Source organism: Mus caroli, unplaced genomic scaffold (assembly GCF_978045245.1).
Source record: "Mus caroli unplaced genomic scaffold, Mus_caroli_1 scaffold_8, whole genome shotgun sequence".
Lineage (NCBI taxonomy): Eukaryota > Metazoa > Chordata > Mammalia > Rodentia > Muridae > Mus > Mus caroli.
The window spans coordinates 130,649,393-130,793,571 of NW_028227263.1; the positions used below are offsets into that span (position 1 = coordinate 130,649,393).

General features: G+C 38.8%; 1 protein-coding gene, 1 long non-coding RNA gene and 2 pseudogenes across 9 annotated transcripts in view; 3 read left to right on the forward strand and 1 right to left on the reverse strand.

Moving 5' to 3' along the window:
- The window catches only part of LOC147003539 (uncharacterized), a 14,496-nt gene extending 11,479 nt beyond the window's left edge, over positions 1 to 3,017 (forward strand). Inside the window, exon 3 of one of the 2 annotated variants that reach the window (XR_015048015.1) lies at positions 2,631 to 3,017. This is a non-coding gene — a long non-coding RNA (uncharacterized LOC147003539). Of the gene's footprint in view, positions 704 to 2,630 lie in introns of those variants that run through there. The other variant, XR_015048014.1, reaches the window with a different exon arrangement.
- A 45,626-nt stretch (positions 3,018 to 48,643) lies between these two features.
- Positions 48,644 to 113,439, forward strand: LOC147003540 (sulfotransferase 2A2-like). 7 transcript variants are annotated; one of them, XM_085842193.1, is made up of 7 exons: positions 48,644 to 48,867; positions 49,932 to 50,140; positions 52,796 to 52,922; positions 65,873 to 65,967; positions 84,089 to 84,266; positions 87,090 to 87,213; positions 95,999 to 96,215. In XM_085842193.1, the coding sequence occupies exons 1-7, from the start codon at positions 48,732 to 48,734 to the stop codon at positions 96,042 to 96,044; spliced, it is 915 nt and encodes a 304-aa protein (XP_085698319.1). In that variant the 5' UTR covers positions 48,644 to 48,731; the 3' UTR covers positions 96,045 to 96,215. The 7 variants fall into 7 exon arrangements, with proteins under 7 accessions (XP_085698319.1, XP_085698318.1, XP_085698317.1 ...); XM_085842192.1 differs by lacking the exon at positions 95,999 to 96,215 and adding an exon at positions 93,000 to 94,089; XM_085842191.1 differs by lacking the exon at positions 95,999 to 96,215 and adding an exon at positions 93,032 to 94,089.
- LOC147003541 (histone acetyltransferase KAT6B pseudogene) lies at positions 57,386 to 65,864 on the forward strand (annotated as a pseudogene).
- Positions 113,440 to 140,970: 27,531 nt separating the features above from the next.
- LOC147003542 (protein kish-A pseudogene) lies at positions 140,971 to 141,300 on the reverse strand (annotated as a pseudogene).
- Between the last annotated feature and the right edge of the window lie 2,879 nt (positions 141,301 to 144,179).

The following is a 144,179-nucleotide window of genomic DNA, read 5'->3' on the forward strand; positions in this document are numbered from 1 at the left end:
AAGGAGATCAAGAAATATAAATTGGAAAGGAAGAAGTCAAAATATCACTTTTTGCAGATGATATGATAGTATATATAATGGACCCTAAAAATTCCACCAGATAACTACTAAACCTGATAAACAGCTTCTGGGAAGTAGCTGGATATAAAATTGACTCAAACAATTCAATGGTCTTTCTCTACACAAAGGATAAAAAGGCTGAGAAAGAAATTAGGGAAACAACACCATTCTCAATAGTCACAAATATTATAAAATACCTTGCGGGACTCTAACTAAGGAAGTGAAAGATCGGTAGGATAAGAATTTCAAGACTCTGAAGAAAGAAATTAAAGAAGATCTCAGAAGATGGAAAAATCTCCCATGCTCATGAACTGGCAGTATCAATATAGTAACAATGGCTATCTTGCCAAAAGCAATCTAGAGATCCAATGCAATTCCCATCAAAATTCCAACTCAATTCTTCAATGAATTAGAAAGACCAATAGGCAAATTCATCTGGAATAACAAAAAACCTAGGATAGCAAAAACTCTTCTCAAGGATAAAAGAACCTCTGGTGGAATCACCATGCCTGACCTAAAGCTATACTACAGAGCAATTGTGATAAAAACTGCATGATACTGGTATAATGACAGACAAGTAGACCAATGGAATAGAATTGAATACCCAGATATGAGCCCACACTCCTATGGTCACTTGATCTTTGACAAGGGAGCTAAAACCATCCAGTGGAAAAAAGACAGCATTTTCAACAAATGGTGCTGGTATGACTGGTGGTTATCATGTAGAAGAATGCGAATCGATCCATTCCTATCTCCTTGTACTAAGGTCAAATCTAAGTGGATCAAGGAACTCCAAATAAAACCAGAGACACTGAAACTTATAGAGGAGGAAGTGGGGAAAAGCCTCGAAGATATGGGCATAGGGGAAAAATTCCTGAATAGATTAGCAATGGCTTGTGCTTTAAGATTGAGAATTGACAAATGGGACTTCATAAAATTGCAAAGCTTCTGAAAGGCAAAAAACACTGTCAATAAGACAAAAAGGTCACCAACAGATTGGGAAAGGATTTTTTCCTATATATATAATAACATATATATAAAGAACTCAAGAAGGTGGACTCCAAAAAATCAAATAACCCCATTAAATGGGGTGCAGTGCTAAACAAAGAATTCTCACCTGAGGAATACCAAGTGGCTGAGAAGCACCTGAAAAAATGTTCAGTGTCCTTAATCATCGAGGAAATTCAAATCAAAACAACCCTGAGATTCCACCTCACACCAGTCAGAATGGCTAAGATCAAAAATTCAGGTGACAGCAGATGCTTTGCTGGTGAGGATGTGGAGTAAGAGGAACACTCCTCCATTTTTGGTGGGATTACAAGCTTGTACAACCACTCTGGAAATCAGTCTGGTGGTTCCTCAGAAATTTGGACATAGTACTACCGTAGGATCCAGCAATACCTCTCCTGGGCATATATCCAGAAGATGTTCCAACCGGTAAGAAGGACACGTGCTCCACTGTTTATAGCAACCTTATTTATGATAGCCAGAAGCTGGAAAGAACCCGGATGCCCCTCAACAGAGGAATCGATACAGAAAATGTGGTACATTTACACAATGGAGTACTCCTCAGCTATTAAAAAGAATGAATTTATGATATTCCTAGGCAAATGGATGGACCTGGAGGGCATCATCCTGAGTGAGGTAACCCAATCACAAAAGAACTCACATGATATATACTCACTGATAAGTGGATATTAGCCCAGAAACTTAGAATACCCAAGATACAATATATAATTTCCAACCTCATGAAACTGAAGAAGAACGAAGACCAAAGTATGGACTCTGTGCCCCTTCTTACAATTGGGAACAAAACACCCATTGAAGGAGTTACAGAGACAAAGTTTTGGGCTGAAGCAAAAGGATGGACCATCTAGGGACTGCCATACCCAGGGATCCATCCTATAATCAGCTTCCAAACACTGACACCATTGCATACACTAGCAAGCGTTTGCTGAAAGGATCCTGATATAGCTGTCTCTTGTGAGATTATGCTGGGGCCTAGCAAACACAGAAGTGGATAATCACAGTTGGCTATTGGATGGATCACAGGTCCCCCAATGGAAGAGCTAGAGAAATTACCCAAGGAGCTTAAAGGATCTGCAACCCTATAGGCAGAACAACAATATGAACTAATCAGTACCCCCCAGAGATCGTGGCTCTAGCTGCATATGTATCAGAAGATGGTTTAGTTATCCATCATTGGAAAGAGAGGCCTATTGATCTTGCAAGCTTCATATGCCTCAGTATAGGGAAATGCCAGGGCCAAGAATTTGGGTGGGTAGGGGAGTGGGGTGAGCGGGTATGGGGGACTTTTGGGATAGCACTGGAACTGTAAATGAAGAAAATACCTAATTAAAAATAAATTAAAAAAATAGTTCACTTTAATTGAAGTTGAACTTTGCATCACCATGTGGCTACATAAAATATTTTTTAAAGGAAAATCAAACAATCCACAACTATAACATGAGCAACATAGTCTATTATACTGATTTCCCTCCCAACGTGCCAAATGCATTTGAATTTTCTTTTAAGATATTGAAAGATACCAAGAGCTTTCTATCTTACAGGGCTCATCCATGTCACTCTCAATGTCTTCAAGGAAGAAGAATCATCTCAAGAGTGGGAGATAAGAGATAGAAATCAGGGAGCACTCCAGCAAAATGATGTTTATCAGACACTACAAGGCTGCTGTAGCCATGAACTATAGACGCAAAACCTGAATAAGCCAACTAAACACCCAACTCCGATAGGGATGGGCCTTCTGAAGTCCCACCCCTATCTGAAAAGCTATTGGACGCTGATGTCCTGGAGGTGTGGCAGGCATCAGTTTACTTCAGGGATGTGATCCCTAATAAGTTGCTCATGCTCCAGTGAACGGAACTATGTGCATACTATCAGCGTCAAGCAGACCCTTGGTGGATTTTAAAAGAATACAGGAAATAGGGGGAAGTGATGTGGAGAAAATAAAAGTAACTGGAGGGGAGAGAGTGGGGGGGTGGATTTGATTAAATCAATTATACACATGTATGGAATTTTCAAGCAATAAAATTAAAAATGATAAATACAAAATTTCCAAAGTTAAAAAAAAAAAAAAAAAGAGTTAAGACACCACATGTTAGGGTTATCCTGCCATCTGACATACAAAAGATTGGAGAGATTTTTAGAAACAAGGAATGAAAATAAAAGTGCATCAATAAGGTGCAAAGAATTTGCACATAGGTGAACAAACAACTTCATGTGTGTTCCTCCAAAGATGTGGTTTCTCAGATGGACTGATTTATTCCATTGGGAATCCATATTGAATTTGTTGAGATGCTTGTAGTCTAGCAACATCTGGTTTGGCTTTCAGGATTCAGGCATGCTGTCAACAACCATAAGAAAACATGTTCGAATAAAGAAAAGAAAGAACCTGAGAGCACAATGAATATTAATAGGTACCCATCTCATTAGATGACACTTTTATATTCATATAAATTATAGTATGTTTTTTTGATATGCTGTATCAGGGATTTACATTTTTATGAATTCTTTATATTTTCTTTAATATAGCTCTCTGGGAAATTAAAATTAACTTATGTGATGATACAGAAAGAAAGTAATGTGATAAAGAAGAGAATGGCTTCTATTGTCATTCTTTTTGGATTCAAATACACATCCATCACTGTCATACTGGTAACATCTCAAAGACTAATTTTCCCTCATCAGAAAAATAGGAGCACTGCCTATACCATTCTCAGGTATTCACGAATTTATTTAAAAATCCCACACTGAGTATGTCCAATATGTCCGGCACTCTTTTTAAAATGAACCATTTAGTAATTTCAGAAACATTTTCTATTGAAATATATTAGATACATGTTCTGTGTGTATATTCAAAGCATAAATGCAGGGTACACATTACAGTATCACAGCTAGAAAATAGAGCAAGGATGGAGCCTGCTGTGTTGTAAATGGAGGAAAGATGGGAAGAGAAGGTTACAGTGTCATTAATAAGGAGACAAAGAGCAAGATGTAAATATATGAAATACAGCCTTCTAGGGTGAAGGAAGATACAACACAGCGTGAGCGGTTGATTAATCTCTAAGACTCAAACTAAAGACATTCTGGAATGGAGTGGTGAAAAACAATATATGGTGAGAAAACACAGTGCTACACAAGGCAGGAGCTGAAATTATACAGATCTTCATGCATCACCAAACACCATGGATGAGTGAAACAAAGTCCTGCAATGTCCTCAGCTGGGAGGTTCTGGGTCTACTGTATCTGGTGAGAAAATCAAGACAGCTGAAAGGCTGCTCATAACTGTGTATCTGCAGCATTCGTGAACCCACACACACACAAGTAGAAACTACTTTAAGATATTGGTTAAAAGTTGCTTTTAAATTATTTACTTCTATAAGTAAATACTAAGATGTAGACAGAACGGTTGAAGTCTGTTTGAATCATTGAGATGATAAACACTTCTGAGTAGGATAGCATGATAGGAACAGGTTTGATGGGAAGCAGGAATAATCTGTGTACATATAAAATGATCAAGCCAGTGTTGCTGCTGTTAGATTGTCTAGCATATAGGTTGGGAGAGGAAATATAGGACATAATTTAGACAGAGTTAGAAGATTGTATATATGATTTCAGGACTGAAGACATTTTCTAGAGAAAATGGTAGTTTTATTTATTAATGCCAGGGACCATGCTCAGTCAGCCTCGCTTAATCCATGGGAATGAAGGTTTCAGCAGGTGGGCATGGAGTCTAAGAGAATTTACAAACAGACACAGACAGAAAAGAGTGTGCTGAATCTGAATGTATTGTCACTAATGGAACACCAGTCTTATATAATACAGAAAACAAAGGAGTAGGGTGTCACAGCAGGCAAAGTACATTGAAGTATCTGACACAAAACAGAGAAATGACTTCAAAAGACTTACAGGAACCAGGTAATATTTACAGTAAAGATAAAACAGCCCTGCCTAGAGTCAGCTAATGACAGGTAAGGATTTCATACCCTAGTCACAATTTGTGCTACTCCCTTGAGCCTTGTGAAAGCTATCACCAGGGGGTTCTGCTCTAGCAGACCTTCTCATGAAAAAAGTAATATCACAACCCTCCTATTTCCCAGACCTTGGTAAATGCTTGCATATGAGTGTAACTTGGATGGTCTTTTAAGTATCTGTAGGGGATTCATCAACTTGCTTCTAATATGCAGTGTAACCTGCTATACCTGGCTGTTATGAAGATTCTAAGTATACTTTGCTAAGCTACCCTGAGACTTCTAAATTTTTTCCAATAAAATACCATAAGAAAACATGCAAGACCCTCCACAATATTGCAGAAACAAATCTGGGGCATACTAGTTATGGGAATGCCAAGGTTCCAGGAGGCTCTTTCATTGAAACTGTGCCTCAGGATTGTTTACAGATTTCTATAACTGCAATGTGAATCACTACTGGAGTGGATGTAGCATAGTAACTGGGTGATCATTATCAAACAGAAGGTAAAAGCATATGATGGGAAGAGCTAGTGCAGTGTTACAACCATTATTATTCCACCTATGTGTCTCCTTCACATTTTTTTATAATATTTTTATTACATATTTTCCTCAATTACATTTCCAATACTATCCCAAAAGTCCCCCATAGCGCCCCCCACTTCCCTACCCACCCATTCCCATTCTTTTGGCCCTGGCATTCCCCTATATTGGGGCATATAAAGTTTGCAAGTCCAATGGGCCTCTCTTTCCATTGATGGCCGACTAGGCCATCTTTCGATACATATGCAGCTAGAGACAAGAGCTCCAGGGTTCTGGTTAGTACATCATGTTGTTCCAAAAATAGGGTTGCAGATCCCTTTAGCTCCTTGGGTACTTTCTCTAGCTTCTCCATTGGGAGCCCTGTGATACATCCAATAGCTGACTGTGAACATCCACTCCTGTGTTTGCTAGGCCCCGGCATCGTCTCACAAGAGACAGCTATATTTGGGTCCTTTCAGCAAGATCTTACTAGTGTATGCAATGGTGTCAGCGTTTAGAAGCTGATTATGGGACGGATCCCTGGATACAGCAGTCTCTAAATGGTCCATCCTTTCATCACAGCTACGAACTTTGTCTCTGTAACTCCTTCCCTGGGTGTTTTGTTCCCAATTCTAAGAAGGTGCACAATGTCCACACTTTGGTCTTCATTCTTCTTGAGTTTCATGCGTTTATCAAATTGTATCTTATATCTTGGGTATCCTAAGTTTTGGGCTAATATCCACTTATCAATGAATACATATTGTGTGAGTTCTTTTGTGATTGTGTTACTTCACTCAAGATGATGCCCTCCAGGTCCATCCATTTGGCTAGGAATTTCATAAATTCATTCTTTTTAATAGCTGAGTAGTACTCCATTGTGTAAATGTACCATAATTTCTGTATCCATTCCTCTGTTGAGGGACATCTGGGTTCTTTCCAGCTTCTGGCTATTATAAATAGGGCTGCTATGAACATAGTGGAGCATGTGTCCTTTTTACCGGTTGGGACATCTTCTGGATATATGCCCAGGAGAGGTATTGCTGGATCCTCCGGTAGTACTATGTCCAATTTTCTGAGGAACCGCCAGACTGATTTCCAGAGTGGTTGTACAAGCTTGCAATCCCACCAACAATGGAGGAGTGTTCCACTTTCTCTACATCCTCGCCAGCATCTGCTGTCACCTGAATTTTTGATCTTAGCCATTCTGATTGGTGTGAGGTGGAATCTCAGGGTTGTTTTGATTTGCATTTCCCTGATGATTAAGGATGTTGAACATTTTTTCAGGTGCTTCTCTGCCATTCGGTATTCCTCAGGTGAGAATTCTTTGTTCAGTTCTGAGCGCCATTTTTTAATGGGGTTATTTGAGTTTCTGGAGTCCACCTTCTTGAGTTCTTTATATATATTGGATATTAGTCCCTTATCTGATTTAGGATAGGTGAAGATCCTTTCCCAATCTGTTGGTGGTTTTTTTGTCTTATTGATGGTGTCTTTAGCCTTGCAGAAGCTTTGTAGTTTCATGAGGTCCCACTTGTCAATTCTCGATCTTACAGCACAAGCCATTACTGTTCTATTCAGGAATTTTTCCCCTGTGCCCATATCTTCAAGGCTTTTCCCCACTTTCTCCTCTATAAGTTTCAGTGTCTCTGGTTTTATGTGAAGTTCCTTGATCCACTTAGACTTGACCTTAGTACAAGGAGATAGGAATGGATCGATTCGCATTCTTCTACATGTTAACAACCAGTTGTGCCAGCACCATTTGTTGAAAATGCTGTCTTTCTTCCACTGGATGTTTTTAGCTCCCTTGTCGAAGATCAAGTGACCATAGGTGTGTGGATTCATTTCTGGGTCTTCAATTCTATTCCATTGGTCTATTTGTCTGTCACTATACCAGTACCATGCAGTTTTTATCACAATTGCTCTGTAGTAGAGCTTTAGGTCCGGCATGGTGATTCCACCAGAGGTTCTTTTATCCTTGAGGAGAGTTTTTGCTATCCTAGGTTTTTTGTTATTCCAGATGAATTTGCAGATTGCAGTTTCTAATTCGTTGAAGAATTGATTTGGAATTTTGATGGGGATTGCATTGAATCTGTAGATTGCTTTTGGCAAGATAGCCATTTTTACAATGTTGCTCCTGCCAATCCATGAGCATGGGAGATCTTTCCATCTTCTGAGATCTTCTATAATTTCTTTCTTCAGAGACTTGAAGTTTTTATTATACAGATCTTTCACTTCCTTAGTTAGAGTCACGCCAAGATATTTTATATTATTTGTGACTATTGAGAAGGGTGTTGTTTCCCTAATTTCTTTCTCAGCCTGTTTATTCTTTGTATAGAGAAAGGCCATTGATTTGTTTGAGTTAATTTTATATCCAGCTACTTCACCGAAGCTGTTTATCAGGCTTAGGAGTTCTCTGGTGGAATTTTTAGGGTCACTTATATATACTATCATATCATCTGCAAAAAGTGATATTTTGACTTCATCTTTTCCAATTTGTATCCCTTTGATCTCCTTTTGTTGTCGAATTGCTCTGGCTAGGACTTCAAGTACAATGTTGAATAGGTATGGAGAAAGTGGACAGCCTTGTCTAGTCCCTGATTTTAGAGGGATTGCTTCAAGCTTCTGACCATTTACTTTGATGTTGGCTACTGGTTTGCTGTAGATTGCTTTTATCATGTTTAGGTATGGGCCTTGAATTCCTGATCTTTCCAAGACTTTTATCATGAATGGGTGTTGGATCCTGTCAAATGCTTTTTCCGCATCTAAGGAGATGACCATGTGTTTTTTGTCTTTGAGTTTGTTTATATACTGGATTACGTTGATGGATTTCCGTATATTGAACCATCCCTGCATCCCTGGGATGAAACCTACTTGGTCAGGATGGATGATTGTTTTGATGTGTTCTTGGATTCGGTTAGCAAGAACTTTATTGAGGATTTTTGCATCAATATTCATAAGGGATATTGGTCTGAAGTTTTCTATCTTTGTTGGGTCTTTTTGTGGTTTAGGTATCAGAGTAATTGTGGCTTCATAGAATGAGTTGGGTAGAGTACCTTCTGTTTCTATTTTGTGGAATAGTTTGTGAAGAACTGGGATTAGATCTTCTTTGAAGGTCTGATAGAACTCTGCACTAAACCCATCTGGTCCTGGGCTTTTTTTGGTTGGGAGACTATTAATGACTGCTTCTATTTCTTTGGGGGATATAGGGCTGTTTAGATCATTAACCTGATCTTGATTCAACTTTGGTACCTGGTATCTGTCTAGGAACTTCTCCATTTCATCCAGGTTCTCCAGTTTTGTTGAGTATAGCCTTTGGTAGAAGGATCTGATGGTGTTTTGGATGTCTTCAGGATCTGTTGTTATGTCTCCTTTTTCATTTCTGATTTTGTTTATTAGGATGCTTTCCCTGTGCCCTCTAGTGAGTCTGGCTAAGGGTTTATCTATCTTGTTGATTTTCTCAAAGAACCAGCTCCTTGATTGGTTGATTCTTTGAATAGTTTTTCTTGTTTCCACTTGGTTGATTTCACCCCTGAGTTTGATTATTTCCTGCCGTCTACTCCTCTTGGGTGAATTTGCTTCCTTTTGTTCTAGTGCTTTTAGGTGTGTTGTCAAGCTGCTAATGTGTGCTCTCTCTAGTTTCCTTTTGGAGGCACTCAGAGCTATGAGTTTTCCTCTTAGAAATGCTTTCATTGCGTCCCATAAGTTTGGGTATGTTGTGGCTTCATTTTCATTGAACTCTAAAAAGTCCTTAATTTCTTTCTTTATTCCTTCCTTGACCAAGGTATCATTGAGAAGAGTGTTGTTCAGTTTCCACGTGAAGGTTGGCTTTCTATTATTTATTTTGTTATTGAAGATCAGCCTTAGTCCATGGTGATCTGATAGGATGCATGGGACAATTTCAATATTTTTATATCTGTTGAGGCCTGTTTTGTGACCAATTATGTGGTCAATTTTGGAGAAGGTACCATGAGGTGCTGAGAAGAAGGTATATCCTTTTGTTTTAGGATAGAATGTTCTGTAGATATCTGCCAGATCCATTTGATTCATAATTTCTCTTAGTTTCACTGTGTCCCTGTTTAGTTTCTGTTTCCATGATCTGTCCATTGGTGAAAGTGGTGTGTTGAAGTCTCCCACTATTATTGTATGAGGTGCAATGTGTGCTTTGAGCTTTACTAAAGTTTCTTTAATGAATGTGGCTGCCTTTGTATTTGGAGCATTGATATTCAGGATTGATAGTTCCTCTTGGAGGATTTTACCTTTGATGAGTATGAAGTGTCCCTCCCTGTCTTTTTTAATGACTTTGGGTTGGAAGTCAATCTTATCAGATATTAGAATGGCTACTCCAGCTTGTTTCTTCATGCCATTTGCTTGGAAAATTGTTTTCCAGCCTTTCATTCTGAGGTAGTGTCTATCCTTTTCTCTGAGATGAGTTTCCTGTAAGCAGCAAAATGTTGGGTCTTGTTTGTGTAGCCAGTTTGTTAGTCTATGTCTTTTTATCGGGGAGTTGAGTCCATTGATATTAAGAGATATTAAGGAAAAGTAATTGTTGTTTCCTGATATTTTTGATGTTAAAGTTGGCATTTTGTTCTTGTGGCTGTCTTCTTTTAGGTTTGTTGAGGGATTACCTTCTTGTTGTTTCTAGGGCGTGGTTCCTGTCCTTGTATTGGTTTTTTTCTGTTATTATCCTTTGAAGGGCTGGATTCGTGGAGAGATAATGTGTGAATTTGGTTTTGTCGTGGAATACTTTGGTTTCTCCATCTATGTTAATTGAGAGTTTGGCTGGGTATAGTAGCCTGGGCTGGAATTTGTGTTCTTTTAGTGTCTGTATAACATCCGTCCAGGATCTTCTGGCTTTCATAGTCTCTGGTGAAAAGTCTGGTGTAATTCTGATAGGCTTGCCTTTATATGTTACTTGGCCTTTTTCTCTTACTGCTTTTAGTATTCTATCTTTATTTAGAGCATTTGTTGCTCTGATTATTATGTGTCGGGAGGTATTTCTTTTCTGGTCCAGTCTATTTGGAGTTCTGTAGGCTTCTTGTATGTTCATGGGCATCTCTTTCTTTAGATTTGGGAAGTTTTCTTCTATAATTTTGTTGAAGATGTTTGCTGGTCCTTTGAGTTGAAAATCTTCATTCTCATCCACTCCTATTATCAGTAGGTTTGGTCTTCTCATTATGTCCTGTATTTCTTGGATGTTTTGAGTTAGGATCTTTTTGCATTTTACATTTTCCTTGATTGTTGTGCCGATGTTCTCTATGGAATCTTCTGCACCTGAGATTCTCTCTTCCATCTCTTGTATTCTGTTGCTGATGCTCGTATCTATGGTTCCAGATTTCTTTCCTAGGGTTTCTATCTCCAGTGTTGCCTCATTTTGGGTTTTCTTTATTGTGTCTACTTCCCTTTTTAGGTCTAGTATGGTTTTGTTCATTTCCATCATCTGTTTGGATGTGTTTTCCTGTTTTTCTGTAAGGACTTCTACCTGTTTGATTATGTTATCATGTTTTTCTTTAAGGATTTGTAACTCTTTAGCAGTGTTCTCCTGCAATTCTTTAAGGGATTTTTGTGCTTCCTCTTTATTGTCTTCTGCCTTTTTATCAGTGTTCTCCTGCATTTCTTTAAGTGTGTTATTAAAGTCCTTCTTGAAGTCCTCTATCATCATCAGGAGATATGCTTTTAAATCCGTGTCTAGCTTTTCCGGTGTGTTGGGGTGCCCTGGACTGGGCGAAGTGGGGGTGCTGGGTTCTGATGATGGTGAGTGGTCTTGGTTCCTGTTAGTAAGATTATTACGTTTACCTTTCGCCATCTGGTAATCTCTGGGGTTAGTTGTTATCGTTGTCACTATTTAAAGATTGGAGCAGAAGCTGTGTTCCACTCACCAGCAGTCTCTAAATCCTGCGGCGGGGGTCGTGGGTAGCTGACGGTACCCCGGTGCTGGTCCAGCCAGAAGAGGCCTGTGGTCCTACTCAGGCCGTTTTTCTGCTTCCCTAACTAATGCAGTCTCTGGTCCCGCGTGCAATTGGATTGGAGCAGAAGCTGTGTTCCACTCTCCAGAAGTCTTAAGATCCTGTGGTGGGTGTTGTGGGTAGCTGGTGAGTGTCAGCTGACCCTGCGCCCCAGCTGCCCAGGTGCTTTTCTGACCGGAAGAGGGTTGTGGCCCTATGTAGGCCGGATTTCTCTCTCCCCAACCAGAGCAGTCTCAGGTCCCACGAGATTGGACTGGAGCAGAAGCTGTGTTCCACTCACCAGCAGTCCCAAAATCCTGCGGCGGGGGTCTTGGGTAGCTGGCGGGTGTCAGGCAACCCTGCGCTCCCGCTACTCTGGCGCAGATCCGGCCGGGTGAGGCCTGTGGCCCTACTCAGGCCGGTTTCTGCTTCCCTAACTAATGCAGTCTCAGGTCCCGCGCAATTGGATTGGAGCAGAAGCTGTGTTCCACTCACCAGCAGTCCCAAAATCCTGCGGCCTCTCCTTCACATTTTACAGGCACAACTGGGGACTGGAAGAATCACTTCACAGTAGCCCAAGCTGAAGCCTTCGATAAAGTTTTCCAGGAGAAAATGGCCGGATTCCCCCCAGGGATGTTCCCATGGGAATAAGTTTTCAAAACTTTTGAATATTATATGAACACTGATGTTTATGTTCCTGTTGTTTTATATCTTGAATACCTGGATATGGTCATAGAATAAATCCTGCTGTGGAATTGTGAGGGAGATTTTATAAAAGCTTGTCTTACTAATACTAGTAGTAGCAACAGTAGTGGTGGTAGTGCTGGTGTGTATACCTTTCTGTTTGTAATACCTTCAGAGGCCAGAAGAATGCCTTGGTTCCGAGGGACCTGCAGTTACATGTAGCTGTAAACTTCCTTCTTTGGGTCCTAGGAACTCATCTCAGGTCCTCTACCTAACCCATACAGTACTACTAATATCTCTCCATCTTTGAGAATCATCCCTTCAGCCTAGAACCATGGAATCTTGAGTCATCATATATTTGCTACTATTATTATTGTCTTGTTGTATATTATCAGCAAATTCCAATTCACTTTATAGAATTCCAGCTTTAAAACATTTTATTTTCATTTAAATAGGTCATTTATTTGTAGTTTTATTGAATGAGATTGGACATGAAAAATTTTCTAAGTGTGACACTATTGAAATTGCACAAGAATTACTCAGTATTTGTGCATTTATCATACTTTACATGAATACCAGCTTCATTATTTGCAAGGAAATATATATATTCTTAATGTTTTCATTTGTTTATTTATTCTATTTACATCCAGCTTGCAGCCACCTCGCTACTCTCCTCCCAGCTGCACACTTACAACTTCCTCATTCTGCCCCCTCTCCTCAAGGAAGGGGGTTCCCTTGCATTCACCCACTCAGGGACAAACCCACCCTGGTGCATCAAATCGCATAGAACTAAGTACAACCTCTCCCACTGAGGCCAGACAGGGCAGCCCACCTTGGGAAAGGGATACAAAAGGAGGCAACAGTGTCATAGTCAGAGACAGCCCCTGGTTTAATTAGTCTTCATGAGACACACATGAAGACTAAGATGCATACTTGTTACATATGTACAGGCAGCCTAGATCCAATCAGTGCATACTCTTTTGTTGGTGGTTCAGTCTCTGGGAGCCCCCAAAGACCCAGGTAAATTGGCTCTGCAGGTTTTCTTCTGATGATCTTGACACTTCCAGCTCCTTCAATCTTACCCACAATTCTTTCATAAGACTCCCTGAGCTCTGTAGTAGAGGTTGAGAACACAGATGGTCATACATCCCAGAAGTTCTTTTTTTATTTTATTTTATTTTATTTCATTTTATTTTTTATTTTTTATTTTTTTTTTGGTTTTTCGAGACAGGGTTTCTCTGTATAGCTCTGGCTGTCCTGGAACTCCAGAAGTTGTTATACAGGAATTTTTAGCTTTCTTGTTTTGTTTTGTATTGTTTTAACCACATAAAATGAAGAGTTATTCTTCCAAGGTGGGTAAAGAATTCTGTAGGAATTTTTATAGAAGTCTCACTGAATCTATAGATTGCTTTTGGTAAAATGGCCATTTTATCTATGATAATCCTACTTGTATATGAGCATGGAAGATGATGCCATCTTCTGATTTCTTCTTCAATTTCTTTTCAGACACTTGAAATTCTTGTTATACAAATCTTTCACTTGCTTGTTTAGAGTCACACCAATGTATTTTATATTATATGTGGCTATTCTGAAGGGTTTGTTTCCTAATTTTTCTTTCTTTCTTTCTTTGTCTCTTTTTTTTTTTTTTTTTTTTTTTTTTTTTTTTTTTTTTTTTTTTTTTTTTGGTTTTTTGTGACAGGGTTTTCTCTGTATAGGTCTGGCTGTCCTGGAACTCACTTTGTAGATCAGGCTTGCCTGGAACTCAGAAATCTGCCTGCCTCTGTCTCCCAATTGTTGGGATTTAGTTGTGTGCCAACATGCCCGCCCTTTAGCCCATTCATCTTTTGTGTAAAGGAAGGTTAATAATTTTTGAGTTAATTTTTGTATACAGCTACTTGGCTGAAGATGTTTATCAGCTGTAAGTGTTCTTTGATAGAATTTTAGTGGTCACTTATGTATACTATCACATTATCTGCACATAGTGATATTTTGACTTCTTCCTTTCCAATTTGTATCTCCTTGATCTTCTTTTGTTGTCTTATTGCTCTATCTAGAACTTCAAGTACTACATTTAATAGCTATGGTGAGAGAGGATAGCCTTATCTTGTATCTGATTTTAGTGGAATTGTATTAGGTTTCTCTCCATTTAATTTGATTTTGGCTATTAGCCTGATGTATATTACCTTCATTATGTTTAAGTACGTACAATATATCCCTGAGAACCCCAAGACATTTCAAAAAAGGAGGAATGTTGGATTTTCTCAAAGTTTTTTTTTTTCATAATCTGACGAGGTGATCACATGTTATTTTTCACATTCTGTTTGTTTGTTTATATGGTAGAGAATATTGGTAGATTTTTGCATGTTGAACATCCCTGCATTCCTGGGATGAACCCTATTTGATCATCGTGGATTATGATTTTGATGTGGTCTTGGATTGGGTTTGCAAGTATTTTGTTGAGTACTTTTGCATCAATGTTTATAACGAAAATTTATCTGTATTTCTCATTCTTGGTTTTGTCTTTTTGTTGTTTAGAAATCAGGGTGACAGTTAACTCATAAAATGAATTTGGCAATGTTCCTTCTGTTTATATTTTGTAGAATAATTTGAAAAGTTATCAGTATTAGCTCTTCTTTGAAAGTCTAGTAGAATTCTGTGCTAAAACCATCTCTCCCGAGGCTTGTTTGTCTGTCTGTTTCTTTCTTTGTTTTCCTTGGAATGAATGAGCTTTATGACTACTTTTGTTTCGTTGGCGGTTATAATTCAATGTAAATTGTTTACCTGATCTTGACTTAAGTTTGTTAAGTGAAATCTATCAGGAAAATCATTGATTTTACTTCTATATTCCACTTTATGAAGTATAGGCTTTTGAAGTAATACATAATGATTCTTTGTATTTCCTATTTGTCTGTTGTTTTGTCCCCCTTTCATTTCTGATTTTGAAAATTTGAAAATTATTTTCTGTCTTTATTTAATTTAGCTGAAGTCTTGTCTATTTTACTAATTGTCTCAAAAACAAACAAACAAAAAGCCCATTATTTGCTTCATTGCATGTTTGTATTGTACTCTTTTCTTGTAATTTATTGATCTCAGACTTGAGGTTGATCATTTCCTCTAATATACTTCTCTTGTGTATGTTGTCTTCTTTATGTTCTAGAGCTTTCAGGTGTATTATTAAGTAGCTAGCATGATAACTCATCAAATTTTTTATGAAAGTATTTAGTACTATGAATTTTCCTCCTAACACTGCTTTCTTTGTGTATCATGTTTGTTATGTTATGTTTTCATTGTCATTGAATTCTATAAGGTTTTTTAATTTCTTCTTTATTTCATCTATGACCCAGAAGTCATTCAGTAGAGTTGTCAGTCTCCTTCAGTTTGAAGGCTTTCTGCTATTTCTCTTGTTCTTGTTGAAGCCCAGACTTAATCCATGGGGATCTGATAAGATATAGGAGGTTATTTCGATTTTTTGTATCTGTTGAAATTTGCTTTGGAACTGATTACATGGTCAATTTTTAAGAAAGTTCGGTTTGTATCTGTTGAAATTTGCTTTGGAACTGATTACATGGTCAATTTTTAAGAAAGTTCTGTTTGTATCTGTTGAAATTTGCTTTGGAACTGATTAAATGGTCAATTTTTAAGAAAGTTCTCTTTGTATCTGTTGAAATTTGCTTTGGAACTGATTACATGGTCAATTTTTAAGAAAGTTCTGTTTGTATCTGTTGAAATTTGCTTTGAAACTGATTACATGGTCAATTTTTAAGAATGTTCTGTTATGCCGGGGCCTAGCAAACACAGAAGTGGATGATCACAGTCAGCTATTGGATGGATCACACGGCCCCCAAAGGAGGAGGTAGAGAAATTACCCAAGGAGTAAAAGGGAACTGCAACCCTATAGGTGGAACAACAATATGAACTAACCAGTATCCTGGAGCTATTGTCTCTAGCTGCATATGTATCAAAAGATGGCCTAGTCGACCATCACTGCAAAGAGAGGCCCATTGGACTTGCAAACTTTATATGCCCCAGTACAGGGGAACCCCAGGGCCAAAAAGGGGGAGTGGGTAGGTAGGGAATTGGGGGGCGTGGGTATAGGGGACTTTTGGGATAGCATTAAAAATGTAAACGAAGAAAATACCTAATAAAAAATAAATTAAAAAAAAAAAAGAAAGTTCTGTTATAAGATGAGAAGACAATATATTCTTTCATGTTTGTGTAAAATATTCTGTACGTATCTGTTAGGTTCTTTTGAGTTCTAATGTTGGGAGCTATTAAGACAACACTATTGTCCTGATCTCTGAATTGGGCCTCTCCCCCCTACAAGAAAAGGGGGTCAAAAGAGGGCCACCGACGGACTGCTCTGAGAACAGCCACAGATTTTTCCAGCCCTAAGTCAGCGCTGGATGTCCTGACCACAAGATGTACCCTGATACCACTAAGTTCCTGCTTCCCCATGTAGTTGCCAAAAGAAAAATTTCCACTACCCCATCCCTCCTGCTGAGAAGTACTTCCCCTTTTGCTTGTGCATTCAAGCCTTGAGCCTTGCTAAATACAGTGAGACCATGATGCTACTCAGACTGCTTTTGTGTGTCGTTCATTGCACAAGGTTCTTGTCTCTCTCTCCCCCCATTTGTTTCTTAGGAGAAGGTCTCCTTGAGACCCTCGAATAACTGGACCTGCTGGACAGGTCATTCTAACATCTGTTTGCTTCATTATTTCTCTGTTGAGTTTCTGTCTAGGTAGCATACCCAGTAGTAGGAGTGAGGTGATAGTATTGCACTATTAATATGTGGAGTTTGATGTGTGATTTAAATGCTAGTAATGATTGTTTTATAAATGTGGGGCGCTTGCATTTAGGGAATGGATTACAGTATTGAGATATCATCTTGAAGTTTTTTATTCTTGGATGAGTATGAAAAGTCCTTCCCAATCTCTGGATTCATTTTTGTTGGAAGTCTGTTTTATTAGATATTAGAATGGCTGCTCCAGCTTGGTTCTTGGGTACATTCACTTGAAAACTCTTGTCCTAGCCATTTACTCTGAGGTAATGTCTATCTTTGTTGCTGAAGTGTATTTCTTGTGTGTAGCAGAAAGATGGATCCTATTTTCACACACATTCTGTTAGCCTGTGACTTTGTATTGGGGAGTTGAGTAGATTGATGTTGAGAGATATTAATTACCAATGACTGTCAATTCATATTGCAGTAAATTTTCAACCCCAATAAGCCCATGTAGATAACACACAAGTCAGTTGTTATATTTATATTCTGTACGCTTAGATTGGGGAGATCTACCACTATACCAATCTATTTCCTAGGTATGAGATAGATCCCTTGCTACTTGCAGCTTCTCCAAGCCATGTGGTTCTGTTCCATGTTCCTTCTACCTCTTCTTTCTCTGTCCTTCTTCTCTATCATGCCCTAAACTTCTTCCACTCTCTAAACCTTCCATCCCCAACTATCTCTTCTACTGCCCAATCACAGGCTCCACCATTTATTTGACAAGTTAGTATGGGGAGAAGGTTCACATGTGATCTACTATTAATTGAGGTAGCCCCTCTTGGGGATGCAGAATTAACATCACACTACAAACAGCACCAGGGCCACCTGTAAGGCAATGAGCTATGCACAGACAGCCTGATCTCCCAGTAAAGCTGGGGGCTTGAACCCCAGGGTGACCCGATGGGTGGTAATTTCCACCTACATGGGTCAGAAGGATTTCAATCATGTCTCCTGGAGCCCTGGCTCCTGACAAAGTTTCAAAACCCACAGCCTTCACAAGCGTGTGGCTAGCAGTCATGTAGACAATGTCCCAAGCTTTTGGCATGCTGGCTAGACTACTCCTCAAACTAATCTAGCAACAGCAAGATAGCTAGCCTACTATAAGACGGGCTGCTTGACCCCTTCTTTCCTATAGCAATGACCAGTCTCTCTCTCTTTCTACCTTTACTCTTTCCCCCTGCATTTCTCCAATAAAGCTCTAAAATCATAGACTGTCTCTGACTATCAAGGCCCAGCATGCTTGAACAATGGGATAGGCTTTCTCCTAACAAGCGATGTCTAAACTCCTGACAGAAGACCTTCCTATGGAGCAGCCAAGGACTGGACTAAGGACTCTCGCCTGTGTGGGAATCATCCAGCACCTGCCTCTCCCTCTCCCCTCTTCCCTTATCTCTGGGGCCAAGTGCCACCCTGGGACCCCTATTCTGTTCTCAGCTCCTCTGCCATATCCACATGCAATGCTGGAGGCTGAGAACATGGTATCTGAGGCTTCCTCTTGTCCACCATCCACAATGTGGGGTCAGTGACTTAACACAGCCAGATACCCATCCAGGTCCCCGTGAAAAGCATCCGGCAGTCCTCCAGTGTCCACACACCCAGACCACCAGATCTCTGGTGGGACTCAGGAACTCTCCTAATACTCTCTCAAACACACCCACAGCTGGACAGCCATCCACAACATTTCCCCGATTTTGTCCAAAAATAGCCTCTTTTCTCTAAGATATAAATTGACCACAACCATTACAATTATGTGAATTATAAAGTATGAGATACACTCAGATCATCATATTTGTGAATTTAGATGAAGCACTCTATCATCTATGTAAACTTATAGTACTTACAATATTATACCTGAATTATGTTGTGGTTTTAGCTTGGATTACCATGTGAAAACTATCCTCTCAAATCTATATCATCTCTCTCGATGTTAAACAACTTGAGTTGAGTATGGCACAATAACTAGTCAACAACCTTGTCAGAATATGAGAACAACTTAAACATTACCTGCAATTACTAATGTGTAGAGACAGTTGACTACCTTCATTCCTAAAAATGTTGGAATATCAGTCTTTGGTGTGCTGACCCAGGATCATCTGACATACCTATGTAAAGCAGAATTATGAAGGACTTGTTTCCCTCTCTTGTCAGAGCTATCAGTTGATTATTTCACATAGTGTGTCACTTTCCCACACAGTATTTTTGTCAATAGATGAATTAGGGCAATTCTTGCCCAGTAGGTATCTTGCCACAACAGGAGAAACTCCATTGTTGCTCAGTTTTTTCTTTGAACCAAAAAGGGGGTGTTGCCAGGAGCACAGATGGCACTAGTCAAATAACCTTTAATAAGGAAATGGCCTTAAATGTCATATCCTGTGGGTTTCTGACACTTTTGAAGATTATGTAAAATATATCTGAACTGTGAAACCTAACTATTCCTAGTCATGTCTATTTGAGTAAATTGAAAACTCTTTATAATAATTGAATCAGAATATAATGTAGTCATGAGTTTACTATCTGGTCTTTAACTTGTGTTACTTAATTATGCTAAAAAGTTTGTAATGGAGGTTATTAGAAGAACTTGGTCTAAGCCTTGTGTTCTCAGATAAGTTGCATAGGCTCATTGCCTATCAAAGGGTAACAATATTAATTTCAAATTTTGTATCAATATAAGAAATTCACAACAATGAAAACCTTAAATATGTATCAATCTTGACATTCTTTTTTATTCATTCAAACAATAGTTTTATTAGATATTTTCTTTCTTTACAATTCAAATGCTATCCTGAAAGTCCCTTATATCCCCTACCCCTGTGCCCTGCTCCCCAACCCACCCACTCCCACTTCCTGGCCTTGGAATTCCCCTGTATTGGTGCATATAACCTATGCAAGGCCAAAGGCCTCTCCTCCTAATGATGTACAATTAGGCCATCATCTTCTACATATGCAGCTAGAGACACGAGCTCAGGGGTAATGGTTAGTTCATATTGCCATTTCTCCTATAGGATTATAGACCCCTTCAGCTTCTTGGGTATTTTCTCTAGCTCCCCCATTAGGGACCATGTGTTCCATTCAATAAATGTCTCTGAGCATCCACTTCTGTATTTGCCATGCACTGGTATAGCCTAAAAAATGACAGCTATATCAGAGTCACATCAGCAAAATCTTGCTGGCATCTGTAATCGTGTCTTCGTTTGGTGGTTAATTAAGGGATGGATTCCTGGATGGGACAGTCTCTGCACAGTCCTTCCTTCCATCTCAGCTCCAAATTTTGTCTCTGTAACTCCTTCCATGCGTATTTTTCCCCATTGTAAGGAGAGACAATTATCCACAATTTGGTCTTCCATCTTCTTAATTTTCATGTGTTTTTCAAGTTGTATCTTGGGTATTCTAAGTTTCTGGGCTAATATCCACTTATCAGTGAGTGCATACCACGTAAGTTCTTTTGTGACTGGATTACCTAACTCAGGATGATATCTTCCAGATCCATCCATTTGCCTAAGAATTTCATGAATATTTTTAATTGCTGAGTAGTACTCCATTGTGGAAATGTACCACACTTTCTGAATCCATTCCTCTGTTGAGGGATAGCTGGGTTCTTTCCAGCTTCTTGCTATTGTAAATAAGGCTACTGTGAACATAGTGGAGCTTGTGTTATTTTTACCAGTTGGAACATCTTCTGGATATATGCCCAGGAGAGGTATTGATGGATCTTCCAGTGGTACTATGTTCACTTTTCTGAGGAACTGCCAGACTGGTTGTACATGCTTACAGAAACTACACATAAAACAACAGACACTAAAACTTATAGAGGAGAAAGTGATGGAAAGCCTCAAAGATATGGGCACAGGGGAAAAATTCCTAACCAGAACACCAATGGCTTGTTCTGTAAGATCAAGAATCGACAAATTTGACTTAATAAAATTGCAAAGGTAAAAGACACAATCAATAAGACAAAAAGGCCACTATCAGGTTTGGAAAGGATTTTTACGAATCCTAAATGTGATAGGGGACTAATATCCAAAATATGCAAAGAACCCAAGAAACAGGACTTCAGAAAATCGAATAACCCCATTTAAAAAATGGGGCACAGGTCTAAATAATCTTTAAATTCTGTACCAATGTAGAGTTATAAATAATTTGCACTAATCATAAAATTTTCTGCAGTGTAAGATATGGCTATACAATGTTTTGTTTAAGAGTAAAATTGATAAACTATACCTATTTTTCTATTCCTCTAATTTATATATTACTATATCTCTTCTTTTCCACTCCCATTTCCCCTTCCTTTACCTAAGAAGGAAGATAGAGAAGAAGAAAGGAAAGGTAAAAATCCGTTATTCTATGCTCCTCAATTTCCTCTCAGTCCCAATACACGTTTGTGAATTTTCCCTTAAAATAGAAATATATCTATAATTTATAAAATAGTAAGAACCATCTATCCCAAATTAAGTGCCTGGAACAACAAAATTCTTTTGCTAGCTTTTAGCTGAATTAGGGAAAAGAATTCCCTTATGTGGGTCCAAAAGGAAATAGGAAAATTAGTTTTGTCAAAGGAGGGCTAATTGGCATCATTTGCGTTCCAGTCTCTATGTGTTGAGAAAATTCATAGCTTAGCTGACATCCTGATTATAACATTCTGAATGGCTAGATGGACAAGCTAGGTGTTCTGCAAATGTCCTGGAAGCAAGTCTTTAGAGGAAACAGCTTCAATGTAGTTGAGATAAAATCAATCAAGGAGATGTAATGGAAGGTCCTATAATATTGTCAGGCCTGTCTTCCTCCTCTTTCATTCTGCAATGTTTCAACCTTACAACCTACACATAGCTCTGTAAAGACCTTCATATGAAAGGTGTAAGGTGCAAAAATTAATTAATGAAGATCAATAAAGAAAGACAATTGTTTTTCTTTAGTGGTTACTTTGATCATATAACCAAAAAAAATATAAATTTCTATTCATGACATCTTAAAGGATTGTAGGTAACAACAAGTCATGAGAGTTTTATACCCAATATGTGTTATTGGCTACATATAGACATTTAAATGTCGGCTTGTTCTAGAGCTGTCTTCGTGTACACAGATATATACATCACCTATCTTTTCATCCTACTTTGTCTCTTTCATCTTGTCTATAGCCAAGGTCTTAGGGGTTCTTCCTTTGTCATCTGTGGGAAGCCATTCTGGACTCCCTGGCCAGCAAGACAGAAATCTATGCCAGGCAGTAAACAAGCCCATATTTGGTGGAGGCTCACCTTTAATCCCTGATTGGCTGAGCAAGCCTGCCTGGTGAAGTGATGTGACCTGTGGTGATTGGTTGAGGCATGGTTGTGGCTTGAGTGGATAAAAACGCTTGTACCCGAAGCACGGGGGATTTGAAGAGAGAAGCTGCCTGAGTAAACTGCTTTGAGAAGAACCTGTGGTTGCGTTTTCCTTGCTGGTCGAGTTGGACCCAACAGTCATCTCTGAATTTTATCAATTTGTTTTGTATGCCAGCCCAATGCCTACATGAACTACTTATACCTGGGAGTCAGGCTGGAGCTGAAAGAGACTTAGACTGAGAGAGAAATTAATGGAGACCATGAAACGTGTCTATTCAAGGCCTGCAAATATACTAAGAGACCGTTCTTATAAGGGGGAAGGTTCATTTCCCCCCATTCCACTCTTGATGCCTGGAGTCATTTTGTCAGCACTTGGTCACCAGGCTGGTTGCTTACTAATGAATGTCTCAGGAAGACAGGTTCAGCCTCTCGGCAGGTAGCAGAATCTCAGGGCAGTTGTCACTTCAAAAAAGGAGCCAGCCAAGTCGGAAAGCTTTACTGCAGGTGGCACCACCTCAGTGGCGACAAGGTTTGTGCCAGCCCACTTCAGGCTGGGGGAGGCTACAATTCCTCTCTAAATGTATAATAAAAATATCTGGACCGAGACATAAGATTTAGTTATGCTCCCTAGTCCTGCCTGGGAGTTTTGGTGGCTGGTGGTCGCATTCGTTTTAGGATCTAAGATTTTCCAGGCCATTCTTATCCATCAAGGAGATATGCAGCTTTTTTTGTTTGTTTTACACAAACATGGCTCTGTGGTATATTATTAACAAACCACAGCCTCTCGCCATATACCTCTGTCTTAGATTGATCTGGCAATGAAATATGGTTGCCTGTCATTGACTGTCCAGGCCTCATAGCACACCTTACTCTCAAATCAGACGAACGCCACAAATATATACTGAATATGCTTCTTAATATTGATTATTTTCTGCCACCTGTGCTTGCTGGAGGCAAGGCTGCACACTTGCTGAAATCAGGCTATAAGGAGAGACAGACTTGCTTGAAAAACAAAGTTTAGATAGTTGGAAAGCAACAGGATAAAAGTTTCTTTGTGGAAGCCTAGGTACTTTATTCAGTTGCAAATTAGCAATGATCAAGCTCAGACTCTGACCTCCTGGTGTGGGGGAGCTGGCTTTAAGAAGTAGCAGAAATGCTGGAGATTCTCTGAAAGTAGAGGCTATGCTCCAAATTAACTTTGCTAGTTATTTAAGATTTTTAGCTGTCTTCAGTAGGAATCTATTATATTGGAAATATTACTAGACCAGTCTAAGATTGAGTTACAATAACCAGTCACATTGAAGGAAAGAGAAGAATCATTACAACTCTTTCTTATGACTAATCTTTCTAAGTCAGATTCCATGGTCTCTAACGTTCTATGTTCCATAAGGTTAAAAAGCTTGAAGCAAGGCATCTTAGCCTGTCCAATCTGGGACAAAACCAAGCAAAGGTGGGTCAAAAACATATACCCAATTCAGCTTTCTTGTACCACAGTCAGGGCACTAAGCATACTTACAGGTCAGTTTGTCACACAAATCATTTTGACAGTTGTCATGCTTCTTCAGCATTCTGTGGAGAGAATCTAAGCTTCCCCCTTTCCTCAGTAGGGTAGCTGTTCAGGATCAATCCATATGCCAATAAGTAGATCATTTTCATCTCACCTACACATGATTATGTCTAGTTTTAAGATACTATAAGGCATTTATTAAGTTCTTTGACATCCAAATTTCAAAATTCTTAAAAAAAATATATCATTTAAATAATGTGCAAAGGGATATAATTCCTCCCCTTCTTTGTTTTTTAAGAAGCTATAGTTTAATACCTTGTCTTTGAGAATTATTAAATTGTTGACGAAACATCTCAAATACTTGACTGTTATAGTTAGTTTTAATATAACATGGGCAGTGACGACACTTTCAGTTGTTTCCCTTGAAGAGAGGTTGTAACTAAAAAGCATGAAAAGTTATTAATAGTCAAATGTGCATAATTTAGTTTTTATTAATTAGAAATAAGAACATTCATTTGCAATTGATTAAGTGTAAGTCCTCGAGAATTAATACCATTATGTGGAAACCGGTAGAACCTGAGGACATCAAGAACAAATTTTTTTCTTTACAATTTGATATGCACATTCTCTAAAGATACATAAATATTATCTTAAGCCAATACTGTTTTGATTATGTAAAGAACAAGATTATTCTTATGTAAGGCCTGTAATGTGCCTGAGATATAAATCCAGCATGGCACTGACTTAAGGGTTCATGTACAGGCAATCCAGGAAAAATTCTTAAATGTCCAAAAAAAGTCTTCTTAAAAGAGCAGCATTTTTTTCTTATGAGGTATATATGCACAAACCATTGCAAATTTGAGAATTTATAATATCTGAGGGATGAACAATTTTAAGCAATTGTAAGCTCTGAAATATAATGTTGACTATTAATATACAAATTAAAGCTTGGTTATTCAACATTTTAAAACACCATCTACAGCACACATTTAATTATCTGTGCTGAAGCAGGAGGAAACTCAAAAGAATAAGCATGTGATCCAATTCACATATACTTTTCTCCCATAGAAGGGCTGTTTTTAAACACAGTAATTGGGATGCATGCATGAATTTATAGACGGTAAAAAAAAAGCATGCATAAAAACAATCTTTAACTTATCTTTAGGATGATGATTATCAATTTTATTTAAAATGATGGTATGTAATAGGCCAAATATCAATATTCTGCAATAACCAAATTAATTGCTGTTTGGAACAAGGAACAGATACTTTGTCACTTTTTTAAGACACAATTTTTTTGTTTTAGGTTTTTTAAATATATGAATTTATCTTACAATTCTTTATTAGCACCACAACAGCCTTAATCAGATGTTAAAACTTTACTTTGAGGCAAAGAAAGATGATTTTACATTAATGTTTTCTCTTGCCAAAGAATTGCTGTGGGCACATTTAATAACCATAACTAAAATAAGCAGCTAATATTTATTTACCATTGACTATAATTGATAATTATAAAAGCTTCAATTATCTTCTGCAAAGCCTTTTGTTCTTTACCAGTTAATTTGTGTCTCTCAAGATAACATCCGACAAAAGTTTAAGGCACTTTAAGAATGTAAGGTGAGGCCTTAGCCAATTATCATCTTCTGGAAGCTTTTGAAAATAAAATTTTGAAGCAAATCAAATTTTTGTTCTAGATTTTCTGTACCACAATTTTATAGTATAACTAAAACACTGAATATTAAAAAGATATTGCCTCTGAATCATTTCTGGAGCAACAGCTACTCCCCAGAACTGTAAAGCTCATTGTGTGAGAGCAAATATTTGAAGTAAACTTCCCCTGAGAGGCATTAGCTAATGAAAAGCTTTCCACTTAAGAAACAATATACAGTGAAAGGTTCAAACTCCTAGCTTCTTGTATTAAAGCAGAGACAATAAAATTTGTTCTTACATAATATAAAGCTCTATTAACCATACCTAGAGGCAAAATTTTCCAGTGATTACCAGTTCACTAGAAGCAAACCCTTTACAATTATCAAGATGCAAAGGAAAAAGCAAACCTTTAAACCTATAATAACTTTACATGAAGTAGGCAAGGGAGATTGTATTGCCTTTATAAGTCCTACTGTCTGGTTGACCTTTTATAAACATTGAATTGGAACTTCATTAGAACAACATCTGGATAGATCTGCAACAGTGTTCTTTTAGCTAAAGAGAAATTCCCCTGGAGGCAGGGAGAGGCAAGTTTCAAGAACTTCCTTAGGCATACCATTTGCAAAACAAAAGAAAGTCACAATAAGCCTCTCTGAGCGTTCTCTGAGCTTTGTATGGCTTTATGGCCAGAGAGAGCTGAATTCCTGCTCTCATAGATTATGACTCTTGTCATAATCTTAATTAACAATATATGTGTGAGTAGAAAATCTTAAATTTGCGATCAAACTGCAAGCGACATTCAATGGAACACTGGCAGTTTTAACCATAATTTTAAGTTTCTTTTACAACATTAGGATAATATCTCCAACCTTGGGAAAGCAAAACAAATTTTAAAACAATTTATCATCTTTAAAATCAATATTAGAAGCATTACTATCATGTTATGAAATTTTGGCTGCCATTTTATATCTGTGAATGCATGACAGTGCAAATTTTAATGCTTCATTAAAGAGTCATTGTTTTAAATCTTATCTTTAAGTCTACCTTTTATGATAAGAATCACATTAAATATTATCTCAACTAGAAGTATCCTTAGAGACCTACATTTTTGCCTACTTTATGCCACCTGTTTGAAAGACTCCAAACTTGAGTTACCAATTAAAGCTGTCTTGTTACTAATGTTACACATTAAAGACCAGTAAAAAACCAAATGCAGAGGCCACAAGGGTCTTATAAATTTAGACCAATCAAAGAATTTTAGTTTTTAAAGCTATAATTATAAGACAAAAAAGCACTGTGGTTTTTGCTAAACAAAATAAACATGATTCCAGAGATTTTTCTAGGAAAAAAAACAACTATCAGCTTTTTTGCCTTAACACTAAGAAGCTACAGACTCCATTTCTTTAAAAGCATTTTTTTCAGCAGTGGCTCCTCTGCTGTGTTTGATTCTTGGCTAAAGTGTGATCCAGTCTCAGGCTCTACTGAACCAGCAGATAAAGTCTTAGCCATTTTTATTTTCCAACAGATAACACAAAAAACAGTCATCCATACAACGAAACAAATCGAGACATGAATTGACACATGAACAAATATTGGTGCACCAAACACAAACAACACAGAGAATGTAGAGAACTTGATGTAACCAAATCTAAGTGTGTCTCCTGTAGGGACCAGGTAGTATAGAGCAGGGTGTCCACCGATTTTCTCTCTGTCTCTGGGAGAGGTTCAAAATCCATTTTCCTTTATTTTCCTTTATTTTATTTTATTTTATTTTATTTTATTTTATTTTATTTTATTTTATTTTATTTTATTTTTTATTTTTATTTTATTATTTTAAACCCTATTCCTCTAGACTGATGCAGTTCTCGACTGTGGACAGCCTCCTGTTCTATTATTTTAAACCCTATCCCTCTTGCCTGAAGGAGCTTTTGAAAACTGTGGACAACTGCCTTATTCAAAGTTTCTAGTCCCCCACATATTTCGCTGTCAAACCTAAGTGGACCCAGCACTGGTTAAACTGTATCCTATTGCACCTCCAGCAACACCTTTAAAAAATGAAGTTTGAAGCCAGTGTTAACATAAATACCTGTTGCTCACTGTGCTGGATAAGATCCTCTGATACTTCTCGTGGAAGAAGAACATATGGAACATATGGTACCTACATATGTCCTCCATCCACTCTCCCATTTAAAAGACCTCTCTCCTGCTTCTCCTCTTCCTTTCTCCAACCAGGAAGTTCTGCCTATTCACCCAGTGATTGATTCCTTGAAATCTTTGTTCATTAGAGGAAGTTTCACCTGAACTCACCTGAGTATTTCACTCCTTGTTCCAGGCAGCCTCCTCTTGTGTAAGCAGAATTAGCATCAAAATACAAACAGCAACAAGGCAATCCACAACAAATGGATAGTAGCTGTAAGGTCCACATTTTCAGGGAAGACTAGGATAGGAGGAGAGAAGGAAGGGGCTGCAATTGGGATGTAATATGAATAAAAAAATAAATTGTGAGGGAAACAAATGAAACTATCTGCAGGTGCCAATAGCATCTCTGATGGTGTATTCCTCTTCTCACATTAATCCAATGAAGGAATTCAGACCATAATCCAGTGGAATTTAGAAAATTCAAAACCTCTGACATCCTCTCAGAGTGTGGATGGAATCAGCTCTCTTATTGATAATCCTAGCCTAGGCCAAACTTATTAATTATGCCAGGGAGGAATAAGATTTGCTATCCTTTTATTGTCTGTGTGTTCTTCCCTGGCAATCACACATAAATACATTGCCCAAACCCTCACACTAAGAAAAAAAAAATTATTTCTCCTCAGCTACAATTGTATAACAGCAGAGGGTCATTTATTATTACCATTGGCTTGCCAGTACAGTGTAGAGACCACCAGAGTAGCCTCCTAACATGACTTTGAAAGGGCCCTTCTTCAAGTTGGAAAAAAATGTTAAAATCAATAGCAGGCACAGCAAATACAGGCACCTGCTTTGCAAGTGGGATGTAATGAGTTCTTTGCATATCATCCATAAAGTAGAAAGGAGTAATAACTCCCCACAGAGTTCTTTTTGTCCTCCATACACAAGTGATGACCCAAACCCATAATTTAATTGTACTATATAATATTATATAACATAATAGTTTTATATCAACTTGACACAACTTTTCTTAAAGGAGGGAACATCAATTCAGAAAATGCCTCCATAAGATCTGGCTGCAGGGCATTTTATTTTATTTTATTTTATTTTAAAATTTTTACTTTTTTATTTTTAATTATTAACTTCATTTTTTTAACAATCCAGGCATTACCCTCCTCCCAGTCCTCCCTCCCACAATTCCTCATACCATTCTTCCTCCATTCTTCAAATCCTCCAACTTCCAACCTCCAACTGCACCAGCCCTCTGATATCCCTAATCCCTGGAGCCTCAAGTTTCTGGAGAGTTACATTCATCTTCTCTCAATGAAGCCAGACCAGGTAGTCCTTTGTTGTATATATATATATATGTGTGTGTGTGTGTGTGTGTCTGTGTGTGTCTGTGTGTGTCTGTGTGTGTCTGTGTGTGTGTGTCTGTGTTTGTGTGTGTCTGTGTGTGTGTGTTGGTGTCACATGCAAGTTAGTGTATGTCGTCTGGATTTATGGCTCAGTATCTGAGACATCTCAGGGATCTGGGATAGTTGAGACTACTGGTCTTACTGTGGATTTGCCCTCCTTCTCATCTTCTTCCAGTGTTTCCCTAATTCTAGGGAAACTGGAGTCTCCAACTTCAGTCCATTGGTTGAGTGTAAGTATCTACATCTATCTCAGTCAGCTACTTGTTGAGCCTCTCAGAGAGCAGCCATGCTAGGCTCCTGTCTGTAAGGACACCATAGCATAAATAATAGTAACAGGCCTTGGAGCCTCCCCTTGAGATGGATCCCAAATTTGACTAGTCACTTCCTTCAGTTTGGGTTTTTTTTTCATATTTTCCCCTCAAGTTTTTTTAGAAAGGAATAATTCTGGGTCAGAGTTATTGACTGTGGGATGGCAAGCCCATCTCTCAAATAGATGTCCTGTCTTTCATCTGGAGGTGGAATGTACAAGCTCCCTCTCCCCAGTGTTGTGTATTTTATCTAAGGTCCCTCCCTTTGAGTCCTGAGAATCTCTCACCTCCCAGGTTGTAGGTACATTCTAGAGGGTCCTCCTACATCCTACACCCATAATTGCATATTTTCATTTCTTCTATTGTTCTTAAGGGATTTTTCCTATGTCACCCCTCAATACCCTTCAATGAATGGTAAATTCACTCATGGTGAATGATGGTTTTGATGTGTTCTTGCAATCAGTTTGCAAGAATCTTACTGAGTATTTTTGCATAGATATTCATAAGCGAGATTGGTCTGAGTTTTTATTTTTTGGTTGGGTCCTTGTGTGGTTTAGGTGTCAGAGTAATTATGTCTTCATAGAAAAAGTTAGGTAGTGTTCGTTCTCTTTCTATTTTACGGAATAGTTTGAGGAAATTTGGTATGAGGTCTTATTTGAAGGTCTGGTAGAATTCTGCACTAAATCTATCAGTCTCTGGGCTTCTTTTTTGAGAGAATTTTAATGACTTCTTCTATATCCTTGTGTGATATGGACCAGTTTAGATAGTTTACCTACTTTTGATTTAACTTTGGTATGTGGTATCTGTCTATAAAAACTTCCATTTCTTTTAGATTTTTCAGGTGTGTTGATTATAGGCTTTTAGAGTAGGATCTGATGATTTTTTTTTTTCACAATTGCTTTGTTCCTGTTGTTATGCCTCCCTTTCATTTCTGATTTTGTTAATTTGGACACTGACTCTTGCTCCTTTAATTAGTCTGGCTAGGGGTTTAATCTATTTTACAGATTCTCTCAAAGAACCAGCTTCTGGTTTTGTTGATTCTTTGTATCTTTTTCTTTGTTTGTGTTTCTTGATTTTGTCCCTGATTTTGACTGTTTTCTGCCTTCTACTCCACTCAAGTAAGTATGCTTCTTTTTGTTCTAGAGCTCTCAGGTATTCTCTTAAATTGTTAGCTTAAAATCTCTCCAATTTCAGTAGCAGGGCAAATAGTATAATGAACTTTCCACTTATCACTGTTTCCATTGTGTCCCATAAGTTTGGGTATGATGTGTCAACATTTTCATGAAATTATAGAAAGTCTTTAATTTCTTTCTTTATTCTTCCCTGATTAAGTTATCATTGAGTACAGTTGTTCAATTTCCATGTTTATGTGAGATTTCTATATTTTTTGCTGTTTTTGAAGACCAGCCCTAGGCCAGGGTGATCTGATAGGATGCATGGTATTATTTCAATCTTGTTTTATCTGTTGAGGGTTGTTTTCTGACCAAAGATATGGTCGATTTTGGAGAAGGAACTATGAGGTGCTGAGAAGAAGGTGTATTCTTTTGTTTTAGGGTGAAATGTTCTGTAGCTATCTGTTCAATTCATTTGGTTCATAACCTCTCTTTGTTTCACCGTGTCTCTCTTTAGTTTCTGTTTCAATGACCTGTCGATTGTCAAGAGTGGTGTATTGAAGTCTCCCACTATTATTCTGTGGTGTTCAATGCAGGTTTTGAGCTTTAGTGAAGTTGATTTTATGAATATTGGTACTCTTGAATTTGGAGCAAACATGTTCAGAATTGACAATTTTTCTTAGTGGGTTTTCCACTTGATGTATTTGAAGTGTCCATCGTCACACTTGATATATTTTGGTTGAAATTCTATTTTATTGGATGATAGGATGGCAACTCCTGCTTGTTTCCTGAGACCATTTCTTGGGAAAGCTTTTTTCATACTTTTACTCTGAGATAGTGCCTGTCTCTGTTATTGAGATGTGTTTCTTCTATGCAACAAAATATTGGCTGTTGTTTGCATATCCAATCTGTTAGCTTATGTTTCTTTATAGGTTAGTTGAGTCCATTAATATTCAGAGATATTAAAGAGAGATGACTGTTGGTTCCTGATATGTTTGTTTTTATGGATGGCTTTCTGTGCTTGTGGTTCTCTCCTTTTGGTTTGGTGTCAGATGCTTAATATCTTCTCCTTTCTTTGGTGCAGGGACCTTCCTTGTGTTGACGTTTTCCTTCTAGGATCCTCTGTGGGGCTGGGCTGGTATATAGTATGATTTTGTCCTAGAATATTTTGATTTCTTCATATATCTTGATTGAGTGTTGTTTCTCCTCTAGTAGACTGACCTGTTATTTGTGTTCTCTTAGATTCTGCATGACCTCTGACCAGGCTCTTCTGGCTTTCATAGTCTCTACTGAAAAGTCTTGTGAAATTCTGATAGGTCTACCTTTGAATGTTCCTTGGCCCTTTTCCCTTTAATCTTTTAATATTGTTTTTTTTTTTTTCTGTGCTTTTTGTGTTGTGATTATTATGTTAAAGGAGGATTTTCTTTTCCGGTCCCATTATTTGGTGTCCTATAGGGTTCCTGTACCTTTATGGCCAACTCTTTCTTTAGGTTTGGGAAGTTTTCTTCTATGATTTTGTTGAAAACTTTTTCAGGTCCAATAAGCTGGGAATCTTCGATTCTCTTCTATTCTGATTATTCCTCCATTTGTTTGTTTGTTTTTCATTGTGTCCTGAATTTCTTGGATGCTTTGGGATAGGAGTTATTTTATGCTTTGAATTTTCTTTGACCGTGCTGTCAATCACTTCTATGGTATCTTCTACACCTGAGATTCTCTCTTATTCTTTTTTATTTTTTGAATTCATTTTTATTAGATATTTTCTTCATTTACATTTCAAATGCTATCACAAAAGTCCCCTTTAACCTCCCCCCATCCTGCTCCCCAAAACACACACTACTGCTTCCTGGCCCTGTCATTCCCCTGTATTGGGGTATATGATCTTCATAAGACCAAGGGCCTCTCCTCCTATTGATGGCTGACTAGGCCTTCCTCTGATACTTATGCAACTAGAAACACAGTTCTGAGGGGTATTCTTTAGTTTATATTGTTGATCCTCCTACATGGTTTCAGACCCCTTTAGTTACTTGGTTACTTTCTCTAGCTCCTTCTTGGGGGCCCTGAGTTCCATACAATAGATGAATGTGAGCATCCATTTCTGTATTTGCCAGGCACTGGCATAGCCTCTCAAGAGATAGCTATATCAGGGTCCTGTCAGCTAGAGATTCTCTTGTCTATCTCTTGTATCCTTTTGGTGATACTTACATCTGTAGCTCCTGAACTCTTTCTTAGGTTTTCCATTACCAGGTTTGCCTCCATTTGTGTTTTCTTTATTATTTCTACTTCCACTTTTAGGTCCTGGATGACTTTATTCAATTCCTACTCCTGTTTATCTGTGAGTTGTGTGTGTTTGTGTTTCTTTCAGTGAGTTATTGTATCCTTCTTAAAGACTCTATTACTTTCATGAGACATGATTTTGTGTCACCTTTCTGATTTTTCAGGTCTGTTTTTTCAGGGCTTGCTGTTGTGAGGGAACTGTGTTCTGATGATGCCCACGTATACTGGCTTTTGTTGTTGATTGTCTTGCATTTGCCTTTTGCCATCTGGATATCCCTGGTGTTTGTTGGTCTGGTGACTGTCTGGAGTGTGCCTCTTTTGTCCCTGGGATACTTCAGGTCTCCTGCACTCTTGGCTATAGCAGACCACCTTGTGTTGGCCTCCAACTTGGGAGCTCTTCACAGGGGTAGAGAAGATGCTGTTCTGTTGCACTGGATTCAGTAGAACTCCTGGGAGGCATTAGGACTGTTGGGTCTTCAATGGAGCATTCAAGATGTTGTACAACTTCTCTGAGTGTAGCCAATCCTCAACTACTCTGAGTGCAGTAGATCCTCAACTGCTCTGTGTGCATCAGGTTGTCTAGGATGGATCAGAAAATGGTGTCTTCACTGGAGAAGACCAGCCAAGAATCTGCCCCAGCAGAAAGGGCTAGGCACCTAATTACTTTCTTTATTTCTTCCATAACCAATTTCTCACTAGGTAGAGAGTTGTTAAGTTTCCTTGGGCATATAAGTTTTCTGTTTTTTGGTTGTTATGGAAGTCTAGCCTTAGTCCAAGGTGATCTGATAAAATACATGGCATTATTTCAATCTTGTATTGTTTGAGCTTTGTTCTGTTACAGATTATATGGTCATTTTGGAGAAGGCACAGTGAGATCCTGAGAAGAAGGTATATTCTTTTGATTTAGGGTGAAATAATCTGAATATATCTATTCAAACCATTTGTTTCATAACCTCTTTTAGTTTCACTGTGTCTCTATTTAGTTTCTGTTTCAATGACCTATACATTAGTGAGAGTGGGGTTGCACAATCTCCCAATATTATTGTGTAGCCCCCCCCCCACACTGCCCTCCAAGCCTGAAGCAGGCCGAACCAGAACTTGATCTTCCTGCCACTAAGGATATTACCTAGGGTGGTGTCTTCTTACCTAGATCACTCTAGTGTTCAGCCACTGCCTCTGTTCTCCATCAAGACACTACTACCTGCTGAGAGGCTGCTGAGCTATTCCAGAGACTACACCCTATCCTTCACATCTTCACCTGAAGCTGGTTCCAGGCTGGAAGAATGGATTGGCAGAATGGGCGTTCCCCCACCCACCCACCTCACATCCCTGCCCCCGTTTATAGGCACATTTGCTATTAAACATTTGAGCTTTGATTAGGAACCTTGACTTAGCTACATTTTTCTCTTGACCTCCTAGTTCCCCTCTCTTTTCACCGATGGCTTGCCAACCAGGTGAAACCAGGTCCATGTGAGCGGCGGGTCAACTTCCAACAGTCTGATGTCTGAACAGGGACCTGAGGAATGACAGAAAAACGCTGGAGTAACACTGTTTGGTATGGAGCTCCACAGGAAGAAAAAGAAAAAGAATAGTATTGGGCACCGAAACAACAGGTACACATGCTAGCCATGTTTGTGTGAAATAAACACAAGCACACTGCACTTAGCCTCCAAGACGACATTTGGATGGTTCGGGAAGATCAAAGATTTCCTAAGACAGGCGGACCAGACAGCCACCATAACTCCCAGGCAGGATTATAGAGCATAAATAAATTTTATGCCTCATTCCAGCTTTTTTTTAAATATTAATAACAGGTGGCAAATTGTAACCTCCCCCCCACCCAGCCTGAAGCAGGCTGATCCAGACCTTGACCTTCCTGCCACTAAGGAGATTACCTAGGGTGCAGCATTCCTCCCTACATCACGCTATTGTTCAACCACTGCTGCTGTTCTTCTTCAAGACACTGCTACCTCCTGAGAGGCCTCTGAGCTATTCTGGAGACTACACCCTATCCTGCATGTAGCTGAACATCTCATGTCCCTTCTCACACCTGATCCTGAAACCCACACCCCCCCATCCACTCTCTACAAAGTTACAAAGTTCCTTCACTCCATCTGCCTCCATGAATATTTTGTTCCCCCATCTAAGTGAGATTGAAAATTTATTCATTTTTATCTCCATGTACAAAGCTCAATTCCAAGTGGATCAAGGACCTCCATATAAAACCAGATACACTGAATCGGATAAAAAAGAAACTGAGTGAAAATATCAAATATCTGGGTACAGGAGAAAATTTCCTAAGCATGACACCAATGCCTAGTGCTCTAAGATCAATAATAGACAAAGGGGACCTCATAAAATTAAAAAGATTCAGTAAGTAAAGGACACTGTCAATAGGACAAACCCCAACCAACAGATTGTTGAAAGATCTTTACCAACCCTACATCCATTAGAGGACTAATATATATATAAAGAACTCAAAAAGTTAGACTCCAGTGAACCAAATAACCCTATTTTAAAAGGGGAACTGAGCTAAAGAGAGAATTGTCCCCTGAGGAAACACAAATGGCTGAGAAGCTCTTAAAGAAATGTTCAACATCCATAGTCATCAGGGAAATGCAATTCAAAACAACCCTGAGATTCTACCACACATCAAAATGCTTAAGGTCAAAAACTCTGGAGGTAGCAGATGCTGGCTAGGATGTGGAGAAAGTGGAACATTCCTCCATTGCTAGAGGAATTGCCAGCTGGTACAACCACTCTGGAAATCAGTCTGGTGGTTTTACTCAGAAAATTAGGCATACTACTCCTTGAGAACTCAACTATACCACTCCTGCATGTATGCCCAGAAGATGCTCCAACATGTAATAAAGACACGTGCTTCACTATGTTCATAGCAGCCATATATATATATGTATATGTATATGTAATAGTCAGAACCTGGAAACAACCAGATGTCCCTCAACAGAGGAATGAATACAGAAAATGGGGAACATTTACATAATGGAATACTAACCAGTCATTAAAAACAGTGACTTCATGAAATTCACAGGAAAATAGAAGGAACGTGAAAATACCAACCTGAGTGAGGTAACTGAGTCTCAAAAGAACACACACCATATATACTTACTGGTAAGTGGACATTAAACATCCCATATACATTCACCATACACTACACTATTGTGAATGCTGTGAAGTGCTTGCTGACAGAAGCTTGATATCATTGTCTCCTGAGAGGTTCTGCCAGAGACTGGTAAATACAGAGGAAAATGCTTGCAGCCAACCACTGGACTGAGCTTTGGGTCCTCAATGGTGGAGCTGGAGAAAGGACTGAAGTATCTGATTGGGTTTGCAGACTCATAGAGAGAACTGCAACTGGCCAGACCCTGGAGCTCCCAGTGACTGGACTACAAACCAAAGTGTACACATGCATGGCTCTTCCCACATATGTGATAAATGAAGGTCTTATTGTCATCAGTGGGAGGAAATGCTCTTGGACCTGAGGCTGTTTGATGCCCCAGTGTAGGTGAATGCCACGGCTGGAAGTTGTGAGTATGTGGGTGAGGGAACACCCTCAAGGAGGCAAGGGGAGGAGGAATTGGTTAGGGAGTTCCAAAGGGGAAATCAGGAAAGGGAAAACACTTGTAATGAAAAAAAAAGAAAATATCTAATAAAAAATTAAAGATGGGAACGCACCTGCACATACCACTCACAAATTGGCTGAGTCAATATTATGAAAATTAGTAAATTAGCAAAGGAAATCTACAGATGCAATTTTAAAATTGCATTCCTTAAAAGAAATAATGCACTTTAAATTTACTTTACTTTCATGTGTGTGAGTGTTTGCATAAATGATTGTGTACCTCATACATACTTGGTGCCTATAGAAGCCAGAATAGATCATAGAATTCCATGGAACTCTATTTACAGATTGTTGTAAGTGACATATGGGAGAAAAGAATGGAACCTGGATCTTCTAGAAGAACAATTGCTTTTAACCACTGAGCCATATCGTGCCTCCCTTATTTCAGGGTCTGTTTGTAAAATGAAAAATCCTGTCCAACAAGATATGCTTATGCCTTGAATTGTATGAAATACAGATTTCCAATGGTCTAGTCTCTTGCTTTTTTCTCCTATCATAATCAGACCTGGTACTTCAAAGGAGACCAATTTGTTAAAAAGGAACTCAAGATAATGCTCTATTTTCATCTAATTTATTCTGTAGTGTTAATGTCCATTATTTTCTCCAAAATGATATCTGGTGGAATATCAAAATAATGGGCCTGATCTAATATTTAAAAATAAATAAAGCACTTAGATATTGAGGACTGTTGTTTCCTAAAATTAGTTCTGAAGATATTTGGAAAAGGTAGATGGAAATTTTATACATTAGAAGCTTCCTAAAATAAATAAAAATTACTTAAATGCTGTTATGATATATGGGACACACAATGCCCCAGCTAGAAATCATACACAACCAAGTAAAATCTCCATTACCAAGAATTGATAACATCTTGTGAGTTGTTGGATAAATAGGTCTAATGTGACCCCTTAAACATTATAGGCTATTGTCAATGCTATTTTTGTTTACATCAATAACATGATGATAAGATCCTATTTCTGATGACATGAGGTAATTTCTCTCATTGAACATGGAGAAATTGAGCTGGTGTTCAACCAGATTCTTCAGCTTTTTTGTGCAGAATATAAACTAGATTTAAAATGCTGCATTAAAAACAACACAAATACCACACTTGGGTACCTACAATGACTGTTCTATTTGGAAGACAGCACTACAGAGAACAAACAATGCACAATGCTTGTTCACTCACCGCTCTACTTGCTGGTTTTCATTATAAAGTATTCTTCATCATAGAGTGTCAGTTGTACCTTTGTGAATAGAAGCCCAAATCTTGTGCTAATTAAAGAAAATCAGAGTTTTGTTTAAAATGCTTTAAATACCTGCATTAAACTACACAATTTGCCTAGAATACAGGTACTCTGGATAGCAATCAAAAAGATTTAAATATGAACGGAATCTTTAAGAGCAATAACAACAAAAATAGAACAATTTTTTTTCAAGAAAAATAGACCAATTGCTACAAGGTGTAGCATATGAAGATACCATTTTGAAGGCCTAGTCACAGGTGCCTGTGAAATTTGCCACTGGGTTTCTACTTCATGTCTGAAGAACCTGACACAAGAGAATGACATTTGCAATGTAGAATATTGGAGTAAGAGACCTGAGGTTGATGGCTACAATCACATGCTTGTGTATTAAACAGTTACATTATAATTATTCATACACCTCATTGGTCCAATAGTAAAAAAAAAAAAAAAATAGAGAACAGCATCTCAAAATTTATCTCATTCCCAGTTCAGTTTTAAGGCTTAACCATTTTTGCCATTATTTTCGGGAGGCAAGTCCTTGTTTACAATCTGATGGCATTCACACTGTAATAGTTTCCAAAGATACTGTATGAAGAGGATGCTGAAGGCTATCACTATGAACCATATGGCCACATAAGGACTCTTGCACTTACCAATTCAGGCACACTGCCAAAGTATTACCAATAGTCCAGTTTTATTTATGTCCAGGATTCTGTGTGCCAGAGATCAGATATAAGCACACATACATATAAGCATCAAAATTACAGTCAATAGACTCTGAAAATTGAAAATGGCAGGCATAGTGAGGTGGGTGCTGCTCAAGTCAGATCATCATTCTGGACCAGGGCAAAAGAGAATTCCCAGATGCTTCATCTATACTGCTTGTCATTAATAATTCTTGAAGGTACTGTACACACTATAGGAGAATCTCACATAACAATGAACCCTGTGACCTGCAACAGTGACTTATCTTCAAGAAATATTGGTGCATTAACCATAAGTGTTATGGGAATGACCAACAACTGTTTGATTGAATTTAAATCCAATGTCATGGGATGTAACCCACACCTGACACTGGAAATGAAGCCAAGACCCTTATCCTAAATAGTTTCCACTAAATCAAAATAGCAATAAAATGACTCCTAATGAGATATCTCTAAACCCATAGATCAGTGCATTGCTAAAACCTCATCACATAGGTTTTTATTTTTTTTAGTAGATGGTAATTAAAACACAGATTCACAACTGAAAATATCCATACAGTGAAAAATTGAAGCATCCAAGTCCTAAAGAGGATATCTCCATCAAACCTATCCTGAGGTTCAAGCATCTATGAAGGATATAGAAAGAATTTTAAAAGGCAGAAGTGTGGTGCATCTTCCCTGCCAGATGAGAGTCAGCCTCCAGGGAAAGCTCTGACCCAGGGACACAAGTGAGAGCACCATCTTGTATCCCAGGTCTCTCACAGATCAGCACCTGCAGGAGAGCCTGCAGGCCACAGAAGCAACGGGGTCCCTTTGGGCCTTCATCTTCATCCAGGAAGTGCAGCTGAGCTCCAGACCTCTGTGTGCATTCCCTGCAAGAGTACAGCTTGTCTGAAGAGAGTGCTCTGACCACTGGGATTTAGGAAAGAGTTGGACTCCCAGGAATGCTGACAGAGGCTAACAGAACCACAGGAGGAATAAGCTCCAACCAGAGACAGCTAGAACATCTAACAACAGAGACTACCAGATGGAGAAAAGCAAAGGTAAGAATCTTAATAACAGAAAACAAGACCACTCACCATCATCAGAACCCAGTAGTCCCAACATTGCGAGTCCTGGATACACCAACACATCCAAAAAGCAAGATTCTCTTTTAAAAATTTATCTCATGATGCTGGTAGATGATTTTAAGAAGGGCAATAATATCTCACTTAAAGAAATACAGGAGAATACTGCTAAACAAGTGGAAGTCCTCATAGAGGAAGCACAAAAATCCCTTAAAGAATTACAGAAAAAAACATTGCTATACCAGTAGACATCCTTAAAGAAGAAGCACAAAATCCCTTAAAGAATTAAAGGAAAACACAACCAAACAGGTGATGTAATTGAACAAAACCATCCATGATCTAAAAGTGGAACTTTATACAATAAAAAAAACCCAAAGGGAGACAACTCTGTAATAGAAATCCTGGGAAAGAAATCAGGAACCATAGAAGCAAGCATCTGCAACAGAATGAGATCGAAGAGAGAATGTCAGGTACAGAAGATTCCACAGAAAATATAGACACAACAACCAAAGAAAATGCAAAATGCAAAAAGATCTTAACTCAAAACATCCAGGAAATCCAGGACACAATGAGAAGACCAAACATACAGATAATAGGTATAGATGAGAATAAAAGTTTTCAATGTACAGGGCTGGTAGTTATCTTCAACAAAATTATAGAAGAAAATTTACTTAACCTAAAGAAAGAGATGCCCATGAACATAAAAGAAGTCTACAGAACTCAAAAGAAACTAGACCACAAAACAAATTCCTTCTGAGCACAATATGGAGCGACCACAGTATGTAAACGAGCCTGCCACCTGGTTAGCAGCGCACTGGAAGTTGCCTCAGTGGGGCTGGATGAGGAAGGGCCGGGATCACACCCAGACCAACAGCCTTACATCACAGTGTGAAAAGATTTGTCATGATCCCCACCCCAGTGGGTCCGACCATTCCTCCCACCCCTTAGGCCTGGCTCCAGGATCCTGGCTGTCCAAGAGAGTGCTGCGAACAAGAAGCCGAAGCAGCAGCCTAAAGAAGTTGGCGAGCACAGCACTCCACCAGCACCCACCTCTAAGATCTACCCTGAAATAGAAGAACCCCCTGAGTGGCCTTTTGCCCTGCCCCCACCTTATCCTCGAGCGGGGGTCTCAGAGGTGCCATACAAAGGCCCACAAATTTGGCTAAGATAATGAGGTTATTCAGGGGACGACTGAGCTCCCCTGAATCTTTCTGGAGTGACTCATGGAGGCTTACAGAAGGTACACCCCTTTTGACCCTATGTCTGAAGGGCAGCGAGCCTCTGTGATTATGGCTTTTATCAGACAGTCAGCCCCCAACTTCAAAAGGAAAATGCAAGACAAAGGTCACTGGGCTCATGAGTGCTCTAAGAAGACACAGGGAGCAAATGTACTGTCCCTTGAAGATGATGAAGACTAGGGGAGATGGGGCTCGGCCCCCCTCCCTGAGTCTAGAGTAAGATTAAAAGTGGAGGGGACCCCTATAAGTTTCTTGGTTGATACTTGTACAGAATATTCAGTGCTCAAAACACCTTTGGGTAATTAAACAAAAAACAAAAAGACGCTAGTGATTGGGGCCACAGGGCAGAAACCATTCCCATGGACCACTTCCCGGATGGTAGACCTAGGAAAGAGCTAAGTAATTCACTCATTTTTGGTCATTCCTGAGTGCCCTATGCCCTTACTGGGAAGAGACTTATTGATCAAATTAAAGGCACAAATAATATTTGCCCCCTCTGAACCAGAATTGTCCTGGGAGATTGAGACACCTCAGACCTTAGTGTTGTCTTTACAATTAGGAGGGAGTATCAAATTTATCAAAATGAAATGAAACCCCCTGAGGGACTACAGGACTGGCTTACTCGATTTCCTCAGACATGGGCGGAAACAGGGGAAATGGGAATGGCCAGACTAATTCTTCCGGTGGTGACTGAACTTAAGTCTGGGACCACTCCCATTGGGATCTGACAGTACCCCATGGGCAGAAAAGCACAGGAGGGCATACACCCCCATATCACCAGACTGCTCCAACAGGGGATCCTAGTCCCATGTAAGTCTCCCTGGAATAGCCCCCTACTCCCGGTAAAGAAACTGGGAATGAATGACTATCGCCCTGTACGGGACCTTAGAGAGGTCAATAAAAGAGTTAAAGATATCCACCCCACAGTGCCCAATCCTTACAACCTACTCAGCATGCTGCCACCACGAACGAACCTGGTATAAGATCTTAGATCTTAAAGACGCTTTCTTTTGCCTGAGACTACACCCTAACAGCCAGCTCTTGTTTGCCTTTGAATGGCGAGATACAGAGAACAGAAGAACCGGGCAGCTCACATGGATGAGACTACCTCAGGGATTTAACAATTCACCCACCTTGTTTGATGAAGCTCTGCATCGAGATCTTGCCTCCTTTCGGGCCAACAATCCCCAGGTCACTCTCTACAATATGTAAATGACCTTTTGGTGGCCACAGAAACACATGAGGAGTGTGAATACGGGCCTCAGAAAATCCTGGCCAAGTTAGGTGAGTTGGGGTACCGGGCTTTGGCTAAGAAGGCACAGTTATGCTGGACTGAGGTGACCTACCTGGGATATGCCCTGAAGAATGGGCAATGATGGCTCACAGAAGCTAGGAAGTGGACAGTGACACAGATCCCGAACCCAACCACCCCTTGCCAGGTAAGAGAATTCCTGGGGACTGCGGGATTCTGTAGACTCTAGATCCCAGGGTTCGCTACTTTAGCAACCCCATTATACACCTTAACAAAAGAAAAAGGAAAGTTCATTTGGGCTAAGGAACATCAATTGGCTTTTGAAACTCTCAAAAAGGCACTGCTACAGGCCTCTGCCCTAGCACTGCCTGATTTAAACAAGCCTTTAACCCTATATATCGATGAGAGAAATGGAGTAGCCAGAGGGGTCCTCACTCAAACCCTAGGACCCTGGAAGCACCCAGTAGCCTATCTGTCAAAGAAGCTGGACCCTGTGGCCAGCGGATGGCCCTCCTGCCTCTGGGCAATAGCGACTATGGTGTACTGGTGAAAGATGCTGATAAACTAACTATGGGCCAGAATGTGACTGTGGTGGCCCCGCACTCCCTTGAGAGCATCATTCGGCAGCAACTAGACCAATGGATGACTAATGTTGAGATGACCCACTACCAGAGCTTGTTATTGACTGATCGGGTGACTTTCGCTCCACCTGCCACTCTTAATCCTGCCACCCTACTGCCTGCAGCAGACGTGACCCCCATACATCAGTGTGAGGAGATACTGACAGAGGAAACTGGGACTCAGCCAGACCTAGCCAATCGACCTTGGCCTGGAACGGTAGCCTGGTTCACCAAAGGAAGCAGTTTCGTGGTAGAGGCCCAGCTGAAGGTTCTTGAAATCGTGAGGAAAGAAACCTGGGAGCAGTTGATACAAACCTATGCCATTGACTTACAGGTTCCACATCAGTTTGAAGTGGGAGACTCAATCCTGGTGAGGAGGCACTGAGTGGGGAACCTCGAGCCACAGTGGAAAGGACCCTACCTGGTACTATTGACTACATCACTGCACTTAAAGTAGAAGGAGTCCCCTCTTGGTTTCATGCCTCACACCTAAAGAGGGCTCCCCCTGAGGCTGATCGTGATGACTGACTGGACTCTGAAAAAGACTAATAATCCTCTTAAGTTGCACTTGCATTGCAAGCGCGACTCGGAACAGAGACTTCAACCCTCATATTCCAATTCAACAAACTTGGGATGTGCTTAATGAGGAGGGGGACATTGTATGGTTGACCACCTCATTATAACCCCCGAGGACCTGGTGGCCTGATCTCACACCTGATATCTGTAAGTTAGTAGCAGGGTCACTTAACTGGGACCTCCCTGACCATACCAACCTTCATAAACCACCACCTGATAAACAGTGCTTACCGAGCGGGATAGGGAGCACGTTTGGATGCTAAGGACAGTTCTACGGAGCCAATCTTTGGTCTGCAGAATTTTATGTTTGCCCTGGCCAAGGCCAACAATGAAAGTTTTGGCCTCAGTGTAGAGGGGCACTGGACTTTTACTGTGCTGCATGGGGTCCTGAGACCACAGGTGAAGCTTATTGGAATCCTACCTCTACCTGGGACCTGATCACAGTAAAAAGGGGCAGTAGCTATGACCGGCCAAACCAAGGTGAGAGAGATAATTCTAAATACCTTGAGAGTGGGTGTGCCTGGTTCCACAGCCCTAATGGACCTTGTAAAGATAACTATTGCAACCCCATACGTATAAAGTTTACTGACCAGGGGAAATGAGAACTACAGCGCTGGCTTAAGGGAAACAATTGGGGTTTGCGATTGGACACAGTAGGGAAAGACTCTGGATTAGTTTTCAAAATCAAAATGACTGTGGAGAGTCCATCCCCAGTGCCCATAGGACCTAACAAGGTCCTTCCAGAACAGGGCCTCCCTGCCAAACCCAAACCCCCGGCTCTGATATTTGAGAACCCCCTCAAGGTTTTCATCCCCCAAGATTCCCTGACCACAATCCCCTCAGATCTCTGGATTGGACAGAGATTGTTCAACCTGATTAGCGGAGCCTTTTATGCCCTTAACAGCTCGGATCTGGATGGTACTACTGACTGCTGGCTATGCCTATCCTCAGGCCCCCCTACTATGAAGGGATTGCCTTTAATGGAGATTTTAATAAAAACCAGTAGTCATGCCTCCTGCTCATAGGGAACAGGAAAGAAATTAACCCTGACTGAAGTGTCAGGAAGGAGCCCTGGTTTCTGCATAGGGATACCTCCCCCTTCCCACCAACACTTTATCTGGCCAGACTCATCCTGTCTCCAAGAAAAATACCAACTATTACCTTGTGCCATATCCAGTCAGTTGGTGGTCCTTAACACAGGGCTCACCCCATGTGTATCAACTAGTGTTTTTGACCCCTCTCGTGATTTCTGTGTTATGGTTCAGCTCCTACCTCACGTATATTATTATCCTGCTTCCCACCTAGAAGATGAGTATACCACTAAGAGATTGAAAAGAGAACCAGTCTCCCTTACCCTAGCTATGTTGATGGGGTTGGGTCTTATGGTAGGAGTAGGAATGGGTGTAACAGCCTTGATTGAGGGTAGGCAAGGAATCCAGTCCTTAAGAGAAGCTTAAATGAAGATTTAAGTATGCTAGAAAAATCTATCGATGCATTAGAAAAATCCTTGACCTCCCTGTCGGAAGTAGTATTACAAAACAGAAGAGGTTTAGATTTATTGTTTTTAAAAGAAGGTGGACTATGTGCAGCCTTAAAAGAAGAATGCTGCTTCTTCCCAGACAACATGGGAATAGTCAGATATTCTATGTAGAAACTGAGGGAAAGACTAGAAAGGAGAAAGCGAGATCAAGAAGCTCAACAGAGATGGTTCAAGTTGTGGTAATCTTAAATCTCCACAGATGACCACTTTACTTTCCACTTTAGCTGGACCAATTCTTACTATATGTTTGGTTTTGATCTTTGGCCCCTGCTTAATAAATAAGGGAACTTCTTTTGTTAAGAGTAGAGTGAATGCAGTGCAGCTTATGGTGCTCCAACACCAATATCAACCCATAGTAAAGATAGTAGAAGAATATGATTCCTACCCCCCACATGAGGATACAGACCTTTAAAATTCTAAGATTAGAATTATTTAGTAAAAGAAGAAGGAAATGAAAGAAAGAAAATTAAATTCAAGGCCCATGATTCATACGTCTCATGATGAGTAGTCAGAAGGTTTACAGACCTAAGGCAGAGAGCATAGTAGAACAGGCCCAGGCATGACCAGACAGGCTGGCACAAAGGCTGTTAAGTCATTCCAGGAACTGACTGGCTATAAAGATAAGAGAGGCATGCAAGGACCATCTCTGGACAAGCCCAGTTGAGTAATGGGCCACCTGGTCTTGTCTTCTCCTGATATGGTTTGAAATTTAACCATATGCTCTGCCCATAAAGATAAGCACCCTCCCTTTAGAGTTGCTGTTGTCCCGACCTGCACGTACGGCTTGCTGACGTTTAAACTGTTCAATTGTGTGTAACCGCACCAATTTCTCCTATCCCCTGACTTTTTTTCTATATAAACCCCTAACTTTTGAGCCTTAGGGTTGATTCCTCTGTCTCTTGCGTGAGACAAATGTCAGCCTGGAGCTCCATCATTAAACGACCTCTTGTGTTTATATATAAAGAATAAAAAAGAAAAAAAAAAACAGAAATTTTTTCCAACACATAATAATCAGAACACCAAATGCACTAAACAAAGATAGAATATTAAAAGTAGTAAGGGAAAAAGGTCAAGTAACTTATAAAGGCAGACCTATTAGAATTACACCAGATTTCTAACCAGAAACTATGAAAGTCAGAAGATTCTGGACAGATGTTATACAGACCCTAAGAGAACACAATTTCCAGCCCAGGCTACTATACCCAGAAAAACTCTCAGTTACCATGGAAGGAGATACCAAAGTATTCCATGAAAAAAAAAAAAAAACAAAAAAAACAAAAAGCAAATTCACACAATATCTTTCCACAAATCCGGCCCTTCAAAGGATAACAAAGGAAAAATGTGCCAGTACAGAAGGGATAGTAAGCCCTAGAAAAAGAAAGAAAGTAATTCTTTTTTTTTTTTTTTTTTTTTTTTTTTTGGTTTTTCGAGACAGGGTTTCTCTGTGTAGCCCTGGCTGTCCTGGAACTCACTTTGTAGACCAGGCTGGCCTCGAACTCAGAAATCCGCCTGCCTCTGCCTCCTGAGTGCTGGGATTAAAGGCGTGCGCCACCACGCCCGGCTTGAAAGTAATTCTTCAACAAACCTAAAAGATGATAGCTGCAAGAATAGAATTCCAAATTAACAACAAACATAACAAGAAGCAATAAAGACTTTTCCTTAATATCTCTTAATATCAATGGACTCAATTCCCCAATAAAAAGACATAGACTAAAAGACTTGCCATGTAAACAAGACCCAACTTTTTGCTACATACAGGAGACCCAACTCAGGCATAAAGGCAGACACTGCCTCAGAGTAAAAGGCTAGAATACAATTACCAAGCAAATAGTCCTAAGAAACAAGCTGGAGTAGCCATTATAATATCGAATAAAATTGACTTCCAACCCAAAGTTATCATAAACGACAAGGAGGGCACTTCATACTCATCAAAGGTAAAATCTTCCAAGATGAACTCTCACTTCTGAATATCTATGCTCCAAATGCAAGGGCAGCCACAATCATTAAGGAAACTATAATAAAGATCAAAGCACATATTGCAACACACACAATAATAGTGGGAGAGTTCAACACCCGACAGATCATGGAAAGAGAAACTAAACAGAAACACATGGAAACTAAAAGAAGTTATGAAACAAATGGGTTTAACAGATATCTACAGAAAATTTGATCGTAAAACAAAAGAATATATCTCCTCTACAGCATCTCATGGTAAATTCTCCAAAACTGACCATATAACTGGCCACAAAACAGGCCTCAAAAGATACAAAAATATTGAAATTATCCCATGTATCCTATCAAACCACTACAGACTAAGGATGACCTTCAATAACAACATTCAATTCAAGCCAATATTCACATAGAAGCAGAACAACTCTACTCAATAATAACTTGGTCAAGGAAGAAATAGAGAAAGAAATAAAAGACTTCTTGGAGGTTTCTTAGATATTTTCTTCATTTACATTTCAATTGGTATCATGAAAGTCAACTATACAGTCTCCCTGATGTGATCCTCAACACACCTAATCCAAATTCCTGGCCCTGACGTTCCCATGTACCTGGACATATGATCTTCGCAAGACCAAGGACTTCTCCTACCATTGATGGCAGATTAGGCCATCCTCTGCTATATGTGCAACTAGAGACACAGCTCTAGGAGGTACTTGTTAGTTCACATTGTTGTTCCTCCTATAGGGTAGCATACCCCTTTAGCTGCTTGGCTACTTTCTCTAGCTCCTTCATTAGGGACCCTGTGTACCTTCCAATAGATGAAGGTGAGCATCCACTTCTGTATTTGCCAGACATTGGCATAGCCTCACAAGTGACACCTATATCAGGGTCCTGTCAGCAAAATCTTTCTGACCTATCCAATAGTGTCTGGGTTTGGTGGTTGTTTATTGGATTGAATTCCCTTGTGAGACAGTCTCTGGATGGTCCTTACTTCTGTCTCAGCTCTGAACTTTGTTTGTGTAACTCATTACATGAATATTTTGTTGGCCAATCTAAGAAGGAAGGAAGCATACAAACTTCGGTCTTCTTCTTCAAGAGTTTCATCTGTTTTGTGAATTATATCTTGGCTATTCTAAGTTTCTGGGCTAATATCCACTTATCAGTGAATGCATATTATGTGTGATCTTTTGTGATTGGGTTACTACACTCATGTGGTGTCTCTGGCAAGGATCCACAATGGACAAAAATGTAGATAATAACATAAAGGTACACAACCCCAACTGATATATCTGAAATAAATCCCTACAACCTAAGAGGCTCACAGAAAATGTCACAGAAGAGGGTACAGAGTTCCGCCAAATACCAAGGTTCCTGTTGATACAATATGTCTCTCTTAGACACAACAGGAAAATAGATACATGATCTTTTAACAGCGTAGTTACCTAAAGAAACCAGCATAATGGTACTAGTAGGTATACTAAAGAGGCCAGGGGAAATTCTATATATTTTTACCTTATAAGAAGAAATACTTCATATCAATTTTTACTAAAATATGGAGAATAGCCTGTGTCTGAAGATGAAATCTCCCATTGATTTTTCTAATCTCAACTGCACACCTCAGGATACATCGCATACAAGCTCAAATGTATGAACTCAGTAGGTTGACTATACATGTATGCATATATAAATAGCAACAAATATTAAAGAGATCAAAAATATGGGAAAAGGAGGGAAGGATTTGAGGGGAAGAAGACAGGCAGTTAATGAACTATGAGTTTCTCAAAAGCAACCACTATTAAAAAAAAAAAAAAAAAAGAAATTCCATGGAAAGGTTCTGTATGATCTCTGTAATTTTTCTGCATATTCAAAATCATTCTGAAAGCTAAATTATATTACTAGACATTTTAAATTAACTTGCATTTCTATGTCCTATTAAGTCTTCTTGCGTCACTGATTTGGGGTCATGAACTTGGTCTCACAAATTCTGCAGAATGTTATTTGTACAACTTTAAAATTGCTCAATATAGTAACCTTTGACTGTAGGTGACAATATTAATTTCTCCCCGTCAGTAAATATTTCAAAACACATAAAAGAATGTTAATGATTTTTTACTTGCACTATAAATCTTACCTCTCAGAATTTGATATAAGTTGAATAGGTGTCCTGGGCTGGAATCCTAACATCACCTACAAGAAGCTATTCATGATGTCAGACTATAATTGGTTTGAAGGGATACCTTTTCCTACCAAAATATATCAAAAAGAAATTTTGGAAGATATTCGTAATAAGTTTGTGGTGAAAGAAGAAGACTTGTTGATATTGACTTACCCCAAGTCAGGTAAGGATCATCAGTAAGACTAATTCTGAAATGTATAAGGGAGATTAGTACTTTGATCCTAATTCATTTTGGGTGATGAGTAGAGTGTTCTATATATTAATGTGTAAAATGACTTGTGGGCATGGAGATTTGTGTGTGTTCCACTCAGACTGACCTATGTGGGCAGAGGAGATCAGCTATGGCACCAGAACAATGATAGTGCTCCCTAAAGCAGAATATGCCATTGGTCCCTCTCTCTGTGGAAGAGATAGAAGAGTGAGAGTGGTGAGAATAAATACAAGAAATAACATTAAGAGATAAAGACATGTAAGTGAGGATATGTGGAGGAGAGGACAGTTTCAGGTAAAATTACTATGGACTTTGTCCAGGACATAGAAATAGTCTGAAAACTCAAGAAAGCAAAAAGCAACATCATGGTAGTTTGGGGTATGGATGATATCTGTGTGGAAGAAGCACTGAACTTTGAGTAAGTATTAGGTTGCTGACATTGAAAGGAAAATGACACAGAATTTCCATAGGCAGTGGGAATACAGGGAAAAAGTACCAGACAATAACTCTGAGAAGGAAGCTAGAGAAACATCCACTGACAAATGAGCACATAAGCACAAATCAACTGTGTGTGATAAATATGCACAAGGGAATTGATTCACCTTAAAAAGTAGAAGTACTCAGTCATACACTGGAGCATGGGTGAGTCTCAGTGGCAATGAATTAAATTAAAGGAGGTAGTCTCAGAGGGCATGTGCTATGATTACAACATTCTGAAATATCTGGGATAGTGAAATTCATTCCACCAGAATGTAGAATGGTGTTGGCCCAGGGCTGGAGGAGAAATTCCATTGCCAGGTTTCTGTTTGCTGTGTATAGGGTCTCTGTTTTGCAAAATGAAGTCTAGAATATGATGAGTGAATATACTTTGCACTTATGTCACATGGACATTGTGTACACAAGTCTGTGTGCTTGAAATTGGGCAGCACTGTAAATTGTATGGGCATATATTCTACTTGAGGCTTTTTCACAAGTAATGTTGAAATGAGTAACAGTCACTTTTCCTTTTCATTCAGGAACGAACTGGCTGAGTGAGATTGTCTGCTTGATTCAGACCAAGGGAGATCCGAAGTGGAACCAAACTGTGCCCATTTGGGAACGCTCACCCTGGCTAGAGGCTGATATAGGATATTCTGCAATAATCAATAAGGAAGGACCACGACTCATAACCTCCCATCTTCCCATCCATCTCTTCTCCAAGTCTTTATTCAGTTCCAAGGCCAAGGTCAGTGTCCAGTGATTGAGATTTTCTTTGACTAAACACTCTTTCAACTTATTTTACCTGACAAGTCCTGGAGGTCTTGCTGAAATGTGAAGATGGGATTCTCATGCACTAGGTGATGCTGATGTTTCTTCATCTCAGAGACAGCTCCTTACAGCATGCACTTCTTGGCATCAACAATAGTGTCTTAGTTTGGTTACTGAATACGGGATCCATCCCCAGATAGAGCAGTATCAGTATTGTCTCTCCTTCAGTCTCTGTTCCACAGTTTGTCTCCATCTTTACTCCCATGAGTTTTTTGTCCCCCACCCCTCTAAGAAGGATGGAAGTATCAACACTGGTTATCCTTCTAGAACTTCATGTGGTCTGTGAATTATATTTTGGTTATTCTGACCTACTGGGCTAATGTCCACTTATCAGTGAATGCATACCATTTGAATACTTTTGAGATTGGCTTACCTCACTCAAGATGATATTTTCTATTTCTATTCATTTTCTTATGAATTTCAAGAAGTCATTGTTTTTTATTGATGAGTAGTATGTCATCATGTAAATGTACCACTTTTTCTGTATCCTTTCCTCTGTTGAAGGACATCTGATTTATTTCTAAATTCTGTCTCTTATAAATACGGCTGCTATGAACATAGTTGAGCATGTATCCTTGTTATATGTTGGAGCATCTTTTGGGTATAAACTCAGGAGTGGGTCCTCAGGTAATACTCTGTCCAATTTCCTTAGAAACCACCAGACTGATTTCCAGAGTGGTTGTACCAGCTTGCAATCCCGCCTGCAATAGAGGAGTGTTCCTCTTTTCCATTTGTCTTAATGACAGTGTTCTTTGTCTTACAGAAACTTAGCAATTTTATTAGGTCCCATTTGTCAATTCTTGATCTTAAAGCATAAACCATTTCTATTCTGTTCTGGAAGTTTCCTTTTGGTCCCATGCATTTGAGGTTCTTCCCCACTTTATCTTCTATAAGTTTCAGTGTATCTGGTTTTATGTGTAAGTTCTTGATACACTTGGAGTTGAGCTGTGTAAAAGGAGGTAAGAATGGATCGATTTCCAGTGTTCTACATGGTGACAGCCAATTCAACCAGCATAATTTGTTGAAAATGCTATCATTTTCCCAATGGATGATTTTAGAAGCTTTGCAAAATATCAACTGAACATAGGAGTGTGGGATCAATTTTGGGTTTTCAATTCTATTCCATTAATCTACCTACATTTCATTGTACTAATAGCATACAATTTTTTATCATTATTGCTCTATAATACAGTTTGAGATCAGAGATGGTGATTCATCCAGTACTTTTTTTTTATTGTTGAGGATAATTTTTGCTATCCTTGGGAAGTAGGAGTGGATGATTGGGTCAGGAAACACTTTCATTGAAGCAGGGGCAAGGAGATTGGATTGGGGGATTCCAGGAAGGAGGTGGGAAGCTGAAAAAGATGATAACATTTGAAATGTATATAAAAATATCCAATAAAATATTTTAAATTTCTAAGAGGACTGAGAGAGATGGCTCAGCTGTTAAGAGTACTGGCTTCTTTTGCAAAGGACCTAGGTTCAGTTCCAAACACCCACATGGTGTCTCACAACTCTGCAACTCTTCTCCCAGGGCATCCAACCCCCTTTTACTTAATGTCTGTGGGTTTCTGTCCACATATGGTGAGCAAAAAATAATGTGTGCACTCAGACATGCATAAAGCAATATTTTTGAAGTTAAAAAATATGAGATCTAGAAGAATTGGTACAAAATCTGAAGTTCCTTTTATTAAAAATGATTACTTTGGGGGCTGGAGTGTTGGCTCCAGGGCTAAGAGCAATTACTGCTTTTCCAGAGTTACTGATGTCAATTCCCAGCAACAACATGGTGTCTCATGACCAGTTGTAATGGGATCCAATGCCTTTTGGTATGTCTGAATACCGCGACAGTGTACTCCAATATATAAAATAACAAATCTTTTTTTTTAAATGATGATTTCCTCTCATTTATTTCTTTCATGTTTTGAAATTTTTATAATAAAATATAATTATATACATAATTTTCCCCTACCTTTTTCTCCCTCCAAATACATTAATATATCACTTTTTCCTCTCTTTCATATTTAGTTTATTTTTTCATTGATTCATGCTGCATATATATACATATGCATATGAACATATATATATTCCTAAATATATTCCTATGTTTATGTATTCCTATATAGATATATATTTACATGTTTTTAATGTATACAGTATATATTCCTAAATAAATAAATAATCAATATATTCCTAAATAAATCTGTATATCCCAAATTACTTCAGTACACCATTCTCAGTCACTACAGTATTACTTGTATGTATATTATACAGGCTTGGCATTTGTTGTTGGATAACCAATTGTTATTGTAATCTTTAGAACTGTCGAATCAGTCTGTGATATTTTACACTACTAATGAACTAGTCATTTTGTTGTTCCATTTTTACAAATCAAATAAAATTAGAAAAGGGGAATTATGATTATAGATTTTTCACATGTGTATATTTTTTGCCCACAAAAAATAACAAATGTTTTTAGAAACCCTTAGATATTAGAATATTGCATGTAAATTATGACAGTCAAAAGGTGAGAATAACTGTTGACATTCATTTACATTTTTGTCCATTCTAGGCGATCTATCTCATCAGAAATCCCAGAGATATTCTTGTGTCTGGTTACTTTTTCTGGAGGAACAAAAACGTTGTGAAGAATCCAGGGTCTTTTGGAACTTATTTTGAATGGTTCCTCAAAGGAAATGGTGAGTAATCTATGAAATATAGGAGGTGGGGGAAATTCAGAGACATTTATTTCATTAATTAATTTGTTTATTAATACATATTATATACTATAAATTTATTTATTTATATTATATCACAATATTCAGAACACATCTCCTCTTAATGACCCCTACTCACAGCTCATATCCCCATCGTCTTCTCTTCTGAGAAGGGATAGTTGCCCCTAGGGTACTTCCCTACCATGACACAACAATTCTCCCCAGGACTTGGTGTGTCTTCTCCCATTGAGACAAGACAGGGCAACCCAGATAAAGGAATAGGATCCACAGAGAGGAAACATGTTCATGGAGAGACCCAGCTCCAGTTTTTGGGAGATCTGCTCAAAGACCAAGCTGTACATCTGCTACATATGTGCAGGACCCCTAGATCTAGCTCATGATAGCTTTTTGGTTGGTGGTTCAGTTTCTAAGAGTGATAAAAGGTTCAGGTTGGTTGACTCTTCTGGTCTTCATCTGGAGTTCTTAACCCCGTTGGGTCCCTCAAATCTTTCTCAAATTTTTCCAAAAGACTTCCAGAGCTCTAACTAATGTTTGGCTGTGGACTTATACCTCTCTTTTAATTCAGCTGCTGGGTGGAGTCTCACAGAGTGCACTTATTCTGGGCTCTTGTAGGCATGCATATCAGAGTAATAGTGTCATGGATTTTTTCTTGCCCATGGTGTGTGTCTAAATTTTGGCTAGTCAATAATTGCCCATTTTTTCCATCTCTGCTCCATCTTTGTTTCCGGACATCTTCTGTTTAGGACACATTTGGGGTCAAAGGTTTTCTGAAAGCGTTGCTATTCTTATCCCTCCACTGGGAATCCTATCTGCCTACAGGAGGTGGCATTTCAGGCTTCATGTCACTTACTGTTAAGAGTTTCAGATAGAGTCATCACCATAGAGACTCTGGAGTCTCCCCAGTTCCAGGTCACAGAGTAATTTTTTAAAAAAGACAAAGTGAGAGATAACTTAGGTTGGCCTTGAATTCTCTATATAGCTTGGGGTGATCTTGAAGTGTTGTTCCTTCTTCTGATACCTCTTAAGTTCTAAGTCTAAAAGCACCTACTGTATACTCTACTTATTGGATGCTGGAGCTCAAACCCACAGTTTTATGTATGATACCTAACTTGCCTTCATCTCTAGACTTTTAATATTCTGTAGGCTCCATTTTATCTCTCTACATTCAACAAGTCTATGGGCCCAGGACTCATAATCATTTCAACACTGATTGTGAAGTCTTTCTGTTCTCACACACCACCACAGTACAGGACACAGTCACAGACGGCCCCATGTCATAATATTTAAGTACCATTTGCAGTATCTAGTCTTTACAGACCTAATCTTTATATTGACATCGGTCATCATTTGAGTAAGAAATGGCCCACATAGGCCCCCAGATTTCAACACTTGGTTTCCAAATGGTGGCACTTTTTCAGAATGTTTTATGAGGCACTGACTGGTTGGAAAAAGTATTCCATTCAAGGTGGGCTTTGAGAGAACAAACACTCAAACCAATTTCAGTACACTCCATTTGTTTCCTGAATGTAGTTAAGGAAATGAAATCCCAGGTTTCCCTTCCTATCGTTCTGCCTGACACAAACAAGCTCTCTCTTCCTTAAGTTGCCTTTGATCTTGGTGTTTTATCACAGAACAGAAACATAACAAATGTTGCTTACTTCCTACCATGCTTTTCATTTGTCAATTTTCTTAGTCGTTTTGTAATGGCTTCTTATGCATCTTATATATTAGCCTGATCATCCAGCATTTTCTTAAATGGCATTTTTCTAAATATTATAAATACCAATCTCCGATTTGCCTCTAAAATATTTTCAGAGGTGAGGTAGGGGATTCTTGATACACTGTTTTGATTTATATATTTATTAAAATATATTAATCACGTATAATAAGTGTTTTATTATTGATATTTCCATACAGGTATACAGGGATTTTGATCTCAATAATAGCCCACTTACCATTCTTGCTTTTTTTCCATTCTAGCTGATTTTATTCCTTTTTCCAACTACCTCTTTATTTTTTTTAATCTTTTATGATATATTTTCTTTATGTACATTTCAAATGACATTCCCTTTCCTAGTTTCCCCTCTGAAAATCACATAGACCCACCCTGCTCACCCTGCACACCAACTCACAGAATCCCATTCCAAGTCCTGGTATTTCTCTATACTGGGGCATAGAGCGTTTACAGGCCCAAGGGCCTCTCCTCCCATTGATAACCGACTAGGCCATCCTCTGCTACATATACAGCTATAAGTAACAATCTCCACTATCTGTTTTCTTTGATTGGTGGTATAGTTCCAAGTAATTCTGAGGGTATTGTTTAGTGCATATTAATGTTCATCCTATGGGGCTTCAGACCCTTTCAGCTCCCTGGGTACTTTCATTATCTCCCTCACTGTGGACCTTCTGCTCCAACCAATGGATGACTGTGAGCATCCACTTATGTATTTGCCTGGAACTGGAAGATCTCTCAGGAGACAACTATATCAGGCTCTTTTCACAAAGCTCTTATTGACATCTGTCATAGTGTGTGGGTTTGGTGATGGTTCATGGAATGAATCCCATATTGGGGCAGTCTCTGGATGTCGTTCCTTCAGCCTCTGCTCCGAAATTTGTCTAACTCCTTCTATGGGTATTTTGTTCCTCATTCTAAAAAGGATTCTGAGACTCAGAGCTAATATCCACTTATCAGTGAATTCATATCATGTGTGTTCTTTTGCGATTGGGTTACCTCACTAAGATGATATCCTCCAGATCCATCCATTTGTCTAGAAATTTTGTATTTTTTAAATTTTTATCATATATTTTCTTCAATTATATTTCAAATGCTATCCCGAAACTCCACTATACCCTCCCCCAGCCCTGCTCACCTACCCACCCACTCCCACTTCTTGGCCCTGGTGTTCCCCTGTACTAGAACATATAAACTTTACACGAAGAAGGGGCCTCCCTTCCCAATGATGGCCAACTAGGCCATCTTCTGCTACATATGCAGCTAGAGACATGAGCTCTGGGGATACTGGTTACTTCATATTGTTGTTCCACCTATAGGGCTGCAGACCCCTTCAGCTCTGTGGGTACTTTCACTAGCTCCTCCATTGGGAGCCCTATGTTCCATCCAATAATGACTGTGAGCATCCACTTCTGTATTTGCTAGGCACTGACATAGCATAGTACTTAGGTATATAATACTGCAGACTTAGAAGCACACTTAAGTGCACACTACTATATACTTAGATATATAATACTACATCCTTAGGTATATGCTATTGTGTAGTTAGGTATATATTCCTACATACGTAGATATATACTACTAAAAGTAGTTGAACATCTGTGCTCATTTCAACTCTACCCAAAATAGCCAGGTTCAGCCTATGTGCCCATCAACTGAAAAACAGATAATGAAATTGTGATGTGTGTACACTACAGAATGAAATTTCATTCAGGTATAAAAATAACACTTGAGTTTCTTTGGAAAGTAGATACAATTGGAAAATATACTTAATGAGGTAACCTAGGCACAGATAGACAAATAGTATTTGTTGTTAGTCATAAGAGTATCCTACATAACTTCTTATTGTGTTTAAATCAAAGTGCATATAAAGGACAGAAATCAGCAAGGAGACATTAGAAGAACAAGAAAGAGACATTCCCAAATACTTTAATATGAGAGTGAAGGAATGAATATAAGAGTGGGGTGGTATATGCAAAGATAGGGTTGTAAGATGAAGGATATAATTAATCAAAACAAGAATATATGAAAATGCCTTATGGAAACTCACATGTTTGGAAGCTCATTAATATACTAGTCAAGATACCTTATACAGGTAGAAAAAACTGCCTGTAGAAGTCATAGCTTGTTAAATGAAAGCTCCATTGCTGGTGTTGGAAGACATCCCTCCCTAGGAGTTTTTGCCTGGAAAATGCCCGAGGATTCAAATAATATGAGCAATTGTCACTGTTGTCAGCTGCCCATCAAAAAGTAGTTGGTAAGACACTATTGCTACAGACATCCTTATGTGCTTGTCATGGGACATGAAGGAAGAATGCTGGGAGTCAGCTGCACTGTGCCTTCCTGCTGAATAGCCCTCACAGTGTCAGTCAGGATGTTATTAGGAGATTGTCATTAACACTTACTCAGCTGTGGACACTGTCATCTATACTTCAACCATCTTCACAACATATGCTTAATAATAGCTATTGTGTTCTGGGGTTAAACAGTCATTTTTTTTTTATTTTCATTGAGAAGATTTCACATCATGTTTATTCAACATGGTTAAATATCCACATTTTGGAGGGAATAGATCATAGTGTTGAAGCTGCCATTGTTATTCTGGTAAATATATATGATGTGAACATCAACTTGTCTTCTAAATAATCATAATTTTCTGCTAACATATCTCTACCATCACCTTGATGTAAAAATGCTTCTTGTAATAGGCAATGGTAATTTCAGACTAGCCAAAACTCAAAACTAGCCAAAGTGCTGAGAATAAGTACCCTTTTAGTGCTCACCATAAATGAGACATCAATAGCCCATAGTATAAATTTAGGAAACATCAAGGAAGAAGGTATGATATAAGAACCTAAAGATGGGATAGAATGATGTGGAACATTGATTTGTAGATATGATTTGGCCACAGCACTCTTGGACTCATATTATCTCTGATTACTGCTCAAAACTTCCAAAAGGTGATCCCTTCAATATCCTATCAAGGAGAGAGGAGATGGTCACAAACCCCTTACCCATTTCTTGAGGATTTATAGGCAATTATTAGTAGATAGGAGCAGTGCTCATGAGATCTTCCACTTTCCAGCCTCTATATCATGTTAGTGGCTTCTGATGGAGAGAGGTTATTTTTTAAGTAGATTAGCTATTGATAAGGTACCCATGTTAATAAAAATGACTCCTTTCCTATATTCCAGTAACAAACACACACACATGCACACACAGACACACATACACACACACACACACACACACACGCACACAAAGAAAAGGAATATGAAAGTAGAAAGGAGAGGTAGTAAAACTTCTTGAGTTCCTTATATATATTGGATATTAGCCCCCTATCTGCTTTAGGATTGGTACAGATCTTTTCCCAATCTATTGGTTGCCTTTTGGCTTTATTGACAGTGTCCTCTGCCTTACAGAAGCTTTGCAATTTTATGAGGCCAAATATGTTAATTCTTGATAATACAGCACAATCCATTGGTGTTCTGTTAAGAATCTTTCTCCAGTGCCCATATCTTCAAGGCTCACCCCCAATTTCTCCTCTATAAATTTCAGTGTCTCTGCTTTTATGTGGAGCTCGTTGATCCACTTAAACTTAAGCTTTGTGCAATGAGACAAGAATGGGTCAATCAGCATTATTCTACATGCTAACCACCAGTTGAGCCAACACCATTTTTTGTAGATGCTGTTTCCTTTCCACTTGATGTTTTTGCTCTCTTGTCAAAGATCAAGTGACCATAGTTGTGTGGGTTCATCTCTGAGACTTCAATTCTGTTCCATTGATCTACCTCTCTGTCACTGTACCAGTACCATGCAGTTTTTAATCACAATTGCTTTGTAGTAAAGATGAAGTCAGGGATTGTGATTCCACAAGAGGTTCTTTTATTATTGAGAATAGTATTGGCTATCCTAAAATTTTTGTTATTCCAGATGAATTTGAAAATTGCCCTTTCTAACTGGGTGAAGAATTGAGTTGGAATTTTGATGGGGATTGCATTTAACCTGTAGATTGCTTTTGGCAAGATAGCCATTTTCACTATATTAAGCGTGCCAATCCATGAGCATGGGAAATGATTCCATCTTCTGTGATTTTCATTGAATTCTTTCTTCAGAGACTTGAAGTTCTTATCCTACAGATCTTTCACTTCTTTAGATAAAAACACACCAAGGTATTTTATACTATTTCTGACTATTTTGAAGGGTGTTAGTTCCCGATTTTTTTTCTCAGCCTGTTTATCCTTTGTCTAGAGACAGACCACTGATTTGTTTGAGTTAATTTCATGTCCAGTTACTGCACTGAAGTTGTTTATCAGGTTTAAGAGTTCTCTGGTGGAATTTTTAGGGTCATTTAGATATACTATCATATCATCTACAAATAGTGATATTTTGACACCTTCTTTTCCATTTATATTCCTTTGATCTTCATTTGTTGTCTAATTGCTCTAGACAGACTTCAAGTACTATATTGAACAGGTAGGGAAAGAGTGGGCAGCATTGCCTAATACCTGATTTTAGTGGGATTGCTTCCAGTTTCTCAACATTTAGTTTGATTGTGGCTATTGGTTTGCTATATTGCTTTTAGTATGTTAAGGTATGGGCCTTGAATTCCTAATCTTTCCAAGACTTTTATCATTAAGGGGTGTTAGACTTTGTCGAATGTTTTCTGAGCATTCAATTAGATGATCTTTTTTTTAATTTGTTTATATAGGGGATTATGTTGACAGATTTCTGTATATTGAACCATCCTTGCATCCCTGGGATGAAGCCTACTTTATCATGAAGGATGATGGTTATGATGTTTTCTTGGATTCGGTTTGCTAGAATTTTATTAATTTTGCATGGATATTCATAAGGGAAATTGGTCTAAAGTTCTCTTTCTTTGTTGGGACTTTATATGTTTTGGGTATCAAAGTAATTCTGGCTTTATAGAATGTACTGGGTAGAGTACCTTCTGTTTTTATTTTGTGGCATAATTTGAGGTGAGTTGGAATTAGGTCTTCTTTAAAGTTCTGATAGAACTCTGCACTAAACCCATCTGGTCCTGGGCTTTTTTTGTTTGTTTGTTTGGGAGACTATTAATGACTGCTTCTATTTCTTTAGGAGAAATGGGATTGTTTAGGTCATTAATCTGAACCTGATTTAACTTTGGTACCTGGCATCTGTCTAGGAAATTGTCCATTTCATCCAGGATTTCCAGTTTTGTTGAGTATAGACTTTTGTTGTAGGATCTGAGGATTTTTTGGATTGCCTCAGATTCTGTTGTTATATCTCCCTTTTTATTTCTGATTTTGTTAATTAGGATACTTTCCCTGTGCCTATAATTAGTCTAGCTAAGGGTTTATGTATCCTGTTGATTTTCTCAAAGAACCAGCTCTTGATTTGGATAATTCTTTGTATAGTTCTTTTTGTTTCCACTTGGTTGATTTCAGCCATAAGTTTGATTATTTCCTTCCACTCACTAATCTTGGGTGATTTTGCTTCCTTTATTTCTATAGGTTTTAGGTATGCAGTTGAGCTGCTAGTGTATGCTCATTTCAGCTTCTTTTTGGAGAAACTCAGAGCTATGACTTTTCCTTGTAGGACTGCTTTCAATGTGTCCTATAAGTTTGGGTATGTTGTGGCTTCATTTTCATTAAAATCTAAATAGTCTTTAATTTCTTCCGTTATTTCTCCCTTGACCAAGTTATCATCACATAGAGTGTTCTTCAGCTTCCATGTGTATGTGGGTTTTCTATTATTTATGTTGATACTGAAGATCAGCCTTAGTCCATGGAGATATGATAGAGTATATGGAATTCATTCTATATTTTTTGTATCTGCTTAGGCCTGTTTTGTGACTGATTATATGGTCAATTTTGGAGAAGGTAGCATGACATGTTGAAAAGAAGGTATATCCTTTTATTTTTGGATGAAGTGTGTATAGATAGCAGTTAAATACATTTGTTTCATAGCTTCTGTTAATTTCACTGTGTCTCTATTTAGTTTCTGTTTTCAGGATCTGTCCATTGATGAGAGTGGGGTGTTGAAGTGTCCCACTATTATTGTGAAAGTTATAATGTGTGCTTTGAGTTTTAGCTAAGTTTCTTTAATGAATGTGGATGCCCTTGCATTTGGAGCATAGATGTTTATAATTTAGAGTTCATCTTGTAAATTTTACCTTTGATGAATAAGAAGTGTCCCTCCTTATCTTTTTTGAGAACTTTAGTTTGAAAGTCCATTTTGAGTTGAAGGTGAGGAATTCTCAATTCTTCCTGCACCATGCTTACATAAATACTTCCATATTCCTGCCTTGATGATAATGGACTGAACCTCTGAACCTGTGAGCCAGCCCCAATTAAATGCTCTTCTTATAGGAGTTGCCTTAGTCATGGTTTCTGTTCACAGCAGTAAAATCCTAACTAAGATACCCTGTGCTGATCCCATTCCAATATGTAGCTTCTGTTTGAGGACTAAAGAGTCAAATTGTGAAAAGAAACCAGAAGAACTTGTTTCTTGTGCTGATTGTGGCAACAGTGGATACCCATCCTGTCTGAAGTTTTGTCCTGAATTAACCACAAATGTGAAGGCCTTGAGGTGGCAGTGCATTGAGTGCGGGACATGCAGCACATGTCAAGTCCAGGGCACAAATGCAGATAATATGCTCTTTTTGTTATTCCTGTGATAGAGGATACCATACGGAGTGTTGTGACCCACCACTTTACAGAGTGATAAAGGTCTGTAACCAGTGATGAAGTATCCATGAGTGCATTCACAGGAATGGGGTCACCTGATACTAAAATTAAAATAAGCATCAAAAAAGAAAGTACAGAAGTAAGTCTGATGGGAAACAAGGATATCCCGACTGAAGAGGATCTGGAAATTTTTAAGCAGGCCCAGGACTGTCTTGGGGGAAAATAGAGTGTGAAAGTGGAGTGGAAGACTGTGGTCACTACCCCTCAGTAATAGAGTTCAGAAAATATGAAATCCAAACCTGGTATTCCTTGCCTTACCCACTGGAATATGCAAGATTACCAAAATTTTACCTGTGTGAATTCTGTCTTAAATATATGAAGAGTGAAAATATTTTGCTAAGACACTCAAAGAAGTGTGGATGGTTTCGTCCTCCAGCAAATGAGATTTACTGAACAAAAGGCCATTCAGTATTTGAGGTTGATGGGAATATGAGTAATATGTATTGCCAAAACCTTTGCTTGTTAGCCAAGCTATTCCTGGACCACATTGTATTATGATGTTGAGCCATTCCTTTTTAATGTCCTTACAAAAAATGATGAAAAAGGCTGTCATGTGGTTGGATACTTCTCCAAGGAAAATCTCTGCCAGCAAATGTATAATGTGGCCTGCATAATAATCATACCCCAGCACCAAAGGCAGGGATTTGGATGCTTTCTCCTTGATTTCAGCTATTTGCTTTCTCGAAGAGAAGGCCAAGCAGGGTCTCCCGAAAAGCCACTCTCTAACCTGGGCTGGCTCTCCTACCTGGCCTACTGGAAAAGTGTCATCTTGGAATACCTCTACCACCACCAGGAGATGCACATCAGCATCAAGGTCATTAGCAGAGCCACAGGTATGTGCCCACATGTCATTGCCACCACTATGCAGCACCTCCATATGATTGATGGAGAGATGGCAGGTTTCTCATCATTAGAAGGGAAAAGTTGATATTGAGCCACATGGAAAAGCTGAAGAACTGTTCCTGACCAAATGTACTTGATCCAGAGAATCTAAGATGGAGTCTAATTTTAATTTCTAATGCTGTGGTTTCTGTGGAAGAGGGAGAAACTGAAAGGAGGCTGAACGACTAATGGATAAGCCAGCTTCTGGGAGAAGAAGGAGAAAAGGATCCTGTTGTCTAGAGATACCAGTAGGCAATCGTCTGCAAAAGTACAATAAAAAGAATAAATACCTGCATTCTCCAGAGAGGCGACCAGTGGCCGGGGAGAGAGGACAGTTGTTAGAGCTGTCCAAAGAGAGCAGTGAGGAAGAGGAAGAGGAGGTAGAAGATGACTAGGAAGAGGAAGAAGATGAGTAAGAGGAGAAGAGCATTCAGACAGCTCCCACACGGTTGACTAAGCCACAGTCAGTTTCCATTAAAAGAAAGAGGACTTTTGTAGTAAAGAAGAAAAGAGGTCATAAATGCAGGAGGATCAACAGCAGTGTAACCACTGAGACCATTTCCAAGAGGACAGAAGTGCTAAATGAGCCCTTTGACAACTCAGATGAGGAGAGACAAATGCTGCAGCTGGAGCCTACCTGTGGGATCCCAGTGGAGGAGGGGGACAGGAAGCCAGTTCTGACGAAAGCATTCCAACATCAGCCAGGGAAGAAAAGGCAGACAGAGGAAGAGGAAGGAAAAGACAATCATTTCTTCAAAAACACTGCCCTTTGTAGAAAAGATGTAGATAATGATGCAAAACACTTGAAAGAAGGCAGCAAAGACAATCCTGAGCCTCTAAAGTGCAGACAAGTGTGACTAAATGGAGAGAAGCAAGGGCTCTCCAAGTGGAAGCAAAGCAAGGAGAGGAAGATGGGGTTCAAGCTGAATCTGTATGAGAAGAATAGGAAGAGGAAGAAGGAGGAGGAGGAGAAAATTGGAAAAAATATATTTTTTTAAATTTCTCCATCAGTTATGACAAGTAGCCATGCTAGATATACTACTCTGACATGTAAATAGTTAACTTTTAGAACTTGAAATACTGATTTCCAGACTTCCTTCCCTTTAGAATTGTTAATGAGTCTCTTTTTCTGAGATGCCTACCTTTATATTTGGCTTAGCAGATCTCTCACTGATTTTTATTTACTTTCTTTGTTTACACAGTCATGAACAAGAATAAATGTATAGGCCATGGCTTTTTGGCCTTCATTTAGATTTTTCCTCCATTTATCCTTCTCATGATCCCACTAAGTAAGGAATGGTGCTGCCCAAAATATACATTATCCTTCTATATCATCAATTAACAATTAGGACAATGTTTAAATGCATACACACATGCCAATGGTATCTACATTATTTCTCATTAAGTCTGTCTTCTGGGGGTATTTATAGATTGAATCCAGTTTCCTATTTCTTTTTTCCTTTAATGATACTTTCTTTATTATTATCTGGGTTGTATGTGTGCATAGTGTCTGTGTGGATACACACATGTCACAGAACATCAGTGATGACTTGAGGGCAACTTTGTGGAGTCAATTATTTCCTTCTAATTTATTCAGGTTACAGAAAATGAGATCTCCTCATAAGGCTTATATGATAAACACTTTTATACCTTAAGCCATAAAACAATCCCTTCATTCCCCTTTGTAAATCTATTCATTTCATTTAAAATTTTGAATTTGTGTTAATTTCTACTTTTCCTTGTTCAATAAAGTTGCTCATATCTTTCTTTTAAAAGTGATACCATTAGGAGCCGGAGAGAAGGCTCAGTGATCTATAGTACTGGCTGCATTTTTAGAGGACTAGAGTTTGGTTCCCCACACTCACACCCCTGCGTAGGTCATGATTTCCTATAACTCCAGATTCAGAGTAACTGACATCCTCCTCTCTCCTTTGCAAATATAACCACACAGACATGCAATCTCACAAACATCACATAGGCATATATAAAACTAAAAAATAAAATAAATCTTTATTAATGACTTCATTAACTTCAACTTTCTAGGGCTTACTATTCTCTCTGAATCCCCATGTTTACAGTTCTAAATTGAGGTATTCTTTTCATTGATCTTCTTTCTAACAGGCTACAAAACTAATGTTCTTTGAGTAAACTCACTATATCTGTGATCATTGTATAAAATGTCTTTAAATATATCTTTTAACTGTTTGATAACTCCATACAATGCGTTTTTATCACATTCATTCCCTTTCCTGATTCCTCCGGTATACTGCTCTAATTCCATAAGCACCCAACTTTGTATATTATCTTTTTAAGATTTAGGTTTTTTATGTCTAGGTGCCTTTTATCTGCATGTATGTATGTGGATCAAAATGAGAGCATTTCCCATAGTGGCCAAAAGTATAAATTGTCTTCTAGAACTGAAGTTACAGAAAATAGTGAGTTACCATGTTGGTACTGGAAACTGAACCAACATCTTCTGTGGGAGCAGCAAGTGTTCCAAAATCCTGAGCCATCTCTCCAGTCCTATTGCTTTTTAAAACCATCCATTCCAATTAATTCTGCCTATACATTTTTGGGTGTATGAATATTCACTGTAGTTGAATAAACACTCATAAATAAACTGACTTTCTTCAGGAAGTTATCAATCACTAGTAGTTCCTCATACTTGGCACATCATGACCAACCTCTTGCTCCATGCCGGGACTCTGTCTGGCTTAAGCTTACACAGGTCTTGCATATACTGTCACAACTGCTGGGTTCATGTGTCCAACTGCAGTGAAGTGCTCAGAAAACACTGTTTTAGTGAAGTCATCCACCACCTCTGCCTCTATAATATTGCACATCCACATCCAAAATGATCCCTGAACATTGGAGCAAAAGGTTTAATATAGAAGCCAATTTTAGTGCTTACTACTCCCTTACAAACACACACAAGGTCTCTCCCTTACAAACACACACACACACACACACACACACAGAGAGAGAGAGAGAGAGAGAGAGAGAGAGAGAGAGAGAGAGAGAAACAAAAACACACACACAAAGGTGCCTTATCCCCTTTACTAATTTTGTTGATGTGATTATTAATGATGTCATATAGCTTTGATTTATACATCTATTAGATTTCTGCCAGTAGGTTGCTGTACTGATGGGAATCTTTCTTTCCAACACCATATAAAATACTGTTCTCCCATCTCTGTTATCAAATATTTCTGTTGACTTCATATACCTCAGCAGGAGGCTGGTACTTACAGAAATCACCTCTGGATTGCTGTATTGGTGTGATAGATTTCCCCCAGCACACACCTCTGTCCTTGCACCTTGGCAGTAGAATATCTCATGGCATCAATGGTAAATCTGTGTGGTAATGAGTTTGATAATGAACTTGATTTCATCAGTTCTCTATTTGTGTATTAACCTCAAACATCATGTTTAATGCTATAAATACAGACTACTTACATTTTTCTTAGTGAAGCTTTCTGCTGCTGCTTTCAGAAAATGAAGACAGTCAAGCAGACCCTGTGTTAGTGCTTTGTAATTGACACTCTATTTCTCCCTGCACACAGTCATATATGGATCATGGTTTGAGCATGTCCGTGGCTGGCTATCCATGAGAGAATGGGACAACTTCTTGGTACTATACTATGAAGACATGAAAAAGGTGAGCTTACAGTTATCACTCATTTACGAACAAGAACCTATTATTGAGGAACATTACTGAGAACTGTGATTGGTTTGTTTGTTTTGACTTTTATAAAAATTATCACCTGAAAGAAGTGAACTTTATTTTATTTTATTTATTTATTTATTTATTTATTATGTATTTTTGCTCCTGTTTTATTTTCTTTTAAATGTAACAGTTGAAATTTTGGAATTGTATATTTTTATTAAGCTAATAAAATATATTTTAAAATATGTAACTCAGTATTAGCATTTTTACTTTATTTTCCTAATTTTTTATAATTAAAGAATTAATTTATTTTTTACACTCCATATTTTATTCCCCCTTCCCATCCATCATCCTACACTTCCAACATCCCATACCTCCTATCCACTGCATGTTTCTCCACGCCCACGCAACCTGACTGGAAAATACCCTAGGGCCTCCAGTCTCTTGAGAGTTAAGTGCATCATCTCTGAATGAACACAAGCCTGGAAGTCCTCTACTGTATGAGTGTTGGGGGCCTTATATCAGCTGGTTTATGCTTCTTTCTTTGTGGTCCAGTGTTTGAGATATCTCAGGGGCCCAGATTAATTGAGACTGCTGGTCCTCCTAAGGGTAGCCCTACTCCTCAGCTTCTTTCAGCTGTCCCTAATTCAACAACAGGGGACAGCTGCTTCTGTCCATTGGTGGGTGCAAATATCTTCATCTTACTCTTTCAGTTGCTTGTTGGTTCTTCTAGAGTGAGGTCATGCTAAGTCCCTTTTTGTGAGCACTCAATAGCCTCAATAATAGTGTCAGGCCTTGGGAACTCCACTTGAATTGGAGCCCACTTTGGGTCTGTTGCTGGACCTTCTTTTCCTCAGGTTCCTCTCCATTTCCATCGGTAATTCTGTCATAAGGGAGCAATTATGGGTTATAGTTATGACTGTGGGATGGGCCCACTCTCCCTCATTTGATGCTCTGTCTTACTGATGGAGGTAGGCTCTATGAGTTCGCTCTCACTAATGACTGGCGTTATCATCTAAGTTCCTTCCCTTTGAGTCCTAAGAGGCTCTCACCTTTCAAGTCTCCAGTGTATTCTGCAGGGTCCCCCCAACCTCCTAGTTCCAGCGGATGCCTGTTTCCAGTCTTTCTGCTGGCCATCAGAGTTTCAGTCTTTTCTCTTTACCCAATAACAGATCAGGAACCCTGTTCCACCTCACTCCCCCATTCCATTTCCCTCTGAGATTTCTCCTCCCTTCCCAGTTGTGAATGCTTTCTTCTCCCTCCCAAGTGGGACTGAGGCATCCTCACTTGGGCACTTCAATTTGTTGGCCTTTTTGTAGTTCTGTGAACTGTATATTTGGTACCTGTACGCATTTTTTTTTTTTTTTGGTTACCATCCACTTATTAGTGAACATTAACATTTTTAAATGAATCAAAAAATTTACAGTAATTTATTATAGTTAAAAGCCTCTTGAATTTGTATGATATCTTTGGAAGTTAAAAGTAATACACACTCAGTCACTTTTTGAAATATATTTGGAACTTTAAACATGATAGAAGTAGAAAAAAATCTGTAATGAAATCCTCTATGAAATGAAATTGTGACAAGTTCCTGATTAGACAGAAACAGATCCATCGCCAAGAGAAAATACACAGTGTACCTGTGGCTTCATAGAATGAATTAGTGTTCCTTCTCTTTCTATGTTGTGGAATAATTTGAAGAGTACTTGTATTAGGTCTTCCTTGAAAGTCTGATAGAATTCTCCACTAAACCCATCTGGTACTGGGATTTTTTTTGGCTGGCAGAATTTTATTGACTGCTTCTAATTCTTTAGGGGTTATGGGACTGTTTACATGGTTTAACTGATCCTGTTATAACTTTGGGATCTGGTATCTGTCTAGAAAATTGTCCATTTCATCTAGATTTTCCAGTTTTGTTGCATATAATCTTTTGTAGTAACATTTGATTTTTTTTTAATTTCCTCATTTTCTGTTGTTATATCTCCCTTTTCATTTCTGATCTTCTTAATTTGGATACTGTCTCTTTGCCCTCTGATTAGTCTGGCTAGAGGCCTATCTTAATCTTGTTGATTTTCTCAAAGAATCAGCTCCTGGTTTTGTTGATTCTTTATATAGTTCTTTTTGTTTCCACTTGGTTGATTTCATCCCTGAGTTTGATTATTTCCTGTTGTCTACTCCTCTTGTGTATATTTGTTCCTTTTTGTTATAGAGATTTTAGATATGCTGTCAAGCATCTAGTGTAAACTTTCTCCAGTTTCTTTTTGGAGGCACTCAGAGCTAGGAGTTTTCCTCTTAGGACTGCTTTCATTGAGTCTTATGAATTTAGGTATGATGTGATTTCATTTTTATTAAATTCTAAAATTTCTTTCATTTCTTTCTTTATTTCTTCCTTGACCAAGTTATCATTGAGTAGAGTGTTGTTCAACTTTCATGTGTATGTGTGCTTTCCTTTCTTTTTTTTTTCTTGGTATTGAATTCCAGCCTTAATCCATGGTGATCTGATAGGATACATGGGAATTTTTTCTATCTTGTATCTGTTGAGTCCTGTTTTGTGACCAATTATATATGGTCAGTTTTGGAGAAGATATCATGAGATCCTGAGATGAAGGCATATTATTTTGCTTTAGGAAGAAATGTTCTATAAATACCTGTTAGATCCATTTAGTTCATAACTTCTATTAGTTTCACTGTGTCTCTGTTTAGTTCCTGTTTTTGTGATCTGTCTATTGCTGAGAGTGGGGTGTTGAAGTCTCCCACTATCATTGTGTGGGATACAATATATGTTTTGGGCTTTGCAAAGTTTCTTTTATGATTGTGGCTGCCCTTCCATTTGGAGCATAGATGTTCAGAATTGAGAGTTCATCTTGATAGACTTTTTTCTTTGACCAGTATGAAGTTTCCTTCCTTATTTTTTTGATAACTTTTGGTTGATATTTGGTTTTATCCAATATTAGAATGGCTACTCTAGCTTGTTTCTTAGGATAATCTGCTTGGAAATTTGTTTCCAACATTTTATTCTGAGGTAGTGTCTATCTGTGTCACTGAGGTGTGTTTTCTGTATGCAACAAAGTGCTGGGTCCTGTTTGCATATTTAGTCTATTAGTCTATATCATTTATTGGGAATTAATTCCATTGATGTTAAAAGATATTAAGGATAAGTGTTGAACGATTACTTTCTGGCTTTTTCTAGGGTGTAGTTTCCCTCCTTCTGTGTGTGTTTTCCATCTATGATTCCTTGTATAGCTGGATTTGTGGAAAGATTTGTGTAAATTTGTCCTTGTCATAGAATATCTTGTTTTATCCATCTATAGTAATTGAGAATTTTGCTGAGTATAGTAGTCAGTGCTGGGATTTGTGTTTTCCTAGGGTATGTAGGAGATCTACGCAGGATCTTCAAGCTTTCATATTTTCTGGTGAGAAATCTTGTGAAATTCTGATAGGCATCCCGTTATAAGTTACTTGACTTTTTCCTTAATGCTTTTAATATTCTTTCATTGTTTAGTTCATTTGGTGTTTTGATTATTATGGGACTGGAAAAATTTCATTTCTGGTCCAGTCTATTTGGATTTCTGTAGGCTGCCTGTATGTTCATGGGCATCTATTCAGAGGACAGAACTTTAATTATGAAAATGCTTCCATAATATCAGGCTGTAGGCAAATCTGCAAGGCACTTTCTTAGTCATTGATTGAAGATGGAGAGCCCAGCCTCTTGTGAGAGTTGCCCTCTTTTAGTTCTTTTAGAAAACTGGTTGCCTAAGTAAGGTAACCCACTCCGAAAGAACACACATGGCATGTCCTCACTGATACCTGCATATTAGCCCTGAAGTACTGAATACCCAAGACACAAATCACAGACAATATGAAGCACAAGAAGAAGAAAGACCAAAGTATGGATGCTTCAGTCCTTCCTAGAAGGGGGATCAAAACATTCATGGGAAGTGATACATAGACAAAGTTTGGAGCAGAATCCAGTGACTGTCCCATCCAGTGACTGAATTCCTCCAATGGTGAAAAATGCTGTGTAAGTGTAAGCCAAATGATGTGTGATAAAGTGTAAACTATAACATTGAAGTGAGACAAGTCAAACCAAAAAAAGTAAAAGAATCTTATTGAAAGCATGAGGATCAGAAACACACTCCTTTACTCCCTCAGGATTCTCATGAAAACACTTAATTTTTGGCAATGTTATAGACACGGTGTATGTGGGAAAGAACCATCCAAGGTTTGTCCATGCTGCTTCAGTCTCTAAGAGTTCATATTTCTTGGTGCACTCGATTTTCTCTTTCTTTTACAGTCTTACAGCTTCTTCTTCTGCTGCTGCTACTGTTGCTTCTTCTTCTTCTTCTTCTTCTTCTTCTTCTTCTTCTTCTTCTTCTTCTTCTTCTTCTTCTTCTTCTTCCTCCTCCCCCTCTCCCTCTCCCCCTCCCCTCCCCTTTCATTCTTATACTTATTCTGGGTTCTCTGAGATCTGGAAAGAGGGATTTGATGGAGATATCCATTTATGATGTATCACTCTCTATAATGTATGGCTGTAAGATCCTATATTTGTCTCCATCTACTACAAGAGGAAGTTTCACTAATAATGTGTAAAGAAGGCACTGTTATATGCATATATCAGAATATCATTAGGACTCATTTTGAGAGTATTTTTTTCTTTTTCCATTTTAAGAACATTATTTGGTCTCAGGTCCTTGGTCACCAAACAGTTTAGCATATGAGCTCCATCTCATGCAATAGGACCTAAGTCAAATCAGTTCTTTTTTCCTTATTCCTATAAGTTTTGAGCCACTAGTTATCTAACTTGTCTCAAAAGTAGTAAGTACCCACTATAGATAGAAACATTTGTGTCTAGTATTGTGTATATATTTCTCCTTGTGGAGCATGCACAGTGCCTTTCTATATTAAGACACTAGGATGTGAGAGTGAAGGTTCTCTGTAGGGACAATCTTGACATTTTCACATTCAGTATTTTGTATTGGTGTAGTCTATAGCAATATGGGGCTTGCTGTCAATCTATAGAGGGCAATTTATACTCCTAGTAAAAGTGTGGTGGTTTTGTTTTTGTTTTTGTTTTTGTTTTTTGAGAGGAAGTCCCATGGGGTCCATTTGACCAACAACTCAATTAATTGTGACCCAATTCTAGTAATGGAATTTTTCATTCTTTTTTCTTCCTGACATGACATGGGCATTATTTGGGGATTTCACTTTGATTTACCTTCACATGTGCATAGATTTTAGGAAGTTTCCACTGTACTGGGTTTCAATACCTTTCTCAAACAACTCTTAATTTTACCTGTCTCTCCCTGTACTCCCTTCCACAACCCCCTTTCCTTTGCCCTTTCCTACTTGACTACCCCCATCCTAGCCCTTGCACATCCTTTTATAATTTGTTCTGTACACTTAATGGTTTGATTATTATGTGCTCAGCAGACTTTCTTACCTGGTATGATCTACTTTCTTCACAGTATTTTTTTTTATGATTTTCTTAAAAATATTTTCTGTTTCTTTAACATGGGTTTCCTTTTCTTCTTGTATTCCTATTGTTCATAGATCTGGTCTTTTCATAGTAGTGACCTAGATTTTCTGGATATTATGTGCCAGTAGTATTTTATATTTAATAAGTTCTTTAATATATTTATTTCTTCTATCATATCTTCAATAACTGAAGGTCTCAGTATATTGTACTTATTAGTGAAATTTGCCACTAAGATACCTGTTTGAGTTCCTAAAATTTTCATTTTGAGACTTCCTTCAATTTGGATTTTTTGAATTGATTCTATTTCTACTCTGGTGTAAATCAGTTTAATACAATACTTTCCACGATTTCTTTGTGGTTCCATAGAATTCTTTAAAAGATATATTCATTTCCTTTTAAAAGACCACTATCATATTCATACAAGTTGTTTAAAGGATTTTTTCTTGTGCATCAGCTATGGTAAAATATTCAGGACCTGCTGTGTTATGATTGCTGGAGCCTAGTGAAGATATATTGCCCTGGTTGTTATTGATTGTATTTTTATACTGGCACTTAGGCATACTAGATTAGGAAGATAATAATTCTAGGGGCTGATATCTGGTCTTGTCATTATTGTATGGGAGTTTTGTTATCTGGCTTCTGTTTCACTTTGGTTATTATTAGTTTGAGGTGGCCCTACATACCCTGCAGGAACTACATTGGGCTACCAGGTAAGATGAGTTTATGGGTTGGGAGATCTGAGAGTTAGGAATGGGATGGGTTGGACATGGCAGAGGGACTTCTAAAGAGGGAGGAAAGCAGGGTGTTCCACTAGGAACTGCTTAGACAATCTCCAGGGAAGAGAGCCATATGTTGAGAAGAGACCACAGCAGGAAGTTTGGTAAACAGGATTGGTAAACAGGAAGGGATGAGACTTAGGGATTGAATTTGAAGAATGGAGGGAGAGATGAAGATCTGAAGGTGTAACCTAATTGCTTCCTTTGTCATAATGTTCTGTGGCTTCCTTGGTGTGCACTCTGGAGTTGGGGCATAGCAATTCACCCCCCAAAGTTTGGTGTTCTGCTGCAGAGAAGTATGAGTCTGGGTGGTTGGACTATGAGACAAGTAGGGGAAACTAAAAATCTATCTACTAAACGCCTACCTCTTTCCCTGGCCAGAGTAGTTTGTGAGTTCCCGAATGATTTGAGGGAACAATTTAAGAAGGGAGAGACCTTTGGATCCATTAGAAAAGGGAAATGATGCCAAAATATTTCTGCTGCATAGCTAAGGATGAGAATTGGAGGCCAGGCATGGTGGAGCATACCTTTAATGTCAGCACTTCGGAGGCAGGGGCAGGCAAATTCCTGAATTTGAGGCCAGCCTGGTCTACAGAGTGAGTTCAAAGGCAGCAAGGGCTACACAGATTAACCCTGTCTTGAGAGAAAAAAAAAAACATGAACAACAACAACAAAAAAGATGTAAATTGGGCATGGGATCTAGAAAAACAGGGAGAAAGCCGAAGATATGTTGTCAGCCAACCTACTTCCCTCAAGAGATGGAGAAAAATATATATTTAAAAAAGTAAAAGTGCAACCAGACAACAATTGAAAGTTGAAACTATTCAAAAATAAATTTGACCTCATAGTGTTATCTCTCAGGAAGCAGGAGGGAGGAACCTGGGAGGGAAAGTGTATGGGGGGACTGGGACGGAGAGGTGAACCTGATACAGTATTGGGTGAAGGAAAAGGACTGAAACTCTGATGCCCAGCAGAAAGAATGGAAACAGGCATCCTCTGAAAATAGGAGGTTGGGGGGGACCCTCCAGAATGCAGAATGGTTAGTTCATACTGTTGTTCCACATAGAGGGTTGCAGATCCTTTTAGCTCCTTGGGTAATTTCTCTAGCTCCTCCACTGGGGGCCCTGTGATCCATGAAAGAACTGACTGTGAGCATCCACTTCTGTGTTTGCTAGGACACGGTATATTCTCACAAGAGATATCTATATCAGGGTCCTTTCAGCAAAATCTTGCTAGTGTGTATAATGGTGTCAGTGTTTGGGGTTGATAATAGGATGGATCCCCGTGTCTGGCAGTCTCTAGATGGTCCATCCTTTAATCTTAGCTCCAATCTTTGTCTCTGTAACTCCTTCCATGGGTGTTTTGTTCCCAATTCTAAGAAGGAGCAAAGTGTCTACACTTTCATCTTCATTCTTCTTGAGTTTAATGTGTTTTGTAAATTATATCTTGTATCTTGGGTATCCTAAGTTTCTGGGCTAATATCCCCTTATCAGTGATTACACATCATGCGACTTCTTTTTTTTTAATTTTTAATATTTTTTATTACATATTTTCCTCAATTACATTTCCAATGCTATCCCAAAATTCCCCCATACCGCCCCCCCACTTCCCTACCCACCCATTCCCATTCTTTTAGCCCTGGCATTCCCGTATTGGGGCATATAAAGTTTGCAAGTCCAATGGGCCTCTCTTTCCAGTAATGGCCGACTAGGCCATCTTTCGATACATATGCAGCTAGAGACAAGAGCTCCGGGCTACTGGTTAGTTCATCATGTTGTTCCAACTATAGGGTTGCAGATCCCTTTAGCTCCTTGGGTACTTTCTCTAGCTTCTCCATTGGGAGCCCTGTGATACATCCAATAGCTGACTGTGAGCATCCACTCCTGTGTTTGCTAGGCCCTGGCATAGTCTCAGAGACAGCTATATTTGGGTCCTTTCAGGAAAATCTTGCTAGTTTATGAAACGGTGTCAGCGTTTGGAAGCTGATTATGGGATGGATCCCTGGATATGGCAGTCTCTAGATGGTCCATCCTTATATCACAGCTTGAAACTTTGTCTCTGAAACTCCTTCCATGGGTGTTTTGTTCCCAATTCTAAGAAGGGGCATATTGTCCACACTTTGGTCTTCATTCTTCTTGAGTTTCATGCATTTAGCAAATTGTATCTTATATCTTTGGTATCCTAAGTTTTGGGCTAATATCCACTTATCAGTGAATACATATTGTGTGAGTTATTTTGTGATTGTGTTACCTCACTCAAGATGATGCCCTCCAGGTCCATCCATTTGGCTAGGAATTTCATAAATTCATTCTTTTTAATAGCTGAGTAGTACTCCATTGTGTAAATGTACCATGATTTCTGTATCCATTCCTATGTTGAGGGGCAACAGGGTTCTTTCCAGCTTCTGGCTATTATAAATTGGGCTGCGATGAACATAGTGGAGCATGTGTCCTTCTTACAGGTTGGGACATCTTCTGGATATATGCCCAGGAGTGGTATTGCTGGATCCTCCGGTAGTACTATGTCCAATTTTCTGAGGAACCACCAGACTGATTTCCAGAAAGGTGGTACAAGCTTGCAATCCCACCAACAATGGAGAAGTGTTCCTCTTTGTCCACATCCTCGCCAGCATCTGCTGTCACCTGAATTTTTGATCTTAGCCATTCTGACTGGGGTGAGGTGGAAAGTCAGGGTTGTTTTGATTTGCATTTCCCTGATGATTAAGGATGTTGAACATTTTTTTCAGGTGCTTCTCTGCTATTTGGTATTCCTCAGGTGAGAATTCTTTGTTCAGTTCTGAGCCCCATTTTTTAATGGGGTTATTTGCCTTTCTGGAGTCCACCTTCTTGAGTTCTTTATATATATTGAATATTAGTCCCTTATCTGATTTAGGGTAGGTAAAGATCCTTTCCCAATCTGTTGGTGGTTTTTTTTGTCTTATTGATGGTGTCTTTTACCTTGCAGAAGCTTTGCAGTTTCATGAGGTCCCACTTGTCAATTCTCGATCTTACAGCACAAGCCATTGCTGTTCTATTCAAGAATTTTTCCCCTGTGCCCATATCTTCAAGGCTTTTCCCCACTTTCTCCTCTATAAGTTTCAGTGTCTCTGGTTTTATGTGAAGTTCCTTGATCCAGTTAGACTTGACCTTAGTACAAGGAGATAGGAATGGATCGATTCGCATTCTTCTACATGTTAACAACCAGGTGTGCCAGCACCATTTGTTGAAAATGCTGTCTTTCTTCCACTGGATGGTTTTAGCTCCCTTGTCGAAGATCAAGTGACCATAGGTGTGTGGCTTCATTTCTGGGTCTTCAATTCTATTCCATTGGTCCATTTGTTTGTCACTATACCAGTACCACGCAGTTTTTACCACAATTGCTCTGTAGTAAAGCTTTAGGTCCGGCATGGTGATTCCACCAGAGGTTCTTTTATCCTTCAGAAGAGTTTTTGCTATCCTAGGTTTGTTGTTATTCCAGATGAATTTGAAGATTGCACTTTCTAATTCGTTGAAGAATTGAGTTGGAATTTTGATGGGGATTGCATTGAATCTGTAGATTGCTTTTGGCAAGATAGCCATTTTTACAATGTTGATCCTGCCAATCCATGAGCATGGGAGATCTTTCCATCTTCTGAGATCTTCTATAATTTCTTTCTTCAGAGACTTGAAGTTTTTATTATACAGATCTTTCACTTCCTTAGTTAGAGTCACGCCAAGATATTTTATATTATTTGTGACTCTTGAGAAGGGTGTTGTTTCCCTAATTTCTTTCTCAGCCTGTTTATTCTTTGTGTAGAGAAAGGCCATTGATTTGTTTGAGTTAATTTTATATCCAGCTACTTCACCGAAGCTGTTTATCAGGCTTAGGATTTCTCTGGTGGACTTTTTAGGGTCACTTATATATACTATCATATCATCTGCAAAAAGTGATATTTTGACTTCATCTTTTCCAATTTGTATCCCTTTGATCTCCTTTTGTTGTCGAATTGCTCTGGCTAGGACTTCAAGTACAATGTCGAATAGGTATGGAGAAAGTGGACAGCCTTGTCTAGTCCCTGATTTTAGAGGGATTGCTTCAAGCTTCTCGCCATTTACTTTGATGCTGGCTACTGGTTTGCTGTAGATTGCTTTTTATCATGTTTAGGTATGGGCCTTGAATTCCAGATCTTTCCAAGACTTTTATCATGAATGGGTGTTGGATCTTGTCAAATGCTTTTTCCGCATCTAACGAGATGACCATGTGGTTTTTGTCTTTAAGTTTGTTTATATACTGGATTACATTGATAGGTTTCCGTATATTGAACCATCCCTGCATCCCTGGGATGAAACCTACTTGTTCAGAATGGATGATTGTTTTGATATGTTCTTGGATTCGGTTAGCAAGAACTTTATTGAGGATTTTTGCATCAATATTCATAAGGGATATTGGTCTGAAGTTTTCTATCTTTGTTGGGACTTTTTGTGGTTTAGGTATCAGAGTAATTGTGGCTTCATAGAATGAGTTGGGTAGAGTACCTTCTGTTTCTATTTTGTGGAATAGTTTGTGAAGAACTGGGATTAGATCTTCTTTGAAGGTCTGATAGAACTCTGCACTAAACCCATCTGGTCCTGGGCTTTTTTTGGTTGGGAGACTATTAATGACTGCTTCTATTTCTTTGGGGGATATAGGGCTGTTTAGATCATTAACCTGATCTTGATTCAACTTTGGTACCTGGTATCTGTCTAGGAACTTCTCCATTTCATCCAGGTTCTCCAGTTTTGTTGAGTATAGCCTTTGGTAGAAGGATCTGATGGTGTTTTGGATGTCTTCAGGATCTGTTGTTATGTCTCCTTTTTCATTTCTGATTTTGTTAATTAGGATGCTTTCCCTGTGCCCTCTAGTGAGTCTGGCTAAGGGTTTATCTATCTTGTTGATTTTCTCAAAGAACCAGCTCCTTGATTGGTTGATTCTTTGGATAGTTCTTCTGTTTCCACATGGTTGATTTCGCCCCTGAGTTTGATTATTTCCTGCTGTCTACTCCTCTTGGGTGAATTTGCTTCCTTTTGTTCTAGTGCTTTTAGGTGTGTTGTCAAGCTGCTAATGTGTGCTCTCTCTAGTTTCTTTTTGGAGGCACTCAGAGCTATGAGTTTTCCTCTTAGAAATGCTTTCATTGTGTCCCATAAGTTTGGGTATATTGTGGCTTCATTTTCATTGAACTCTAAAAAGTCCTTAATTTCTTTCTTTATTCCTTCCTTGCCAAAGTTATCATTGAGAAGAGTGTTGTTCAGATTCCACGTGAATGTTGGCTTTCTATTATGTATTTTGTTATTGAAGATCAGCCTTCGTCCATGGTGATCTGATAGGATGCATGGGACAATTTCAATATTTTTGTATCTGTTGAGGCCTGTTTTGTGACCAATTATGTGGTCAATTTTGGAGAAGGTACCATGAGGTGCTGAGAAGAAGGTATATCCTTTTGTTTTAGGATAGAATGATCTGTAGATATCTGCCAGATCCAGTTGATTCATAACTTCTGTTAGTTTCACTGTGTCCCTGTTTAGTTTCTGTTTCCCTGATCTGTCCATTGGTGAAAGTGGTGTGTTGAAGTCTCCCACTATTATTGTATGAGGTGCAATGTGTACTTTTAGATTTACTAAACTTTCTTTAATGAATGTGGCTGCCTTTGTATTTGGAGCATAGATATTCAGGATTGAGAGATCATCTTGGAGGATTTTACCTTTGATGAGTATGAAGTGCCCCTCCCTATCTTTTTTGATGACTTTGGGTTGGAAGTCAATCTTATCAGATATTAGAATGGCTACTCCAGCTTTTTCTTCATACCATTTGCTTGGAAAATTGTTTTCCAGCCTTTCATTCTGAGGTAGTGTCTATCTTTTTCTCTGAGATGAGTTTCCTGTAAGCATAAAATGTTGGGTCTTGTTTGTGTAGCCAGTTTGTTAGTCTATGTCTTTTTATCGGGGAGTTGAGTCCATTGATATTAAGAGATATTAAGGAAAAGTAATTGTTGTTTCCTGTTATTTTTGTTGTTAAAGTTGGCATTCTGTTCTTGTGGCTGTCTTCTTTTAGGTTTGTTGAGGGATTATCTTCTTGTTGTTTCTAGGGCGTGGTTCCCGTCCTTGTATTGGTTTTTTTTCTGTTATTATCCTTTGAAGGGCTGGATTCGTGGAGAGATAATATATGAATTTGGTTTTGTCGTGGAATACTTTGCTTTCTCCATCTATGTTAATTGAGAGTTTGGCTGGGTATAGTAGCCTGGGCTGGAATTTGAATTCTTTTAGTGTCTGTATAACATCTGTCCAGGATCATCTGGCTTTCATAGTCTCTGGTGAAAAATCTGGTGTAATTCTGATAGGCTTGCCTTTATATGTTACTTGGCCTTTTTCTCTTACTGCTTTTAGTATTCTATCTTTATTTAGTGCATTTGTTGTTCTGATTATTATGTGTCAGGAGGTATTTCTTTTCTGGTCCAGTCTATTTGGAGTTCTGTAGGCTTCTTGTATGTTCATGGGCGTCTCTTTCTTTAGATTTGGGAAGTTTTCTTCTATAATTTTGTTGAAGATGTTTGCTGGTCCTTTGAGTTGAAAATCTTCATTCTCATCCACCCCTATTATCCGTAGGTTTGGTCTTCTCATTGTGTCCTGTATTTCCTGGATGTTTTGAGTTAGGATCTTTTTTTCATTTTCCATTTTCCTTGATTGTTGTGCCGATGTTCTCTATGGAATCTTCTGCACCCGAGATTCTCTCTTCCATCTCTTGTATTCTGTTGCTGATGCTTGCATCTATGGTTCCAGATTTCTTTCCTAGGGTTTCTATCTCCAGTGTTGCCTAATTTTGGGTTTTCTTTATTGTGTCTATTTCCCTTTTTAGGTCTAGTATGGTTTTGTTCATTTCCATCATCTCTTTGGATGTGTTTTCCTGTTTTTCTTTAAGGACTTCTACCTGTTTGATTGTGTTATCCTGCTTTTCTTTAAGGACTTGTAACTCTTTAGCAATGTTCTCCTGTAATTCTTTAAGTGAGTTATTAAAGTCCTTCTTGATGTCCTCTACCATCATCATGAGATATGCTTTTAAATCCAGGTCTAGCTTTTCAGGTGTGTTGGGGTGCCCTGGACTGGGCGAAGTGGGAGTGCTGGGTTCTGATGATGGTGAGTGGTCTTGGTTTCTGTTAGTAAGATTCTTACGTTTACCTCTCGCCATCTGGTAATCTCTGGAGTTGTTATAGTTGTCTCTGTTTAGAGATTGTTCTTCTGGTGATTCTGATTACCGTCTATCAAGAGACCTGGGAGACAGGCTCTCTCCTCTGAGTTTCAGTGGTTAGAGCACTCTCTGCTGACAAGCTCTCCTCTTAAAGGGAAGGTGTACAGATATCTGGTGTTTGGACCTCCTCCTGGCCGAAGAAGAAGGCCCAAAACAGGACCTTTCCCAGATGCTGTGTTGCTTTGGCAGGTTACAGAAGCTGTCAACTTCTGTGGTGCACACTCTCACCTGTGCAGACTAAGTTCCTAAGTTCGGCAGAGTCCCGGATCCAAGATGGCGCTCCCTGCTCCTGAGGCAGTGGGCTCCCATGCAGGGCAGACCACTGTCTTCCGGCTGGGAGGGTGCCGGATGTCTGCGGCCCCAAAAGGGTGCTGCCTCAGCAGCTCTGTGGCTCCCGCCTGTCCCAGAAGCTGTCTGCCTCTGTGGTGCTCACTCTCACCTGTGCAGACTAAGTTCCTAAGTTCAGCAGAGTCCTGGAGCCAAGATGGCGCTCCCGTGCAGGGCGGACCACTGTCCTCCAACTGGGAGGGCGCTGGATGTCTGCTGCCCCAAAAGGGTGCTGCCTCAGAAGGCTCTGTGGCTCCCGCCTGCCCCAGAAGCTTTCTGTCTTTGTGGTGCTCACTCTCACCTGTGCAGACTAAGTTCCGAAGTTCGGCTGAGTCCTGGAGCCAAGATGGCACTCCGTGCAGGGCGGACCACTGTATCATGTGACTTCTTTTGTGGTTGGGTTACCTCACTCAGGATGATGCCCTCCAGGTCCATCCATTTGCCTAGGAATTTCATAAATTCATTCTTTTTAATAGCTGAGTAGTACTCCATTGTGTAAATGTACCACATTTTCTGTATCCATTCCTCTGTTGAGGGACATCTGGGTTCTTTCTAGCTTCTGACCATTATAAATAAGGCTGCTATGAACATAGTGGAGCAGGTGTCCAACTTACTGGTTGGAACATCTTCTGGATATATGCCCAGGAGTGGTATTGCGGGATTCTCCGGTAGTACTATGTCCAATTTTCTGAGGAACCACCAGACTGATTTCCAGAGTGGTTGTACCAGCTTGCAATCCCACCAACAATGAAGGAGTGTTCCTCTTTCTCCACATCCTCGCCAGCATCTACTGTCACCTGAATTTTTAATCTTAGCCATTTTGATTGGTGTTAGGTGGAATCTCAAGGTTGTTTTGATTTGCATTTCTCTGATGATTAACGATGCTGAATATTTTTTGAGGTGCTTCTGAGCCACTTGGTATTCCTCGGGTGAGAATTCTTTGTTAAGCACTGCACCTCATTTTTAATGGGGTTATTTGATTTTTTTGGAGTCCCCCTTCTTGAGTTCTTTTTATATATGTTGGATATTAGTCCCCTATCTGAATTAGTATAGGTAAAGATCCTTTCCCAATCTCTTGGTGGCCTTTTTGTCTTATTGACAGTGTCTTTTGCCTTACAGAATCTTTGCAATTTTATAAGGTCCCATTTGTTGATACTCCATCTTACAGCACAAGCTATTGCTGTTCTATTCAGGAATTTTTCCCCTGTGACCATGTCTTCAAGGCTTTTCCCCACTTTCTCCTCTATAGGTTTCACTGTCTCTGGTTTTATGTGGAGTTCCTTGATCCACTTAGATTTGACCTTAGTACAAGAAGATAGGAATGGATCAATTCACATTCTTCTACATGATAACAACCAGTAGTACCAGCACCATTTGTTGAAAATGCTGTCTTTTTTCCACTGGATGGTTTTAGCTCCCTTGTCAAAGATCAAGTGACCATAGGAGTGTGGGTTCATATCTGGGTCTTCAATTCTATTCCATTGGTCTACTTGTCTCTCGCTATACCAGTACCATGCAGTTTTTATCACAATTGCTCTGTAGTACAGCTTTAGGTGAGGCATGGTATTTCCAACAGAGGTTCTTTTATCCTTCAGAAGAGTTTTTGCTAACCTAGGATTTTTGTTATTCCGGATGAATTTGCACATTTCCCTTTCAAATTCGTTGAAGAACTGATTTGAAATTTTGATGGGGATGGCATTGGATCTGTAGATTGCTTTTGGCAAGATAGCCATTTTTACTATATTGATCCTGCCAATCCATGAGCATGGGAGATCTTTCCATCTTCAGAGATCTTTAATTTCTTTTAAAAAGACTTGTAGTTTTTAATCATACAGATCTTTCACTTCCTTTGTTAGAGTCACACCAAGGTATTTTATAATATTTGTGACTATTGAGAATGGTGTTGTTTCCCTAATTTCTTTCTCAGCCATTTTATCCTTGGTGTACAGAAAAAGACCATTGACTTGTTTGAGTTAATTTTATATCCAACTACTTTACTGAATCTGTTTATCAGGTTTAGGAGTTATCTGGTGGAATTTTTAGGGTCACTTATATATATTATCATATCATCTGCAAAAAGTGATATTTGGACTTCTTCCTTTCCAATTTGTATCCCCTTGATATCCTTTTGTTCTCGAACTAGGACTTCAAGTACTAAGTTGAATAGGTAGGGAGAGAGTGGGCATCCTTTTCTAGTCCCTGATTTTCCTGGGATTGCTTCCAGTTTCTCATCATTTACTTTGATGTTGGCTACTGGTTTGCTGTAGATTGCTTTTATCATGTGTAGGTATGGGCCTTGAATTCCTGAACTTTCCAAGACTTTTATCATGAATGGGTGTTGGATTTTGTCAAATGATTTACCTGAATCTAAGGAGATGATCATGTGGTTTTTGTCTTTGAGTTTGTTTATATAATGGAATACTTTGATGGGTTTTCATGTATTAAACCATCCCTGCATCCCTGGAATGAAACCTACTTGGTCAGGATGGATGATTGTTTTGATGTGTTCTTGGCTTCAGTTATTGAGAACTTTATTGAGTATTTTGGCATCGATATTCATAAGGGAAATTGATCTGAACGTCTCTATTTTTGTTGGGTCTCTCTGTGGTTTAGGTATCATAGTAATTGTGGCTTCATAGAATGAATTGGGTAGAGTACCTTCTGCTTCTATTTTGTGGAATAGTTTGTGAAGAACTGGAATTAGATCTTCTTTGAAGGTCTGATAGAACTCTGCACTAAACCCATCTGGTCCTGGGCTTTTGTTGGTTGGGAGATTATAAATGACAGCTTCTATTTCTTTAGGGGATATAGGAGTGTTTATAACATTAACCTGATCCTGATGTAACTTTGGTACCTGGTATCTGACTAGAAATTTGTCCATTTCATCCAGGTTCTCCAGTTTTGCTGATTATAGCCTTTTATAGAAGGATCTGATGGTGTTCTGGATTTCTTCAGGATCTGTTGTTTTGTGTCCCTTTTCATTCCTGATTTTGTTAATTAGGAATCTGTCCCTGTGCCCTCTAGTGAGTCTGGCTAAGGGATTATCTATCTTGTTGATTTTCTCAAAAAATCAGCTCCATGTTTGGTTGATTCTTTGAATAGTTGGTTTTGTTTCCACTTGGTTGATTTCCCCCCTGAGTTTGATTATTTCCTGCTGTCTACTCCTCTTGGGTAAATTTGCTTCCTTTTGTTCTAGAGCGTTTAGGTGTGTTGTCAAGCTGCTAGTGTTTGCTCTCTCTAGTTTCTTTTTGGAGGCACTCAGAGCTATGAGTTTCCCTCTTAAAAATGCTTTCATTGTGTCCCATAAGTTTGGTTATGTTGTGGGTTTATTTTCATTAAACTCTAAAAAGTCTTTAATTTCTTTCTTTATTCCTTCCTTTACCAATGTATCATTGAGAAGAATGTTAATAAGTTTCCACGTGAATATTGCCTTTCTAATATTTTTGTTGTTATTGAAGACCATCCTTAGTCCATGGTGATCTGATAAGATGCGTGGGACAATTTCAATATTTTTGTATCTGTTGAGGCCTGTTTTGTTACCAATTATATGGTTTTTGGAGAAGGTATCATGAGGTGCTGAGAAGAAGGTATATCCTTTTGTTTTAGAATAAAATGTTCTGTAGATATCTGATAAATCCATTTGTTTCATAATTTCTGTTAGTTTCACTGTGTCCCTGTTTAGTTTCTCTTTCCACGATCTGTCCATTGATGAGAGTCGTGTGTTGAAGTATCCCAGTATTATTGTGCGAGGTCCAATGTATGGTTTGAGTTTTACTAAAGTCTCTTTAAGTAATATGGCTGCCCTTGAATTTGGAGCTAGATATTCAGAATTGAGAGATGTGAGGCCCTTTCTTAAGAAAAAACATAAAAAAACCTCAGTATACTGAGTGACTGTGTCAGCACATACCTTGATCTCAGCACTATGGAGATAGAAACAGGAGGGTCTGAAGTTCAATGTCATGATGCTCCAAAAAGCAGTTTAAATTTAACCTTGGGTTTATGAGAACCTCTCCTCCCTAAAAAGAATCCCCAGCCTTTGTCTTTCAGAGACCATAGATGAGCCACAATGCAAGCTCACTCAATATATAAATATTAAGTGTGAGTCCTTCCTCCCTTTGTTCCATTTCTTTTATTGCCTAATTCCTTTCATGCTCTCTCATTTAATGATGCCCTTTTCACAATGCTTTTATCATCCCCATCCATAGATCCTATTTTTGAATCCTTTCTCTCAGTGTTCTCTGTTTATTGCCCTCATTTCAGTTTCTTCCTCTTTTAGGATACAAAGGGAACCATAAAGAAGATCTGTGACTTCCTAGGGAAAAAATTAGGGCCAGATGAGCTGGATCTCGTCCTCAAGTACAGCTCTTTCCAAGCCATGAAAGAAAACAGGATGTCTTGTTTACATCTCATTAAGGAAGATCTGGTTACTATTGGCTTGAAACTCATGAGAAAAGGTAAAGAGATTGTCTACCTTCAGAATATGTCAGAACATGTGAAGGGTTTGTTGTGCCAATGAAGCTCTAAGTAGTTGTTGAGAATGTACTGAAAGTCACTGCTTATCACTGATAGGTTCTCACAGACATGACAGGGAAGGTTTTTATGGAGAAGATGTGGGTTTAAGACATTCTGCAAAGTTGATTTATTCTGGGAAATGAACTTGAGATTGCAGATGGTCATGTCCAATAACTTCAATGAAAAAAAAATGGGAAAGTAGTCAGTGTTCTATGAGGCATTGTAAAGTTCCCTGTATCCTATTCCTCATCTCTAAAATATAATATAAAAAGTGTAATGCAGGAGACCAAGATATATCTAATATGATAACCATAGAACCACAAAAAATCACATTAACAGCTGGAAAAGATTTTGAACAGGTCAAGATTGCCGCCCAATGTAAGGCAAGATTATACTCCAATAGAATTTAAAAAAAGTTTCTAGTGTTAAAATCTGATGTTATTTGCCATCCTATGTTTAGATTACTTTATGTTCATGAACCTTCTCTTCTTTGGAATTATCTGTCCTGGGAGGGGAATTTCAATCCTCTCTATTATGTGCCAACTCCTCTCTATTCTGGGAGCAGTTTTTGTGTGTGTGGTTTCATTTGTGTACAGTTCTAGAGTGAATTTGCCAGAATGAATCAGACCTTGAGGCTCACCCAGACCTAATTATATAATGATAGGTGAAGAGTAGAAGAAAGAAGGTGCCAGTCATCAGATATTTAGCAATGAATAAAAACATGGGTATAAATTAATGAAGTAAAAAGTTATGAGTTTAATTTTCATTATCCATAATTAAAATGTTTCAGTCTTTACCTTCAATTGACTGATTTGGAGTGTGAGATTTGGAAACTAACAATATAAGGATATCAGGAGTTTTGGTAGAAAAAAGGAAATCAAAGTAGTTACCACATTGTATTTAATCCAGTAGTCTTATTATCCAAATAATAGGAAATTGTGACTGAGATGTAAACATAAAGATATGTCAGCACTAGCTAAAAGAAAATGGAAATCTATACACTAAAGATCAAGGCATGTAGAAGAATAAACTGTTCTTTCCAGCTGCCCTCAGACTCGTGCACTCCAGACTCTGTGGAGACATATTTCTCTGCACTAGAAATGAATGTCTCACCTAAGCAAAGTGGTCTGTTCCTAGATTTCCTATAATGAATGAGAATTTAGCAGAGTTAACACAGTGCAAGAAAATAAAAGTCTGTTATTACATACCTAAAAGAATGAATTAGCTCTGTTATTAGCAAAAGAATAAGGAACCTGACAAGCGAAATCATTAGCATAGACAAATCAGAGCAGATGTAATAGAATTTAAGACAAAATTCCATGAAGACAACTGTTGTTTCAGCTTTTCCAGGAAGATTCTTTTAGGATGAGACCACACTTGGATTTAATATCTTCCAAATACAAATACTATTTGTCATGCAGCACAGATGATAGCAAGAATACATATATAAATACATACACTAGTTATAATATAGTTCTGCCAAAATACTTGATAAGACTTCATTAGTCTTTTGAAATTTAATTATCCTAGTGATTTTATGGAGCGTTTTTTTCATTTGAAGACAGCTTTTTTGGGGGGATTATTTTTCTTATACTAGTGTGACACCAATAGCCAGTAACCCACCTAACTCTGGTAACCAGGTCACTGATGGGGGACACAAAATACATTACCCACTTGCTTCACTAATTCATTATAGAGAATGATGAAATTGATATGTCTGGAAATACCATTGAAAGGAAAATGTATATAAAGATAATATTTATCCTCTAAATTCCTCTATCAGATTGGTGCCATTTTTGAATCATCAAAATATGAGCAAATCATAGATAATGATAAACAAAGTTCATTATTTACCATTAGATAACCTAATTCCCTAAATCATAAAGCATTAAAAAGCTGTATTAAGTGTTAGACTTGCCTGAGCCAGGAGGAATTCACTAGATGTATTTTCCCATATCCTTTAATTGTTCTTATCTCAAGACACAAGAAATTATCTTTTATTGCCTCTGTAGAGCTACTTTGTAAGATTTATCCCAGAGACTCAATCATTCAAGTTATTGAGATGTATCTGTTTTTAATCTCCAAGTGATGATTTTCCACGTGCAATTTTAGTCATTGTAGTTCAATATTTAGACTCTGTAGGAAATGCACACTAGAGAGATATTCAGCAACTGTTTGGTTGACAAGACTTTGTAAAGGCAATGCCACAATAAAGACATGTATAGGAAATATATTCTGGCAAACCTCAAAATTCCCAGCCCTGATTATTTCACAGTACATGTTTAATGGACCTTAAGAAGGCATTATTCAGAGTCAAAAAGGGAAAATGACCCAAAGACAACGGAAGAAACCAGTCATCTTCAAGCCAAAAAGAAAATCCTACAAAGATTTATACAATACTCTGATGTGAAATCTGCAGCCTTTAGAATTATGAAGAAGTTCTTTTTCAACAAGAGTTAAGCCAGGACAAGTCCCTTCCAGTAGGAGCCAGCACCAGGTCACCTTTGGCTCAGATTCCGCGGACACCCCCAAGGTCCCCTACAGGACTCTCCACCCGATCTTAAGACCACCAATGAGTGGCACACAACTTCTACTCCTAAGCAATTTCTCAGGACCTGAGACAGCATTAGGGAAGTAGGAAAGCCGGCCTGACCAGGGTCACAAGTCCCTTCCAGTCAGCTCTAGCACTTGGTCACCAGGGCTCAGAGTCAGCGGACACCCCCAAGGTCCCTAGAGGACAGCTTCTGAGACAGACCCCGTTTCAGGCTCCAGACATCTGGGAACCTCCACTGCCAGAGGAGAGGTGTCTGCTCTGCCTGGGAGGGCTTTGCCGGAGCTCCTGGGGGATCCATCTTGGTTCCTGCATCCCTCTGAGACTAGTCTGTGCAGGTGAGTGTGGACTACAGAAGCTAACAGCTTCTGTGACAGGCAGAAGCAACACAGCTTCTGGGACAGGTCCTGTTTTGGGCCTTCATCTTCTGCCAGGAGGGAGTCCCAAACACCAGGTATCTGTGCACCTTCCCTGTAAGAGGAGAGCTTGCATGCAGAGAGTGCTCTGACCACTGAAACTCAGAGGAGAGAGCTAGTCTCCCAGGTCTGCTGATAGAGGCTAACAGAATCACGGGATGAACAAGCTCTAACCAGAGACAACTATAACAACTAATTCCAGAGATTGTCAGATGGTGAAAGGCAAGTGTAAGAATCTTACTAACAGAAACCAAGACCAATCACCATCATCAGAATGTAGCACTCCCTCCTCCCCCAGTCCTGGGCAGCCCAAAACACCCGAAAAGCTAGACCCAGATTTAAAAGCATATCTCATGATGATGGTAGAGGACATCAAGAAGGACTTTAATAACTCACTTAAAGAAATGCACGAGAACACTACAAAGAGTTACAAGTCCTTAAAGTAAAACAGGAAAACACATCCAAACAGGTGACGGAAATGAACAAAACAATACTAGACCTAAAAAGGGAAGTAGACACAATAAAGAAAACCCAAAGTGAGGCAACACTGGAGATAGAAACCCTAGGAAAGAACTCTGGAACCATAGATGCAATCATCAGCAACAAAATACAAGAGATAGAAGAGAGAATCTCAGGTGCAGAAGAATCCATAGAGAACATCTACACAACAATCAAAGTAAATGCAAAATGCAAAAAGATCTTAACTCAAAACATCCAGGAAATCCAGGACACAATGAGAAGACCAAACCTACAAATTAATAGGAATTGATAAGAATGAAGATTTTCAAATTAAAGGGCCAGCAAATGTCTTCAACAAAATTATAGAAGAAAACTTCCCAAACCTAAAGAATGACATGCCCATGAACATACAAGAAGCCTACAAAACTCCAAATAGACTGGACCAGAAAAGAAATTCCTCCCGACACATAATAATCAGAACAGCAAATGCACTAAATAAATATAGAATATTAAAAGCACTAAGGGAAAGGGGTCAAGTAACACATAAAGGCAGGCCTATCAGAAATACACCAGACTTTTCACCAGAGATTATGAAAGCCAGAAGATCCTGGACAGATGTTATACAGACACTAAGAGAACACAAATGCCACCCCAGGATACTGTACCCATCCAAACTTTCAATTACCATAGATGAAAAACCAAAGTATTCCAAGACAAAACCAAATTCACATATTATCTTTCCACAAATCCATCTCTTCAAAGGATAATAACAGAAAAAAAAAAAAAAAACAATACCAGGACAGAAACCACGCCCTAGAAAAAGCAAGAAAGTAATCCTTCAACAAACCTAAAAGAAGACAGCTACAAGAGCAGAATGCCATCTCTAACAACAAAAATTATAGGAAGCAACAATTACTTTTCCCTAATATCTCTTAATAGCATTGGACTCAATTCACCAATAAAAAGACATAGACTAACAAACTAGGTACACAAACAGGACCCAATATTTTGCTGCTTACAGGAAACCCATTTCAGGGAAAAAGACAGACACTACATCAGAATGAAAGGCTGGAAAACAATTTTGCAAGCAAATGGTCCGAAGAAAGAAGCTGGAGTAGCCATTCTAATATTGAATAAGATCAACTTCTGTAGCCTCCCCTCCCCCAGCCTTAATGGTTCTACTGTTTACACCTGGATGGAGCTTCCTGCTCAATCATTTTGCCATGTTCACGGCTGGAACCTGCTGCTTTGCCATTCCGAAGCCATCACGTGATCACCCTGCTACTAGACCCCAAGATTATTTGGCGGAAATTGGGACCCTCCCCCTTCCTTTATAACTGAGTGCCAAAATAGTAAAAATTGAACCTTGAACAGAGACTTTTGACTTAGTTCCTTCCTTATCTCGCAAACTTCCAACCCAAATTTATCCAAAAAGACAAAGAGGGACACTTCATTCTCATCAAAGGTAAAATCCTCCAAGAGGATCTCTCAATTCTGAATATCTGTACTCCAAATGAAAAGGGAGCCACATTCATTAAAGAAACGTTAATAAAACTCAAAGCACACATTGCACCTCAACAATAATAGAGGGATACTTCAACACACCACTTTCAACAATGGACAGATCATGGAAACAGAAACTAAACAGGGACACAGTGAAAGTAACAGAAGTTATGAAACAAATGGATCTAACAGAAATCTACAGAATATTTTATCCTAAAACTAAAACTTCTCAGCACCTCATGGTACCTTCTCCAAAATTGACCATATTATTGGTCACAAAACAGGCCTCAACAGATACAAAAATATTGAAATTGTCCCATGCATCCTATCAGATCACCATGGACGAAGGCTGATCTTCAATAACAATATAAATAATAAAAAGCCAACATTCACGTGGAAACTGAACAACACCCTTCTCAATGATACCTTGGTCAAGGAAGGAACAAAGAAAGAAATTAAAGACTTTTTAGAGTTTAAGGAAAATAAAGCCACAACACACCCAAACTTATGGGACACAATGAAAGCATTTCTAAGAGGAAAATTCATAGCACTGAGTGCCTCCAAAAAGAAACTAGAGAGAGCACACGGTAGCAGCTTGACAACACACCTAAAAGCTCTAGAACAAAAGGAAGCAAATTCACCCAAGAGGAATAGACAGCAGGAAATAATCAAACTCAGGGGGAAAATCAACCAAGTGGAAACAAGAAGAACTATTCAAACAATCAACCAAACAAGGAGATATTTCTTTGAGAAAATCAACAAGATAGATAAACCCTTAGCCAGACTCACTAGAGGGCACAGGGACAGCATCCTCATTAAGAAAATCAGATATGAAAAGAGAGACAAAACAACATATCCTGAAGAAATCCAGAACATCAGCAGATCCTTCTACAAAAGGCTATAATCAAGAAAACTTGAGAACCTGGATGAGATGGGCAAATTTCTAGACAGATACCAGGTACCAAAGTTAAATCAGGTTCAGTCAAAACAGTCCTATATCCCCTAATGAAATAGAAGCAGTTATTTATAATCTCCCAACCAACAAAAGCATTGTACTTGAAGTCCTAGCCACAGCAATTTGACAATAAAAGGAGATCAAGGGAATATAAATTGGAAAGGAAGAAGTCAAAATATCACTTTTTGCAGATGATATGATAGTATATATAACTGACCCTAAAAATTCCACCAGATAACTACTAAATCTGATAAACAGCTTCTGGGATGTAGCTGGATATAAAATTGACTCAAACGATTCAATGGTCTTTCTCTACACAAAGGATAAAAAGACTGAGAAATTAATTAGGGAAACAACACCATTCTCAATAGTCACAAATATTGTAAAATACCTTGCGTGACTCTAACTAAGGAAGTGAAAGATCTCTATGATAAGAATTGCAAGTCTCTGAAGAAAGAAATTAAAGAAGATCTCAGAAGATGGAAAAATCTCCCATGCTCATGAACTGGCAGGATCAATATAGTAAAAATAGCTATCTTGCCAAAAGCAATCTACAGATCCAATGCCATCCCCATCAAACTTCCAACTCAATTCTTCAACGAATTAGAAAGGGCAAAGTGAAAATTCATCTAGAAAAACAAAAAACCTAGGATAGCAAAAGCTCTTCTCTAGGATAAAAGAACCTCTGTTGGAATTACCATGCCTGACCTAAAGCTGTACTACAGAGCAATTGTGATAAAAACTGCATGGTACTGGTATAATGACAGACAAGTAGATCAATGGAACAGAATTGAAGACCCATATATGAACCCACACTCCTATGGTCACTTGATCGTTGACAAGGGAGCTAGAACCATCCAGTGGAAAAAAGAAAGCATTTTCAACAAATGGTGCTGGTACAACTGGTGGTTATCACGTAGAAGAATGTGAATTGATCCATTCCTATCTTCTTGTACTAAGGTCAAATCTAAGTGGATCAAGGAACTCCACATAAAACCAGAGACACTGAAACTTATAGAGGAGGAAGTGGGGAAAAGCGTCGAAGATATGGGCATAGGGGAAAAATTCCTGAATAGAATAGCAATGGCTTGTGCTTTAAGATTGAGAATCGACAAATGGGACCTCATAAAATTGCAAGGCTTCTGAAAGGCAAAAGACACTCTCAATAATACAAAAAGGTCACCAACAGATTGGGAAAGGATTTTTACATATATATATATATATATATATATATATATATATATATATAATCCCATATATATAAAGAACTCAAGAAGGTGGACTCCAGACAATCAAATAACCCCATTAAATGGGGTGCAGTGCTAAAAAAGAATTCTCACCTAGGGAATACCGAATGGCTGAGAAGCACCTGAAAAAATGTTCAGTATCCTTAATTATCATGGAAATTCAAATCAAAACAACCCTGAGATTCCACCTCACACCAGTCAAAATGGCTAAGATTAAAAATTCAGGTGACAGCAGATTCTGGAGAGGATGTGGAGAAAGAGGAACACTCCCCCATTGTTGGTGGGATTGCAAGGTTGTACAACCACTCTGGAAATCAGTCTTGTGGTTCCTCAGAAATATGGACATAGTACTATCGGAGGATCCAGCAATACCTCTCCTGGGCATATATCCAGAAGATGTTCCAACCGGTAAGAAGGACACATGCTCCACTGTTTATAGCAGCCTTATTTATAATAGCCAGAAGTTGGAAAGGACCCAGATGCCCCTCAACAGAGGAATGGATACAGAAAATGTGGTACATTTACACAATGGAGTACTCCTCAGCTATTAAAAAGAATGAATTTATGAATTTCCTAGGCAAATGGATGGACCTGGAGGGCATCATCCTGAGTGAGGTAACCCAATCACAAAAGAACTCACATGATATATACTCACTGATAAGTGGATATTAGCCCAGAAATTTAGAATACCCAAGATACAATATATAATTTCCAACCTCATGAAACTGAAGAACGAAGACCAAAGTGTGGATACTGTGCCCCTTCTTACAATTGGGAACAAAACACCCATTGAAGGAGTTACAGAGACAAAGTTTTGAGCTGAAGCAAAAGGATGGACCATCTAGAGACTGCCATACCCAGGTATCCATCCCATAATCAGCCTCCAAACGCTGACACCATTGAATACCCTAGCAAGATTTTGCTGAAAGGACCCTGATATAGCTGTCTCTTGTGAAATTATGATGGGGCCTAGCAAACACAGAAGTGGATACTCACAGTTAGCTATTGGATGGATCACAGGTCCCCCAATGGAGGAGCTAGAGAAATTACCCAAGGAGCTTAAAGGATCTGCAACCCTATAGGCAGAACAAAAATATAAACTAATCAGTACCCCCCAGAGATCGTGGCTCTAGCTGCGTATGTATCAGAAGATGGTTTAGTCAGCCATCATTGGAAAGAGAGGCCCATTTATCTTGCATGCTTTATATGCCTCAGTATAGGGAAATGCCAGGGCCAAGAATTTGGGTGGGTAGTGGAGTGGGGTGGGAGGATATGGGGGACTTTTGGGATAGCACTGGAACTGTAAATGAAGGAAATATCTAATTAAAAATAAATTAAAAAATAAAAATAGTTCACTTTAATTGAAGTTAAACTCTGCATCACCATGGGGCTACATAAAATATTTTTTAAAGGAAAATCAAACAATTCACAACTATAACATGAGCAACATAGTCTATTATACTGATTTCCCTCCCAACGTGCCAAATGCATTTGAAATTCACTTTTATGATATTGAAAGATACCAAGAGCTTTCTATCTTACAGGGCTCATCCATGTCACTCTCAATCTCTTCAAGGAACAAGAATCATCTCAAGAGTGGGAAGATAGATAGAAATCAGGGAGCACTCGAGCAAAATGATGTTTATCAGACTCGACAAGGGTGCTGTAGCCATGAACTATAGATGCAAGACATGAATAAGCCAACTAAACACCCAACTCGGATAGGTATGGGCCTTCTGAAGTCCCACCCCTATCTGAAAAGCTATTGGACACTGATGTCCTGGAAGTGGGGCAGACATCAGTTTGCTTCAGGGATGTGATCCCTAATAAGTTGCTCATGCTCCAGTGAACGCAACGGAACTATGTGCATACTATCAGCGTCAAGCAAACCCTTGGTGGCTTTTAAAAGAATACAGGAAAATAGGGGAAAGTGATGTGGGGAAAATAAAAGTAACTGGCGGGGAGAGAGTGGGGGGGTGGATTTGATTAAATCAATTATACACGTGTATGGAATTTTCAAGCAATAAAATTAAAAATGATAAATACAAAATTTCCAAAGTTAAAAAAAAAGAGTTAAGACACCACATGCTAGGGTTATCCTACCATCTGACTTACAAAAGATTGGAGAGATTTTTAGAAACAAGGAATGAAAATAAAAGTGCATCAATAAGGTGCAAAGAATTTGCACATAGGTGAACTTACAACTCCATGTGTGTTCCTCCAAAGATGTGGTTTCTCAGATGGACTGATTTATTCCATTGGGAATCCATATTGAATTTGTTGAGATGCTTGTAGTCTAGCAACATCTGGTTTGGCTTATCAGGATTCAGGCATGCTGTCAACAACCATAAGAAAACATGTTCGAATAAAGAAAAGAAAGAACCTGAGAGCACAATGAATATTAATAATCTCATTAGATGACACTTTTATATTCATATAAATTATAGTATGTTATTTTAATATGCTGTATCAGGGATTTACATTTTTATGAATTCTTTATATTTTCTTTAATATAGCTCTCTGGGGAATTAAAATTAACTTATGTGATGATACAGAAAGAAAGTAATGTGATAAAGAAGAGAATGGCTTCTATTGTCATTGTTTTTGGATTCAAATACACATCTATCACTGTCATACTGGTAATATCTCAAAGACTAAATTTTCCTCATCAGCAAAATAGGAGCACTGCCTATACCATTCTCAGGTATTCACGAATTTATTTAAAAATCCCACACTGAGTATGTCCAATATGTCTGGCACTCTTTTTAAAATGAACCATTTAGTAATTTCAGAAACATTTTCTATTCAAATATATTAGATACATGTTCTGTGTGTATATTCAAAGCATAAATGCATAGTACACATTACAGTGTCACAGCTAGAAAATAGAGCAAGGATGGAGCCTGCTGTGTTGTAAATGGAGGAAAGATGGGAAGAGAAGGTTACAGTGTCATTAATAAGGAGACAAAGAGCAAGATGTAAATATATGAAATACAGCCTTCTAGGGTGAAGGAAGATACAACACAGCGTGAGCGGTTGATTAATCTCTAAAACTCAAACTAAAGACATTCTGGAATGGAGTGGTGAAAAACATTATATGGTGAGAAAACAGTGCTACACAGAGCAGGAGCTGAAATTATACAGATCTTCATGCATCACCAAACACCATGGATGAGTGAAACAAAGTCCTGCAATGCCCTCAGCTGGGAGGGTCTGTGTCTATTGTATCTGGTGAGAAAATCAAGACAGCTGAAAGGCTGCTCATAACTGTGTGTATCTGCAGCATTCGTAAACCCACACACACACACAAGTAGAAACTACTTTAAGATATTGGTTAAAAGTTGCTTTAAAATTATTTACTTCTATAAGTAAATACTAAGATGTAGACAGAACGGTTGAAGTCTGATTGAATCATTGAGATGATAAACACTTCTGAGTAGGATAGCATGATAGAAACAGGTTTGTTGGGAAGCAGGAATAATCTGTGTACATATACAATGATCAACCCAGTGTTGCTGCTGTTAGATTGTCTAGCATATAGGTTGGGAGAGGAAATGTAGGACATAATTTAGACAGAGTTAGAAGTTTGTATATATGATTTCAGGACCGAAGACATTTTCTAGAGAAAATGGTAGTTTTATTTATTAATGCCAGGGACCATGCTCAGTCAGCCTCGCTCAATCCATGGGAATGAAGGTTTCAGCAGGTGGGCATGGAGTCTAAGAGAATTTACAGACAGACACAGACAGAAAAGAGTGTGCTGAATCTGAATGTATTGTCACTAATGGAACACCAGTCTTATATAATACAGAAAACAAAGGAGTAGGGTGTCACAGCAGGCAAAGTACATTGAAGTATCTGACACAAAACAGAGAAATGACTTCAAAAGACTTACAGGAACCAGGTAATATTTACAGTAAAGATAAAACAGCCCTGCCTAGAGTCAGCTAATGACAGGTAAGGATTTCATACCCTAGTCACAATTTGTGCTACTCCAGTGAGCCTTGTGAAAGCTATCACCAGGGGGTTCTGCTCTAGCAAACCTTCTCATGAAAAATGCAATATCACAACCCTCCTATTTCCTAGACCTTGGTAAATGCTTGCATATGAGTGTAACTTGGATGGTCTTTTAAGTATCTGTAGGGGATTCATCAACTTGCTTCTAATATGCAGTGTAACCTGCTATACCTGGCTGTAATGAAGATTCTAAGTATACTTTGCTAAGCTAGCCCTGAAACTTCTAAATCTTTTCCAGTAAAATACCATAAGAAAACATGCAAGACCCTCCACAATATTGCAGAAACAAATCTGGGGCATTCTAGTTATGGGAATGCCAAGGTTCCAGGAGGCTCTTTCATTGAAACTGTGCCTCAGGATTGTTTACAGATTTCTAAACCTGTAATGTGAGTCACTACTGGAGTGGATGTAGCATAGTAACTGGGTGATCATTATCAAACAGAAGGTAAACGCATATGATGGGAAGAGCTAGTGCAGTGTTACAACCATTATTATTCCACCTATGTGTCTCCTTCACATTTTACAGGCACAACTGGGGACTGGAAGAATCACTTCACAGTAGCCCAAGCTGAAGCCTTCGATAAAGTTTACCAGGAGAAAATGGCCGGATTCCCCCCAGGGATGTTCCCATGGGAATAAGTTTTCAAAACTTTTGAATATTATATGAACACTGATGTTTATGTTCCTGTTGGTTTATATCTTGAATACCTGGATATGATCATAGAATAAATCCTGTTGTGGAATTGTGAGGGCGATTTTTTAAAAGCTTGTCTTACTAATACTAGTAGTAGCAACAGTAGTGGTAGTGGTGGTGGTGTGTATACCTTTCTGTTTGTAGTACCTTCAGAGGCCAGAAGAGTGCCTTGGTTCCAAGGGACCTGCAGTTGCATGTAGCTGTAAACTTCCTTCTTTGGGTCCTAGGAACTCTTCTCAGGTCCTCTACCTAAGCCATACAGTACTACTAATATATCTCCATCTTTGAGAGTCATCTCTTCAGCCTAGAACCATGGAATCTTGAGTCATCATATATTTGCTACTATTATTATTATCTTGTGTATTATCAGCAAATTCCAATTCACTTTATAGAATTCCAGCTTTAAAACATTTTATTTTCATTTAAATAGGTCATTTATTTGTAGTTTTATTGAATGAGATTGGACATGAAAAATTTTCTAAGTGTGACACTATGGAAATTGCACAAGAATTACTCAGTATTTGTGCATTTATCATACTTTACATGAATACCAGCTTCATTATTTGCAAGGAAATATATATATTCTTAATGTTTTCATTTGTTTTATTCTATTTACATCCTGCTTGCAGCCACCTCGCTATTCTCCTCCCAGCTGCACACTTACAACTTCCTCATTCTGTCCCCTCTCCTCAAGGAAGGGGGTTCCCTGGCATTCCCCCACTCAGGGACAAACCCACCTGGTGCATCAAATCGCATAGAACTAAGTACAACCTCTCCCACTGAGGCCAGACAGGGCAGCCCAACTGTGGGAAAGGGATACAAAAGGAGGCAACAGAGTCATAGTCAGAGACAACCCCTGGTTCAATTAGTCTACATGAGACACATATGAAGACTAAGATGCATACTTGTTACATATGTACAGGCAGCCTAGATCCAATCAGTGCATACTCTTTTGTTGGTGGTTCAGTCTCTGGGAGCCCCCATAGACCCAGGTTAATTGGCTCTGCAGGTTTTCTTCTGATGATCTTGACACTTCCAGCTCCTTCAATCTTACCCACAATTCTTTCATAAGACTCCCTGAGCTCTGTAGTAGAGGTTGAGAACACAGATGGTCATACATCCCAGAAGTTCTTGTACAGGAGTTTTTAGCTTTCTTAAAGGCCTGCCTTTATATGTTACTTGACCTTTCTCCCTTGTTGCGGCCTGCCCGCAGTCCACAACATGAATGGTTCAACTGAGAATGGCAGTTCGAACTGAAAAGAGAGGAATCTAGACGGGGCGGAAGAAACAATGGAGCCAAGACAACAACGTTCTGATCAAGGCTCAATTTTACTATTTTCAGACACTCAGTTATAAAGGAAGGGGGAGGGAACCCAATATCCTGCCAAGTAACTCAGGGTCCAGTAGCAGGACGAACACCTGTGTGCCTCCAGGCGGCAAAGGCAGGTTCCAATAGTAGGCGTGGCGGGACGAATGAGCCGGTAGCTCCACCCTTGAGCAAGCAAGTTCCAGGCTGGGGGAAGGGAGGCCACACTCCCTTACTGCTTTTAATATTCTATCTTTATTTAGTGCATTTGTTGTTTTGATTATTATGTGTCAGAAGGAATTTCTTTTCTTGTCCCGTCTATTTGGAGTTCTGTAGCCTTCTTGTATGTTCATGGGCATCTCTTTCTTTAGGTTTGGGAAGTTTTCTTCTATAATTTTGTTGAAGATATTCGCTGGCCCTTTAAGTTGCAAATCTTCATTCTCATCAACTCCTATTATCCGTAGGTTTGGTCTTCTCATTGTGTCCTGTATTTCCTGGATGTTTTGAGTTAGGATGCTTTTGCGTTTTGTATTTTCTTTGATTGTTGTGCAGATGTTCTCTATGGAATCTTCTGCACCTGAAATTCTCTTTTCCATCTCTTGTATTCTGTTGCTGATGCTCGTATCTATGGTTCCAGATTTCTTTCCTAGGGTTTCTATCTACAGCGTTGCCTCATTTTGGGTTTTCCTTATTGTGTCTACTTCCCTTTTTAGGTCTAGTATGGTTTTGTTCATTTTCATCACCTGTTCGGTTGTGTTTTCCTGTTTTTCTTTAAGGACTTGTAACTCTTTAGCAGTGTTCTACTGTATTTCTTTAAGTGAGTTATTAAAGTCCTTCTTGATGTCCTCTACCATGAGATATGCTTTTAAATCCGGGTCTAGATTTTCGGTTGTGTTGGGGTGCCCAGGACTAGATGGGATGGGAGTGCTGGGTTCTGATGATGGTGAGTGTTCTTGATTTCTGTTAGTAGGATTCGTACCTTTGCCATTCGCCATCTGTAATTCTTTGGAGCTAGTTGTTATAGTTGTCTCTGGTTAGAGCTTGTTCCTCAGGTCATTATGTTAGCCTCTATCAGCAGAGCTGGGCAATTAGCTCTATCCTTAGTTTCAGTGGTCAGAGTACTCTCTGCAGGCAAGCTCTCCTCTTGCAGGGAAGGTGCCCAGATATCTGGTGTTCGAACCTGCTTCCTGGCAGAAGTTGTGTTCCACTCACCAGAGGTCTTAAGATCCCATGGAGGGTCCTGTGAGGAACTTGAGGGTGTCCAGAAACTCAGCACACAAGGAACCCAGGTAACTTGTGCCCCTAATCAGGCCGGGTTATATGCCTCCCTAGTTAATGCAGTCTCAGGTTCTGCGCAATTGGATTGGAGCAGACACTGTGTTCCACTCACCAGAGGTCTTAGGATCCCGTGGAGGATCCTGTGTGGGTCCTTGTGGGTGTCCAGAGACTCCCCGGGCCAGGAACCCCAGTGCTGCAGTGGAGCAGAAGATGGTCGGATGTCAGGAGCCCAAAAAGTGCGCTGCCTCAGAAGCTCTGTGGCTCACACCTGACCCAGAAGCTATCTACTTCAGTGTGCACACTCTCACCTGTGCAGACTCCTTTTCGGCGGAGTCCCGGAACCAAGATGGCTCCTGCCGTTCCTGAGGCAAAAACCTTCCGGGCCGGGTGGTCACCTGTTCTCTGGCCAGGCAGGTGGTCGGATGTCTGGAGCCCAAAAAGGGCGCTGCCTCAGAAGCTCTGTGGCTCACACCTGACCCAGAAGCTGTCTGCTTCTGTGTGCACACTCTCACCTGTGCAGAACCAAGATGGCTCCCACTGTTCCTGAGGCCTACCATGTGTTTTCTTTGATTGGGGGTTTAGTTCCAAGGAGCTCTTGGGGTACTGGTTAGTTCATATTGATGATCCACTTATGGGGCTTCAAACCCCTTAAGCTCCCTGGGTACTTTCTCTAGTTCCTTCATTAGGGACATTCTGCTCCATCCAATGGATGATTGTGAGCATCCACTTCTGTATTTGCCAGGAACTAGAAAAGCCCCTCAGGAGACAGCTCTATCAGGCTCCTGACAGCAAGCTCTTTTTGGCATCTACCACATTGTCTGGGTTTGATGGTTGTTCATGGGATGGATCTGCAAGTGAGGCAGTCTCTAGATTGTTGTTCCTTCAGGCTCTGCTCTGAACTTTGCCTCTATAACTCCTTCCATGGTTATGTTGTTCCCCTTCTAAGAAGGATTCTAAACTTATGGGTATTATCCACTTATCAGTGAGTGCATATCATGTGTGATCTTTTGTGATTGGGTTACCTCACTTGGTATGACAACCTCCAGATCAATCCATTTATCTAAGAACTTCATAAACTCATTGCTTTAATAGCTGCATAGCACTCCATTCTGTAAATGTTCCACGTTTTCTGTATCCATTTCTCTGTTTGAAGTTTTTTTATAATAAACTTAAAATGCTTAAAAATTTTATAAGATTTGTTTTTAAATCTGGGTCTAGCTTTTCAGATGTGTTGGGGTGCTCTGGACTGGGCAAGGTGGGAGTGCTGGGTTCTAATGATGGTGAGTGATCTTGGTTTCTGTTAGTAAGATTCTTACGTTTACCTTTCGCCATCTGGTAATCTCTGGAGTTAGTTGTTATAGTTGTCTCAGGTTAGAGATTGTTCCCCTCATGATTTTTAGCCTCTATCAGCAGACATGGGAGACTAGCTCTCATCTGAGTTTCAATGGTCACAGCACTCTCTGCAGGCAAGCTCTCCTCTTACAGGGAAGGTGACCCGTCCAACAGGTCCAGTTATTCGAGGGTCTCGAGGGGACCTCCTCCTAAGAACCAAATGGGGGGTAGTGAGGGATGAAGGCCTTGTGTGAATAACGACACGGAAACGTTCTGGAATGCATCAAAGCCCCAATGTATTAGTCAGTCCAAGGTTTAAATACACAAACAAAAGGGGAAGTGCCTTTCAGCAGGAGGAATGGGGCAGAGGAAATGCACCTTAGCATAAGGGATGGGGCAGCAGAAAAAGAGGAAGTACTTATCACCAGGAGGGATGGGGCAGCAGAAATTTTTCTTTTGGCGACTACACAGGGAAGCAGGAACTTGGCAGTATCAGGGTAAATCTTGAGGTCAGGACATCCGGGGCTGACTTAGGGCTGGAATGATCTGTGGTTGTTCTCAGAGCAGTGCATCCGGGGGCCCGCTTTTGACCCTCTTTTCTTCTCAGGGTGAGAGGCCCAATTCAGAGATCAGGACAATAGCATTGCCTTAATAGCTCCGAACAGGAAGGTGCACAGATATCTGGTGTTCGGACCTCCCTCCTGGCCAAAGATGAAGGCCCAAAACAGGACCTGTCCCAGAAGCTGTGTTGCTTCGGCCTGTCTCAGAAGCTGTTAGCTTCTGTAGTCCACACTCTCAACTGCACAGACTAGTCTCAGAGGGATCCAGGAACCAAGATGGCTCCCCCAGGTGCTCCTGCAAAGCCCTCCCTGGCAGGGCGGACACCTATCCTCTGGCAGGGAAGGTGCCCGGATGTCTGGAGCCTGAAAAGGGGGCTGCCTCAGAAGCTCTGTGGGTCCTGCCTGTACCAGAAACTGTTAGCTTCTGTAGTCCACAGTCTCACCTGTGCAGACTAATTTTAGCGAGTCCTGGAGCCAAGATATCTCCCACTTATGCTCAGGCAAAGTCCTCCCGGGCCAGGCGGACACCTATCCTCTCTTTTTCTGAGATGCCCTCCTTTATATATGGCTTAACAGATCTCTCAGTGATTTCAATGTACTTTCTTTGTTTACACAGTCATGAACAAGAAGAGAATAAATATATAGGCCATGGTCTTTTGGCCTTCATTTGGATTTTCCTCCATCTATACTTCTCAGGATCCCACTAAGTAAGGAATGATGCTGCTCACAATATACATTATCCTTCTATATCATCAATTAATAATCAAGACAATGTTTACATACATACACACATGCCAATTATATCTACATGATTCCTCATTAGGACTGTCTTCTGGGGTATTTATAGATTTTGTCCAGTTTCCTATTTCTTTTTTCCTTTAATGGTATTTTCTTTATTATTATCTGGGTTGTATGTGTGCATAGTGTCTCTGTGGATACACACATGTCACAGAACATCAGTGATGATATGTGGGCAACTTTGTGGAGTCAATTATTTCCTTCTGATTTATTCAGGTTACAGAAAATGAGAAGTGATCATAAGGCTTATATGATAAACACTTTTATACATTGAGCCATAAAACAATTGCTTCATTCTCTTTTAAAAATCTAAGCTGGGCATGGTGGCGCATGCCTTTAATCCCAGCACCCGGGAGGCGGAGGCAGGCGGATTTCTGAGTTCGAGGCCAGCCTGGTCTACAAAGTGAGCTCCAGGACAGCCAGGGCTATACAGAGAAACCCTGTCTCGAAAAAAAAAAAAAATCTATTCATTTCATTTACAATTTTGAATTTTTGCTAATTTCTACTTTTCTGTTCAGTAAAGTTGCTCATATCTTTCTTTTTAAAATGATACCATTAAGAGCTGGACAGAAGGTCAGTGATTTATAGCACTTGCTGCATTTTTAGAGGAGTAGAGTCGGGTTCCCCACACTCACATCCTGAGTAGGTGATGATTTTCTATAACTCCAGATTCAGAGTAACTGACATCCTCTTCTCTCTTTTGCAAATAAAAACATACATACATGCAATCTCACAAACATAACATAGGCGTATACAGAAATAAAAAATAAAATAAATCTTTATAAATGATTTCTTTAACTTCAACATTCTAGGGCTTACTATTTTCTCTGAATCTCCGTGTATACAGTTGAAAAATGAGGTTTTCTTTTCATTGATCTTCCTTCTCAAGGGTTACAAGACTAATGTTCTTTGAGTTAACTCAGTATTTCTGTGATCTTTGTATAAAAGTTTTTTAAATATATTTTTAACTCTTTGATAATCCCATAAATTGTATTTTTATCACATTCATTCCCTTTCCTGATTCCTCCCTTATACTGTTCTAATTCCATAAGCATTCAACTTTGTATATTATCTTTTTAAGATTTACTTTTATTTTATGTCTAGGTGTCTTTTATCTGCATGTATGTATGTGAACCATAATGAGAGCATTACCCACGATGGCCAGAAGCATAAATTATCTTCTAGAACTGAAGTTACAGAAGATAGTGAGTTACCATGTTGGTACTAGGAACTGAACCAACATCTTCAGTGGGAGCAGCAAGTGTTCTAAAATCCTGAGCCATCTCTCCAGTCCTATTGCTTTTTAAAACCATCCATTGCAATTAATTCTGCCTATACATTTTTGGGTGTATGAATATTCACTGTAGTTGGATAAACACTCATAAATAAACTGACTCTCTTCAGGAAGCCATCAATCACTACTGGTTCCTCATAGTTGGCACATCATGACCAACCTCTTGGTCCATGCAGGAACTCAGTCTGTCTTGAGCTTACACAGCTCTTGCACATACTGTCACAACTGCTGAGTACATATGTCCAACTGCCATGAAGTGTTCATAAAACACTGTTTTAGTAAAGTCATCCACCACCTCTGCCTCTATAATATGTCACATCCACATCCAATATGATACCTAAACATTGGAGCAAAAGGTTTAATATAGAAGCCAAATTTACTGCTCACCACTCCAAAGTCTCATATTGTCTGCACCAATAGGAGCTGTGGGTCTGTGACTTAATCTCTGTTTACTACATGGATACACTTTTCTGATAGTGGATGAGAGATGAACTAAACTATCATGAAAATTCATCATGAGGTGGTTTCTGAAAAAGATTTAAAAACTCATCCTTGGAATAAATATGTCTTAAATATTGGAACTGGTGTCCTTCAAAAGTAAAGTAAATTGGCATCATATATTTGCTTCTTCATCCTGAATTACCTGCTTTTAGAATTTTATTTAGACAAGCATTAGATTTTCCTATGTCCTTTGTTTGTGCTTGATTTAGTTTTCAAATTTTTTTGTGATATTTTACATAAAATTTCTATTCTTCAAAAGATAAAAAATGAATATGTTATATCATATTCTGCCAGATTTGCCAGTATGTATTCCAACACACTATACATCGTATAATATGTCCATAGTGGAACTTAATTATTTTCAAAACAATACAACCCACTAATGCTAATTTGTGATGTTCATATGTGCATGGATGTGGGGCCGTCCATGTGGGCACTAGAACCATAAGAGTGGTCCTATATGAAAAGGGTGTGGAAGTCTTTCTCATCTAGCAGTCATCAACTGCAAATAGATCCTCAGTGAGGAGTACAGATTCAGGAGACCCTCTCCCATGCATCCTGGAATATTAACCAGCTTTATGTTATGCAGTTTTTCTTTAGGCAACCATTGGTGATATGAGCACATTTGCATAACAGCTAATTTATGTTCAAAGGACAATATTTACATAGGAAAATTTCAAAGCATTCCACCACATTCTCTAGCTTTTACTTTCTACTTCCTGTTCCATGGTATTTCCTGAGCCTTGGGTAAGGAATGATATATCAATGACTGAACACTCACAATTATGCTGCACATTTTGATCACTTCTGAGTCTCTACATTAACCAGAGATAGTTGCAAAATTAATCTCTAACAAAGATATAGAACAGCACAAATCCATGGGTATAAATACAAATATTTAGACTGTAGTTTGACAATATGACCATTTAGTAAATTGACAGTAGGAACGCTCATTTGGAACTCTGACATCATCAACCATGGGTTCATGACCAGGATTATAGTACCAGGCATGAGTTCCATCTCAAGGGTCAAGCCTCAAATCCAATCAGAAATCATTTAAGTAACCCCATAACAATTGTGTCATTATTGCACTACTGGGCACCTCTGACTTGCACATCTATATTGCAGCATGTGACTTCAACTCAGGAAAAGAGCACTATGTGAAAAATCAGGGACTGAAAATTGAAAATTGAGAAATGGAAAGGATACCCCTATATACTCCCAAAGGGAATTGTAGACACAGTTATGCTGCGTTGAGAGATTCTGTTGAAATTCCTGCCTCTTGTCTTCCCCACTTGGCAGTGCCTTATATAGGTGTCTTATATACTCTAAAACCTCACAAACATTCTCTCTCTCTCTCTCTCTCTCTCTCTCTCTCTCTCTCTCTGTCTGTCTCTCCCCCCTCTCTCCCTATCTCTCTCTATCTCTTACACACAAACACACACACACACACACACACACACACACACTCAAAGGTGCCTGATCCCCTTAACTAAATTTGTTGAGATGATTATTAATTATGTCATATAGCTTTGAATCATACATCTATTAGATTTCTGCCAGTAGGTTGCTGTACTGATGGGAATCTTTCTTTCCATCACCATATAAAATACTGTTCTCCCATCTCTGTTATCAAATTGTTGTGTTGTCTTCATACACCTCACCAGGAGGCAGGAAATTACAGAAATCACCTCTAAATTTCTGTATTGGTGTGATACATTTCCCCCAGCACACACCTCTGTCCTTGCACCTTGGCAGTATAATATCTCCTCTTGGCATCAATGGTAAAGCTGTGTGGTAATGAGTTTGATAATGAACTTGATTTTATCAGTTCTCTATATCTGTGTTAACCTCAAAAATCATGTTTAATGCTATAAATACAGACTAGTTAGATTTTTCTTAGTGAAGCTTTCTGCTGCTGCTTTCAGAAAATGAAGAAAGTCAAGCATACCCTGTGTTAGTGCTTTGTAACTGACACTCCACTTCTCCCTGCACACAGTCATATATGGATCATGGTTTGAGCATGTCCGTGGCTGGCTGTCCATGAGAGAATGGGAAAACTTCTTGGTACTATACTATGAAGACATGAAAAAGGTGAGCTTACCGTTATCACTCAGTTAAGTACAAGAACCTATTATAACAACAACTACAATAAATAAGATGAAAATTGGGCATGAGATCTAGAAAGCCAAAGATCTGCTCTCAACCTACCTGCTCCCCTCTAGGGATGGAGAAAAATATTTATTAATAAAAAGAAAAAGTGCAACCAGACAAAAATTGAAAGATGCAATTATTCAAAATTAAATTTGACCTCGGAGTGTTTATCTCTGAGGAAGCAGAAGGGAGGAACCTGGGAGGGAAAGTGTATGGGGGAACTGGGACAGAGAGTTGAACCTGATACAGTATTGGGTGAAGGAAAAGGACTGAAACTCTGATGGCCAGCAGAACGAATGGAATCAGGCATCCTCTGAAATTAGGAGGTTGGGGGGACCCTCCAGAATGCACCAGAGACCTGGGAAGTTAAAGACTCTCAGGACTCAAAGGGAGAGAACTTAGATGAATTTCCATGCATTAGGGAGCAGGATGTTATAGACCCTACCTCAATCTCCTGCAGGAAGACAGGGCATCAATTGAAGGAGAGTGAGCCCATCCCACAGTCATAAGTTTAACCCATAATTGTTCCTGTCTAAAAGAATGACAGGGTTGGTTGGAAATGGAGAGGAACATGAGGAAAAGAAGGTCCAGCAAAAGACCCAAAGTGGGGTCCAGTTCAAGGGGAGGTCACGAGGTCTGACACTATTTCTGAGTCTATGGATAGCTTACAAAAAGGGACCTATAATGAATGCCCTCTGAAAAACCCAGTAAGCAGATGAAAGAATCAGAGGCAAATGTTTGCACCCACCCAGTGGACAGAAGCAGCTGACACTTGTTTTTTAATTAGAGTACGTTGAAAGGAGAAGGGTGATCCTTTAGGAGGACAAAGAGTCTCGATTAATCTGGACCCCTGAGATCTTTCAAACAGTGGACCACCAAAAAGACAGCATACACCAGCTGATATGAGGCCCTCAACACATATACAATAGAGAATTTCTGGGTCAGTGTTCATTCAAAAATGATGCACCTAACCCTTCGGAGACAGAAGGACACAGGAAGATTAGACGTCAGCTGGGTTGGGGAGGACACCCCCATAGAGATACCGTGGTGGGGAGGAGGTATGCAATGTGGAACAGTCATAGGGTGGATCAGGATATAGGGGAATAAAATATAGAGTGTACAAAATAAATAAACTTAAAAAATTAAAAAAGTTTCATTACACTCTTTTTTCGATACATAGAATCTTTTACTTAATCATCATTAAGTTCAGTTTCCCAAAGAAAGGATCACTACTTAGCTGTCTGCTACACACTACTGCACATTCCAATAAGTCTTCTATTTGACCATTAACACATTCTTTTCAGTTATTATCATGATTGTTTACATTTGTATGAAATATTAAGCAGAACTCTGATAAATATGTAAAAAAAAAAGTTTAAATCAATAAAACCTCATGTCCCCAGGGGGAGGGCTAGGATTGAAAGCACAATTTTTGGTGTTCTAAGATTTTACCTTGTAATGATTATATCAGAAGATAAAATTAATTGTGGTAGTACACTGACATCATTGCAACAGTTAGAGATCTGAGACAGAAAAATTGGGAATGTGATAACGACATGAGCCCCAACCTGAGATGCTTACTAAAAACAAAATCTCTCAGAAGTACCCTCAAGTAATAAATATTGAGAACATTTCCATGAAACTGTCATAAAATCTGGATTGTTTTCAGTTAGCCTAAGCAAACAGTATTATCTGGCACTAACATTAATATCGGCTGAGGATTTTGTGCACATGTCTTCATTTGCCTTGATCATTGTCTAGCAGCATTTCTATAAGTTTCTTTAAATGTCCCAGGGCAGGATAGTTATGGTTCTACATACTTTCAGTTCCAGAACTTGGAAGGAAAAAGCCAGATAGATGGATTTCTGATCTGTGTGAGCTTGACATATACTAATCGCCACAGCAACTTCCAACACACAAGAAAAAACTCCATAGTGAGGCCCTGTATTAAGAAAAAAATCTCAGTATACTGTGTGGGTGTATCAGCACACACCTTTGACCTTAGCACTATGGAGATGGACCAAGGAAGGTCTGAAATTCAAGGTCATGATCCTCTAAAAAGCAAGTTTAAATTTAACCTTGGTTCTATGAGAATCTCTCTCTTACATTTTCTCCTCCCTAAAAAGAATCCCCAGCCTCTGTCTTTTAGACACCATAGATGAGCCACATTGCAAGCACACTCAATATATAAATGTTGAGTGTGATTCCTTCCTCCCTTTGTTCCATTTCTTTTATTGCCTAAATCCTATTCATGCTCTCTCATTTGATGATGCCCTTTCACAACACTTTGATCATCTCCATCCACAGATCCCATTTTTTAATCTTTTCTCTCAGTGCTCTCTGTTTATTGCCCTCATTTCAGTTTGTTCTTCTTTTAGTATACAAAGGGAACCATAAAGAAGATCTTTGACTTTCTAGGAAAAAAATTAGGGCCAGATGAGCTGGATCTCATCCTCAAGTACAGCTCTTTCCAAGCCATAAAAGAAAACAACATGTCCAATTTTAGTCTCGTTAAGGAAGATCAGATTACTAATGGCTTGAAGCTCATGAGAAAAGGTAAAGAGATCATCTAGCTTCAGAATATGTCAGAACATGTGAAGGGCTTGTTGTGGTAATAAAGCTCTAAGTAGTTGGTAATGTACTGAAAGTCACTGCTCATCACCGATAGCTTCTCAAAGACACAACAGGGAATGATTTTATGGAGAAGATATGGGCTTCAAATAATCTGCAAAGCTGATTTATTCTGGGATATGAACTTGGGATTGGAGATCGTCATGTCCAATAACTTCAATGAAAAAAATGGGAAAGAGGTCAGTGTTCTATGAGGCATTTTGTCAAGTTCCCTGTATCATATTCCTCATCTCTAAAATATAAAATAAAAAGTGTAATGCATTAGACCAAAGATATATCTAAGATGATAACCATAAGACAACAAAAATTACATTAACAGCTGGAAAAGATGTTGACCAGGTCAAGATTGCTGTCCAGTGGAAGCCAAGTCCAATAGTTATAAAATTTTTTTCTAGTGTTAAATTCTGATGTTATTTGCCAACCTATTTAGATTACTTTAGGTTCATGACCCCTCTCTTCTTTGGAATAATCTCTCCTGGAAGGGGAATTTCAATCCTCTTTATTTATGTGCCAACTCCTTTCTATGCTGGGAGCAGATTGTTTGTGTGTGTGGCTTCATAGCTGTACAGTTCTGGAGTGACTTTGCCAGAATGAATCAGACCTTGTGCCTCACCCAGACATAATTAGATAATGATAGGTGAGATGGAACTTAGAGTAAAAGAAAGAAGGTGTCAGTCATTAGATATTTAACACTAAATAAAAACATGGATATAAATGAATGAAGTAAAATTTATGAGTTTAATTTTCTTTATCCATACTTAAAATGTTTCAGCCTTTACCTTCCATCGACTGCTTTGGAGTGTGAGATTTGGAAACTAACAATATAGGGATATCAAGAGTTTTTGTAGAAAAAAATGAAGTCTAAGTAGTTGCCAGATTGTATTTAATCCAGTACTCATACTATCCAAATAATAGGAAATTTTGACTGAGATTTAAACATAAAGATATGTCACCACTCACTACTAGAAAATGGAAATCTATACACTAAAGAACAAGGCATATGAAAGAATAAAGTGTTCTTGCCAGCTTCCCTCAGACTCCTGCACTCCAGACTCTGTGGAGACATATTTCTCTGTACTAGAAATGAATGTCTCACCAAAGCAAAGTGTTCTGTTTCTTGATTTCCTATAATGAATGAGAATTTGGCAGCGTTAAAACATTGTAAGAAAATAAAAGTCTGTTATTACATACCTAAAGGAATGAAGTAGCTCTGTTAACAGCAAAGGGATAAGGAAACTGACAAGTAAAAGCTTTAGCAGAGACAAATCAGAACAGATGGAATGGATTTTAAGACAAAATTCCATGAAGATAACTGTTGTTTCTGCTTTTCCAGGAAGATTCTTTTAGAATGAGACCACACTTGGATTTAATCTCTTCTGAATAGAAATACTATTTGTCATGCAGCACAGATGATAACAGGAACACATACATACATACATACATACATACATACATACATACACTAATTATAATATAGTTCTGCAAAAATACTTGATAAGACTTCATTAATCTTTTGAAATTTAATTATCCAAGTGAGTATATGTAGCATATGATTTTTTGCATTTGAAGACAGCTTTTATTTTGGGGGATTATTTTTTCTTATACTAGTGTGACACCTATAATCTTTAAGCCAGGTAATTCTGGAAACCAGGTCAATGATGGGGGACAACAAATACATTACCCATTTGCTTCACTAATTCATTATAGAGAATGATGAAATGGATATGTCTGGAAATATCTTTAAAAGTAAAATGTATATAAAGATAATATTTGTCTTCTCAATTCCTCTATCACTTTGGTGCCAGTTTTGAATAATCAAACTATGAGCAAATCAAAGTTAATGCTAAAACACATTCCATTATTTACGATTAGATAACGTAATTCCCTAAATCATAAAGCATTAAAAAGCTGTATTAAGTGTTAGACTTACCTGAACCAGGAGGAATTCACTAGACCTATTTTCCCATATCCTTTAATTATTCTTATCTCAAGACACAAGATATTATCTTTTATTGCCTCTGCAGAGCTACTTTGTAAGCTTTATCCCAGAGACTCAATCATTCAAGTTGTTGAGATGCATCTGGTTTTAATCTCCAAGCAATGATTTTCCACGTGCAATTGTAGTCATTATAATTGAATATTTAGGCTCTGCAGGAAGTGCATACTAGAGAGATAATCATCCACTGTTTGGTTGACAAGACTTTGTAAATACAATGCCACAATAAAGATATGTATAGGATATATATTCTGGCAACACTCAAAATTCCCTGTACCCATTGCTACAGAATATATGTTTAATGGACACAGTAGTTGGGCCATTGATCATTTTCACTGGTATCTTCAGAAGACATTAATGAGAGTCAAAAAGGGAAGATAACCCAAGGACAGAGGAAGAAGCCTGCCATCTTCAGGCCAAAAAGAAAATCCTATAAAGGTTTGGAAAATACTCTGATGTGAGATCTGCAGCCTCCAGAACTATAAGGAAGTTCTTTTCCAGTGAGATTTAAGCCACCACATGTTAGGGTTATCCTGCCATCTGACACATAAAAGTTTGCGGAGATTTTTAGAAATAAGGAAAGAAAATAAAATTACAATCAGGTGCACAGAATTTGCACATAGGTGAACTTACAACTCCATGTGTGTACCTCCAAAGATGTGGTTTCTCAGATGGACTGATTTATTCCATTGGGAATCCATATTGAATTTGTTGAGATGCTTGTAGTCTAGTATCTATCAGGTTTGGCTTATCAGGATCCAGGCATTCTGTCAAAAACAAGAAAACGTATTCTAAGAAAGAAAAGAAAGAAACTGAGAGCACAATGGATATTAATAGGTACCATCTCATTAGATGACATTTTACATTCATATCAATTATAGTATATTATTTTAATATGCTGTATCAAGGATTTACATTTTTATGAATTCTTTATATTTTCTTTAATATAGACCTCTGGGGAATTAAAATTATCTTATGTGATGATACAGAAAGAAAGTAATATGATAAAGGAAAGAATGACTTCTATTGTCATTCTTTTTAGATTCAAACACACACCCATCACTGTCATACTGATAACATCTCAAAGACTAATTTTTCCTCATCAGCAAAATAGGAACACTGCCTATACCTTTCTCAGGTATTCATGAATTTATTTGAAAATCCCACACTGAGTATGTCCTATATATTTGGCACTCTTTGTAAAATGAACCATTTAGTAATTTCAGAAAGACATTCTTTTCAAATATATTAGAAGCATATTCTGTGTGTATATTAAAAGCATAAATGCATGGTACATATAACAGTGTCACAGCTAGGAAATAAAGCAATGATGGGGCTTGCTAGACTGTAAATGGAGGAAAGATGGGAAGAGAAGGTTACAATATCATTAATAAAGAGACAAAGAACAAGATGTAATTATATGAAAAATATTAGCCTTGTAAAGTGAAGGAAGATACAACACAGCGTTAGCAGTTGATTGATCTCTAAGGTTCAAACAAAAGACATTCTGGAATGGAGTCGTGAAAAACAATATATGTTCATAAGACACAGTGCTACATAGGACAGGGGCTGAAATTATACAGATTTTCATGTATCACCAAACACCATGGATGAGTGAAACAGAGTCCTTCAATGCCCTCAGCTGGGAGGGACTGGGTTCACTGTAAATGGTGAGAAAATCAAGGCACCTGAAATGCTGCTTATAACTATGCGTATCTGCAGCACTCATGTGACCACACACACACATAAGTAGAAACTACTTTAAGATATTAGTTAAAAGTTGCTTTAAAATTATTTACTTCTATAAGTAAATACTAAGATGTAGACAGAACACTTGAAGTCTGTTTGAATCATTGAGATGATAAATCCTGCTGAGTTGGAGAGCATGATAGGAACAGGTTTGATGGGAAGCAGGAATAATCTGTGTATATATAAAAAGATCAAGCCAGTGTTGCTGCTGTTAGATTGTCTAGCATATAGGTTGGGAGAGGAAAAGGTAGGACATAATTTAGACAGAGGGTGAAGTTTGCATATATGATTTCAGGACTTAAGAAATTTTCGGTAGGGCATGGTGGCACACGTCTTTAATCCCAGCCCTGGGGAGGCAGAGGCAGGCAGATTTCTGAGCTCCAGGCAAGCCTGTTCTACAAAGTGAGCTACATGACAGCCAGAGAAACCCTGTTTCAGAGAGAGAGAGAGAGAGAGAGAGAGAGAGAGAGAGAGAGAGAGAGAGAGAGAGAGAGAGAGAGAGAGAGAAATTTACTACAGGAAATGATAGATTGATTTATTAATACCAAGGACAGGGCTCAGTCGGCCCCCCTCAATCCATGGGAATCAAGGTTCCAACAGGTGAGCATGGAGTCTGGGAGAATTCACTGACAGACACAGAGAGGAGAGAGTGTGCTGAATCTGAATGTATTGTCAGAAATCGAACACCAGTCTTATATAATACAGAAAAGAAAGGAGTAGAGTGTCACAGCAGGCAAAGTACATTGAAGTACATGGCACAAAGCAGAGAAATGACTTCAAAGACTTACAGGAACCAGGTAATATTAGAATAAAGATAAAAGAGCCCTGTCTAGAATCAGCTAATGATAGGTAAGGATTTCACAACATAGTCACAATTTGTCCTTCTCCTTTGAGCCTTGTGAAAACTACTACCAGGGCGTTCTGCTCTAGCAGATCTTCTCATGAATAATGCAATACCACAACCCTCCTATTTCCTAGGCCTTGGTAAATTCTTGCATATGAGTGTAACTTGGCTGTTAAGTATCTGTAGGGAATCTCCATTTGTCAGAAGAATTCACCAACATGCTTCTAATATGCAATGTAGTCTGATATACCTGGCTGTAATGAAGATTCTAAATATACTTTGCTAAGCTTACCCTGAGACTTCTAAATCTTATCCAGTAAAACACCGTAAGAAAACATGCAAGACCCTCCACAACATTGCAGAGAGAAATCTGGGGCATTCTAGCTATGGGAATGCCAAGGTTCCAGGAGGCTCTTTCCTTTAAACTGTGCCTCAGGTCTGCTTCCAGATTTCTAAACCTGTAATATGAGTCACTACGGGAGTGATTGTAGCATATTAACTGTGTGATCATTATTAAACAGAAGGTAAAAGCATATAATGGGAAGAGCTAGTTAAGTGTTACAACAATTATGAATCCACCTATATATCTTATTCACATTTTACAGGCACAACTGGGGACTGGAAGAATCACTTCATAGTAGCCCAAGCTGAAGCCTTTGATAAAGTTTTCCAGGAGAAAATGACTGGATTCCCACCAGGGATGTTCCCATGGGAATAAGTTTTCAAAACTTTTAAATAATATATGAACACTGATGTTTATGTTCCGGTTGTTCTATATCTTGAATGCCTGGATGTGGTCATAGAATAAATCCTGTTGTGGAATTGTGAGAGTGAATTTTTAAAACCTTGTGTTACTAATACTAGTAGTAGCAACAGTAGTGGTGGTAGTGCTGGTGTGTATACCTTTCTGTTTGTAGTACCTACAGAGGCCAGAAGAGTGCCTTGGTTCCGAGGGACCTGCAGTTGAATGTAGCTGTAAACTTCTTTCTTTGGGTCCTAGGAACTCATCTCAGGTCCTCTACCTAAGCCATACAGTACTACTAATATCTCTCCATCTTTGAGAGTCATCTCTTCAGCCTAGAACCATGGAATCTTGAGTCATCATATATTTGCTACTATTATTATTGTCTTGTGTATTATCAGCAAATTCCAATTCACTATAGAATTCAAGCTTTAAAACATTTTATTTTCATTTAAATAGGTCATTTATTTGTAGTTTTATTGAATGAGATTGGACATGAAAAATTTTCTAAGAGTGACACTATGGAAATTGCACAAGAATTACTCAGTATTTGTGCATTTATCATACTTTACATGAATACCAGCTTCATTATTTGCAAGGATATATATATATATATATATATACATATTCTTAATGTTTTCATTTGTTTATTTATTCTATTTACATCCTGTTTGCAGCCACCTCCCTACTCTCCTCCCAGCTGCACACTTACAACTTCCTCATTCTGTCCCCTCTCCTCAAGGAAGGAGGTTCCCTGGCATTTACCCACTCAGGGACAAACCCACCCTGGTGCATCAAATCACATAGAACTAAGTACATCCTCTCCCACTGAGGCCAGACAGGGCAGTCCAACTGTGGGAAAGGGATACAAAAGGAGGCAACAGAGTCATAGTCAGAGATTCAATTAGTCTTCATGAGACACACATGAAGACTAAGATGCATACTTGTTACATATGTACAGGCAGCCTAGATCCAACCAGTGCATACTCGTTTGTTGGTGGTTCAGTCTCTGGGAGCCCCCATAGACCCAGGTTAATTGGCTCTGCAGGTTTTCTTCTGATGATCTTGACACTTCCAGCTCCTTGAATCTTACCCACAATTCTTTCATAAGACTCCCTGGGCTCTGTAGTAGAGGTTGAGAACACAGATGGTCATACATCCCAGAAGTTCTTGTACAGGAGTTTAAGCTTTCTTGTTTTTTGTTTTGTTTTGTTTTGTTTTGTTATGTTTTGTTTTGTTTTGTTTTGTTTTTAACCACATAAAACGAAGAGTTATTCTTCCAAGGTGGGTAAAGAAGTCTGTAGGAATTTTTATAGAAGTCTCACTGAATCTATAGATTGCTTTTGGTAAAATGGCCATTTTAAGTATGTTAATCCTAGTTGTACATGAGCATGGAATATGATGCCATCTTCTGATTTCTTCTTCGATTTCTTTTCAGACACTTGAAATTCTTGTTATACAAAACTTTCACTTTCTTGTTTAGAGTCACACCAATGTATTTTATATTATATGTGGGTATTCTGAAGGGTTTGTTTCCTAATTTTTCTTTCTTTCTCTCTTTGTCTTTTTTTTTTTTTTTTTTTGGTTTTTTGGTTTTTTGTGACTGGGTTTTCTCTGTATATGTCTGGCTGTCCCGGAACTCACTTTTTAGATCAGGCTGGCCTGGAACTCAGAAATCTTCCTGCCTCTGTCTCCCAAGTGTTAGGATTTAGTTGTGTGCCACCATGTCCGCCCTTTAGCCCATTCATCTTTTGTGTAAAGGAAGGTTAATATTTTTTTAGTTAATTTTTGTATACAGCTACTTGGCTGAAGATGTTTATCAGCTGTAAGTGTTCTTTGATAGAATTTTAGTGGTCACTTATGTATACTATCACATTATCTACACATAGTGATATTTTGACTTCTTCCTTTCCAATTTGTATCTCCTTGATCTTCTTTTGTCGTCTTATTGCTCTATCTAGAACTTCAAGTACTACATTTAATAAATATGGTGAGAGAGGATACCCTTATCTATCTGCTTTCTTTGTGTATCATAAGTTTGTTATGTTATGTTTTCATTGTCATTGAATTCTATAAGGTTTTTTAATTTCTTCTTTATTTCATCCATGACCCAGAAGTCATTCAGCAGAGTTGTCAGTCTCCTTCAGTTTGTAGGCTTTCTGATATTTCTCTTGTTCTTGTTGAAGCCCAGACTTAATCCATGGGGATCTGATAAGACATAGGAGGTTATTTTGATTTTTTTGTATCTGTTGAAATTTGCTTTGGAACTGATTACATGGTCAATTTTTCTGAAAGTTCTGTTTGTATCTGTTGAAATTTGCTTTGGAACTGATTACATGGTCAATTTTTAAGAAAGTTCTGTTTGTATCTGTTGAAATTTGCTTTGGAACTGATTACGTGGTCAATTATTAAGAAAGTTCTGTTATGCCGGGCCTAGCAAACACAGAAGTGGATGATCACAGTCAGCTATTGGATGGATCACACGGCTCCCAATGGAGGAGCTAGAGAAATTACCCAAGTAACTAAAGGGAACTGCAACCCTATAGGTGGAACAACAATATGAACTAACCAGTATCCTGGAGCTCTTGTCTCTATCTGCATATGTATCAAAAGATGGCCTAGTCGGCCATCACTGCAAAGAGAGGCCCATTGGACTTGCAAACTTTATATGCCCCAGTACAGGCGAACGCCAGCGCCCAAAAGGGTGAGTGGGTGGGTAGGGAATTAGTAGGGTGGGTATGGGGGACGTTTGGGATAGCATTGAAAATGTAAATGAGGAAAATACCTAATAAAAAAATAAATTAAAAAAAAAGAAATTTCTTTTATAAGATGAGAAGACAATATATTCTTTCATGTTTGTGTAAAATATTCTGTACGTATCTGAATGCATTCCTCTGTTGAGGTTCTTTCCAGCTTCTTGCTATCGTAAATAAGGCTACTGTGAACATAGTGGAGCTTGTGTTATTTTTACCAGTTGGAACATCTTCTGGATATATGCCCAGGAGAGGTATTGATGGATCTTCCAGTGGTACTATGTTCACTTTTCTGAGGAACTGCCAGACTGGTTGCACAAGCTTACAGAAACTACACATAAAACAACATACACTAAAACTTATAGAGGAGAAAGTGATGGAAAGCCTCAAAGATATGGGCACAGGGGAAAAATTCCTAACCAGAACACCAATGGCTTGTCCTGTAAGATCAAGAATCGACAAATGGGACAATGAAATTGCAAAGGTAAAAGACACAGTAAATAAGACAAAAAGGCCACTAACAGGTTTGGAAAGGATTTTTACCTGTCCTAAATGTGATAAGGGACTATATACAATATATGCAAAGAACTCAAGAAGCTGGACTCCAGAAAATCAAATAACCCCATTTAAAAAATGGGGCACAGGTCTAAATAATCTTTAAATTCTGTACCAATGTAGAGTTATAAATAATTTGCACTAATCATAAAGATTTCTTCAGTGTAAGATATGGCTATACAATGTTTTGTTTAAGAGTAAAATTGATAACCTATTCCTATTTTTCTATTCCTCTAATTCATATATTACTATATCTCTTCTTTTCCACTCCCATTTCCCCTTCCTTTACCTAAGAAGGAAGGATAGAGAAGAAGAAAGGAAAGGTAAAAATCCGTTATTCTATGCTCCTCAATTTCCTCTCAGACCCAAGCCAGGTTTGTGAATTTTCCCTTAAAATTGAAATATATCTATAATTTATAAAATAGTAAGAACCATCTATCCCAAACTAAGTGCCTGGAACAACAAAATTCTTTTGCTAGCTTTTAGCTGAATTAGGGAAAAGAATTCCATTATGTGGGCCCAAAAAAAAAATGGGAAAATTAGTTTTGTCCAAGGAGGGCTAATTGGCATCATTTGCCTTCCAGTCTCTATGTGTTGAGAAAGTTCACAGCTTAGCTGACATCCTGATTATAACATTCTGAATGGCTAGATGGACAAGCTAGGTGTTATGCAAATGTCCTGGAAGCAAGTTTTTACAGGAAACAGCTTCAATGTAGTTGAGATAAAATCAATAAAGGAGATGCAATGGAAGGTCCCATAATGTTGTCAGGCCTGTTTTCCTCCTCTTTCATTCTGCAATGTATAAACCTTACAACCTATACATACTTCTGTAAAGACCTTCTTATGAAAGGTGTAAGGTGCAAAAATTAATTAGTGAAGATCAATAAAGACAGACAATTGTTTTTCTTTAGTGGTTACTTTGATCATATAACCAAAAAAATATATAAATTTCTATTCATGCCATCATAAAGGATTGTATGTAACAACAAGTCATGAGAATTTTATACCCAATAGGTGTTATTGGCTACATATAGACATTTAAATGTCAGCTTGTTCTAGAGCTGTCTTCGTGTACACAGATATATACATCACCTATCTTTTCATCCTACTTTGTCTCTTTCTTCTTGTCTGTAGCCAAGGTCTTTAGGGGTTCTTCCTTTGTCATCTGTGGGAAGCCATTCCGGACTCCCTGGCCAGCCAGACAGAAATCTATGCCAGGCAGTAAACAAGCCCATATTTGGTGGATGGCTCACCCTTAATCCCTGATTGGCTGAGCAAGCCTGCCTGGTGAGGTGATGTGACCTGTGGTGATTGGTTGAGGCATGGTTGTTGCTTGAGTGGATAAAAACGCTTGTACCCCAAAGCACAGGGTATTTTAAGAGAGAAGCTGCCTGAGTAAACTGCTTTAAGAAGAACATGTGGTTGTGTTTTCCTTGTTGGTCGAGTTGGACTCAACAAATGGTGCCAAAACCAGAGAACCGTCTCCCCCACCGAGAGGTTCAGAACTTTCTGCAGTCAGGTTCTGTCAACAGGATGAGTACAGTTAAGTAACTCACCATCCTGGGATTGAGATTAGGCTCTTGGTAAAGAGACAATAAGGCTCTCAGTAAGAAACAATAATGCTCTCTGTAAAGAGACAATTAGACGCTCAGTAAAGAGACAATAAGGCTCTGGGTAAGAGACAATAGGGCTCTCCAGCTCTGGAGACAAGAAGGTGAAAGTAACAGAGTAGTGAAAGTAAGGGGGTACTGGGGACAGTCTATGGATTACTATCTTTTTCTAGCCATTTGGGTAATTTTCCTTACTGCCTTTTTCGTTTAAGGACTGTCCAAAAGGATGGCCGATTCAGGAGTCAGAACAAATATTACCAGGCCTGGGCTATGCAAAGAGCCCAGACATAAGTGCCAGAATGCTTTCTTGGAAAGATAAGGAAGGGCATGATGGGATGTTTCAACCATAGTGCTTGAGCTGCCCATTACCTTATGGGGTAGGGACTTGTTAAAAATAGTGTCCTGTTTAAGAGCAAAGATCGCCCCTACGGCCATTTGGCCTCAAAAGATACAGTTGAGGGTTGATTCCTTGCATACTTTAAATGATTTTCAGAAATTGTTAGGTGATATCAATTGGATTCGGCCCTATTTGAAGATCCCAAATGTTAAATTAAAACCTCTGTTTCAAATGTTAGACGGAGACTCAGAGTTAAGTTCCAAAAGGGAATTAACACCTGAGGCTAGTAAAGCCCTTACCCTAGTGGAAGAAGAATTGATTAAAGCCCAGCTTCAGCATTGTAGAGAAGGGTTACCCATCATTTTGATAATATTGCCTACTGAAATACAACCCACAGGATTATTGTGGCAAGAAGGCTCATTGTTATGGATCCATTCCAAAATATGCGCTGAGAGGAAATTAGATCATTACCCTACAACAGTGGCTTCTTTAGCCTTGTTGGGAATTCAGTATTGTTTACAATTTTTTGGTATAAAACCCAGCTCTATTGTAATCCCTTATGATGGGTATCAGCAAAAGGTCCTAACAGCAAATATTGATGAGTGGGCTATTTTAGCCTATATTAATGAGGGCCGATTTGATAATCATTATCACAAACATTCTTTAATGACCTTTTTAAAGGAACATCGAGTTATTTTTTCCTCAAATGGTGAGGAAAACACCCATTAAGGATGTAGTTAACATGTTTACTGATGGATCAAAAACCGTATGTAGAGGGGAAAGATCCTGTGGTCAGACAGTATTATCCCTGTACTACACAGATGGTGGAATTACAAATAGTTATTGAGGTCATTATGCATTGTGATTTTCCTTTTGATCAAATTTCAGATTCACAATATGTAGTTAATTTAGTTTTATCCCTAGAAGTGGCTGGCCAAATAAAAGCTCATAGTACCATCCAAGCCTTGGTCTTACAATTACAGAAGTTGCTGTGGGAAAGACGCCAACCATTACAAATTAAACACAGCCTGCCATATAATCCTCAAGGCCTAGAAATCATTGAACGAGCACATAGAACCTTAAAAGAATTATTAATAAAACAAAAAGGGGGAATAGGCTATCACCATACCCCAAAGATAAGACTCTCCTTAGCTCTTTTTACCTTAATTTTTTTTGCAATTGGATAATACCAGCCCCAGTAAACTGGGGTATGCTAAATGGAAGGATGTGCTTACAGGATCATGGAATGGTCCAGTTCCCATGTAGGCCTGGGCAAGAGGGTCTGTTTGCGGGTTTCCACAGAATCGTGCAGAGCCAGTGTGGGTTCCGGAGCAGCTAGTGTGATGCTGTCAAAATGAAGAAGCTGATCTTGCTGGTGATGAGCATGTGTCTGCCCCTGATGGGTGTGGAACCCAGATGGGGGATACTGTCTGTGTTTAAATTTGACTGCAAATTTTGATGGCAAGATGAATGAGCATCGCTCGGCGATTGTCACTGTAAATTCTACCTGAATGGAACCTGACTTGGCATCGAGAAAGAATGGGCTGTGATAGGTGCCCTTACTGTGGCCCTTGTTTTGGCATGCATGTTGTGTGTATGGTGTATGTGTCGTTTGCGGAATGCCCAGGTCCGCACTGCCCCCATGGTGGTGCAAGCTTTTGCCACAGTGGAAGCAGGGCAGTCACCTCAGATTTGGCTTGCTGCCAGGAAGAATGAACAATGAAACCATTGCTGGTTGTAAGGCTAAGCACTGCACAGAGGTTAGTCTGGAAGCTGTTTGACAATCTCTGGGCGATATGTCTGATTGTATGAGGGTTGAGTGTCCTAGTGTCCTTCCCCCAGGTAAAATGGCACGGGAGCAGGTCAGGGTTGCTCTGAGTAAAAACCTGTGAGCCTAAGAGTCAATCCTGTACATGGCCCCTATTTCTTCACACTGGGGATCAGACTTCTATCTTCACCCACATAGCTTGCTTCAAAAGAATATAATAGGGGGAATTGTGGGAAGCCATTCCGGACTCCCTGGCCAGCCAGACAGAAATCTATGCCAGGCAGTAAACAAGCCCATATTTGGTGGATGGCTCACCTTTAATCCCTGATTGGCTGAGCAAGCCTGCCTGGTGAGGTGATGTGACCTGTGGTGATTGGTTGAAGCATGGTTGTGGCTTGAGTGGATAAAAGTGCTTGTACCCCGAAGCATGGGGGATTTGAAGAGAGAAGCTGCCTGAGTAAACTGCTTTAAGAAGAACCTGTGGTTGCGTTTTTCTTGCTGGTCGAGTTGGACGCAACAGTCATCTCTGATTTTTATCAATTTGTTTTGTATGCCAGCCCATGGCCTACATGAACTACATATACCTGGGAGTCAGGCTGGAGCTGAAAGAGACTTAGACTGAGAGAGAAATTAATGGAGACCATGACACGTGTCTATTCAAGGCCTGCAAATATACTAAGAGACCGTGCTTATAAGGGGGAAGGCCCATTCCCCCCCCCCCCATTCCACTCTTGGTGCCTGGAGCCATTTTGTCAGCAGTTGGTCACTAGGCTGGTTGCTTATTCACGAATGTCTCAGGAAGACAGGTTCAGCCGCTCAGCAGGTAGCAGAATCTCAGGGCAGTTGTCACTTCAAAATGGAGCCAGCCAAGTCGGAAAGCTTTACCGCAGTTGGCACCACCTCAATGGGGACAAGGTTTGTAATACCCCACTTCAGGCTGAAGGAGGCTACCTAGACTACCAACCTCCCTAAATTCCTCCCTACCTCCCTAAATGTATAATAAAAATATCTGGACCAAGACATAAGATTTATTTATGCTCCCTAGTCCTGCCTGGGAGTTTTGATGGCTGGTGGTTGCATCCGTTTTAGGATCTAAGATTTTCCAAGCCATTCTTATCCATCAAAGAGAATATATGCAGCTTGTTTGTGTTTATTTTGCACAAACATGGCTCTGTGGTATATTATTAACAAACCACAGCCTCTTGCCATATACCTCTGTCTTAGATGGATCTTGCACCGAAAACTGGTTGCCTGTCATTGACTGTCCAAGCCTCATAGCACACCTTATTCTCAAATCAGACCAAAGCCACAAATATATACTGAATATGCTTCTTCATATTGATTATTTTCTGCCACCTGTGCTTGCTGGAGGCAAGGCTGCACACTTGCTGAAATCAGGCTATAAGGAGAGACAGACCTGCTTGAAAAACAAAGTTTAGATAGTTGGGAAGCAACAGGATAAAAGTTTCTTTGTGGAAGCCTAGGTACTTTATTCAGTTGCAAATTAGCAATGATCAAGCTCAGACTCTGACCTCCTGTTGGGGGAGCTGGCTTTGAGAATTAGCAGAAATGCCAGAGATTCTCTGAAAGTGGAGGCTATGCTCCAAATTAACTTTGCTAGTTATTTAAGATTTTTAGCTGTCTTCAATAGGAATCTGTTATATTGGAATTATTACTAGACCAGTCTAAGATTGAGTTACAATAACCAGTCACATTGAAGGAAAGAGAAGAATCATTATAACTCTTTCTTATGACTAATCTTCCTAAGTCAGATTCCATGGTCTCTAAAGTACTATGTTCCATAAGGTTAAAAAGCTTGAAGCAAGGCATCTTAGCTTGTCCAATCTGGGACAAAAGCAAGCAAAGGTGGGTCAAAAACATATACCCAATTCAGCTTTCTTGTTACCACAGTTAGGGCACTAAGAGAACTTACAGGTCAGTTTGTCACACAAATCATTCTGCCAGTTGTCATGCTTCTTCAGCATTCTGTGGAGAGAGTCTAAGCTTTCCCCTTTCCACAGTAGGATAGCTGTTCAGGATCAATCCATATGCCAATAAGTAGATCGTTTTCATCTCACCTAGACATGATTATGTCTAGTTTTAAGATACTATAAGGCATTTATTGAGTTCTTTGACATCCAAATTTCAAAATTCTTAAATAAAAATATCATTTAAATAATGTACACAGGGATATAATTCCTCCTCTTCTTTGTTTTTTAAGAAGCTATAGTTTAATACCTTGTCTTTGAGAATTATTAAATTGTTGATGAAACATCTCAAATACTTGACTGTTATAGTTAGTTTTAATATAACATGGGCAGTGATGACACTTTCAGTTGTTTCCCTTGAAGAGAGGTTGTAACTAAAAAGCATGAAAAGTTATTAATAGTCACATGTGCATAATTTAGTTATTTATTAATTAGAAATAAGAACATTCATTTGCATCAATTGATTAAGTATAAGTCCTCAAGAATTAATACCATTATGTGGAAACAGGTAGAATCTGAGGACATCAAGAACAAATTCTTTTCTTTAAAATTTGATATGCACATTCTCTAAAGCTTCATAAATATTATCTTAAGTCAAACTGTTTTGATTATGTAAAGAACGAGATTATTCTTATGTAAGGCCTGTAATCTGCCTGAGATATAAATCCAGCATGGCATTGCCTTAAGGGGTCATGTCCAGGCAATCCAGGACAAATTCTTAAATGTCCAAAAAAAAGTCTTCTTAAAAGAGCAGCATTTTTCTTATGAGTTATATATGCACAAACCATTGCAAATTTGAGAATTTATAGTATCTGAGGGATGAACAATTTTAATCAATTGTAAGCTCTGAAATATAATGTTGACTATTAATATACAAATTAAAGCTTGGTTATTCAACATTTTAAAACACCATCTACAGCACACATTTAATTAAACGTGCTGAAGCAGGAGGAAACTCAAAAGAATAAGCATGTGATCCAATTCACATATACTTTTCTCCCATAGAAGGGCTGTTTTTAAACACAGTAATTGGTATGCATGCATGAATTTATAGACAGTAAAAAAGCATGCATAAAAACAATCTTTAACTTATTTTTAGGATGATGATTATCAATTTTATTTAAAATGATGATATGTAATAGGCCAAATATCAATATTCTGCAATAACCAAATTAATTGCTGTTTGGAACAAGGAACAGATGCTTTGTCACTTTTTTAAGACACAATTTTTCGTTTTAGGTTTTATATATATATGAATTTATCTTACAATTCTTTATTAGCACCACAGCAGCCTTAATCAGATGTTAAAATTTTACTTTGAGGCAAAGAAAGATGATTTAACATTAATGTTTTCTCTTGCCAAAGAATTGCTGTGTGCACATTTAATAACCATAACTAAAATAAGCAGCTAATATTTAATTAACATTGACTATAATTGATAATTATAAAAGCTTCCTTTATCGTCTGCAAAACCTTTTGTTCTTTACCAGTTAATTTGTGTCTCTCAAGATAATATCTGACAAAAGTTTAAGGCACATTAAGAACTTAAGGTGAGGCCATAGTCAATTACCATCTTCTGGAAGCTTTTGAAAATAAAATTTTGAAGCATGTTCTAGATTTTCTGTACCACAATTTTCTAGTACAACTAAAACAGTAAATATTAAAAAGATATTGCCGCTGAATCATTTCTGGAGCAACAGCTACTCCCCAGAACTGAAAAGCTCATTGTGTGAGAGCAAATATTTGAAGTAAACTTCCCCTGAGAGGCATTAGCTAATGAAAAGCTTTCCACTTAGGAAACAATATACAGTGAAAGATTCAATCTCCTAGCTTCTTGTATTGAAGAAGAGACAATAAAAAGTTTTCTTACATAATGTAAATATGTATATTATTATGTATATATGTATATTAGCCATACCTAGAGGCAAAATTTTCCAGTGATTACCAGTTCACTAGAAGCAAACCCTTTACAATTATCAAGATGCAAAGGAAAAAGCAAACCTTTAAACCTATAATAACTTTACATGAAGTAGGCAAGTGAGATTGTATTTCCTTTATAAGTCCTACTGTATGGTTGACCTTTTATTAACTTTGAATTTGAACTTTATTAGAACAACATCTGGATAGATCTGCAACAGTGTTCTTTTAGCTAAAGAGAAATTTCCCTGGGGCAGGAAGAGGCAAGTTTCTAGAACTTCCTTAGGCATCCCATTTGCAAAATAAAAGAAAGTCACACAATCCTCTCTGAGGCTGCTCTGAGCTTTGTATGACTTTATGGCCACAGAGAGCTGTGTTAGTGCTCTCATAAGATGATTACTCTTGTAATAATCTCAATTACCAATATATGGGTGAGTAGAAAATCTTAAATTTGCGATCAAACTGCAAGTGGCATTCAATGGAATATTTTTGCCTACTTTATGCGACCTGTTTGAAAGACTCCAAACTTGAGTTACCAATTTAAAGCTGCCTTGTTACTAATGTTACACATTTAAGACCAGTAAAAAAACAAATGCAGAGGCCACAAGAGTCTTATAAATTTAGACCAATCAAAGAATTTTAGTTTCTAAAGCTATAATTATAAGACAAAAGAGCACTTTGTCTTTTGCTAAACACAATAAACATGATTCCAGAGATTTTCTAGGAAAAAAACAACTATCAGCTTTTTTGCCTTAAAAATAAGAAGCTACAGACCCCTTTTCTTTAAAAGCATTTTTTTCAGCAGTGGCTCTCCTGCTGTGTTTGATTCTTGGCTAAAGTGTGAGCCACTCTCAGGCTCTGCTGAACCAGAAGATAAAGTCTTAGCCATTTTTATTTTCCAACAGATAACACAAAAAAACAGTCATCCATACAACGAAACAAAGAGAGACATGAATTGACACATGAACAAATATTGGTGCACCAAACACAAACAACACAGAGAATGTAGAGAACTTGATGTAACCAAATCTAAGAGTGTCTCCTGTAGGGGCCAGAGAGTATAGTGCAGGGCGTCCCCCAATTTTCTTTCTGTCTCTGGGAGAGTTTCAAAATCCATTTTCCTTCATTTTATTTTATTTTATTTTATTTTATTTTATTTTATTTTATTTTATTTTATTTTTATTTTTATTTTTATTTTATTATTTTAAACCCTATTCCTCTAGCCTGATGCAGTTCTCGACTGTGGACAGCCTCCTGTTCTATTATTTTAAACCCTATCCCTCTTGCCTGAAGGAGCTTTTGAAAACTGTGGACAACTGCCTTATTCAAAGTTTCTAGTCCCCTACATATTTCGCTGTCAAACCTAAGTGCACCCAGCACCGGTTAACCTGTATCCTATCGCACCTCCAGCAACACCTTTAAAAAGTGAAGTTTGAAGCCAGTGTTAACATAAATACCTGTTGCTCACTGTGCTGGATAAGATCCTCTGATACTTCTCGTGGAAGAAGAAAACATGGAACATATGGAACATATGGTACCTACATATTTCCTCCATCCACTCTCCCGTTCAAAAGACCTCTCTCCTGCTTCTCCTCTTCCTTTCTCCAACCAGGAAGTTCTGCCTATTCACCCAGTGATTAATTCCTTGAAATCTTTGTTCATTAGAGGAAGTTTCACCTTAACTCACCTGAGTATTTCACTCCTTTGTTCCAGGCAGCCTCCTCTTGGGTAAGCAGAATTAGCACCAAAATACAAACAGCAACAGGGCAATCCACAACAAATGGATAGTAGCTGTAAGGTCCACATTTTCAGGGAAGACTAGGATAGGAGGAAAGAAGGGAGGGGCTGCAATTGGGATGTAATATGAATAAAAAAATAAATTGTGAGGGAAACAAACGAAACTTTCTGCAGGTGCCAATAGCATCTCTGATGGTGTACTCCTCTTCTCACATTAATCCAATGAAGGAATTCAGACCATAAACTAGTGGAATTTAGAAAATTCAAAACCTCTGACACCCTCTCAGAGTGTGGATGGAATCAGCCCTCATTGATAATCCTACCCTAGGCCAAACTTATTGATTATGCCAGGGAGGAATAAGATTGGCTATCCTTTTATTGTCTGTGTGTTTTTCCCTGGCAATCACACATAAATACGTTGCCCAAATCCTCACACTGAGAAAAATACTTTTATTTCTCCTCAGCTATAATTGTGTAACAGCAGAGGGTCATTTCTTATTACCATTGGCTAGCCAGTACAGTATAGAGACCACCAGAGTAGCCTCCTAACATGACTTTGAAAGTGCCCTACTTCAAGTTGGAAAAAAAGTTAAAATAAATAGCTGGCACAGCAAATACAGGCACCTGCTTTGCAAGTGGGATGTAATGAGTTCTTTGCATATCATCCATAAAGCAGAAAGGAGTAATAACTCCCCACAGAGTTCTTTTTGTCCTCCATACACAAGTGATGACCCATACCCATAATTTAATTGTACTATATAATATTATATAACATAGTAGTTTTTAATCAACTTGACACAACTTTTCTTAAAGGAGGGAACCTCAATTCAGAAAATGCCTCTATAAGATCTGGCTGCAGGGCATTTTATTTTATTTTATTTTATTTTAAAATTTTTACTTTTTTATTTTTAATTATTAACTTCATTTTTTTAACAGTCCAGTCATTGCCCTCCTCCCAGTCCTCCCTCCCACAATTCCTCAAACCATTCTTCTTCCATTCTTTAAATCCTCCAACTTCCAACCTCCAACTGCACCAGCCCTCTGACATCCCTAATCCCTGGGGCCTCAAGTTGCTCGAGACTTACATTCATCTTCTCTCAATGAAGCCAGACCAGGTAGTCCTTTGTTGTATATATATATACATATACATATACATATACATATACATATACATATACATATACATATACATATACATATACATATACATATACATATACATATACATATACATATGTGTGTGTCTGTGTGTGTGTGTTGCTGTCACATGCAAGTTAGTGTATGTTGTCTGGATTAATGGCTCAGTATCTGAGACATCTCAGGGATCTGGGATAGTTGAGACTACTGGTCTTACTGTGGATTTGCCCACCTTCTCATCTTCTTCCAGTGTTTCCCTAATTCTAGGGAAACAGGAGTCTCCAACTTCAGTCCATTGGTTGAGTTTAAGTATCTACATCTATCTCAGTCAGCTACTTGTTGGGCCTCTCAGAGAGCGGCCATGCTAGGCTCCTGTCTGTAAGGACACCATAGCATAAATAATAGTAACAGGCCTTGGAGCCTCCCCTTGAGATGGATCCCAAATTTGACTAGTCACTTCCTTCAGTTTGTTTTTTTTTTTTTTTTCATATTTTCCCCTGAAGTTCTTTTAGAAAGGAATAATTCTGGATCAGAGTTATTGACTGTGGGATGGCAAACCCAACTCTCAAATAGATGTCCTGTCTTTCATCTGGAGGTAGAGTGTACAAGCTCCCTCTCCCCAGTGTTGTGTATTTTATCTAAGGTCCCTCCCTTTGAGTCCTGAGAATCTCTCACCTCCCAGGTTGTAGGTACATTCTAGAGGGTCCTCCTACATCCTACACCCATAATTGCATATTTCCATTTCTTCTATTGTTCTTAAGGGCTTTTTCCTATGTCACCCCTCAATACCCTTCAATGAATGGTAAATTCACTCATGGTGAATGATGGTTTTGATGTGTTCTTGCAATCAGTTTGCAAGAATCTTACTGGGTATTTTTGCATAGATATTCATAAGCGAGATTGGTCTGAGGTTTTATTTTTTGGTTGGGTCCTTGTGTGGTTTAGGTGTCAGAGTAATTATGGCTTCATAGAAAAAGTTAGGTAGTGTTCGTTCTCTTTCTATTTTACAGAATAGTTTGAGGAAATTTGGTATGAGGTCTTATTTGAAGGTGTGGTAGAATTCTGCACTAAATCTATCAGGCCCTGGGCTTCTTTGGTTGGGAGAATTTTAATGACTTCTTCTATATCCTTGTGTGATATGGGACAGTTTAGATAGTTTACCTACTTTTGATTTAACTTTGGTATATGGTATCTGTCTATAAAAACATCCAATTCTTTTAGATTTTTCAGGTGTGTTGAGTATAGGCTTTTAGAGTAGGATCTGATTTTTTTTTTTTTTTTTTTGCAATTGCTTTGTTTCTGTTGTTATGCCTCCCTTTCATTTCTGATTTTGTTAATTTGGACACTGACTCTTGCTCCTTTAATTAGTCTGGCTAGGGGTTTAATCTATCTTACAGATTCTCTCAAAGAACCAGCTTCTGGTTTTGTTGATTCTTTGTATCTTTTTCTTTGTTTGTGTTTCTTGATTTTGTCCCTGATTTTGACTGTTTTCTGCCTTCTACTCCACTCAAGTGAGTATGCTTCTTTTTGTTCTAGAGCTCTCAGGTATTCTCTTAAATTGTTAGCTTAAGATCTCTCCAATTTCAGTGGAAGGGCAAATAGTATAATGAACTTTCCACTTATCACTGTTTCCATTGTGTCCCATAAGTTTGGGTATGATGTGTCAACATTTTCATGAAATTATAGAAAGTCTTTAATTTCTTTCTTTATTCTTCCCTGACTAAGTTATCATTGAGTACAGTTGTTCAATTTCCATGTTTATGTGAGCTTTCTATATTTTCTGCTGTTTCTGAAGACCAGCCCTAGGCCAGGGTGATCTGATAGGATGCATGGTATTATTTCAATCTTGTTTTATCTGTTAAGTGTTGTTTTCTGACCAATGATATGGTCGATTTTGGAGAAGGAACTATGAGGTGCTGAGAAGAAGGTGTATTCTTTTGTTTTAGGGTAAAATGTTCTGTAGCTATCTGTTCAATTCATTTGGTTCATAACCTCTCTTTGTTTCACCATGTCTCTCTTTAGTTTCTGTTTCAATGACCTGTCGATTGTCAAGAGTGGTGTATTGAAGTCTCCCACTATTACTCTGTGGTATTCAATGTAGGTTTTGAGCTTTAGTGAAGTTTCTTTTATGAATATTGGTACTCTTGCATTTGGAGCAAACATTTTCAGAATTGACACTTTTTCTTAGTGGATTTTTCCACTTGATGAATTTGAAGTGTCCATCTTCACACTTGATATATTTTGGTTGAAATTCTATTTTATTGCATGATAGGATGGCAAATCCTGCTTGTTTCCTGAGACCATTTCTTGGGAAAGCTTTTTTCATCCTTTTACTCTGAGATAGTGCCTGCCTTTGTTATTGAGATATGTTTCTTCTATGCAACAAAATACTGGCTCTTGTCTGCATATCCAATCTGTTAGCTTATGTTTCTTCATAGGTTAGTTGAGTCCATTAATATTCAGAGATATTAAAGAGAGATGACTGTTGGTTCCTGATATGTTTGTTTTTATGGATGGCTTTCTGTGCTTGTGGTTCTCTCCTTTTGGTGTAGTTGTCAGATGCTTAATATCTTCTCCTTTCTTTGGTGCAGGTGCCTTCCTTGTGTTGACGTTTTCCTTCTAGGAACCTCTGTGGGGCTGGGCTGGTATATAGTATGATTTTGACCTAGAATATTTTGATTTCTTCATATATCTTGATTGGGTGTTTTTTCTCCTCTAGTAGACTGACCTGGCATTTGTGTTCTCTTAGATTTTGCATGACCTCTGACCAGGCTCTTCTGGCTTTCATAGTCTCTACTGAGAAGTCTTGTGTAATTCTGGTAGGTCTACCTTTGAATGTTCCTTGGCCCTTTTCCCTTGAATCTTTTAATATTGTTTTTGTGTGTGTTTGTGCTTTTTCTGTTGTGATTATTATGTTAACGGTGGATTTTCTTTTCCGGTCCCATTATTTGGTGTCCTATAGGGTTCCTATACCTTTATGGCCAACTCTTTCTTTAGGTTTGGGAAGTTTTCTTCTATGATTTTGTTGAAAACGTTTTCAGGTCCAATAAGCTGGGAATTTTCAATTCTCCTCTATTATGATCATTCCTCTGTATGTTTGTTTGTTTTTCATTGTGTCCTGAATTTCTTGGATGCTTTGGGTTAGGATTTTTTTATGTTTTGAATTTTCTTTGACTGTGCTGTCAATCTCTTCTATGGTATCTTCTACACCTGAGATTCTCTCTTCTTCTTTTTTATTTTTTTAATTCATTTTTATTAGATATTTTCTTCATTTATATTTCAAATGCTATCACAAAAGTCCCCTTTAACCTCCCCCCATCCTTCTCCCCAACACACACACTACTGCTTCCTGGCCCTGTCTTCCCTGTACTGGAGTATATGATCTTCATAAGACCAAGGGCCTCTCCTCCTATTGATGGCTGACTAGGCCTTCCTCTGATACTTATGCAATTAGAAACACAGTTATAGGGGCATTGGTTAGTTTATATTTTGATCGTCCTATATGGTTTCAGGCCCCTTTAGTTACTTGGTTATTTTCTCTAGCTCTTTCTTGGGGGCCCTGAGTTCCATACAATTGATGCATGTGAGCATCCATTTCTGTATTTGCCAGGTACTGGCATAGCCTCTCAAGAGATAGCTATATCAGGGTCCTGTCAGCTAGAGATTCTCTCGTCTATCTCTTGTATCCTTTTGGTGATACTTATATCTGTAACTCCTGAACTCTTTCCTAGGTTTTCCATTACCAGGTTTGCCTCCATTTGTGTTTTCTTTATTATTTCTACTTACACTTTTAGGTCCTGGATGACTTTATTCAATTCCTACTCCTGTTTATCTGTGAGTTTATGTGTGTGTGTGTTTCTTTCAGTGAGTTATTGTATCCTTCTTAAAGACTCTATTATTTTCACGAGACATGATTTTGTGTCACCTTTCTGATTTTTTCAGGTCTGTTGTATTCAGGGCTTGCTGTTGTGAGGGAACTGTATTCTGATGATGCCCACGTATACTGGATTCTGTTGTTGATTGTTTTGCATTTGCCTTTTGCCATCTTGATATCCCTGGTGTTTGTTGGTCTGGTGACTGTCTGGAGTCTGCCTTTTTTGTCCCTGGGATACTTCAGGTCTCCTGCACTCTTGGCTATAGCAGACCACCTTGTGTTGGCCTCCAACTTGGGAGCTCTTCACAGGGGTAGAGAAGCTGCTGATCTCTTGCACTGGATTCAGTAGAACTCCTGGGAGGCCTTAAGACTATTGGGTCTTCAATGGAGCATTCAAGATGTTGTACAACTTCTCTGAGTGTAGCCAATCCTCAACTATTCTGAGTGCAGTAGATCATCAACTGGTCTGTGTGCATCAGGTTGTCTAGGTTGGATCAGAAAATGATGTCTTCACTGGAGTAGACCAGCCAAGAATCTGCCCCAGCAGAAAGGACTAGGCACCTAATTACTTTCTTTATTTCTTCCATGACCAATTTCTCACTAGGTAGAGAGTTGTTAAGTTTCCATGGGCATATAAGTTTTCTGTTTTTTGGTTGTTATGGAAGTCTAGCCTTAGTCCAAGGTGATCTGATAAAATACATGGGATTATTTCAGTATTGTATTGTTTGAGGTTTGTTCTCTTACAGATTATATGGTCATTTTGGAGAAGGCACAATGAGGTCCTGAGAAGGTATATTCTTTTGATTTAGGGTGAAATAATCTGAATATATCTATTCAATCCATTTGTTTCATAACCTCTCTTAGTTTCACTGTGTCTCTATTTAGTTTCTGTTTCAATGATCTATACATTAGTTAGAGTGGGGCGGCACAATCTACCAATATTATTGTGTAGCCCCCCCCCCCCGCCCTCCAAGCCTGAAGCAGGCCGAACCAGAACTTGATCTTGCTGCACCTAAGGAGATTACCTAGGGTGGAGCCTTCTTCCCTAGATCACTCTATTGTTCAGCCACTGCCTCTGTTCTCCATCAAGACACTACTACCTGCTGAGAGGCTGCTGAGCTATTCCAGAGACTACACCCTATCCTCCACATCTTCACCTGAAGCTGGTTCCAGGCTGGAAGAATGGATTGGCGGAATGGGCATCCCCCACCCCCTTTTATAGGCACATTTGCTATTAAACATTTGAGCTTTGATTAGGAACCTTGACTTAGCTACATTTTTCTCTTGACCTCCTAGTTCCCCTCTCTTTTCAGCCCTGGCTTGCCAACCAGGTGAAACCAGGTCCATGTGAGCGGCAGGTCAACTTCCAACAGTCTGATGTCTGAACAGGGACCTGAGGAATGACAGAAAAATGCTGGAGGAATGCTGCTTGGTATGGAGCTCCACGGAGAGAAAAAGAAAAGGATTGTATTGGGCACCGAAACAACAGGTACACATGCTAGCCATGTTTTGTGTGAAATAAACACAAGCACACTGCAATTAGCCTCCAAAACAAAATTTGGATGGTTCAGGAAGATCAAAGATTTCCTAAGATAGGTGCGCAGGAAAGCCACCATAACTCCCAGGAAGGGCTATAGAGCATCAATAAATTTTATGCCTCAGTCCAGCTTTTTTTAAATATTAATAACAGGTGGCAAATTGTAACCCACCTACCCCAGCCTGAAGCAGGCTGATCCAGACCTTGACCTTGCTGCCACTAAGGAGATTACCTAGGGTGCAACCTTCCTCCCTACATCACGCTATTGTTCAACCACTGCTGCTGTTCTTCTTCAAGACACTGCTACCTCCTGAGAGGCCTCTGAGCTATTATGGAGACTAAACCCTATTCTGCATGTAGCTGAACATCTCTCACGTCCCTTCTCACACCTGATCCTGAAACCCACACCCCCCCATCCACTCTATACAAAGTTACAAATTTCCTTCACTCCATCTGCCTCCATGAATATTTTGTTCCCCCATCTAAGTGAGATTCAAATATCCTCACGTGGCCTTCCTCCTTGTTTCTATACTTTGGAAGACACAATTAAAAAAAAATAACCGAGAAGACAATACAAAATGGGAAAACATGGACTGATTCCTTCTGGATTCCATCCATGCCAAAAACTCCTCCTGTGTCACAGCCCATGAAGTTGATCCTATGCAACATCACTCCATACCCAAATATGTCTGGGAGAGGGCTGAATGCCCAGGAGTGCCAAAATACCTGTGAACATTCGTAAGATCACCATTTCTGCTTAAATTCCTGGCCCAAGAGGGACCCACCAAGAGTCATCAGGTCACAGAAACCAAGTAACAGTCAGGTACAGTATCCATCCAGGTTCTGTCTGCACCCAGAGCTCACCCTATACCACAGCACTCCAAAAACAAATGCTTCCCAGAGAAAACTGGTCTTCCAGGAATACTGACAGACAGGCATGCAGAAGGGAAAAGCCACAGTCAGAGACAGTAATACCAGCTGGCAACAGAGATAACCACATAGTGAGAGCAAAAAAAGAACATAAGCAACAGAAAACAAGGCTATTTGGCATCATCAGAACCCAGTACTCCCACCACGGCAAGCCCTGGGTATCCCAACCTACTGGAAATGCAAGACCCTGATTGAAAAATCACATCTCATGATGATGATAGAGGACTTTAAGAAGGACATAAATAACTCCCCTAAAGAAATACAGGAGGGCACAGGTAAATAGGTAGATGCACTTAAATAAGAAACACAAAAACTCCTTAAAGAATCATTGGAAAACACAATCAAACAGATGAAGTAATTTGCAAAAACCATCCATTATATAAAAAAGGAATGAGAAACAATACAGAAATCACAAAGGGAGACATCTCTGGAGAAAGAAAACCTTGGCAAGAGATCAGGAGTGATAGCTGCAAGCATCACCAATAGAATATAGATAAAAGAGAGAATCCCAAGGGCATAAAATGTCATAGAAAACATTGACTCAACAGTCAAAGAAAATATAGAATGCAAAAAGCTTCTAAACCCAAACATTCAGGAAACCCAGAACACATTGAAAAGAACAAACCTAAGGGTAATAGGTATAGAAGTGAGCAACGATTCCCAACTTAAAGGGTCAGTAAATATCTTCAACAAGATTGTAGAAGAAAACTTCCCTAACCTAAAGAAATAGATGCCCAAGAACATACAGGAGACCTACAAAACCCCAAAGAGATTGGACCAGAAAATAAATTTCTCCTGAAATATGACAGTCTAAACACCAAGTGCAGAAAGCAAACAAACAATATTAAATGTCATATGAGGAAAAGGTAAAGTAACATATAAAGGCAGACCTATCAGAATTGAAACAGACATCTCAACAGAGACTATAAAAGCTAGAATATCCAGGGCACATGTTATAGTGACCCTAAGAGAACACAAATGCCAGCACAGCTACTATACCCAGTAAAATTCCCAATTACAATAAATGGAGAAACTAAGATATCCCATGATGAATCCAAATTTACACAATATCATTCCACAAAACAGGCCTACAAAAGATAAGACCCAGCACTTTACTGCATACAAGAAATGTACCTTAGTATCAAAGACAGACACTACCTCAGAGAAAAGGCTGGAAAATCAATTTCGAAGCAAATTGTCCAAAGAAACAAATTGAAGCAGCCACTCTAATATTCTATTCTATTCTAATATTGAAGAAAATCAAATTTCAACCAAAAGTTACCAAAAACGATAAGAAAGGACACTTCATACTGGTTAAAGGAAAAATCTACCAAGATGAACTCTCAATTCTGAAAATCTATGCTCCAAATACAAGGGTATCCACATTAATTTTTAAAAATATATTAAAGCTCAAAGCACATATTGCACATCACAAAACAATAGTCAGAGACTTCAATCCCGAACCATCATCAATGGACAGATCATGGAAATGGATACTAAACAGAAACACATTGAAACTAACAGAAGTAGTACACAAAATGGATTTGACATATCCAAATCTATAGAACATTTCATTCTAAAAAAAATTGATGTACCTTCTTCTCGGCACCCTATGGTACCTTCTACAAAATTAACCATAGAATTGGTCACAAAACAGGCCTCATCAGATACAAGAAGATTAAAACAATCCTATGTACCCTAATAAATCACAATGGACTTAGGCTGGTCTTCAATACAAACAAAGACAACAGAAATCCCACATACACATGGAAGCTGAACAATATCCTGCTCATCGATAATTGGACAAGGGAAAATAAAGAAAGAAATTAAATAATTTTTAGAATTTTATGAAAATCAAGAAAAAGCATACCCAAACTTTTGGGAAAAAATGAAAACAGTGCTAAGAGGAAAACACATAACTCTGAGTGACTCCAAATGTCACTTCAGAGAGATTATGCTAGGAGCCTAACAGCACACCTGAAACATCTAGAACAAAAAGAAACAAATACATCCAAGAGCAGTCGACAACAGGAAATAATTATCCTCAGAGTTGAAATCAACGAAATAGAAACAAAAGAAAATATGAAGAATCAACAACACCAAGATCTGGTTTTTTGAGAATGTCAGCAAGATAGATAATCTATTAGCCAGACTCACCAGAGAACACAGAAATACAATCCAAATGAACAAAATCAGAAATGAAAAAGGAGATATGACAACAGTGTCTTAGTCAGGGTTTCTATTCCTGCAAAAACATCATGACCAAGAAGCAAGTTGGGGAGGAAAGGGTTTACTTGGCTTACACTTCCATGCTGCTGTTCATCACCAAAGGAAGTCAGGACTGGAACTCAAACAGGTCAGAAAGCAGGAGCTGATGCAGAAGCCATGGAGGGATATTCTTTACTGGCTTGCCTCCTCTGGCTTGCTCAGCTTGCTCTCTTATAGAACCCAAGACTATCAGCCCAGAGATGGCACCACACACAAAGGGCCTTTCCCCCTTGATCACTAATTAAGAAAATGCCTTACAGTTGGATCTCATGGAGGCATTTCCTCAACTGAAGCTCCTTTCTCTGTGTCAACTTGACAGAAAACTAGCCAGTACAAACAGAAACTGAGGAAATTCAAAAAATTATCAGATTCTACTACAAAGGCCTATATTCCAAATAACTGGAAAATCTGGATGAAAAGGACAAGTTTCTGATAGATACCAAATGCCAAAGTTAAATCAGGATCAGATAAATCATCGAAACAGTCCCATAACCCCTAAAGTAAAAGAAGCTGTCATTAAAAGTCTCCCAACCAAAGAAAGCCCAGGAGCAGATGGGAATAATGCAAAAATCAATCACGCCTTCAAAGAAAACCTAATACCATTACTCTTCAAACTATTCCACAAAATAGAAAAAGAAGGAAAACTACCCAATTTGCTCTTTGAAGGCAGAGTTACACTGATACCAAAATCACACAAACACCAACAAAGAAAGAGAAGTTTATACCAATTTCCCTTATGAATATCAATGCAAAAACACTCAACAAATTTGTCGAAAACTGAATCCAAGAACACATCAAAACGATCATGATAATTCACCATGATCAATCAGGCTTCACCTCAAGAATTGAGGGATGATTCATCATACAGAAATCGACCAATATAAAACATTACATAAACAAACTGAAGGAAAAATCCACATGATAATTTCGTTAGGTACTGTAAGACATTTGAAAATATTCAGCATCCCACCATGTTAAAAGACTTGGAAAAATGAGGAGTTCAAGGCCCATATCTAAATGTAATAAAGGGAATATACTGTAAACCAGTAGCGAACACCAAACTATATGGAGAGCAACTGGAAGCAGTCCAACTAAAATGAGGGATTAGTCAAGGCTGTCCACATTCTCAATATCTACTAAATATAGTATTTGAACTTCTATCAAGAGTATTAGATAACAAATGGGGGTCAATAGGATATGAAATTGGAAAGGAAGAAGTCACTATTTGCAGATGATAATATATTTAAGTGACCACAAAAATTCGACCAGAGAAATACTACAGCTTATAAACAACTTCAGCAAAGTGGCCATATATAAATTTAACTCAAGCAAATTAGTAGCCTTCTGATACTCAAAGGATAAAGGGCTGAGAAAGAAATTAAGGAAATTACTCTCTTTAGAAACAATATAAAATATCTTAGTATGAGTCTAACCAAACAAGTGAAAGATCTGTAGGACAAGTATTTCAAGTTTCTGAAGAAAGAAAGTGAAGAAGACCTCAGAAAATTGAAGGATCTCCCATGATAGTGTATTGTCAGTATAAATATAGAAAAATGGCCATCTTTCTGAAAGCAATATGCACAATCAATGCAATCCACATCAAAATTCCAACTCAATTCTTCAGACTTAGAAAGACCAATTCTCAAATTGATTTGGAATAACAAAAATGCAGAACACTTAAAACTATTCTCAACAATAAAATGACTTCTGGGGAATCACCATCCTTGACATTAACCTCTATTGCAAAGCAATAGTGATAAAAAACTGAATGGTTTTGGCACCATTGCTGACAGGCACTTAGATCAATGGACTAGAATAGAAGACCCAGAAATGAACCCACTCTCTTGTGGTCACTTGATCTTTGACAAAGGAACTAAAACATACTAGTGGAGGGAAAAAGCTTTTTCAACAAATGCTGCTAGTTCAACTAGCAATCAACAAGTAGAAGAATGAAAATTTATTCATTTTTATCTCCATGTACAAAGCTCAATTCCAAGTGGATCAAGGACCTCCATATAAAACCAGATAAACTGAATCGAACAAAAAAGAAACTGGGTGAAAATATCAAATATCTGGGTACAGGAGAAAATTTCCTGAGCATGACACAAATGCCTAGTGCTCTAAGATCAATAATAGACAAAGGGGACCTCATAAAATTGCAAAGATTCAGACAGTAAAGGACACTGTCAATAGGACAAAACCCCAACCAACAGATTGTTGAAAGATCTTTACCAACCCTACATCCAATAGAGGACTAATATATATAGATATATTATATATATATATATATATATATATATATATATATATATATATATATATATATATATATATAAAGAACTCAATAAGTTAGGCTCCAGTGAACCAAATAACCCTATTTTAAAAGGGGGAACTGAGCTAAACAGAGAATTCTCCCCTGTGGAAACACAAATGGCTGAGAAGCTCCTAAAGAAATGTTCAACATCCATAGTCATCAGGGAAATGCAATTCAAAACAACCCTGAGATTCTACCACACATCAAAATGCCTAAGGTCAAAAACTCTGGAGGTAGCAGATGTTGGCTAGGATGTGGAGAAAGTGGAACATTCCTCCATTGCTAGAGGAATTGCCAGCTGGTACAACCACTCTGGAAATCAGTCTGGTGGTTTTACTCAGAAAATTAGGCATACTACTCCTTCAGAACCCAACTATACCACTCCTGAATGTATGCCCAGAAGATGCTCCAATATGTAATAAGGACACATGCTCCACTATATTCATAGCAGCCATATATATAATAGTCAGAACCTGGAAACAACCAGATGTCCCTCAACAGAAGAATGGATACAGAAAATGGGGAACATTTACATAATGGAATCCTAACCAGCCATTAAAAACAGTGACTTCATGAAATTCACAGGCAAATAGATGGAACTTGAAAATACCATCCTGAGTGAGGTAACTGAGTCTCAAAAAACACACACCATATATACTTACTGGTAAGTGGATATTAACCATCCCATATACATTCACCATACACTATAATATTGTGAATGCTGTGAAGTGCTTGCTGACAGAAGCTTGATACGGTTGTCTCCTGAGAGGTTCTGTCAGAAACTGGTAAATACAGGGGCAAATGCTTGCAGCCAACCACTGGACTGAGCATTGTGTCCACAATGGTGGAGCTGGAGAAGGGACTGAAGGATCTGATTGGGTTTGCAGACTCATAGAGAGAACTGCAACTGGCCAGACCCTGGCGCTCCCAGTGACTGGACTACAAACCAAAGTGTACACATGCATGGCTCTTCCCACATATATGATAAATGAAGATCTTGTTGTCATCAGTGGGAGGAAATGCCCTTGGACCTGAGGCTGTTTGATGCCCCAGTGTAGGTGAATGCCAGGGCTGGAAGTCGTGAGTATGTGGGTGAGGGAACACCCTCAAGGAGGCAAGGGGAGGAGGAATTGGATAGGGGGTTCAAAAGGGGAAATCTGGAAAGGGAAAACACTTGTAATGAAAAAAAAGAAAATATCTAATAAAAAATTAAAAATGGGAAGGCACCTGCACATACCACTCACAGATTGGCTGAGTCAATATTATGAAAATGAGTAAATTAGCAAAGGAAATCTACAGATGCAATTTTTAAATTGCATTCCTTAAAAGAAATAATGCACTTTAAATTTACTTTACTTTCATGTGTGTGAGTGTTTGCATAAATGATTGTGTACCTCATACATACTTGGTGCCTATAGAAGCCAGAATAGATCATAGAATTCCATGGAACTATAGTTACAGATTGTTGTAAGTGACATATGTGAGAAAAGAATGGAACCTGGATCCTCTAGAAGAACAATTGCTTTTAACCACTGAGCCATATCGTGCCTCCCTTATTTCAGGGTCTGTTTGTAAAATGAAAAATCTTGTCCAACAAGATATGCTTATGCCTTGAATTCTATGAAATACAGATTTCCAATGGTCTAATCTCTTGGTTTTTTCTCCTATCATAATCAGACCTGGTACTTCAAAGGAGACCAATTTGTTAGAAAGGAACTCAAAATAATGCTCTATTTTCATCTAATTTATTCTGTAGTGTTAATGTCCATTATTTTCTCCAAAATGATAACTGATGGAATATCAAAATAATGGGTCTGGACTAGTATTTATCCATAAAAAAAGCACTTAGATATTGAGGACTGTTGTTTCCTAAAATTAGTACTGAAGACATTTTGAAAAGGTAGATGGAAATTTTATACATTAGAAGCTTCCTAAAATAAATAAAAATTACTTAAATGCTGTTATGATATATGGGGCACACAATGCCCCAACTAGAAATCATACAATACCAAGTAAAATCTCCATTACCAAGAATTGATAACATCTTGTGAGTTGTTGGATAAATAGGTCTAATATGACCCCTTAAACATTACAGGCTATTGTCAATGCTATTTATTGTTTACATCAATAACATGATGGTAAGGTCCTATTTCTGATGACATGAAGTAATTTCTCTCATTGAACATGGAGAAATTGAGCTGGTGTTCAACCAGATGCTTCAGCTTTTTTGGGCAGAATATAAACTAGATTTAAAATGCTGCATTAAAATCAGCACAAATACCACACTTGGGTACCTACAATGACTGTTCTATTTGGAAGACAGCACTACAGAGAACAAACAATGCACAATGCTTGTTCACTCACCGCTCTACTTGCTGGTTTTCATTATAAAGTATTCTTCATTCATAGAGTGTCAGTTGTATCTTTGTGAATAGAAGCCCAAATCTTGTGCTAATTAAAGAAAATCAGAGTTTTGTTTAAAATGCTTTAAATACCTGCATTAAACTAAATGATTTGCCTAGAATACAGGTACTTTGGATAGCAATCAAAAGGATTTAAATATGAACGGAATCCTTAAGAGCAATAACAACAAAAATAGAATAATTTTTTCAAGAAAAATAGACCAATTGCTACAAGGTGGCATTATGTAAAGTTACTATTTTGAAGGCCTAGGCACAGGTGCCTGTGGAATTTGCCACTAGTTTTCTACTTCATGCCTGGAGAACCTGACACAACAGAATGACACTTACAGAGTGGAATATTGGAGTAAGAGACCTGAGGTTGATGGCTACAATCACATTCCTGTGTATTAAACGGTTACATTATAATTATTCATACACCTCATTGGTCCAATAGTAAAAAAAAAAAAATAATAGAGAACAGCATCTCAAAATTTATTTCATTCCCAGTTCAGTTCTAAGGCTTAACCATTTTTTGCCATTATTTTCGGGAGGCAAGTCCTTGTTTACAATCTGATGGCATTCACACTGTAATAGTTTCCAAAGATACTGTATGAAGAGGATGCTGAAGGCCATCACTATGAACCATATGGCCACATAAGGACTCTTGCATTTACCAATTCAGGCACACTGCCAAAGTATTACCAATAGTCCAGTTTTATTTCTGTCCAGGATTCTGTGTGCCAGAGATCAGATATAAGCACACATACATATAAGCATCAAAATTACAGTTAATAGACTCTGAAAATTGAAAATGGCAGGCATAGTGAGGTGGGTGCTGGTCAAGTCAGATCATCATTCTGGACCAGGGCAAAAGATAATGCCCAAATGCTTCATCTATACTGCTTGTCATTAATAGTTCTAGAAGGTACTGTACACACTATAGGAGAATCTCACATAACAATGAACCCTGTGACCTGCAACAGTGACTTATCTTCAAGAAATATTGGTGCATTAACCATAAGTGTTATGGGAATGACCAACAACTGTTTGATTGAATTTAAATCCAATGTCATGAGATGGAACCCACACCTGACACTGGTAATGAAGCCAAGACCCTTATCCTAAATAGATTCCACTAAATCAACATAGCAATAAAATGACTCCTAATGAGATATCTCTAAACCCATAGATCAGTGCATTGCTAAAACCTCATCACATAGGTTTTTATTTTTTTTAGTAGATGGTAACTAAAACACAGATTCACAACTGGAAATAGCCATAGACTGAAAAATTGAAGCATCCATGTCCTAAAGAGGATATCTCCATCAAACCTATCCTGAGGTTTAAGCATCTATGAAGGATATAGAAAGAATTTTAAAAGGCAGAAGTGTGGTGCATCTTCCCCGCCAGATGAGAGTCAGCCTCCAGGGAGAGCTCTGACCCAGAGACACAAGTGAGAGCGACATCTTATATCCCAGGTCTCTCACAGATCAGCACCTGCAGGAGAGCCTGCAGGCCACAGAAGCAACGGGGTCCCTTTGGGCCTTCATCTTCATCCAGGAAGAGTAGCTGAGCTACAGACCTCTGTGTGCATTCCCTGCAAGAGGACAGCTTGTCTGAAGAGAGTGCTCTGACCACTGGGATTTAGGAGAGAGTTGGACTCCCAGGAATGCTGACAGAGGCTAACAGAACCACAGGAGGAATAAGCTCCAACCAGAGACAGCTAGATCATCTAACAACAGAGACTACCAGATGGAGAAAAGCAAAGGTAAGAATCTTACTAACAGAAAACAAGACCACTCACCATCATCAGAACCCAGTAGTCCCAACACTGCGAGTCCTGGATACACCAACACATCCAAAAAGCAAGATTCAGTTTTAAAAATTTATCTCATAATGCTGGTAGAAGATTTTAAGAAAGGCATTAATAACTCACTTAAAGAAATACGGGAGAATACTGCTAAACAGGTAGTAGTCCTCAAAGAGGAAGCACAAAATCCCTTAAAGAATTACAGAAAAAACATTGCTATAGCGGTAGTAGTCCTTAAAGAGGAAGCACAAAGATCCCTTAAAGAATTAAAGGAAAACACAACCAAACAGGTGATGTAAGTGAACAAAACCATCCATGATCTAAAAGTGGAACTATATACAATAAAGAAAACCTAAAGGGAGACAACTCTGTAATAATAATCCTGGGAAAGAAATCAGGAACCATAGAAGGAAGCATCTGCAACAGAATGAGATCGAAGAGAGAATGTCAGGTGCAGAAGATTCCACAGAAAATATAGACACAACAACCAAAGAAAATGCAAAATGCAAAAAGATCTTAACTCAAAACATCCAGGAAATCCAGGACACAATGAGAAGACCAAACCTACAGATAATAGGTATAGCTGCGAATAAAGGCTTTCAATGTACAGGGCTGGTAGTTATCTTCAAGAAAATTATAGAAGAAAATTTACTTAACCTAAAGAAAGAGATGCCCATGAACATAAAAGAAGTCTACAGAACTCCAAATAGACTAGACCATAAAACAAATTCCTTCTGAGCACAAAGTGGAGCGACAAGAGAATGTAAACATGCAGGATCGTGCCACCTGGGTAGCAGCGCACAGGAAGGTGCCTCAGCAGGGCTGGATGAGGAAGGGCAGGGATCACACCCAGACCAACAGCCTTACATCACAGTGTGAAAGGATTTGACATGATCCCCACCCCAGTGGGTCCGATCATTCCTCCCACCCCTTAGGACCAGCTCCACGATCCTGGCTGTCCAAGAGAGAGCTTCAAACAAGAATCCGAAGCTGCAGCCTAAAGAAGATGGCGAGCACAGCACTCCACCAGCACCCACCTCTAAGATCTACCCTGAAATAGAAGAACCCCATAAGTGGTCTTTTCCCCTGCCCCCACCTTATCCTCGAGCTCCCCAACCTGTACCACAACCCTCTGCTCCTCCGGCCCATCTTCTGTTCATGGTCCCTGGGACCAGAGGAAGAGAAGTTCCCTCAACAGGGATGAGGAGCTGACTGGTCCCTGAAGGACTGGCTGACTCCACTGTAGCGGTTCCCCTTAGGGCTGTTAGGCCACCCCCAGGCGATCAGAATGACTTACAACTTTTACAGTATTGGCCCTTTTCTTCCTCTGATCTTTATAACTGGAAGATTAATCACCCTCCCTTTTCAGAAAACCCTGCAGGGCTTACAGGCTTGATAGAGTCCTTGATGTTCTCCCATCAGCCTACATGGGATGACTGTCAACAGCTTTTACAGACCTTGTTCATCACTGAGGAGAGAGAGAGAATTCTCCTCGATCCTCAGAAGAATGTCCGGGATGATGCCGGGCACCCTGTCCAGACCCTGGCCCAGATAGATGAAGGATTCCCCTTGACCTGCCTTCAATGGGATTATAACATTGCACAAGGTAGGGAACAGCTGTATAATTACAAGCAGGCTCTACTGGCGGGTCTCCAAGGTGCCATACAAAGGCCCACAAATTTGGCTAAGATAAGGTGGTTATTCAGAGGATGACTGAGCCCCCCTCATTTTTTCTGGAGTGACTCATGGAGGCTTACAGAAGGTACACCCCCTTTGACCCTATGTCTGAAGGGCAGCAAGCCTCTGTGATTATGGCTTTTATCAGACAGTCAGCCCCCGACTTCATAAGGAAATTGCAACGGATTGAGAGATTACAAGATTATACTGTAAG

Excerpts from the sequence above, each read along its gene's own strand:
- LOC147003540 (XM_085842191.1), top strand. The coding sequence starts at position 48,732 with ATGATGTCAGACTATAATTGGTTTGAAGGGATACCTTTTCCTACCAAA. Across the intron at positions 48,868-49,931 it reads ATTGACTTACCCCAAGTCAG|GAACGAACTGGCTGAGTGAG; the intron begins GTAAGGATCATC and ends CTTTTCATTCAG. Across the intron at positions 84,267-87,089 it reads CTTGAAACTCATGAGAAAAG|GCTCCAGACATCTGGGAACC; the intron begins GTAAAGAGATTG and ends ACCCCGTTTCAG.